Source organism: Phalacrocorax carbo, chromosome Z (genome assembly GCF_963921805.1).
Source record: "Phalacrocorax carbo chromosome Z, bPhaCar2.1, whole genome shotgun sequence".
In the NCBI taxonomy this organism is placed as follows: Eukaryota; Metazoa; Chordata; class Aves; order Suliformes; family Phalacrocoracidae; genus Phalacrocorax; species Phalacrocorax carbo.
The window spans coordinates 74,452,103-74,596,281 of NC_087548.1; the positions used below are offsets into that span (position 1 = coordinate 74,452,103).

At 40.3% G+C, this 144,179-nt stretch overlaps 2 protein-coding genes across 7 annotated transcripts; both read right to left on the minus strand.

The window, feature by feature from the left end:
• Positions 1-15,343: 15,343 nt before the first annotated feature.
• Positions 15,344-78,369, minus strand: SUSD1 (sushi domain containing 1). Of its 3 annotated transcripts, none has more exons than XM_064438838.1 (15): positions 78,075-78,368; positions 76,207-76,338; positions 74,805-74,960; positions 73,985-74,137; positions 72,504-72,680; positions 67,670-67,849; positions 57,660-57,754; positions 56,267-56,456; positions 55,170-55,264; positions 53,887-54,073; positions 37,900-37,993; positions 36,533-36,788; positions 32,222-32,261; positions 29,242-29,335; positions 15,344-26,370 (listed from the first exon to the last, which is right to left on the minus strand). In XM_064438838.1, exons 1-15 carry the CDS (start codon positions 78,151-78,153, stop codon positions 26,247-26,249), a joined length of 2,052 nt encoding a protein of 683 aa, XP_064294908.1. In that variant the 5' UTR covers positions 78,154-78,368; the 3' UTR covers positions 15,344-26,246. The 3 variants fall into 3 exon arrangements, with proteins under 3 accessions (XP_064294908.1, XP_064294907.1, XP_064294909.1); XM_064438837.1 differs by having other exon boundaries at positions 15,344-26,385; positions 78,075-78,366; XM_064438839.1 differs by lacking the exon at positions 72,504-72,680 and having other exon boundaries at positions 15,344-26,385; positions 78,075-78,369.
• A 13,398-nt stretch (positions 78,370-91,767) lies between these two features.
• PTBP3 (polypyrimidine tract binding protein 3) lies at positions 91,768-134,005 on the minus strand. 4 transcript variants are annotated; one of them, XM_064438064.1, is made up of 15 exons: positions 133,492-133,643; positions 124,629-124,662; positions 119,001-119,072; positions 115,970-116,154; positions 114,939-115,085; positions 110,099-110,248; positions 107,203-107,313; positions 104,151-104,325; positions 102,377-102,454; positions 101,599-101,735; positions 98,975-99,008; positions 98,268-98,360; positions 97,512-97,728; positions 96,405-96,482; positions 91,768-95,716 (listed from the first exon to the last, which is right to left on the minus strand). In XM_064438064.1, the coding sequence occupies exons 3-15, from the start codon at positions 119,023-119,025 to the stop codon at positions 95,584-95,586; spliced, it is 1,563 nt and encodes a 520-aa protein (XP_064294134.1). In that variant the 5' UTR covers positions 119,026-119,072; positions 124,629-124,662; positions 133,492-133,643; the 3' UTR covers positions 91,768-95,583. The 4 variants fall into 4 exon arrangements, with proteins under 4 accessions (XP_064294134.1, XP_064294135.1, XP_064294133.1 ...); XM_064438065.1 differs by lacking the exons at positions 124,629-124,662; positions 133,492-133,643 and adding an exon at positions 133,899-134,005; XM_064438063.1 differs by lacking the exon at positions 124,629-124,662.
• Positions 134,006-144,179: the final 10,174 nt, after the last annotated feature.

A 144,179-nucleotide genomic window follows, 5' to 3' on the forward strand; every position in this document is an offset into this window, starting at 1 on the left:
TCCATCTTTAACATTGCTTTAAAGTACGTATTTGATTGGACAACACTAAGCGTAAGTGTTAAATCAAGTACTTAAAGTCATGAAAGACCCATGAAAAAAACAGCTTTAACACCACTGTGTGTTAGCTATGCATTAAACCAGAGTGAGAGGATCAGCAAAACTCTGAAGGATGTTTCCTATTCCATAGCAGAGCAGAGAGGAGAATAAACCCCGGAGGCCAGGGACACCGAGTGAGTTGATAACTAAAGTGGTACTTCTGAAAGCATTTTCTGGAGCTAAGGCACTGCAGGTCTCAGCTTTGGGGTCTAATTTATAGAAATCTGGAATGGCAGCTGCAGTCAGATCAAGGGCAACATCACAGGTGCACCAACCCTTAGTCTCCCATTATCTCCAAAGAAGTCCTTTTGGTTCAGAAAAGAGTACTCATACGGGACAACCTATACTTTTCCATACTTCCTTGCTGAAACAGTAATCCAGTTGTTTAGTTCTAAGTCTTTTGAGAACTGGTCTGTGGTTTTGAATATATTGTCTATCTCACCATAGGCTGTATGTGTATTTTATCATATCTATGTATGAGTAGCAAAATTGTATTTATTTCCCAGTTGTGTAGTGATTCAGTGATGTATTAAACATATCCCGAGGAAGTTGATATCTCTGCTGCTCTACTCTGCCCCTCTCTGGAATGGTGAAAAGCATCACAAAATACTTCAGAGACATTTTTCAATTTCTTTTCTGGCAAACTCTAGGATCACTCTGAACTTGCAGAGAAATACCACTATCTCATGCACTTTGACATCCTGGTGAAAGAGTCAGGTGTGTTTATAAACCATGTCTTCTCAAATACATACAATTTCATACAGCTGAATCACCACAAGGTAAAGGTTTTTATCTTAGATCTGCAGTCATGAAGCAACTTTTCATCTCACGATACAGATCACACAGGTAGGTGTGGCCCCACTAGGTCTAAAAATCTAAAATCAGGCTGCTAAATCTGTGCATTATTAGTTTACCATCTTTGCCCAGTTTAACATGAGCTAGAGGATTATGTAATGAGAGGCAGATGGTGACACCACAGCATTTGCCTAATTGCTGGTGCAGGAAGGAAGCACATTGCTGCCCAGCCAGGCACTGTGCTCACAGGACGGGACACAGGAGCCATATACTGGTCTTTCTTCCAGTGATTTCATCTCCATGTGCTTGTGCAGTTAATTTCAGAGAATCACAGACTGGTAGGGGTTGGAAGGGACCTCTGGAGATCATCCTGTCCAACCCCCCTGCTTGAGCAGGCACACCCAGAGCAGGGGGCACAGGAACGCAGCCAGGCGGGGTTTGAATGTCTCCAGGGAAGGAGACCCCACACCCTCCCTGGGCAGCCTGTGCCACTGCTCTGGCACCCGCACAGGGAAGAAGATTTTTCTCATATTCAGGCGGAACTTCTCATGTTCTATCATCTGCCTTTCAGCCTCTTCAGCAACAGAGCAAACTGGGGCAGATGGAACACTGTAAACTGGAAGAAGTGAGGGGGGGGAAATGCAGAAGCAATAGGAGTGTGAGAATTAAACAAAAAGTGCTCCTGCTCCTGAGTTAGGGCTTGAACTTCATAGCCTGGCCAGGCCATGTGAGATGCCACTAGAGCTAGCTTAATAATAGAAATAAAAAACAGGATCTGGCAGTCAAAAGATGTGTGACTTGTTTGTGATACGCAATGTTAGCTGTCCTCACTTGGGGCCACATTGCTTCATCTATTTCACCTAAAGAAATATTTTAGGTCTTCTGGTTGCACAGTTTCTTTAGGATCAACATTCCACCTTTTATAGGAAGGCTTGATGCCCTTGTTTTATTTATTTATTTCATTTATATCTTTTTGCTATCCTTGAAGGAAGCCTAGATTATTCTAGAGGGATTAAAAAAAGCACTCTTCACTCTGCTAGTAACATCCATGGTACTGGTTTCCTAATATTAAGGCAAATCTTATTAGCAGAAAAACACTGAGTATTTTGAAGAAAATTGCTAAAAGAGTCTTAAGTCTTTGAACTTTAGTTGGATTGTCTTGCTTTCAAAAATATTATAGTATCTCCAAATATTCAAAATCTGACTCTCATGCCTGCTAGGTCTTTTCATTTCAGAAGAGTTAAGGCTCTTTTAGAACTGTTTCGATGGGAAGTTAGTTTGTCTATAATTGCTTCTAAACTTGCCCTGTAGTTCCTGTACACAGCTTAACTGGCAGGTAAAATGGCAGCTCTTGGGTATTGTTTATTTGCAAGGACATGATGTTGCAGATACCAAATTTAAGGTGTTTTCTTTTTCTAATGCATAAAGATGCTGGCATAAAATTGTAGTGTTTACAAAATCTACTTTTTAGTATTATCCATAAGCACCTCATAAGAAGTTTCTCTTCTGGCTGTGCTGAGCTATATGCTGGCAATTGCTGTTTGGATGAAATCTGTGAAACTTTGCAAGGGATGGTGGGGTTGGTACACATACCAGAGTGGCTCTCTTTGCCCTTTTGGGGTTTTTTAATTTGAAATCATGAGCATCTGGGGACTGGAAAAGTTTCCTCTCTGCAGTTGGAAGGCACAATGTCTACTGTAGCAATTGACTGTAAAGTATTACTAACCTCATCTCTACACTAGACTGCTTGCTTTCAGAAATTGGGATGGGGAGGGGAAACAGCCAGGAATTTAATTTGCCTGATTTAATTGGGATGGTTAAGAGATCAAGGAGGCAGAAATGGTCCTTTTTTTTTTCTATGGTATTTTTTCTCCTGAGCTTGAAATGTGACCCACACTTCTAACGAACCTCTGTCTTGTTAGATCTCCTGTGGTCCGGCCACCTACCCCTCCTGAAGCAGCAGCAGGAATGAGACAAATACTTGCAGAAAAGGGCAGGCTGATACCTCCCGCATAGTTGTGTGACCCGCTGATCCTTCCCACCCTCCACGGCACCCAGCATATGGGGCAACTTGGTGCATCAGAACTACTTGTATTAACTCCTTTCTGCACTGTTTGAGACCTGATAAAGAAAAGCAATTAATTGGGAACAGCCACTTACAGGGAACTATCTAACTCTTCGTGTGCCAGAGGCAAAAAGGAGAAAGTTTTTTTCTGTTGATTTGAAATAGGATTTAAGAAATCTAGACTTTGTTTTTGCCCTTGGAAAACACATAGTTGTTTTGCTGTTCTCTTTTATTTTTGTGTTTTAATTACTTCCAGTGTCAAGAGCCTTGATGCGGCTGGAGCCTGTTCTGCTCACCCTATTTACCTGAATGGCTTCAGGACATTTTCAGGAAGACCTGAAAGTCTTTCACTGACTGCAGCAACTCCTGATCTTGTGTCACTATGCTCTGGCATAAATGAGGACTGATCGTGGTCATAAACTAAGCATAACACAGTGTTATGGGCTAGAATTTGCTCAATCTCTCCATAGCATTTCAAGGTTATAATATTAACCTTTCTAAAGCACTCATTGAATTTCTACTCAGAAGTGTTGTTTTAAAATGGGCCTATTTGTTTACACAATGTTTCAGAAGTTTACAGTTTTTTCTTTTCAGCACCTTTTCCCAAACCAATGCAAGACAAAACTGACAAGTCCATAAGACTCTCCAAGTTGACCATACTTTTACTCCATCAAATTTAGAAATACTGATATTGACAAAACCTTTGGACTGTGATAATTTTTTCTGCAGCCATTACCTTGCCTTCCTGCTCAATGTCATAATTTCTTAAAAAACACTTTAAAACTCTAGGGTGTTTTGTCTCTTTTCTATCATCTCCTGAACTTTTTGTACATTGGAGAAGTTCTAGAAGGGAGCACCCTCATGTGTCCTGCTCCAGCCTCTTCCTGAACTATGCTTTGTATACACTTTACAAACAGGTATCAACTATTAATAAATACATTGTAAACTAATTTCATTTATCTAACTCAGGAAATAACATCCTCCAAAACACCACACAGGCCACAGAGCAACAAGGACACACTTCTTGATTTGAATTTGATTTTAAGTTCAGTTGTGTGCCTTGGCAGCAGAGTTTCTCACACAGAGCACCGATCCTCATCCTACCTGCTGTAAGAGATACCATGATCAGTTGTGGGTCATCAGGGCTTTTCTGAGCCCTGCCTACAGAAAGGTCTATCTTATCTCTTAATTCCAATTTCTGATGTTTTCTCAGTTGTCATGGAATATAGAATCATGAATGGTTTGGGTTGGAAGGGACCTTTAAAAGTCATATAGTTCAACACCCTTGCAGTGAGCAGGGACATCTTCAGCTAAATCAGGTTGCTCAGAGCCCTGTCCAACCCGACCTTAAACACTTCCAGGGATGGGGCATCCACAGCTTCTCTGGGCAAACCACTCCAGTGCTTCACCACCCTCATTTTAAACAAAGTTTTCCTTATATCTAGTCAGGATCTACCCTCTTTTAGTTTAAAACCATCGCCCCTTGTCCTATCACAACAGGCCCTGCTAAAAAGTTTGTCCCTGTCTTTCTTAGAAGCCCCCTTTAAGTACTGGAAGGCCGCAATAAGGTCTCCCCACAGCCTTCTCTGCTCCAGGCTGAACAACCCCAACTCTCTCAGCCTGTCCTTGTAGGGGATGTGCTCCAGCCCTCGGAGCATTATTGTGGCCTCCTCTGGACCCACTCCAACAGCTCCATGTCCTTCTTGTGCTGGGGACCCCAGAGCTGGATGCAGCACTGCAGGTGGGGTCTCACCAGAGCAGAGTGGCAGAACCATCTGCCTTGACCTGATAGCCACGCTTCTTTTGATGCAGCCCAGGATATTGTTAGCTTTGTGGGCTGCAAGCACACATTGCTGGTTCATGTCCAGCTTTTTCCCTCCACCAGTACCCCCAAGTCCTTCTTTGCAAGGCTGCTCTCAATCCCTTCATCCCCCAGCCTATGTTGATACTGGTCATTGTCCCAGCCCAGGTGCAGGACCCTGCACTTTGCCTTGTTGAACCTCATGAGGTTCACATGAGCCCACTTTTTGAGTTTGTCCAGGTCCATCTGAATGGATTTCTGTCCCTCAGGCGTGTCAACCACACCACTCAGCTTGGTGCCATCAAGATGATGACTTATACCCCAATAGTTTACTAAAGCTAAGTTGCTTACAGTTACGCTTCCTGTTTTGCTAAGCTGCTGATAGTGCTGTCTTGCATTGTTTTTAATGTTACCTGTGTAACAAGGCTTATTAAAGTAGTTAATAATACTACACCTAAAAAAACTGGCCTTCCTCTTTTGTGAGGAAGCAGGGAAACACTTTCTGTTTACACTCTGCCTTGCTCTAAAAATTGATATTCACTCAGGAAGCTTTGAATTGTGTTGTTTCTCAGCACAGAGGAGCAGAGACAGGATTTGAATCTTCAGCAGAGAAGGAACAAACCGGCTGGGCAGTTGTTGCAATTCCCATGTCACTAGATCTCACCAGCCTGCTTGCCTTCATGTCCTGCCCACCCCATTGTGGAGCAGTGCACCATGGTTTTTCCTTCCTGCAACTTACTCTCAAGTGTGCCCCTTGCTCCTTGCCCCAGAGCTGCTGTGGTAGGAGCTCCAGGTCTTGTGGCTCTTGCTGTATGAAAATGCCAGTGCCGGTGAATGCCTCTACATCAGTGTGAAAGCTGCGACCAGTAAATTCTTCCGCAACCCGCCACTACAAGGAATTAAACTGGTTTCCATACTGGTTACTTTGGGTGGATGTTTCATGGAAGAGAAGAAAGAAACAGGAAGAAAAAAGTGGTGTATTTCCTCATGCCTTTTAGCTGAAAAAGCACCTTGCTGAGTTTTCCATAACGAAATTTTCTTCCTCTCCCATAGCCAGGTACTGTGTCAGTGCCTTTATCTTTATAGAATCATAGAATTATTAAAGCTGGAAAAGACCTCTAGGGTCATCAAGTCCAACTGTCAACCCAACACCCCCAGGCCTCCTAAACCATGCACTGAAGTGCCACATCTACATGTTTATTGAACACCCCCAGGGATGGTGACTCCACCACCTCCCTGGGCAGCCTGTTCCAATGCCTGACCACTCTTTCAGTGAATAAATTTTTCCTAATATCCGATCTAAACCTGCCCTGATGCAGCTTGAGGCCATTTCCTCTTGTCCTCTCGCTAGTAACTTGGGAGAAGATAACTTGGTGCATGTGAACAGCTGCTAGTCCCCTGTGCCACACGTCCTGTCTAGCCAGCTCAAGTCATGCAAAGGGTGCCTGCGCTCCACCAAGGTCAGGGTGAAATATCAGGGTGGAAGGCAGCACTACAGAGCAGTGAGCACAGGCAGGGATTTTAGGAAGTGGCTGCCATTGCAAGGCTGGGTGCTCACCCTGCAACTCCAGCACCGTGGTGCACCCTTCTGCCTACCCAGGCGAGGTCCTAACGTCAGCTTAGGAAGTGGCTGGGAACAGTGGTGGCTGTTTTCAGGATCCCAGTACAGACTTTAGCTGAGGTTAGGATACTGTCACACCCGGTCCACACTTGTGGAAACACCAAGCATGCCCTTAACCCAAACACCCTGAGCAAACAGTACCCAGCTCCCATTCTGCTGCCAGACCCTGCACACCTCTCACTGGGCCTGCAGAACAGCAGGAATGAAAACTCAAGTGTTTTGTAGGTTGTATTTTACATGTTAGACGTTTGTTCCTAGAGATCATAAGGAAAACACGAGCCAGCAGTGTGCCCAGGTGGCCAAGAAGGCCAACAGCATCCTGGCTTGGATCAGGAGTAGTGTGGCCAGCAGGAGCAGGGAGGTGACAGTGCCCCTGTACTGGGCACTGGTGAGGCTGCACCTCGACTCCTGTGTGCAGTGTTGAGCCCCTCAGTACAAGAAGGACATTGAGGTGCTGGAGCGTGTCCAGAGAAGGGCAACGAAGCTGGTGAAGGGTCTGGAGAGCAGGTCTTAAGAGGAGTGCCTGAGGGAGCTGGGGTTGTTTAGCCTGGAGAAGGGGAGGCTGAGGGGAGACCTTATCGCTCTCTACAACTGCCTGAGAGGAGGTTGTAGCAAGGTGGGAGTCGGTCTCTTCTCCCAAGTTACTAGTGGTAGAACCAGAGGAAACAGCCTCAAGCTGCATCATGGCAGGTTTAGATTGGACATTAGGAAAAATTTCTTCACTGAAAGGGTTGTCAAGCCCTGGAACAGGCTGCCCAGGGAAGCGGTTCAGTCTCCATCCCTGGAAGTATTTAAAAGCTGCATAGATAATGGTGCTTTGGGACATGGTTTAGTGGTGGGCTTGGCTGTGCTGGATTAATGGTTAGACTCAATGATCTTAAAGGTCTTTTCCAATGTATACAACTCCATCATTCTATGCAAGTTGCCACAGGAAGAACCAGAGATGACAGCAGTTGACAAGCCATAGAAATGTTCAGGTAGAGATGAGCCAGGAGCTATGGATCAAACTGGCTTACATAAACCCACAGCAGCCAAATTAGATTAAAAAATTCAGGTGCAGAATGATCAGAAATTGGATTACAGACTAGCCATGTGCCTGCTTTCCAGTCCTGTCCTGGGACTGCTCTGCCCCATGCCTCCCTGCTGCGGACCTGGAGTTTTCTACCTGCTGGGCAGCGCACTCTGCATTTTCCTTTTTATCCTGTTTTGCAGCTGAATATCAAAAATATGAGCAAGACTCATCCCTGCCTGGCCATCTGTTAGTGTTTCTCATCATCCTGAGCAGTCAGCAGTCAGCGCGGTCTGGCTCAGATCTCGCTCTGCTTTTCCTGGGCTTGCTGCAAGCCCCCTCCTCCCTGGGTCAGTCCATGAGCTCTGCCCTTGGAAATCTCAGAGCATTGCTCTACCTGGTCCTCTGCCTAAAGGGCAATATATGGCCATAATGCAATCTAGAAATGGTCTGTACAAGAAAAAGCAAGATGTAGGTAGATTTACTTTTAAGGAAGGAGTCTCTGGCAGCTTAAGCAATGCTAGCAGGCTCCAGAGAGAGCTGTTGAAATTTGTGACACATTGGCGGTGGTATTGTGGCAGCTAAACACTCTCTGACTCATCCTCCTTCATGTGCTATGCACAAGCTTTCAAGGCTTGCTGCAAGACAGGCCCTCAGCCTTGGTGCAGGACTTGGGTCAGAAGAGGCACCCATGTGCTCAGCTCTGATCCTGTCCCCGACCCCACATCCTGCCTAGCTGCCCCCTAAACATACCCACCATCTGAAACTTTCTCGCAGCTCCCTGATGAGAGGGTTGCTGATAAAAAATCCACGTGTGGCTGGCAGACTCTTCCACTCATGAGAGGCTCTTGTTTTCAGTTTTCCTCTTCGGCAGGCCACAGTGACCTCCCAAGGACTGGCTGCAGTCTGGGACCTTGCTGCTGCAAGGGCACAGCAGTGACTGCATGGTGTCAGCTCCCCTGGGGAAAGCCTGGAGAGGCTCAGCAAGTCACACCAGTTTTAGAGAAACTGTTAAGAAAGTTTGAATACCTTTATATAATTATTGTGACATAAACAATTCAGCATTTATCTTCTAACTTTTTTTCATAGGCTCATATATTCTCCCTGTTCAATGCTGTCAACTCTTCTCAAAGGGGCTTGGATGGAAAGCAGCTGTGTGAAACTGAGGCTTCTGCAAGCTGCTTTTGCTGTTGCTTCTTTCCCTGCTTCAAAAGGTGTATCAGCCCTCACCATCCAAGCAAGGGAGACATTGCAGCCCTAAAATGAACCTCCTGATATTCTTACACATGACATCACACAGGAATCTCCACCCATTGTCAGCCTCACGGCAGCCCCTCAGGCTTTGCAGAGGAAGGAGCCCACAAAGCTGTTCTCAGAGCTCTTCCCTATCCAGCATCCTTTCTTATTTCTTCTTGATGCCCAGATGTGGTCTGCCGCTTGAATCAATACCATTTCAGGCCCTTGCTCTGACACAGAAAACATGTGATGGTGCATAAGCAGGCTTCATGTCTGTTGCATGGCTGATTTACACTAACTTGTGGGCATGGTGGCAGGTCACTTGCCAGCATGTTAAAGACTGAGAGATCCCACGTCTCCCTGCTTTCATCTTTTCTTGCTTCCCTAGGACCATTTTACTTCAAAGACATCCTGGCCTGGGGAGTATTTCCCCTGAGAGAAAGGAGTTTTTGTAAAGCAGAGTTCAGTCTCGCACGCACAGCATCCAAACTCGCAGGAGGCAAAGCACGCCACTGCAAGCAGAGCTATGCCTAGCTGGTAGCACAGCCCTGGGCACTAGTTCTCTTTCCATTTTTACTGTCTGCCTCATTGAATTCATACCTTCCCTGTGATGAACAGGATGGTGCAACATTCAGCTGCAGATCAGGAGAACAAAGGCCACAGTCAGCAGAGAGAATCACATGAGTGGGATTTCCAGAGATGACCAGTTCTGTTGCCAGATACAACTGAATGTGGGCTGAGCTCTAAAAAAGTTAAACAAAAAGGCCCAAAAAAGCCAAACCTATACTGGGTTTTGTTTTCAGGTTACTGAAAAGGAGTTAGCAACTTCTGTGTGATGCTGGATGAACTGATGAAGATACAACAGGTGTTCTCTTAGCCTTGATGCTGTAGAAAGACTAGCCGCAGTTTGAAGAGGACCAAGCTTCCTCCTCTCCTAATGATTTTAGCTAAAACCCTTTCTTACCTGTACTCAGGATTAAGCAGTATAGCTATCTGCAGATCTGTTGGATATGCTCACCCAGTGGTCATAAAAATAAAATAAAATAAAAAGGCAGAATAGAAATCTCAAAGACAGTGATTTTTAAGTTTATGGAAAATTTGGTGGTGCTGGGATAAAACTAAGGGCACTGTAAGGGAGAATGGGAATTCAGCTACTGTTACTATTCAGATACTATTATTTCAAAACAGCTTGGAACATGTGTGCACTTTTGTTGGAAAACTGTTTCTGCCAGACCAAACCATTACGATGTACCTTGTCCCTGACAGCTCAGAGGGAGCAACTGCAGGGGGCAGGGAGACCTGGTAGGAGGCATGGGGTCGTGTGGAAGAACTGACCCTTTTCCAGTGGAGCTACTTCACAGCAAGGCTGACAGGTGATCAGGCTCTTCTGGCCTTCACAAGTATTTTCAGGCACTCTTACCATGTGAAGAAAATGTAAGATCCTCCTGTGAGTATTCTGGATGCATTTTTTGGACCTGAGCTTTCACTGGGGCAGCACCTCTCAAGGGAAATAAACAGTATCTGGCTACGAGTCCTGGGCAAAGGCCTCTTATAATAAATGCTTTAGGAGCCTTAATATCTGCATAACACAGCTGGTGGCTACTAATAGCCTTTTCTTAAAAAATGCTCTCTGTGCTGGGTGCAGAACATTCAGTAATGTCTTTGTGTCTCCAAATGGCAAAACACACGCCTATCTGATGAGCCTGCGTATCCTAGTCCAGAGAGTCTGCAGTGCTGCTTTTGACAGAGTTTTGTACCACGCACACTACCTCAAGCCTCCTTCTTATTTTAGAGTTTGTCCATTGCAGCCAGTGGGCTCATCAGCCTGCTTCTATTGTTGCTACGCCTGCAGCACTGAAACAATAAAGATTATGCTAATGTTTCCCTGTATTTACTCTGTGAAAAAACTATGTATACAGGAATGAATGCCTTAACCCTGCCAGGATCTCAGTGGAAGAACTGTCATAACCACCCACAGCACAGAGGGGGAATGCAGACAGTGTGGGTTTAACAGTTACCCTAAGGAGGTAAAAGCTGAAGGCTTACAGAACAGTTCTATAGTGGCTGCTCTGCTGGCACAGGACTCACAAGTACCTCTTTCTGTGATGTGTTTTAACAATACCTGCCCTCTTTAGTTCACCTTTTTTAGAGGTTACTTGTAAGACAATGGCTAAAAGTAGCTCAGCAACTAAGCCCTCTGTTTTCACTCCACCATCCTCCCTCCAGCAAGACAGCATTAAGTGCAGTTCCACATCATATAAAGGTGTTGCAATGAAAAATAGTCAGGTGCTATGCAAACACATGGCAAAGGAAGTCATACAAATACATTATATGGAAAGCTAGTGCAGGACAGAGGTCTGCGATTGTATCCACCATTCATCCCTTCTCCATGTAGATGTATGTATTTTAAAGGGTCACTGGAATGCTAATAAGAAGTTAATTTTTTGAAAAATTGCCCCATAGCCAACATTTCTGTGGTTTGGGCATCGTCCCATTGGAGCTAAAGGGAATTGCTATTTTTGTGGACGTGCTTTGGCTCACACACTTTGGGCTGTTCCTTGTTTGCTTGACCCTTTCCTGATGGTGAGTAAGTAGTAAGTCCTTCGTCACTTGTAAGACCAGAACTTTCTAGGCCTTTAATTTTCTCGCTTGGGTGCAGTAGCTATACCAGCAACTGTGGTTTTCAGTTCCTATAAAACTTTCTCTTGCTTGTAGATACCATTGCAACTTTCAGCACTTCATCAAGAAAATCAAAGACAGCAAAGTGGTCCGCAGGTGATGAGAGAAAAGCTGTGGCATGGCAAACAGGAGTGGAAAGATCCCATGGTTCTCAGCAAGCGTTATACCAAACCAGATGCAGGCTTTGAATTTGCAGGGGACATCCTCAGGGATTCTCTGGCAAGACACAAAGTTTCCCCTTGACAACCCTGAGGAGCAGAACAAAACATGCAGTACCTCCCACCTCCCTGCGAAATCTGCATCAGAAGACATCAGATCAGTTCATCTGGCAATCACCAGGGGGCATACTGGAACATGGAGCTCTCCCAGCTACAACTGCACCTCAGCAGTGGCGCAGGTATGCATCCAGCCGTCTCAGTGAGCTTTCAGCAGTGCAGCTATGTTCTCTGGGGAGTGGTAATGCAATGTGCTCCACCAATGGAGGAGTTAGAAAGCCAAACTGCCCCTTCTTTTTGCTACAGTTTAGATGACATTAGGTGTTGGAAGTAATTTCATGCATTCAAATGCCTGTGTATGTAATGGGAAAACCTTTTATCAGAGGCAAGAAAATGAAGCGTCAATATATACACAAATATATATTTACACATGCAACTCACAGAGCCTGGCAAACACCCATTCTCTCAATGCCCGTGGCTATAAAGGATTACTCATCTCTGAGCACAAACACCCATTAAACAAATACTCCTCAACCACTTCCCTGCATCTCACAGTCCAATGCTGGTGAAACATCCACTTTTGTTTGGTCTGGTCCAGCTTTCGACCAGCTTCACTTCCTAGGGAGAGCGTTACTCCAGTCCAGAAGTGCCTCTCCAATTACTGTCACGTTCACCTTTACTAGTGATGGGCCAGGGGACTTCTCCACAGCCCTGTAGGGCTCCAGCAGAGGTCCACTGATGCCACTGCACTGTTTCTCATCAGAACCACCTTTACCTCATGCGTAGCTCGCAGTAAGCAAGAGCAGTTACTGCCCTTGCCTTTCCTGTTCATCCAGAACAGCTCCAGACATCTCCACCCTCAGGAACCTAATTTGTAAGTATGTAGGTATCCAGTTAAGATGTTTATGGGCATTTTTCTGTCCCCCAGAAGAACTGCTAACACCTAAATGCCTTAGAGATAGCTTGCAGATAAAAAGCCCAACAGAGCAGCTCAGGCTGAGGGCTTGCCTTTGGATGCAAAGACTAAAGCTCAGGCAAGCACGTAGGTAGAAGGGGTACTACTGATATCCTAAAGAAAACAGAATTTTTAAAATTTTCTGCTAAGCCGTAACAATGAGCTACGCGAGCCTGGCAAAACACATTGTGCTGGCCAAAGGCAGGAACTGAGAGATAGGGAAGCACTTGTTTTTCGAATATAACCTTGAGGGGAGAGCTGAGAGACTGATCAAAGCAAACTTCCCACCTCAGAAGCCGCTGAGAATGGGGTGATAAAGCGTAGAGTCAAGGAGAACAACTAATTGGGACGTTGATAAGAACTAAAACAAAGTGCCCAGTAGGGGAACTCTCCTTATTATAATACTAAAACTCAGGCCCATAGGCCAGGAACTGGCCCCCCTCTATTAAGTGCCTTACCCTCTGAGCATGCGTGGTAAATTGAAAGTGAGCTGTACTGTTACATTGAAGAGAGAATGAAATTAAACAATTATTAGCTGAGGCAGGTAAATATTAGCTGTGACTGACACATTTAACTGTATGAATGCCTCATAGTTTCTCAGTGCAGGGTGCTGGCTTTGTGGGTTACCACCTAGCACCAATCTTTGCACAAAAATGAATTAACTAAAATACCTCCGCTCTGCGTGTAGTTTGGCGCTTTGCACACCGGATGAATGAACCCGCTGTTCGGGACAACACTATGACGGTCTGAAGGGACACCTTCCTCTCTCCAGCTGTTCCCTTACATAGGGAATACTGTGAAAAAAAGTGGTTTTAAACCACTGGACTTTCATAAAGTTTGTACCTGACAAAATGTCTGTTTATTTCATTATTTCACAACCTTTCTTTAACCCTGTGTTCCTCCATAAGAAAAGGAGTATTTCTGTCACAAAAGTATCATTGTGCTTGACAAAAAATTCTGAAGCTAGTAGAAGCCCTTGGGTATGTAACCACCAACAACCATTTAAAAGCTGGGAAAGATAACAGGAGGCTGTGAAACCCATCTGTATCAGGTTTTAATCATCTACATTTCTCACTTATGTCAGCACTTGGCTAAATCAAAGTCACAGTCTCAGGGAGATCCTATGTGGTAGGAGCAAGGCCGCTACAGGTCAGTAGTGCCAAAGCAGGAGCTGTTTGTTGTTTTGGTTCACTGGCATCTCTCAAACAGAACAAAACAAAAGGAGACATTTTATTTCACTTTACAATCGTTTAAAATTCTTTTTTACTAAAAAAAAAAACATGAAGGGGGCAGGGGGGCCACAGTGCCAGACACAAAATGGATGAAGGATGGTGGAGCTCCACACAGGAACACAAGACATTGGTCCCATGAGCTTCAGAGGGTGCTGCCAGTCTTGCCATGCTATGTAGCACAGCCGCTGGTGTGCAGTTCCTGCCCAAGTTCAGATCATGGCTGTGCTTACACCTGCAGATTGCTAGAGCATAAGCACTGTACCATTTTCATACCCAAGCACACAGCCAAACACACTGCTTGTTAAAGAGAAAAAAATTTAAACCAGCAGAAAGCCTTGTTTCCTTAAAGGGGTTGGAGGGAGCTTAGATGGACTGCATTGGAACATGATTTGCTGGGTGGACAGGGAGGCAATTTCTAGAGTTCCTATGAAAGTGTCTAGGATTACGGTATTCAGGGCCTTCTGCACGGGGAGAGATTCAAGTTGAAGCTCCTGCTCTCAATGGGGCAAAGAGAAGATCTGACTTCTGATGGATGCCTGAACAACCAGTCTAGAAAAGTGTCTACTGGTGCCTACTTCCCTGAGCTTTGCAAAATTTAAGTCAGGGGTAAGCTTTCCACATTTCTGGAAGGGAAAAAAAAAATCCCATGTTTTCAGAGGAAACTATGATCTGACCGCTAACCCAAAGGCTGCTTCAGCTGTCCCCACTGCTCCCACTACACCATTTCTTCTCTGTATGTAAACATTTTGCTGGGGAAATACAGTTTCTCCTGCTCCCCCTGCCCCCACCCCCAGCACAGCCAGAGTGACCATGATGTTGCATCACTACACACATGCTGCTGACTTCCAAATGATCTGTCTGGCTACCCCCTCAAATGGACAACTAAATGCAGCTGGCTATGATGGACTGCAGCAAAGATGGATATTGCAAAAAAAAAAAACCAGCACAAAAAGCAGAAGTAGTACATTCATCTCCTCCACGCTTCTGTCTGCTCTTTTTTCCTTTATCTCTTGTGCAAGTCATTCCCCTCCTTACTCATGTTCTTGTGATAGTTCCTTTTCCCTGGCCTCACTCCGAAGTTTCCTTCAGTGTCAATTGTCCTTTCCCCTAGAAAATGCCTGTATTTTCCACCAATGATTTTGCTGTGGGTCAAAAAGATGATTGTCAGCCACAGCTTAGTGCTGTTTTGCAGCTGCCAATGAAGTGTTTCTCATATAGCAGGAGAAGGGAAGAATTAAAGTTTCACTAGATTCAGATCATGACCATATGCTTGAAGCCTACTAGTAGATGCTTCTGATACTTCTAGTCTCTGCATCTGTGAGCTTGTACCACACGCTAGCAGACAGACTATCAGAGAGAGCAGATAACTCCAATGAAGTCCCACAGCAAGTACTGTCCTGTTCTGCCTCCCACCACCCTTTTGAAGTTGTGGAAACCAGGGTACTGTGGATTTAGCTGGTATCCAATTTAAAGCAACAGAAACTGCAAAGACCATATCATGGCTCAGGGGAACTGCACATGTAACACTGACTGCTGTTGACACCATGTTTACAGAATGCAGACAGGTTGCTTTACTTGTAGTTTCTTTATGTAAGCAAGCTCCTCCTCTTGCCTGGAATCAGTATGAGGCACACAGCTACAGAGTACATAATATTTTAATATTTTTTAATAGATATAATACCCTTCAGTATAACATTCCCACAAATAATTTTCATCTGTTAACAAATAATGCATGAATTAGTAGAGCACAGAATATTGTTGTTTTCCACCTACTTTCAAAATGTATTGCTCTAATCACAAGCACAAAGGTGGCTAACAATCCATGTGAAATACCCTAATATTAGCAAGCACCGTATGTAACCTCATTCACAGAAATAATGTAAAACCAATCTGTATCACGCTATTGAAAACCAGGTCTTGATCACAGACAGATATGTGCAGCAGAACCACCTTCTAAGCCATAAAAGACAGTTACCAGAAGAGAAAAGGATAGCATTGTCTAAATCAGCACTCATGATACAAAACTGACAATCAAACTACAACAGTTCCAGTTTTATGTTTTTACCAATTCACTCTGCGGCAGCCAGTGCAACCCCTAACTTCTCTGTTCCTTATGCTTTCTCATGGAACAGTGTTTCGAATTCTCCAGGATAAAGATGATGTATAAAGAACAGGTAATGAAGACAGGAATACATTGACAGGTGTGGGAGCAAAATGATTACCTATATTCAGAACCAGAGACAAGGTTCTTCATCCCAGTGAGATGCACTCTAAGATAATCAACCCCAGATAACCAGCAGAGGAACATTATAAAAGTTTTGTACAAAAAAAGCGCAGCAGTTTAAAAACAAGTAAGTGAATACAGCAATGCCTAAAAGTGCAGTTTGTCCAAACCATCTACATTTCTTTTCTTTAAAAGCAAAATTGATTTAGTCATGTTTTTTAAACAAACCTCCATATTCACTTTTAAAAACCTCTGACATATTTTTAATCAGTATTTTTCAAATGGATTAATCCAGTGCCTCAATTGCACATAGTGGCATAGCCAAATGTGCAAACCCTGACCACAGGCACATATGCAAGTCCCACACCAAAAACACTAGGGCTCTCCTTTGGCTAAGGGTAAATGGCCCAGGCAAAACTTACCTGCACTGCCTTGGTGCAAACCCTAATTTGCTTCAGCAACATATTAAGATCTTGTCTACCTTATTCTTTTCTTTCTTAATCAAGTTTTCTGATTTTTTTCAAGGGCAGTGAGGAGGAAAAAGTACAGACTTTTGAAAAGAAATCTAAAGAAGTTTGAAGAGAAAGACTCCGTGAGCCAGTCACAGCACTTTTAAAACCTGCATTTTCAAACAGCAGACCTTCAATCTTCTCTTAGAATGCGACCTATTTGGACATAAATGCTCAGTCTTGACATAAACGCTACTTTTCTTAGAAAGCTCAAAAACTGCACAAAAGAACTGTTCTAATGGGTGTCAGGCCATTGCTCTTTCTTTAGCGGATCTCTAATTCTAACTGTGGTAGTGCTTCCCTATTGACACATATCAAAGATGCTGTCTGCAAGGCAGCCTTTGGCAGCCTGAAGTTGGATTGAACAGAGTGGTTCTGTCATTTGCTCCACACATCATTTGCAGATCCCTTGATTAAAAATCTGTTGCTGAAGATTATCTTAGAAGCAAGTATCTGGTAACTCTTTCTGCCAAACATGTTAGAAACAGCCATGAGTACTGGTTTTGAGTCATTAACAGTCTGTTAAGACTGCCATAGAGAAATGCAAAGGCTAGATAAGCAGCGGATCCCGTGATTCCAAAAAATACATTCTTAAATGTGATGGCAAGCATCCTAAGAATCTGCAGGGGGCCAAGATAAAGGCAGATCAAATGACTGGCAGCAGCAGAGGAAGCAATTCCTTTGCAAAACTCCAACAGCAAAAGAGGCAATTCCTTTTGGGATGCTGTTGCCAAGCAGTTTGGGGCAGTTTGCCTCTTCACTGTACCTTTAAATATGAACTCTCCCTAGGGTTTTTTCTTAGATCAATCATTTATTGTGAAGAATCAAATTTTGCTGGTGTCAGATTGCAAGATAAGGATTTTCTCTCTCTCTGGTTTTCCTGCTGCTTGACAGAAATTTCCAAATTTAAAGTGTATCCATGCACCTTTTCTGCGTTGATTTGAAATCTGAGAGGAACAGTGCAAAAGAGCAGATGTCACGGCAAGCACATTTGAGATCCTCATCTACACCTCAGGCTGGAAGACCTTTTAAATATAATGTATTTCCTAGGGGTCTAACTGATGATTATTTCTTTTGCCCCAGCAGAAAAGAGCCATCACTCCCCCCTCCCTACAAAAAGGAAAAAAACACAGTCGTATGTTCCCACAGGACATTGACTCCATTGAGAAGAAGACAAAGGGAAATGAATTTCATTTATAATGTAGGAGAAAATTAATACAAGATAAAAAGGTAACAAAGTGTAAGTCAGAGAACAGTATGCTGCTTGAGGATGTCAAAGACAGGAAGAGAAAGATTTATACTGGTTTTGAAAGCTGCTTCTTACTTGGAAAAACAAGGACTAATTATAGTTATTTGCGCTCGGGGATGGCTGAAAAGAAACCTGCTGCTTCTGCAGTTTCAAGACTTGTGTATCTGTAGCCTGTGATTTCCCAGCAGCCAGTAGGCAGATTTCTGCATCTACGAGAAAGGCTAAGACTGAAGTGGAGACTTCTCTTGGATTACTCATTAAAAAGCAGCAAAATTTTGCTAGAGCCAGGCAACAGTGGAATTAGCAAATACTATAAGCTGCAAAAACAATAATAAATCGCAGCTCACACACATGAGGACCTGTAATGAGCAGCCTTTAATACAGAGCCTTATAGATGCAGGCACCTGCAGACTCAGCACAGTTCCTGGAAAGAACATAAATGTCTAAGGGCATGAATGTGGCATGAAAAGAATGGTTTAGAGGCCACATTTAAAAGCCCACCGTAGAAGTCTGAGATGCAAAGGCTTTTGTTGACTCAATGAATCTAAGTGTTACCTGTCTTCACATTTAAAATCTTTTACACTACTCAGTTCACTACAGCATACCTGCACAAATCTATCTGCTTCCTCCTATTCATATGAACACCAAGATTTGGCTGGTAAACCTTCTATGCACTGCATGTTCCTTGGATATTGTTTGTGCCATGCCCATCTTTCCCAGAACACCAGAGCACTGGGAAAACATGTTCCTTGAGGAGGACTGAGTCTGCCTGTAATCTTCTTCTGCCTACACGTCATCATTCTGGACCAGTAGCTACCAGGTAAGACCTACCTAAGGAAAGCTTGCACTTGCATTTTTTTTTTCCTCTTCTATTCAGAGATGAGTTCAGAGAACATCACTGCTCTTTTCTAGTGAAAAACACTTCAGTGATTCACTCTGACAGCTGCCTTCAGCTCCACTGATTTTCCAATGCTCATAACATGTTTTAAGAATTAACACTGTAAATGAGTATTTAAAAAACCATTGTTCTATAATTGTTTAAATCTGCCTACAGGGAACAACCTGCAGGCATGCTGAAAGGGTTTAGATAACATGCAGATCTGTGAACACTGAGCTCAACCAAGCCTGGCTTTCCTTGGATTTGTATCTTGTGGTTGATCTGAGTTTCTAAGAGAACCTGAGCATTGCTGTTACATGAGCTCAGCTTTTAGCAGGCACTTGAGACTGACTGCATACTAAGCAGTAAAAAATTTTCATTGCTGTTTGCATGTAAGAGAGAGAATGTGCAGTGAATTCTTCTGTATTACATGTTTCCTAAAGCATGGACAGAGCATTTATAACATCATTTACTTGTGCAGTGGGTTCTCTGGTGTCTGACAAGAACAGCGGCTGGATTCTAGTCCTCAACTGCCTGCTGTCACCAAACTCACAACATGACTTTGTGATTCCTGTTGCTCTTGAATGTGCCTGGGGGCAAAGACATTATGGGGAAGTGGAGAGAGTTTTTAGCAGGCTTGTTTCTTTAGAAAACAGTAAAACTGTGAAACAGTTACTTACAGTAAGTAATGCACAAGGAACATTGAATTAACACAAATTAGCTCAGACAAAGTGATGCCAAGCAAGCAAGGGCAGCGGGAGAGGGGTGCTGATCTCCTCTCTCAGGTGACCAGTAACAGGACACAAGGAAATGGAATGAAGGTGTGTCAGGGGAAGTTCAGACTGGACAGGAGGAAAAGGTTCCTCACTGAGAGGGTGGTCGGTCATTGGAAGAGGCTCTCCAGGGAAGTGGTCACGACACCAAGCCTGTGAGAGTTCAAGGAGTGTCTGGACAATGCTCTTAGTCATATGGCTTAGTTTTAGGTAGTCCTGCGAGGAGCAGGGAGTTGGACTCAGTGATCATTATGGGTCTCTTCCAACATGAGATAATCTAGGATTCTACGATTCTACATCTTGACTCATATTCCACCCACAGCAAAGCATACCTTAACAACGACAAGGGATAAAAAAGTGAAATTTGGGGTAAGCGCTCCAGGCTATTAGAGGCTGCAGAGCTAAGATTTTCCAAAGGGACAGGAAATCTTAAAAAAAAAAAAAAAAAGGCAAAGAATAAGCTCCTGATATCCAGAGAGCGGAGGGCCAGCATTGTGAAATAACACTCTTAGGTATGGCAGTTTCCACAAACTGTACCAAAGCACTTCAAACTGTTTTCATCAGGCCATTATTCCTATGGAGAAGCATATCCCAACTACAGAGACTTTACCCATACAGAAGAATATTTTAGGGTATGACTAAACACAGGAAGCAATTACTCAATACCCAAGACAGACTTCTGAGGAAAATATCTGGGAAGGGAAATGCCAGGTACCAGATTAAATGCATGGAGGCAAAAGTATTTCACTATCATACTGATTTACTATAATCTGCTGGGACATGTTTATGGATAAATGCAGAACAGAGTGACATCTAAATGGGATTAAACTGGATCACTTCTCATGTTAAGGTAGTATTCTTGCTTGCTGATACTCTACAAAGTATTCTGGGTTCATCGCTCCTGTGATTACAAAATGACTGTCACTTAAGCTTTACTTTGTCACTCTACATGAAATCCCTTTTCAGTGCACGAACTCTGCCTTTTGTTTTGGAGGATGAACCTAGGCAAAGCCAGAACTGGTACTTGCATTAAGTCATATTCTCAGATAAGAAATACTTGTTATACCTTATCAAAGATGGTGTGGCTTTTCATTGCAAAATGCCCCAAGCCAATACATGAAAATGTGTTCAAACAGTCTGGGGTGTTGAAAAATATGAATCAGTTCTGCTGCAGTAATTATCAGGATGTTGGACAAATAAAACAAACTCCCAGGAGTCCCACCAAAATGCAGAACAGATCAACAGGATCCTAAACTAACTCAAACAATCCTACTTAATCTCAAACACTGTTCGACTGACAAACAGAAAAATCATTTAAGAAGGAAAAACAAAAATAGGATGAAATTGCACCTTCGAACAAGAAAGGGAATCGCCACAAAGGCAACGTACAGCTGGAAATTCCCATCTACCTTGCTTCACACTGAGCTCCTGTGCAGACAAAGAGCGGATAAATAATAGTACTGCTGAAGAGTTGTTGGATACTGGCACAGCCATACTAGGAAACATTCTTACAGCTACTGCTTTCAATCTCCTCATGAAAACGCACAATGTACTCATCTCTCGTCTCCTCTTTCTATTTTGAGTCAAAACACAAGAGCAGATTCTAAACTAATGTAAATATATATAATTGCACTAAGTTTAAAAAGAATAATGCTAAGTTGCTCAGGGTGAGAACCTGGATAATTCCATAATTTCAAGGGAATTTCACAAAAATATGGGGCAGAATGCTGAATTCCTCAGAATATCTGGATGCATGCCCAATTTTGAGCCTGTTTTATTCTAATAAAAATGAACATCTGGCAGGTTAAAGCCATGAAGAATAAAGGAACTAAGGTAGTATTTGACAGAACTGGAAGGAGCCAGGTTTCATTTAGCCACAAAACACTCAAATCACCATTCCGAAACATACTGCATAATCACATAAAAATAATTTTATTCATTTGCCGGTAAGGGACTGGTATACTGCAAAAATGCAGAACTACTATTAAAGAAGTATTTCCTTCCCTCTGGGCAGATAATTGCAATTGTTACTTATTTGGCATTCCACATTCACCTGGCTCTGCTTTTTTTGTGCCTGAATGAATATTCCAGGTTATAGGAAAGGACAATTGTACACATGGAAATAAAATAGCAAGAATTCAGAGGAATACAAAACAAAATGGAATTTCTTATCATCTTCATTAGCCAAGAGCCAAACCGAGTAGGTCATTTTACACAGCTAAAAGGGAAAGCTGAGAACCATCTTATACCACCCCTACATTCTTGTTATGTTAGGCTTTATGTAATGTATTGGCACAGCTGATTTGTGCCTGTTAGCCTGAAACATCTTCACCGGACTACTCCAATCCATTTTGCTCTCTTTTCACTTCTCCAGGATGGCTGCAGGAGAGACTTTTATATGAACTGTGATCAAAGTCACGCTAAAACATTCCAGGATAAAAGTTGCTTAGGAAAATCTGGGCCTTTGGAAATTACCTTCTATTAAGAACTGACTTTATTTCTATAATCCTTTCTTTGTTGCTCTATTAATATTTTTTGTACTCCTGGTGGCAGATACTGAACTTCCCCACCCTTGCTGTGAAATTCTGACTATAACTTCAATTACTTCGTAAGTGAGATGGAAGAAACAGAACAAACTACATATATACATAAACATGTATTATACATACGTAAAGTATACAGTTTTTCACATCATCGTGATCCAACGAGGACACCAGGGAACATAAAACATGAACTGCAACTGAAATAAATCAATTGTACTTCCTCAAGGTGGGAAAACACCAATAAAGGGTCACCCTTCCTTATTCATCTGTGAAACTGCAGGAAAAAAAGCTGTATTTCTGGACAAAATACACACAAACGTTTGGGGAAGGGGAGGAGGAGCAAAAACAAAACTTCAAGAGCAAGTTCCCCTTTTTTTGTGACCATGAAGGTGCTGTTTTTGTTAACCCTATAATGGAAGTAGCTCCATAATAGCCAAACCACAAATACTGTCATCACTCTCTGCCTCCTCAGACCTCACCTCTGTCAGAGCCAAAAGGAACACATGTCTGTGCTGCCCACAGAGGCATTTCTCCTGCTGCTAGGAACTGCTGTTGTGGAGGTACTTTTGCAGTGCTGACACTTGTTCCTTTCCACTAGACCTCAGCACTGAGATCACCAAATGATTTCTCAGGGTCTCCTCTGAACGTCATCTGAAGGCAGCAGCTCTGTCCTTGAAAACAACGCAACCATTAGATTTTTATTTTCTTTTCCCCAGAGACTTTTGTAACTCCCTAGCAATGCTGTCACTAGGAAAAGAAATACTTCCATCTGGGCTAGAGATCATGGATCTGACAGCTCATGCTGGATTATGGCTGAATTCTGCTGAGTATTAAATGGCCCTGCAAAATAGTGCAAGACCTGGGAAAACAGGAATGGTGACTGAGAACAGTTAAATCTGAGACTACACATAGAAACAAGGAGCATACTGGCCCACATATCTGGCCCTGTACGTACAATTGATTGAGACTATACATACTGGAACAAACAAACGAGCTTGGATGGCTTCTGGCTGTGCCTTATCATGCCCAAAACAAAGAAATCTCACCAAAAGATTTAAAGGACCCATCAGTGATATGTAGCAGAAGATGTATTTTATAATAAATGGTTTTTCATTTGACACACCATCACAATTACCTGCATAAATGCTGGATTTTTACAGTAACCTTTATGCTACCTCACTATTACAGAATAAAAGAAAAAACAGTTTAACTTAAGGTTACACAGAATTGTTTATCCAGGGCTAACAATTTCCTGTTTCTTCTACAGATGAAAACACTTAGAGATAACGCAGACGTTGGTATGTGTCTAAACCAAACAGTTTCTCAGTATAGCACCATGCATGGGTACAGATCTGCAGTAAAAGCAGAGCAACTTCAGCTGGCTTTACCTTACTTGGCCTGGGTGTGGAACACATCTGAGGAAGCAGAGCAAAAAAAATCGGAAGAAAAAGGAGAATTTCAGTGTTAACTGAAGGAACACCAGTGAAGGATCATTAGAAATGTCTCTAGAATTTCTCAGTCCATAAGGGTGTGTGGTATCAATGTTGCAATTAGTTCGACACGATGCTACGTATAAAATAGAGCTGCTAGATCACTCCATAAACTTGAGTGTAAGGATTATAAAGCTGAGTAACAAAAGTACTCCTACAAACAGACACTTCTCACTCCAAAGCCCTGTTCAAAGTGGAATCTGCTAGGACCATCTTCTCCTAAGAAGTGTTTTTGTAAACCAGCTATCTGATCAGACATCTAAAGGTTAGTATTTGCAGTGAAAATCTTTCTAGCATCATGGTGTATTTCCTACTAAAGAAATGTCAGAGAACTGGCCTTCATTAGCAATACTCTTAAACCAGATAAATTTCACTGTACAACCTTGCTTCTGTAATGGACAAAAGTAAGTACAGCCACTATAATTTGATGTTGTTCTTTCTGTCCAGGCCTGTAATAGTTGTTCTGAGTAGAACTTTCAAGAACCTTCTTCTAGTCTAGCTACATCTTAATTTCCTACTGTTTAAACTTTTTTACTTTCCTAAGAAATAACTAAAAAATATAATTGAAAAGCTTGGGAGCAACAGAACAATGTTTCTGAAATAGAGAGCCTCTAACAAACAAATTGTTAATATTTGCACAATTATCTGAGGAGGACAAGGCTAATTTACTTCTCCATGCTTCCCACATTAAACTGAAACAGATGTAGATGGAAGAAAGATAAGTACACGACAGATGAAGACAGGCTCACAGCCAGAGGTATGTCTGCCAAGAGTGACAAATGAGGCAGAGCGAAAGAAGGAAACTTGCAGGATTGTAGCTGTTTAGAACTTAAGATGGCAGGGAGTCCCGCCTCATTGCTTCTCCCTTATCAGTCCGTTCCTGGGTATTAATACACTGCACCGCCCTGCTGTGCAGAGATGTCCAAATGAGTCGCTAAATACATTATATAAGTCCCAGCACAAGTGTGGATGTTTGGTAAGAAGAAACCTTGCTCTGGAAACTTTACCTTATGAAAAGACAAGCTAGGTAAAGAAGATGCACACAGAGAATAAAATAGAAAATACTTGTTGAAGGTTAAATGAAGACATCCAGCTTTCCAACTACACCCACTGACAAGATGGACTTTATTTTCCCAGTCCTGCATAACGTACTGGAACACTGCTGGTCTCAGTAAAAGGTGAAGAGACTTTTCTTTCACAGAGGATGGCATGTCTGCCCCTTTAAATCATTTCCTGCCCCTCCTGCTCTCCCTTATTCAGGAACCGCTGTCCGTGAACTCTCTCACAGGACCAGAGCAGCAGGAGAATGAACCAGAATGAAGTGGTACAGTTTGTACTGCTATGCCACACCTTGGCAACCTATTCCACTGAGAAAGGGAATTACAAGCAGAATGTGTGAGAATGAATTCTGCAGGAGAAACTGAAAAATTAGGTAATAGTAGCCCAGTATGAACAGTTAAATTGTTCTTCTCAATCAGTGAAAGAAAACATTACGAACTCTTAATGACTGGTGTAGACAAGGGTGTTCTTACTCAGCTACTAACTACTGAAAACTTACTAACTTGCAGGGCAGATGTAGTAAGCAGTGGAAATGTTGGATAACAGAAATGGTGTCTGCCCAGATCTTAAAAAAGCACCTCTGTTAGATGCAGCAGTTAAAAGCTCTCTCATATAACTTTCATTGTAATTCCTCTCTGTTACCCACTGTCTGCTGCTACACTTCAAAATACCCTTTCAAACACCTAAAATAAAGTAACACAACCTAGAAACACAGAATGTCTAAAATTCTAAAACCATCAGGAATCAGAAACATTTAGAATTCCAAAAATGGGTATCATATATTGAAAGTGGTAAAACACAAAACATAACTGGAAAAAATTACAAAACTGAGTAAAACCCAAAACTCTTGCTTCTTCGTTTCACTAGTAAACAGAATGATTTTGCTAATACATTTCAAAACAACTTCTGAACAGGAGTGGAAGTAATCAAAGGCATTTGGTTCTTTCTTACAGAAGGAAAAAATATTAACTGGGAGTATGCCATAGGAAATTAGTTAATTGTACTTTATTAAGGGTCTCTAACCAGATGTTACACACCAGCTCATTAACCAGACAATGATTTAATGGCTTTACTTGGCTACAATTATAGAATGGAGATTAACAAAACTGCACTTAACACAGGTACCTCCTTATTTAAATTAGTTTCACATGCCATTAAAGCTACTCAGCTTTTTGGCAAACTACAGTTTTATAGATTGGTATATTATTTGCAATTATTGCTAATTGCTATGAGCAATGATTGCAGTATCTCTGGAACACATCTGTTGCTGACACTACTTAAATGTGACAATTTCATGGCTAACAAACCTGTACATGTTATTGAAGTACCATTACCTGTAAGTGTTTGATCAAAGTCTTCTACATTTATACTTGGAAATACAATAGGCACTTTATCTGATGTAAGGGTTGATCTTTATTTTCTCCCATAATGGGCCAGTTTGTGTGTCCCAAGGTATCTAAAGTAGAAGTCGACCCCCAGAGAGTCTCAGCTGGATCAGGGGATTATTCATTTAATAAAGCAGAATACAGACACTCATCAGGCATTCACGTGGCTGGAATAGCTGAAAGCCTGTGGCCAACATATGGGACACATGCTAATGCCTCTGACACAAACCTGTTTGTGAGGGAAGGTTCTCCTTTATACACCACACCATGTGAAAACAACGGGGGACAATAAATACCTCACTTCCAGTAACAAACAGATTCAGCTTCTCGTGCTATAGTACATATGTGCCGTGGAGATACATCCATACCCGACAGATGCTGGCTTTGGTAAGAAGAATGCATTTTTTCTATGCTCACTTCAGGGGATAACACATCAGAGAAGAGACACATTTTCATTCTCTGGGAATGATAACGCAGTCCCTGTTTGTGCCATGTCCATTGTAGCCGATAAATGTACAGCCTCACAGTCTAAAGCAGCAGATGGGGAGTGCACTGTGCTGTGGAGATAAGAGCTGGAGAATGAGAAGAAATTCCAATTAAAAGAAAAAATACTTAAAAACCATTCAAAACTCAAGCATGGACCTAACAGAGAACTCACATCACTCATATTGATGGGATAAATGACAGAGTTTCTAAAGTTTTTTGAAGGCCTAAGGTGCTGGTATAAATTCTGAACATTACAGCTGGTGTGAGATGGGTAGGAAGCATTCCCATAGGGACTGATGACTACCTGACCTACATTAATCTTGGCATCGACAACACTCGTGTCCAATGCACATCTTCAAAGTTTTGGCGCTGTCCGTATGCATCTCAATGGGCATCACATATAAAAGGAAGCAAAGGATTAAGAGGAATGAAGCAAGGTGAATGTGTGACAAGGCACATTAATAATAACAACCATAGGCTAATGCACTTTTTAACTGGAAAAAACATAGTAGTATCTAAGAGCATCAGCAGTCAGGCTGTGCCCTTTGTTAATCCAGTGTCAGACTTTTATTCACTGTGGAACAGTTAAAACTGCTGTCAGCAACCATGCTAGTGGGAATTCACAATCTGTCCCACAGCAGTAATATAATCCCATAGGCAGCAGACATGTGGCAAACTGGTGAGCATGTGACTACAGTGGTTCTTTGTGACAGAAGCTGCAGAACAGGAAAGTTTATAGGGACCCCAAGAAATAATCCAAGACCATTCACCTGACACCATGGCAAGATCAGCTGTAGTTGTGTTGTTCCAGACAAATGTTTGTTTAATCTGCTCTTGCAGACCACCCAGAAGCCATGGTTTCACAGCAATCTGTCCCCATGCCTTCCTCTCCTACTGTTCAGAAGCACACCAGTATACTGCCATAGATAGCACCGTACCATGGGCACTACGGTCAGGAGGAAGTTGGTCTTTCTATAATGGCTTTTTGTATGTTTGTATATCGTGCTTCTTGGCAGTCTCTTCCCTGCCAGCCTAAGCAACTGGCAGATTACTCTACTCGCATTTGGATTAGATGGATCTCATGTCTCTCTTGTCAAGTTCCTCTGCCTCTTTCTCCTGATGGGTCCCATCCTTCTTAGAGTACAGTGCCTAAAACAGGACCATGGCTTTACAACTGGACAGGGCAGGACGCTGATTTCACAAGTTTTTTCAAATTATATTCTTACTTAGAAAGGCATTAAACTGGTGCTCATTTAAAACTATTTGTTATTTATGAACATTATACAGCTACTTCTTGTGAGCACTGTGAAGGGTCTCATGACAAATGACACCTGGTTTTCCCTTCTCTGCCTCCTACTGGGATGGGGCAGCTTCAATTTCTGTGAAGGATTCTGTCTGATGTTCTCTAAAACAGGAGAATGGATTCAAGAATTTCTCTGTACTTGGAATCAAGGGCCTAAAAGATACTTGTTGAATTATCAAGTCCTGGCCCCCAACATTACACCACATTAGAGCATGACCCCTGTCATCTCAGTACTCCATGTACTCAGCTCCCTAAGCATGTCACCTGGGTTTTTTTTGCTCTCACTCTTTTTAAAAGAAGACTGAAGTGGAAGTTCAGGACCTAATCCTCTCTACACTCATTCACAACTGCTTCATTCTCATACTTGATTCTTCCACTACTGCCTATTATCTTAAATAGCTCTCCTGTCTCTGTGATGCTAATTGATTTGAGATAGGTTTAAAAAGTATTTAACATCTCTCTATCACATTTGTACCAGAGAAACTGAAATAACTCAGGAGCCTTTCACACCATGACAGCCTGGGGATGCCCCATCTCCTGCTATAAGCCCTCTGCCAGGAGTGTTAGTTTAGACAAGAAGACAGTTACAGACCCGTCTGCCTCAAATGTCAAAGCTGACTCTGATAATATTTTTCAAAAACCAAAACCAATCAACACTGCAAGCTCAAGTTTACCACTCCATCCTATTACCAAAGGAATCCCGAGATCCCTTTCTTTAATTACTTAAAGGAAAGAAAGACACCATGGAACCTTTATTTTGGAATTTAGATTTTAAAAACTGATTTGAAATTTAGACCACTATGAATAATCCAAATAATCCTACTTTCTCCAGTCCTGTGTAAGACTAGCTGCTTCTATTTCTGAATACCAAATAAGCAGCTTAACCAATCACTGCTCTGCACTTCACAGCCTCCAAGGTGGAGGCTCCTGACCTTTCAAGGAACTTAAGTCAGACGACTGTTCTAAGAGATAAACGTATTAAAACAAAAACAAAGATGCATTTTTTTAGTCAGGAGATTTTACATATATATAGACATTCACAACTACTTAAAGGCACATGTTTGTTTTCCCTCTGAAAGGAAGACAGTTATAAAATTACTACCCCTGCATGAAGGATCATGAAACAGAAAGAAATCAATTTCTTAAAAATTTCTAACATGTTTTTATTGTGGCCTTTAGCTAAAGGTCAACCACTGCTGAAAAACAATCCTTTTAGGCCTTTTGAATAAAGTTGGGAAGACTAGAAATTGGGTCCTTGTATAACAAAAGTGGATCAACGTTTCTGCTGGTATGACTTCACTTTCAGAGTAGCACTGCATGTAAACCTCATTTATTAGTTACCATTAAATCTAAAAGACCTCTAAACCAAATTACTGGTGCTACTCACTGTCTGAGTCCTTCCTTTATTAAGATGAACCCCGTACTTATCAGATGATTCGCCAGTGACTGTAAAGATACAGAGGGCATCAATTCAAGCAATGGACAGCGTTAGAGGCCATTGAAGGAACTCTTGATAATAGTTTCTAACCACCCAAGAGGCCTAAACCAAGCAGGCTGGCAAGAAAAACTTACCTGAAAAGAACAACACATATGCTTTGTGCAGGAAGACTACAAAACCAGAGTTAGTAACAATACATACCGTGCTGCTGAGAATGACAGGAACAGTATAAGGCAGACAGCAGCAACTGACCCTAATCCAACAGCAGTCATGTATTGCAGAGTGGGTGATAAAGCTGAAAGAAAATAGCAAACAATTAAAACAAACAAATACCAAATAGGTAGCTCCACCTGGTGACGGACCAGCTGAATCTGCTCAAAGCTAAAGTACTGTAACAAGACTCAGATGCTGGACTTACTGCTCTGTCAAGTAGTAATGGAGCTGACTATCTAATAGTTACTGTCTAGCTGAGGAAGTAAGATTAAATGGTGTATTTCTCCAAAGTGATTATACTTCTCCATCCCTCAGTTTCCTACTTTTTAAAAAAATTTTCTTTTAAATTCAGATACTCAATGTCAACATTTTCCCCTCTCATCACTGGCAATTTAGTCTAAATCACATGCCAAGGTGGTCTCTGGTGCCAGAAAAACCTAGTGCTTTATTAAATGGCTCAATGCATCTCATTCAAAATTTTTTACAATCTGGCCATGATTTCTCTTTCCCATTCTATTTTTTTTCCCCCAGTGACAGAATAGAAATAAGCCTGGCAATGACAGCCTTACCCAAGCCCATAATACCAGAACCTAGCCAGGAACAAAACAGAAAGCTTACAGTGATTTGCTATCAAAACCAGAATTACTGAGGACTACTGGTAAAGGTAACCTGAGAAAAAAAGAAACTCAGTCCCTTCCCGCCACCTCTATCCTGTTTTCAGCATCAGTCAAAGGTTACCCATTTCTTACTGGATTTCCCAGATATCTAGGATACCGGATCTTATTCCTGCAAGATTCCACAATTCTACTGGCTGTTAAATCTTGCAAGCATGAGTAATGTTTTAGCAAAAATTTAAATTCTTGCAAAAATGGCACATATTCAGTGAAATTACTGTGTATGTCCATGATGAGACTCCAAGTGCCTGAACATCAGAAAAACAACTTCTGTTACTTCAATTTAACTCTTTTTTTGGCTCATCAGAATGTGCAGGCACAAAACTGGCTGGGCATTCACCTGAAACATCCTCAACAATTGATCTGAAGCACAAAACACCACACAGAGCCATGACACACACCTGACCACTTGACCACCTTTGCCTAACACTGCTCAGAGAAGCGAGGATTTTATCTGTGCAAGCACCTCTCACCTGTGAACTTACTGCGAGTCTGGCAAAATAAAGAATTTTCAGACAGCAACCCTATGAGGAAAATCTGTTCAATCTACAAGTATGTTCAGTTTTGGCAGAAGTTACACCTGTCCTTACATCACTGTAACAGCAGTTTCTATAAAGAAGTTATGCATCTCTAGAGCAGAGATCAGCCTTCCATAAAAATGGCAGAACTGTCTTCCCTTAACATTGTAGGGTATATTTGGTGAAAAACCTGCAAAATTCATTTTACTTACTTGTGACAGAAGGAAGTGTGCTTTTAACAGCTTTATACCACTTTTATGACAATGATTTATCATACAATGGGTAGCTTTGTCTAGACAGCATCTGAAACAGGGCCACTTGGTTTATATTTAATTTACTGATTTGCCTTCCATACAAGCTGAATTAAATAATATTCCTCAAAGGATTCAGTGAGCCAAAAATACTCTCTGCTCTCCAGCAGCAGAAGCACAATAGGCCAAGGACTAGGCTAGAAGTCCATTCAATATAAAGACAAATGGATTTACAACAGAAAGCCAAAGGCCTGACCTTTCCTGTAAATGTCTTCCAACCCCCATTCTTTCCATCCCAAAAATCAAAATCCACTTACACTTAAGACAGTCTCTGACAATGCTCTGTAAGCTGATAAATGACAAATTCAGAAGAGGACAGTTTTCTATCTTTTCAGAGTTGTTCTACAGCTCTTGCCTACACAGCTTTAGCAATAGAGCCCTCAAACCTAGGCAATCCTTGATCTTAGCCGAGTCTCAACCACAAATTGCCTAAATTACATTCTAAGTGTAGCAGTAAGTGAATTAGGTCATAAGAGTAAACAACAAAAGGCACCCCAGAAATAAACATAGAGTTGTCACTAGAAGATCAGCAATAGCAATAGTCAGACATGGGTTTTGTGAACAGTGGAGGAGATGCACCTCAAGCACTCCATGCCCCACAATTTATTATCATTCCAAAGTACTGTCTCGTTCTCCAGTGTCACTGCATTTCCTAACTCCAATTTGTGAGTCGTTCAACTCAGAAACAGAATTTAGAGTTTGCAGGGGACTCCAGTAGTGCCACTTTCTTCGTCAGGAGAGGTGAATGTTTGCTTTTTGCTGAAACATGATGAAATGGGTGAAGACAGTACTCTCTACCATGATGGAAAGGAAGGAATTTCATCTGTAGTGGCTTCCAAAATCCTCTGAGGAAAACTCATTCACTTGAAACATTTTATAGTCAAAAAGAGAAACAAAGATAAAACCATGCTGAGAAAATCACAGGCTTTTAAAGTTATGCCACTATACTTTTAAGAAACTGTATTTGCAAGTACAAAAATTAGCCATATTTTCCATTTTTGCATGGTGTCTTTTATTTTCCTAAGTTCATAGGTGGGCCTAATTCTCCAAGGACCACCTGAACATACCAAAATAAAATAATGTGGCTTCTAAAACTAAAGAATGTTTTTTTTTTACAAAAATCTTTAAGCCAATACTGAACTACCTTAAAACAGGCTTGTAACCACATCTGTGTTTCAAATTCTTTGTGCACAAAAAGTGCTGTAAAGATTGGATGTGATTCATAAAAAGGGTAACACTGAAAACCATGGAGAAACAAGAATATCCATTTTAGAATGAATTGCTGAATCCATTAGAATGGAACACCAAGGTGCAAGGCAAATTTTATGCCTCCAACCTTTCCAATCCTCGAAGTTAACTAACCATTAATGGCAAATGAAAAAACAGCCACAGCAATTATTGGTTTACGCTGCCAAGCAAAGCCATGATAACTTCCCTTTTCTCATTGAAGGAAAAGTTTACTCACTTTTAATTTGTGCCCAAACAGCACAGGACTGTGTTCTCACCTGAAAATGAAAACATAAAAATCACTGTTTCTCATAAGAGAAATTTATTATTGCTAACACCCCCTGCAAGAGCAGCCACCCACAACACATTGTATTTTATTACTACTGGGGATGGAGTTTATTATTGCCCTGGTAGCAGTTCTAGCTTGTCTGAAAAGATTTATAAACTACAGAGATAAGATTAGAGAGAGAGCTTTGATGAAAGGCTGGATCTGGTCTTTTAGGTCATCACTCCTAATTTCTTTCTACAACCTAGGCATGCAAGTAACCTGGAATGATCTTTGAAGCTGCTTGGATGAGAATTCAGAATTTATAAATGCTAAGATAAGGCTGAATATCCTGCATCAACTCTATCCCTATGTAGAATATATATGTTAAAATATGGTACTTAATGGCATATTTTTCAAATACTAGATGTAGGGGTTTTTCAGTTGTGACAACTTGCTTCGTAATTTTTTAACAATTTTTGTAGAATTCTTACAGCAGTTAATGTTCACAGTAGTTGAATAAATGTTTATCATGGGTCTGCTTTTGCAGACTTGTTTAACACGCTTGTTTTTTCTACAGTACACTTTGGTCCCTGCAGAGCTTTCTTCCCCCCACCACTTCACACTCATACATACACAAGAATTTCTGTTCTAAGTTCTATTATCTGTTGTACAATTACTGTGAAGTCTATTTTTGTAGTGCTTCTATACGTACTTTCCTGCTAAATGACTTTCACAGACTTTCATGGAATACATACAAATGTATTATTCATGTTTTGGTAAAATCTGTATTATGCTACTTTGGATAACAATATGTTTCTATGAAATGGAAAGCTACATTTTGAAGCATTTGCGCAAAAGGACAAAGGCACATTTGTATGCTTAATCTTACTTTTGTGTGTCCACATTCTGAATAGTTGAATCTCACAGTTTCTTAAACTCTCATTTTATAAGGAATTTTCTGGTTATGCACTTTATACTACATAGAACTATAAATCCCCTCCTCTGATTAATTAGCACCTCTCCAGAAAGTTATCAGTGAAATTACTGCTCCAAATACTTGAGTATCCATGGATCTCACAGTCCGTATTTCAACCTGGATATTCTCAGGTAGCTATCCTGGAGACAGAAACCCCTTCCACAGCTGCACACTTAAAAGAGTTATTAAGAAAAGTGAAAACATTTTGCCATGCCGATATACTTTTCTCAGATAATTTTTATTAGGCTTATTTTAACAGACTTTTGTCACAGTAGGGGTTATTTTTATTTCAATTTTCCAAAAAGCTCATAGCTTTTTTTCCTGAAAAGACTGCATGTCATCTTCAGCTTTCATGGTCCTGCTCTTACTTTCGTTACATGCACAAACTGTTTGATCCAAAAAAGCTGATGCTGACACTGAACAAAAGCTATGCTAAAGAAATGAATCTCAAGTAAGTTTAAACGTCAAACATCTTTTTCTAGTTCTTGCCCTTCATTATGAGCCTTAGCTCTCTGTAGAGCATGGGATCCATAAAGTAATCACCGGAGATTAATAGGTACCAGATGGGTTTGGGTTATTTAATTAGCAGTATCAACCATGGAGAGGACTCTTCCAAGGGTGGGCAATTTATTCCACTTAAGTAAGGTTTTAATGATAATGACAGTAAGTTATCATTTGTTCCCAAATCCTCCCTTGGTCTCCATCATCCCTATATTCCAATTGCCAAAGTCATCAATATGAAAAATGGTAATTTCCATTATCTCTGACTTCATAACTGCTTTCCTTGTACACCCCCAACAATCTCCTCATAGATGATTTGACCAGCCTTTTAACACATCTGAACGTCCTGCACAAATGAAATATGTGTTTTAAATCCTCCACCTTGAAAAATAATGAGAAAGTAAAAATCACACAGTAGACACTTTTCTCAGGACCTCCAGATCTAAGCAAGGGATAAATGAACATGGACTCAATAAAACAGAAGAGCTTACTTGTCTTAACCATGTCCACACAATTTTACCTAAACTGATTTTCCCACCCTTAACACAAAGACAGCATCGGGTATATTGAGGAATAACAGTAATAAAAAGTCACAACCAAGCCATGATTCTTCAGCCTGTATGATGCAAATTGTACCATTCTCAGCATGAAGGGGGTGGAGGACGCCAGGACATAAAAGTGCAATAATGAGAACATTAGTTAGGAGTCCATGACATATATTCCTAATATGTCGCTATTCAAATGGAAATGTGTTCACAAGTAAAATACACCACAGAAATGTTTATTTCACATGTATTAATAACTGAGGGCCAATTAAAAAGCAGATTTTTTAAAAAGCGGACTTTTAAATACTAACTCTTGAATCCAAATTCAGTTACTTAAGTAATCAGATTTTCAGAAAGTCTCAAAACTCAACAACCCTCAATTTATAATTCTGAATTTCTTTAACTTCTTAATACGAACAACTGCACAAAACACAAGGGCATGAGAATTGAAGATAAACCAGTACTTTTAAGCCACAGGTCTAAGTTCCATTTCAGAGTTGCAGAGCTGGGAACCAAAGCTGTTTGGTATTTACAGTCCTCATAATGATTCGTAAGTGTTGTAACTTTGTGTACTTCAAGTAACAAAAGCCATACAGGAAAGTGTGTGGTAAGGAGCTGATGCTTTTTAAATGGAAGGAAGTGAGGAGTCACGTCAGTAACAGAAATAATACTCCATTAAAACAGTGGCCTAGAAGATGCATCTGGCAATGCCAGATATGAAATATCAAGAAATAATCTATATGAAAAAGAATAATGGAACTTAGAAGCAGTTTAACAAGCAGCTGGCAGAGCTCAACTCAAGTAACAATAGGAAATGTTCCCCAGCATTGGAAAATACTGAAAGGAAAGAGCTAGGGAAACTAATGCATAAAACCCAAGGATACATAAACTGAGTTCAAGGATGTATTTAGGAGTGTTTGAAGAGGCTAGACTTGTACACATCGGACTCATTAACAAACCTGCTCCACAGCATAAATTTTCCTTAAAAATACAGTTTGTTGCCCAAATTTCCATATATTTTGGGCTAACTTAACATTATTTATGAACCAAATGTCTTCAGATGTAATTTCCCTACTTATTCCCTCACACAATTAACTGAAAATTTATGACAACCAACAGACTTGTATCAAGATCAGAAATCACTTTCTGTGCTATAAAAACTTTGTTAACTGTTGTTAAAACAGATGCCAAAAAAACATATGCTGCACAGATTAGTCGATACCAGTAACAGCTATTATATGTATTTGTTTTGTTTCACTTGCTTTGGACTGAGGCAGTTACATTTCTTAATAGAAGCTGTTTTAACTTACTGAGATTTGGGCATAGGCTTCCAAAATTGTGAGTTCTTTACGACTCACAGATCAGTAGTGGCATGCCTTCTTGTTTTGTGCTGTATACACAAAGCCCTAAAACTCTATTTTAATTTTTCTGGGTGGCAAGGTGAGGCACAGTTTAGGCGTTTTTTCTTTAGTAGGGGTTGCTTTGTTCTTTTTTTACTTTTGACATTCAGGAGCTGCATGCACATGAAGAGTCTATCACCTAGTCCATATGAGAAAAACTTCCTTCTGCTGAGACTTATATTATGAAAAAATTACAAGCTGTTGACCCGAGACAGATAGCAACTAGTGGCAGAATGACATCATGGGAGGCAAGACACTGGAGCACAAAACAGTTGAGATGTTCATTTTAGAAACTTTTTGTTTCCAGTTGAAATACATATTTAATTTAAAATGACAAAAATTAATGCTAGTAACATACTTTTTTTCACAAGGATTTCCCAAGGGAGCTAGAGTTGACATTCATTTCTACATGGAGGGTAACAAAGACAACAAAATGTATTTTTCCTTGTCATTTGGAGAACTGGAATATTTTGCTATAAACCATTCAATTAAAAATTAAAATGGGTGAATTTTTTATTGCTAAGGAGTAATTTTCAGATTCTCATACTAATCTCTTTTGCTACATGCTGGCCCAATAAAGACACCCTCAATTACTGAGGGCAGTGATGGCCCTTCATTTTTAGTCTTCTCCATTGTTTGCCATTTGGCATCCAGAGTTGCTCCAACATTACAATGACATAAACATCTGTAAGGAATTACAAGAGTTATTTAAAGAGCTTCAGATTTAATATAATTCTGTCAACTGAAAGATCCTTGCAGCATCATAGAAATTTAACACAAAGGTAACATTTTCCTCTTTTTTTCCCCAGCAACATTTCATTCAACAGGTTTCAAGAAAAGGTTTTAAAACATTCATTACCTTATTCCACTCACTTATTATTCTCAAAAAAACGCAATAATCTTCTCCCAGCTTTAAAGGAGCATTATAAAACTTCCCATAGTAATGTCTGTCTCCAAGAGCAATTGACATGTTATCAGCAACATCCTTCGCCCGAAATTCAGCTGCCACATATCCTTTAACGTCAGTGGTGTTATTAAAGAAAGTTGCAGCAGCAAAGGAGTCACAAATAAAAGTGCTTTGCAAACCCAGAGGAAGCACAATCACTTGATAAAGACTAGAGTGAAACAAAGAAAAGTAAATATTAGCCCTCACTTCAATGTACTAAGCTTGAGACATGCATTAATTCACATTGTCTATTTGCGGCCTCTTGACTGTTTTTTTATTCTCATTGTCCAATACAAACGTTTCTTGTACTAAAATATTTCTCTGTATGTGTGTTCCATTGTGTTTTGAACCAAAAGCACTGCATGCACAGCTTGCAGAGCTGGTTCTCCTCATCACATGTGCATTAACTCTACATGTTTATTCATGTTCAGAAGAGCATCAAACTGAGTTATTACAGGCTATCTCTTGCTGCTCTCATCTAACACAAGTTCACCTATGAAACAATACATCATTGGCCTCTAAAAATTATTCATATTTTTTCCCAGAAGCAAGACTTTTTCTGTTTAAAGAAGGAGAGGACAGATACCATTTGGAAAAAATGAATCAAATCTGTCTTCAGTTCTCCCAAAACTATGTTTAGTCTATGGTACCCAACCATAGGAAGACTAATTATCAGGGCTGTTACACTAGTTATTTCCTGAAACATTATTAGCTTTTAAATATTTTCTGGTTTGGTGTAATGTTGAGTTAAAATTACTTTTTCCTTTTATCACAAGCAGCGCTTAGTAAGGTATAAATCCTTTTTCCCTAGAAATATTTTTTGGTAGTAATACACTAATATGGACACGCTACTTCAGAATATGCATAAACACAGACATTGTTACTGACAGATCCAAGCACAGTTCTACCTTTGTAATTTTTTTTTCTTTTCCAACAATCTCATGCAGCCAGTACATTTTTTTTTTGTCTAGGAGCCAGAGGAAATGGTGAACAATCTACTGTGACTTCACTGTGGATAAAGGGGAAAAAAACCAAACCAAAAAAACTAAAACCAACAGTGAAAAATCAGAATTACCAAAACCAGAATTTTGTTCCAGAAAGCAGGGAAGAGTCTGAAGCCAAATATTACTCTGCTAAGGGATGAGAAACTGGGAGTTACAGCTTAAGTTTTCTCCCATTGCTAAGAAAAATAATCTAACCCCCACAAAAAGTTCCAATATGTAAGTAACATAAATCTGCAGAACGTTTTTTGAAAGGGTGAAGAGTGCTCAGAGACAAACCTGATCGGTCCATTTCGTTCTTCTGCTTTCCGGAGTCTGAGCAAGGGTGCAGAACCTTTTACAGCAACAAATTCTACATCTGGGAAAAGGGGATCTAAAAAGTAAACAAATACCAGTGCTTCAGAGAGATTTTAGAAATATTTCAGGCATGAGGGTTCCTAGCTATTTTTCCCCCAAAACATCCTCTGTTAACTGAGCCTCAAACTCCTGATGGCTAAAGTCTGCTGGCAACGTAAACAGTCTGGTCAAGAAAAACACAGAGCAAATACAAGCATGACGGCATGGCAGCCCCAACTCAAACCCCTGTGTTGAAATCTATCTGCTAGCTGGGAAAAACAGAGATGCCCAAAAATGATGGTAGATACAGAGAAATGAGGCAGTAAAGATTTGTTGGAAGAAGGAGTATTATTTATTAGACTAACTGAAATGGTCAAGAAAAAACCAATCAAACTCCAGGCACACTGCCCACTACAAGAAATATAATGGTATGAATAAGGGAGAATCTGTTAAGTGCCAAAAGCACTTTCAAGAAGGCAGCTTCCTTAGCTACTGCTTACAGTCAGCTAGCAATATCCAGTCCCCTAAATTGGATTTCAATATGGGTACAGAGCTCTAATTTGTTTTAGTGGGAATTTGCATCAAGGCCAAAACTGAACAAACACTTCTGCCTCTAATTTCAAAGGCAATTATGACAGCTGCACACTGACAGAGTCTGGTGCTGTGATAAAGGAAACTACCACTACCAGCCTGGAAGCAAAAATGAAAAGGGCTTCAGCATGCATAACCAAGGGGACAGAGTGTGAAGCAGAGATACTACCTACCTCAGAAGTACAAAAGAACTAGCACAGATATTTACAGGTATGGCTAGGCTGTTTAAAAACTGGTCTATCAAGCTGCTGATGTGATATCTGACTGAAAAGTAACAAATGCAGTGCTTATGTAGAGAAAACCAAGGCTTCAGAGCACCATTAGAAAGTATAATCAATGTCATGGAGACAAACAAAAGGAAACCAATGCAGATTTGCTGAAGTCACATCAGGCAAAATCTTGCTGACATCAGCCAAGATACTGCTGAGATACACGGATTTCTCAAACAGTGGAATACAGATAGCTGCACATACATGTTGAAACACAGAAAATCATTAGTTCAGCAAGAGAAAATAAGGCTTTATAGAAAAACTCTAAAGTGGGTAAATAACTGGTAAATAGGGAGCTAGCAAAATACAGCATGTTGGAAGCAGAAGAGCTAAGTCTGGCATTTTGTTAACAATCAGGATGCAAAATCAAGGTGCGTAGAGATTAATTTTGCTGCTTGCACAATGTTAGACACTGTAAAACAATAGCAGTATGGAGACATTACACAGAACTGAACCACCTTTACAGCTCTTGTTTTGCAGAAATGGGATGAAATTCACCAGTATAAAATACAAGGTGATACACAGGGCTACTAACAAGAATTTTTTGCTATATATTCTAATTCCTTTGAGTAGTAGGAAGAGCATATTAGTACATCTCAGAATGAGTGTTAGTCACTAAAATGATAACAAGAAAAAAAAGAAGACTGCTCAGAAAAGCCTACAAACAAACTTCTGTAACACCAGAATAGTACCACCAGAGGTACAGAAGGCCCAGGTGCAATCATTTCACAGTGTCTGAACCATGAGTCCAACTGAGCTAAGTGAAACCAGTGCAGAGCATGACTACCAGAAAGACCCTAATAAAGGAGAAATTGTCTTATATGGGAGAATGAAAAACTTGTCCTTGTAGCCTATGAAAAAGAAATCTTAAAGCCTACATGATCTCTGCTTTGAACAGATGAAACATGGGAAAGGAATAACTTAAGCACAGTATACCCCAAATAAAGACAACAGGCCATACAAGCATCCCTACCATGGAAAACCCTACCTTGCCCTTGGCAAAAATCATCTTCAGGTAAAACTACTAGCCAAATGAATTGCTCTGGTAGTTCCCTTTACCACATCCTCTTCAAAACCAGGCTATGGGTGAACTACCAGTGAAGAAACCAGCTACAAATGTTTAGGATTGAAATTAAAATCAGATTTCTATCTAACAAAGCCTTAATGCTCTACAGTGGCTTCTCTCTAGCAGAGACAGGGCAGAAAACCCTTTGAGAGTGTTTTCTGAGTTAAGTAAGTATATTGCATGGCTGCCTGCAAGAACAGGAAATTGTCTTTACTTCAGGTCTTTTCAATACTTCTGCAACTGCAGATATTGTAAAAGGTATAGGCAGTATTTCTATCTGAACAAAATAAATTAACAAATAATATTTGACAGTCAACTGTTATGCCCTGTGCACCTTGCAAAACTAAGCAAACAGAACTTCAGAACTGCAAACTCTCCCTTAACTTCAATGGTTCCTCAGCGCAGACATTGCCAGTGGACAGAGTGACAGAAAAATCTACCTGTTAGGGTAGATTCATCTAGTACATTTCTCCCATCTTCCTTTCCTTTGGCATCCAATACCACCAGGAGACACTATTATTAATTTCTCTTGACAATTTTCCATTTTCCAAGAAAAAATTGGGAATTTCTTCTTTAATGCCAGCCAGAATGAGCATTGCATGCAGCAGTTCTGCATCTTTCTTCCAGATAAGGAGTGCAAGAGGGAACAGGGCACAAAAAGACTACTAAGCTCATAAAAATTAAATATTTTATTTTCTTTAACTTGACAGGAAAAATGCAAACTATGAAAATAAATAGCTATCCAGTGCTGACAGCCCTAGCAAGTGGGTAAAAGAGAGCAAAATCTGAAAAAATGCACAGTGCTTTTAAAGCCATTTTTAGTTGCCGTTAAGAAACATTAATTACTACTAACATCAAGCACACCAAAGATAATCTGCCTGTTTTAGTAAGAAAAATGAACAACTTGGAACAGTGCAAAGTCATAGTAATAGTAACAATAATGATAACTACAATAATGAAATTATTATGTCAGTGTTGTGGTTTAGCTGGCAACTCAGCCCCACAGAGCCACTCGCTCACTCCCCCACCGGAGGGACGGGGGAGAGAATCAGAAGGGTAACGCTCATGGTTTGGGATAAGAACAGTTTAATAATTAAAATAAAACAACAACAAAAGTGCAATGGAAAGGAAAACAATGAGAGGCACAAAACCAGGAGCGGGGGCGGGGGAATGAACCACCAAAACTCACCACACGTGACGCAGCTGCTCATCGCCTGCTGACCCAATGCCAACAGCCCCCGAGGCGCAGCTGGCCCCTCCCCGCCCCCGCACACCAACTGCCGCCATTAATATACTGGTCATGGCTTCACATGGTACAGAATGAACCTGCCATTGACCAGTCGGGGTCAGTAGCCCCACCATGGCCCTGCCCCTCCCAGCCCCGCACCCATGCGGCAGAGCGCGGGAAGCTGGAAAGGTCCCTGACCCCCACAGTGAAAAGAATTAACCCCTTCTCAGCCAAACCCAGCACATTCTCCACCCTTTATTCCATACCATTTACACCATGCCCAGGTCCCATATGATGCAATACAGCCTTACCAACCACCACCCCTCCCCTTCCCATCCTTTAACATAATACACAGACATCATTCCCTCAGTCTATGGACCTTCCCTGTAAAATGTCCATTAAAATGTCCATTGAATTCACCCAGTCCATGACTCTGGGCTCCATCTGTTATATCAGTCTTCCAGGGTGGGAGAGATGGTGTGTGTGGCACTGGGTTGCTGCATACCGAGTCAGTCATCCTTCCATCACTGCTGCACTTTGCTTGTTTCACAGTTTATCTTCCATGGGTTGGGAGGCTCGTACTCTGATATCATTGATACAACACAGAGGCGACACACAATATTATATAGCAGTTCGCATTGTGCCATTCAGTTCATTGGCTGGTTTTGCCCAAAATCAAATCCCCTTGAGGCACACACCAAGTGCACGCAGGTCCTTGACCAAAAGAAGATCCACGGATGGGTTTTCCTTTGCCTGAGGCAGGAAGAACCCAGACTGTTTTGCCCAGCATAGTTTTCACATGCACTACAGGGACTCTGTCCCCTTCCACAGTACGTAAGGATTCTGATTGGGCAGGGCCAGCTCGATTGGCAGATCCCCTTGTGTTCACTAACCAGGTGGCTTTTCTCAATGTGTACCCCAGTGTTTGAATGTCCCACCCCCACCATTGCTCTCAGTGTAGTTTTTAACAGTCCATTTTACCATTCAATTTTCCCAGAGGCTGGTGCATGACAGGGGCTGTGATACACCCACTCAATGCCGTGCTCTTTGGCCCACGTGTCTATGAGGTTGTTTTGGAAATGAGTCCCATTGTCTGACTCAATTCTCTCTGGGGTGCCATGTCGCCATAGGACTTGATTTTCAAGACCCAGGATAGTGTTCCGGGCAGTGGCGTGGGGCACGGGTTATGTTTCCAGCCAGACGGTCATTGTTTCCACCATTATAAGGACATGGCATTTGCCTTGGTGGGTCTGTGGGAGTGTGATATAGTCAATTTGCCAGGCCTCCCCATATTTATATTTCAGCCATCGTCCCCCGTACCACAGAGGCTTTACCCGCTTCGCTTGCTTGACTGCGGTGCACGTTTCACATTTGTGGATAGCCTGTGCAATAGCGTCCATGGTCAAGTCCACCCCTTGATCATGAGCCCACCTCTATGTTGCATCTCTCCCTTGATGGCCTGAGGTGTCATGGGCCCACCGAGCTAGAAATAGTTCACCCTGATGTTGCCAGTCCAGATCCACCTCAGCCACTTCTGTCTTGGCAGCCTGATCTACCTGCTGGTTGTTCCGATGTTCTTCAGTGGCCCGACTCCTGGGGACGTGAGCATCCACATGACGTACCTTTACAGCCAGGTTCTCTACCCGGGCAGCAATATCTTGCCACAATGTGGCAGCCCAGATGGGTTTGCCTCTGCGCTGCCAGTTGCTTTGCTTCCACTGCTGTAGCCAGCCCCACAGGGCATTTGCCACCACCCAGGAGTCAGTATAGAGATCGAGCACTGGCCACTTCTCCCATTCAGCAATGTCTAAGGCCAGCTGGATGGCCTTTACCTCTGCAAACTGGCTCAATTCACCTTCAGCAGTTTCTGCGAGCTTGTTGTATAGGACTCCATACAGCAGCCTTCCATCTCCGGTGCTTTCCCACCAGGAGACAGGACCCATCCGTGAACAGGCCATACTGCTTTTCATCTTCTGGCAGTTTGTTACAGAGTGGGGCTTCTTCAGCACGTGCCACCTCCTCCTCTGGTGATAATCCAAAACCTTTGCCTTCTGGCCAGTCCATCATCACTTCCAAGGTTCCTGGGTGACTGGGGTTTCCTACTTAAGCCCGCTGGGTGATCAGTGCAACCCATTTACTCCATGTAGCACCAGCTGCATCGAGTGTAAAGGGAATGCTTCCTTTGAACATCCAGCCCAGCACCGGCAGTCGGGGTGCCAGGAGCAGCTGTGCCTCAGTACCAACCACTTCTGAAGCAGCTCGAACCCCTTCATATGCTGCCAATCTCTCTTTTACAGTTGGGGTATAGCAGGCTTCGAACCCTCTGTATCCATGATTTCAGAAGCCTAGGGGTTGACCTTGGGTCTTCCCCTGGCACTTTCTGCCAGAGGCTCCAGGTAGGGCCATTCTCCCCAGCTGCGGTGTAGAGCACATTCTTTACATCTTGTCCTGCCCGGACTGGCCCAAGGGCTACTGCACGAACTATCTCCTGTTTAATCTGTTCAAAGGCTTGTCATTGCTCAGGGCTCCATTTGAAATCATTCTTTTTCCGGGTCACTTGATAGAGAGGGCTTACGATCAGACTGTAATTTGGAATATGCATTCTCCAAAAACCCACAACCCCTAAAAATGCTTGTGTTTCCTTTTTGCTAGTTGGTGGAGACATGGCTGCTATTTTGTTGATCACATCCATTGGGATCTGACAATGTCCATCTTGCCATTTGATTCATAATAACTGGATCTCTTGTGCAGCTCCCTTCACCTTACTTTGGTTTATGGCAAAACCAGCCTTCAGAAGATTTGGACTATTTCCTTTATTTTCTCAAAAACTTCTGCTGTGTTGCCCCACACGCTGATGTCATCAATGTATTGAAGGTGTTCTGGAGCTTCTCCCTGTTCCAGTGCAGTCCGAATCAGTCCATGGCAAATGGTAGGACTGTGTTTCCACCCCTGGGCCGGTCGATTCCAGGTGTACTGGACGCCCCTCCATGTGAAAGCAAACTGTGGCCTGTGCTCTGCTGCCAGAGGGATTGAGAAGAATGCATGAGCGATATCAGTTGTGGCATACCACTCGGCTGCCTTGGACTCCAGTTCATATTGAAGTTCTAGCATGTCTGGCACAGCAGCACTCAACAGTGGAGTGACTTCATTCAGGCCACAATAGTCTACTGTTAGCCTCCACTCTCCGTTAGATTTCTGCACTGGCCATATGGGACTGTTAAAGGGTGAGTGGGTCTTACTGATGACTCCTTGGCTCTTCAGTAGACAAATGAGCTCATGGATGGGAATCAGAGTCTCGGTTGGTGCGATATTGCCACCGGTGCACTGTTGTGGTGGTGATTGGCACCTGTTGCTCTTTGACCTTCAGCAACCCCATAACAGAAGGGTCCTTCGAGAGACCCGGCAAAGTAGACAGTTGTTTAAATTTCCTCAGTCTCCAAGGCAGCTACACCAAAAGCCCACCTGTACCCTTTTGGGTCCTTGAAATACCCTCTCCTGAGGCAGTCTGTGACAAGGATGCACGGAGCCTCTGGGCCAGTCACAATGGGGTGCTTCTGCCACTCATTGCCAGTTAGGCTCACTTCAGCCTCCAATACAGTTAGCTCTTGGGATCCCCCTGTCACTCCAGCAATGCTGATGGGTTCTGCCCATGTATAGTTTGATGGCATCAGGGTGCACTGTGCACCAGTGTCCACTAAAGCTTTATACTCCTGTGGGTCGGATGTGCCAGACCATCAGATCCACACAGTCCAGTAAACCCAGCTACCCCTTTCCTCCACCTGGCTGGAGGCAGGGCCCCTCTAGTCCTGATCATGGCAGTCACAACTCACTTCCTGTAAATGTGAATCAAGAGTCTCTCTATTAAGCTCAGAAATAAAATCAGCACTTCCACTCCTCTGTCTGGGGACCTGCTCACTGGAAACTGGAGCAGCAGCTTTCCTGGAAGAACCTCCCAGAGTGATTGTTCTTCCTTGCAGCTCATGTACCCGTGCCTCTAGGGTCGAGACAGGCTTGCCATCCCACCTCCTCATGTCCTCTCCATGGTCACACAGGTAGAACCATAGGGTGGCCCGTGGTGTGTATCCTCTCCTTTGAACAAAAGGACGCTTATTCCTAACAGCTGAGACACTACTCTGTAGAGGTGGGGAGTAGGACAGATCTTCTTTGAGTTGCTGGACCTCTCAGGATAGTTTCTCCACAGCAGAGACGAGCGAGGAAGAGATATTTGCTTTGTAATACCAGAGCCTATCAATCACCTCCGCCACTGTTGCTGCCTCATCCTCTCTCCAGGACATCACTGCCAATGAGGTTGCATACAAGGATGGTGCGCTCCGTACAAGCTTTCACCACATGGGTTGTGCGCACTCAGCTTCATCTGGATCTTTGGATGACTGCTGATCATCCAGGTCACCATAAATCACCTCAAGCACAGCTAATTCCCTTAGATACTGCATGCTTTTCTCCATGGTTGTCCATTTTCCTAGGCAATATGTAGCATCTTCTTTGAAGGGATACCTTTCCTTCACTCTGGACAGGAGTTGCCTCCAGAGGCTGAGGGCTTGTGTTCTTTTTCCAATTGCTTTGTCAACGCCCCCTTCCCCAGAAAGGGATCCCCATTGTTTGGCTTCTCTTCCCTCTAATTCCAGGATACTGGCACCATTATCCCAGCATCGGAGCATCCAGGTGACAGTGTGCTCACCTGAACGATGGCTGAAATCTTTTTGCCTATCTCACAACTCACTCACTCATGGGCAGAGATCGGGTGGTCTCAGTTTCATTTATGACTTCTTCCTCGTGATGGCCCTGCTTCTTCGTCATCCCGTTCTAAACAAGTTGACATCCGCTTCCAATATTTCGTCTTGTGTATGGGGGTGACTGATACTGGCACGGGTTGATTCTCTGAGCCAGCTCCAGTACTTGTCCTGGGGGTTTGAGTGGCTGCAGTGCTTGTCCTGGGGTATTGGGTGGCCGCAGTGCCTGTTGTGAGGGCTGGAGTGACTACAGTGCCAGTCACTTTGCATTTCAATCCAGAGACATTCTCTTCCCCCTGGGGGCACTGAATACTGCTGAGCAGGGCTCGGTAGGCATGGGCCAGGCCCCAGCACGTTGCAGTTATCCATGTCTCTCTGGAGTTCCCAGCGTAACAACATACTTTCTCCAAATAGTCTACTAGTTTTTCAGGATTCTGCATTTGTTCAGGGGTGAAACCCCAAAACACTGGGGGTGCCCACTGCCCTAGGTATTTGCCCGTGCTATCCCACATGCCCTGCCACTCGTAACTATCAAGCCTTGGGGCAGATTTCTGGGTGATATTCTTAAGTTGCTCAGTCAAAACCAAAACAACGTGCCCAAAAACTAACCACAAGTATATCTTAACTACCCAAGGATCTTAAAAATACAAAAAGGTTGTTGTAATAAAGGCAGAGACATCATAGAAAAAAAGTTGCAAAGATAACATTCTTTATTTCCTCCATATAAAATCTCTCAGAGGAGGAGGTATAATTGCTAATTGCCTCAACAAGGTGATATCCAAAGTACAGTAATGATTTCAGCAAAAACCGCAAATACCAGATAAAGCTGAAAACGAGTGTTTGTATAACAAATCTCTTAAGGAAAACATTACTAACCGCAGCAGAACACAGGAGACTAAGCAAACCAACACCAATCTTTAACACAAACTGCAAAAACGAGAACATGGTGCTGTGACCAGCAGCTGTTATTATTGCCAACCCTTGAGCCCCACGTTGGACACCAAAAAAGACTGTTGTGGTTTAGCCGGCAACTCAACCTCACAGAGCCACTCGCTCACTCCCCCACCAGTGGGATGGGGGAGAGAATCAGAAGGGTAACGCTCGTGGGTTGGGATAAGAACTGTTTAATAATTAAAATAAAACAACAACAAAAGTGCAATGGAAAGGAAAACAATGAGAGGCACAAAACCCAGAGCGGGGGCGGGGGAATGAACCACCAAAACTAACCGCACGTGACGCAGCTGCTCATCGCCTGCTGACCCAATGTCAACAGCCCCCGAGGCACAACTGCCTCCCCTGCGCACCAACTGCCGCCATTATTATACTGGTCATGGTGTCACAGGGCATGGAGTGAACCTGCCATTGGCCAGTCAGGGTCAGCCGCCCCCGCCACGGCCCCGCCCCTCCCAGCCCCCCGCCCACACGGCAGAGCGCGGGAAGCTGGAAAGGTCCCCGGCCACCACAGGCACTACAGTGAAGAGAATTAACCCCTTCTCAGCCAAACCCAGCACAATTAGTTATTATTAAATTGCTATTAAGTAATTTTTAAATTATTATTAATTTATATATTAAATATATTAAATATTTTAATTATTGTTATTATTGAAAGGTATGGATTTCATTTTTGCTTCAGTGACCAGAAAGGAAACTCTGAAGCAGTTATTCCATATGCAGTATTTGGCCACTATGAGCTTTTAGTAAAAGAATTGCCTTTCCAGACATCTAACATGTCAAAAAATTTTTAAGTCTGCTATGAGGTCATCATAATTCCCAGATTTTAAAACCCACATGAAAAAATACTGACTTAACACTATCTAGAACAGGTGGAGAGAAAGGGGAAATGCTACGGAGAGAGAAGGACTTGCACTAGGTGGGCTGTGAGAAGAAAGCAAGACCCTCCACTCTGTTCAGGTGCTGTTAGCACCTTGTCTTTGTTAAGGGTGTTTTGGTTTTTTTGACTACTCACTGTTTTTTTGACTACTCTGGCCCCAATCTCCTGACACCTGCCCTTCAGATATTTTTAAGTATTGACAAGATCCCCCCCTCAGTCTTCTCTTCTCCAGGCTGAAGAAACCCAAGTCTTTCAGCCTTTCCTCATAAGGGAGATGCTCCAGTCCCCTCATCATCTTCACAGCTCTCCGCTAGACTTGCTCAAGCAGTTCCCTGTCCTTCTTGAATTGAGGGACCCAGAATTGGATGCAGTACTCTAGATGTGGCCTCACCAGGGCAGAGTAGAGGCAGAGGATAACCTCCCATGCTGGCCACATGCTTTTCAGAGAAAGCTAGCATGTTGGAAGCAGTTCACTATTAGTTATCATGAAAGCATTTCACAACATAACAGCTCATTTCTTTCTTTAATCCTGGAAATGAGTGGTCTACTTCTTGTGTTAAAGCCCTGGTTTTGCCAATACTGTTTACTGCTGCAGTTCAAGGACTTAACAAGCGAACTGCCATATTACAAGGAACATGGCCCTTTTATTACATTCTCCAGTAGTGATAACAGGAATATTTAATGTCTTTCCTGTCATCTGACCTTTTGTAGAGTTCTGAAGCTGTAACTCTGGGACAACACTGTGATACTTACCTTTGGATATATAAAACTGGTGAGAAAGGTTCCAAGTCCCCTACACAGAGACGTGTTAAAAATGAATGCACAAATTCATTTCTATCCCACCCTAGATATGGATATGCACAAAACCTGTTAAACTGAATGACTTGTACCTTCTCAAAAAGCCTTTGCTTGGTGCCAGCATAGCCCTCTTACAGGTTCCCTTCATCATTCTGTGGTAATGATAAAGCTTTAAAAATAGTCATGGAACTGAATCACGAAGTCCAAAACCAGATGGCCACTATTCCCAAGTTCAGGGGAAGTCAAATCAAAGGTTCCTCTTAAGGCAAAGTTCTAACTGAAACAACCCACTGCTGAAATAACACCATTTGCATGATCTTCATTTCCTGGAAACAAGAGAGTTTTTAAATGGATATTTGAGGGTTTTATGTCCAAAAAGTTTTTTCTGAATTTTAAAACAAGGAAGTAAAAAACATTGCTGTAAAATTAAAAAAAAAAGTAGAGATATTGATACAATAGAAAAGGGTTTTTACCACTTGTATTACTGTCTGAAGAGTAATTACGTTCACAGAAATTAAGTTACTGTATAATTGCTTTAATGAAGAGTGAGAATTGATTTTTTAACTTGGAGGAAGACATTACTTAAAGAAAGGAGGGTAGGAAGGAGATTGAATAAGTCAAGACCACATCTAGGGAAAATGATCACTTAAATTTTCTTTAAAGAGTGTATCTTAAAAACAGAAATACTAGCAGGGTTTATGTGTGACCTTTTCATGTATAAATTCATAGCTGAAAAGAGCTTGCAATCCATATTCTTCCCCACTGTAGCCTATTCTTGTATTGTTTTTTTCCGTTTTGCATTTAATTCATTTTACTTAGTGCTAATTATGCTAACTAGTTGAGGAAAACAAAGGCTGATGCAGATACATCACTATAAATTTGTAAAGGACTACCTGAAGCAATTCTAAAGAACTCCCAGTTCACACAGAGGGAAGACTAAAAAAAGCAAATAATTTTGTCCAGCATGTAAAGCACTGGCTCTAAAGCATAGCCTGTGCCATCTCTATCAAGTGCTCTGTAAATAGAATGATAGAGGTAATCAGAATAATCATGACTTCACAAATATTTATGAAAAAATTCTTACTATGAAGGACGTCAGGAAAACAATTGAGAAGTAGAGTTCAGATGAACTTAAATAGCACACATTTGAATAGTGGCTGCATAAAAATATGAAGCGCATGCATGAACATATGTATGAAATGGTTTACAGGATTGGCAGCTAATTTCCTCCATACATTAAAAAAAAATTACACTCAGGTTTTAACCACTCCCCTTTCGCCATCACATAAATTAGAAACTCCCTTCTTTGCAATACTCGTGCTCCGAAGCAGCACACTGTAACAGATTACCTCTCTAGACATACATGATGTGTTCTCAAAGCGAAAGAGCTGTCAGTCACCACATCTCCAACAGCCTTTCACTTCCTCACTGGAAAGGAGATCTGGTTTTTCCCTCCATTTCCAGACCTTAAAGCAGTCCTTTTATGAATGAATGAGTGTAAGCCTTTTCCATCATACAAGAGAACAGATCAATAACATATCTTTTATATGTGTGTATACATCCACAGCTGGGCAAACAAATTAGACATCACAACCTGACATGTAAGATAGCACGTTTTTCACATAACGAGACGAAGGTGCAGGGCTGTAGAAGATCACCCTTAGTGTGTGATGGAATTCATTCTTCTAATTCAAGTAACTTTCTGGACTCCTTGCTTCTGCGTCTACCTTGTGACATACATGTTCATATAAAGAGAGAGAGAATACATGTGCAAGTACATGGCCTGCAGGTATATCCTGGACTAAATCAAAAGAATAGCAGCTGAGAAACATAGGAACTACTACGGATGTCTGAGGTAGACAGGCTCGAGGTCAAACCTGCCCAAACCCACTGGAAAGCGCACGTACAAATATGTAAGAAATTAACAGCATGTATGAACAGTTAAGCACAGAACAAATTCAAAATACACCTTGATTCTAAAAAAAAAAAGTCAAGAGGAGAAAGAGTAATAAGAAAGCACCATTGAATCGAGTATGAATTATTTTACAAGAAGGAAATGTGATCCAGTAATTCAGGCACAGATGATCTATTTCTAATGTCCAGAAAATTTTCTGTCTTGTAAGTATGATGTCTTAGGTCACAGTGGTCTTCTCTAAACTAAAAAAAAGCTAGCTAGAGAGCATAAATAGGTAGGTATTCATAAACTTCCCAAAGACCACAATTTTGTCACATCCATCCATCATAAAGAAACTATCCCAAAGCAAAGCTTGTAAACAGACTCGAATATCAATAGTATTTTAATGCAGCTCAGCTGAAGAAGTTACTCGTATTTAGAGTATTAGAAGCAAAAGCATTAGCTCTTTCTCCATTATTCTGTTTTTCAAACATCTTGAGAGTCGTTACAGAATTCAGTTTTCTTAAATTCATATGTGAAAACAGATAATGAAATTAAGAACAATGCTTTGTCTGAGGGCATGAAGATAATTAATAAATTATCTTCAAAAACTAAAAGGAACAGAGCCACATGTAAGTAGCATAATCCCAAAACAGCTAATGAATGAGAAAGTACACCCACAAGACATTCCTTTCCTTCCTTGGAAGCAGACACAAACTCCCTTCTTGCTTAAAAGATAATCTTGCTACCATCTTTTTACAACTACAATATAATCACTGCCTATTCATTTTTCATAATTGACTCGATTTCCTATCTCAAGTAGACAGGTGCTGAGAGCTTGTCTAAAATAAGCTAAGACATAAAAAATTGTGCAAGATGCCTGTTACTGGAAGTATGAAAGGAGCAGAATTTCAATGATTCATGAAGCATTTGCTAGACTATATTTACCATCCACAAGATGATGGGCAAAACCAACTTTGTGCTCAGCCAGAACTATTTTTAAAGGATGCTACTTGCCAGAGAGAAAAGCAGGCTGCTAAGTCCCAAGTTCTTGCTTTCCTTCTTTAGAAACAGTATGGATATCATATATCCTCATTCAGGAGATACATAAATATTCAGGATATAGAAGTAGCTACCTTAACATGCATTTACAAATCTTCATTTCTGAGAAAAAAAAAAACAAAAAACCCAAACTTATCTCTAGCATTTACATGCTTACTGTATTCTACAACAGTCTTTAAGAATTCACACAGATGACTATCCTTGTCAGGAAATCAAGTCTGTTAGGCAGTGTTCATCCAGCCGTCTGGAACACATCTCTTCACAGTAGTTGCAACTCCACAGGTAAGATTTCCCAAACTCTGAAACACACTCCCAAACATACCTCTGCAGGAGGTGTGTGGAAGTCAAGAAGATACAATGTCTGGCTTTGCCCCCAGCTGGGAAAATAGACCAACTGACTGTGCATTTGATAAAGGATGTCATATGAAACCTTAACACAACAAATGAGGCCACCTCCAGTACACCTCCAGTAAAACAATTTTCTAAGTCTCAGCTTCCTTAGAACATCTGTGCTTATGGCATATCTCGCATTTATACAGTACCATTTAGCCAGAAAACCACCACAGCCAAAAAACTCTCTTCAGACTTAAGCTGGAAGATAAATTGAAATCATTCCACCCACTACGGAAACACAGCCATCTGGTTTAACAACATACATGATTACAAAACAACTTGACAAATGAAGAAGCAAATTATACACCTACTCTAAAATTATAAATAGTTTTTATATAAATTAAGTTCCCTGTACAGATAATGCAGTTCCTGAAATATGAGGCACAGAGGTCAGAGGGACACTGCCAAATTTCAGCTGTATCCTTTTCATCTTAGATAAGCTGAAATAGCAACAAATTTCATGTCTCTTTAAAAATCTCATTATCTGGTAAGCTTTGCAGCATGATTGCTGTTGGTTTTTTGATTTTCACTCAACTTCAACTGCAAAAAGACCTACTTTTTTTTTTTGGCTTCCATTAAAAAAGCACAATATCGAGTGTTTACACAGCAATTTTTGGAAGAAGATTCCTAATGACAGAGCACACCTACCTTTTATTGCTCACTGAAAAAAAAAAACAACCTACCAGATATAAAACGGCTTGTGTAGCAGGATCTTCTTTCAAAATAGAAATGACCTAACTTTGACGCAAAGACCTTTTCTGGGGCTATGCATGTGCATTTGTTAATCACTAACTCAGCAGAGAGGGAAACATGGCAGCTGCCAAGGCACAAATACTACTTCACACAGCACCTGCTGCAAAGTGTTCTCTAGAGGTCTGCTGAGTAAGTGACCTGATGCAATCCTGCAGAGTTTACTTGTGTCATCCTGTGATATTTCCTAAAGAGCTACGCCTTTACTCTGAGTATGTATTCAAAAATTACCTCAGCCAACCAAATTCTGAGACAGCTTATTAGATTTTACAAAGCTGCATGTACACATGGACGCTACTTTTGAGTGACAGCTAGGAAACTTCTGAAAATGAGTTATTAAATCATTACAGTGATTTCATTTTTTAAAAAAAAATCCAAATCATTGTATAGCCTAAACATTACCTTTAGGAAACAAGATAAGTTTTGCCTTTCATAAATCTAAGGTTTTCAAGCTTCACGCTTAAAAATGTTGCAATACTACCAATTTCAAAACCACCACAAAAGCCCGGGTCTTCATAACCAGTTAGAAGGGAACTGGTTCCATCTAGCGGCTGAACGGAGTTAGAGACACTCAGAGAGCTTTCATGTTTCTCGCCTATTCCAATTTGTGGCGCCAAGAGGAAGAACGATACCAGCACCAAACACTGCACTTCACGGCGTAACAGTGATAACCTAATACAGAAAGTCTGACAGCATAGGGATGGAGCAAAACTGTTCTAAAAATGAGCTAAAAATGACGGATGTTTTTTATCACTTCATTTCAGGGCCATAAAATTTCTTGCTAAATAGTGAAGTTGAGACTGTCCCTACAGAACCTTATTTGTCTTTTATGTTTTGTACTCTGCCAATTAGAGGTGAAGGCATCTGCCTGAGGTACTTGCAGGACTCTCTGTATTTTGGATCCTTGCAGACTTCAGTGGTATCTGCTGTCACAAATACCCATAGAAAGGGCAGTTATGCTATTATCTCCACTTCACAGTGGAGAGAACTCACACTGAAAAAGTGACTTAACCTCTAATAGGGCAGGGAACTTAAACCAGCTCCCCTAGTGTGTCTTACCCACCAAACTTTTCCCTGCTGTGCCAAAACACTGCACCCCTATTTCTCTCCCTCTTCTGCTGCTAGACTGTCAACCTATGAAATCTGTGACAACAAACAACGGTGAACAATTTTGAGCATGGAAAGTGCACTTTGACTATCCACGATACAACACTGAGACCAACAATGCTGTTTCACTTGAGCCTCTTGCACCCAAAACGGGCTTTTGTAAATACATAAAATAAATGGCAGGACGTACCTGTTATTTGTGTTGCCATGGAAACAAGCAGTGAAAAATTCAGAGCTACCATGGAAATATTAACAGAGTAATTGGTGCCTGGCTGCAAATCAAAACAAACTTCTGGATCCTGCTTGCGTGTAGTAAGGTTGAAAGTAATTTCATGAAAGAACTCCTTCTGGTACCAACGCTGGCCTTGCACATGAAACTGTAATCAAACAATCATGGCATGGAAATTGCAATGTTTTAACATACCACTTGCATTCAGACATGTCATGCTCTAAATTAGAAGAAACATCAGAAAAACACAACACTGCATACAGAGTGCGAAAAACATTGGCACTGACAGTTACTCAAATTCAAATGGTTCCAGAACTTCCAAAACAAGAACTGGAGTGCTTGATCAGCTCTCCCATTGTCCTAGTTCTTTCACTTCTCTTCCTCCCAGTATATCCTCTTTTTTATTAGTACTGTAATTTCCCCCAAGCCTTGATTTCCTGCTAATATACAGGCTTCCAGTTATAGTGCACTTTTCATGGTGCCAAGTGATGAGTTACAAAAGGTCACATGAACACCTCTCTGTTTTGACCCTGAGGATAAGTCAAAATCAAGTCATCCTGACCTATGTCAAAATGCCAAGTACCCTCCAGGATCCACAAATAGCTATGTTTTCAGGCAAATTTACTGACCCATGGCTTTTTTTTTTTCAGTTGGATTTTATGTGTTTGTTTTGTTGTTGTCCCACATGACCATAAAGTTATTAAGTTAAGGACTCTCCTGATCATTCTTCTGTTAATGAAAGCTAAACTGCTTGGTGTATTTTTATCATGTGCTAGTTTTCCTTTAAATAGATCCTACCCCTTTAGATAATCTCTGAGCACCTCTTAGCACACAGAGATTTGAGACAACAGCAGGTGGTCAAGAGTCCTGGCAGAGATAGTTCATGTAGAAATGCCCTGGTGGGATGAGGGAAGATTGAAGGCATATAACAAGACAGAGTGGACTGACCCCATGGGATTGGAACAGAGGTGTCTGAGGCCAGAACATGACAAAGGTGAAAGCAGGCATAAGGAAGGTAAAATAGAGTAGAATGGGGAAAACTAAGAAAGAAGCAGGAGACTAGAGAGGAGTATGGTGGCTTCTTTTGTTTTTGAAGTTGCTACACAAGCTTACTCTCTGGATTATGAGAGACAGTAGAATGAAGAACATTGCTAGCAGTGAGTGTTTGAAAAAATACAGGTTTTTTTCTCATAGGTGATTGATATAAATTGTTTTCTAGACTCAAAATACAGATTGTCACTTACTGAGTATCTGTCTTCCACTTCAGTTCCCCTGACATTTCTCCGCCATTTCAAGCAGGTATCATTAAAAATTAATACATTATTGAATGCTTCTTTTACTGTAGAGACAATTAAAAAAGGGAACAACTTATTACAAAAACTTCACCTTCAACTTAATTGAATATGAATAACTGAAAATAATAATAAAAAAAAGGTTTTTATTTTAATTCTCTTCTGAGAAGGAGGTAGTATCTCATTTCTTTTGGAATGAACACACACAGTTAAAAAAGCATGACCATTTTCCAGAGAAAATGGCTTTCAGAAAAACCCAAGCATGCTATGCAGGAAATCAAGATAGGATTTATTTGTCCAGACCCAGAGAGGTTATAATGACAGGGGTTATAATTACCAGGGTTCAGACCTTCTGATGGAAATAAAGTTATCCTAGAACTACTTGTCACTGTTGACATCCTCTAGGAAAAAGCATGTGACAAAAAGCATTTTTGTGATTTCCAAAGGCAATTATTTCTCAAGGTCTGCCTCATCAGAATTAGTATGTCAGAAGGCAAGCTTGAAGTTTGCACGACCAAAATGCTACAGAAACCTGCTGTTCAAACATGCCTTCTCTACAATTACTGAAAAACTGCCAGAACACTGCTCATCACTGCTAAACATAGGAACATTATCTGTAATGCTCACATCACTTAAATTAGTATCACACAGCTCAGCAACAGGGAATTCTCCCACAGGCAAAGAATCAGTTTTCAAGGCAAGGAATGGAAACCAGTAAGCACTGTACCATGGACTGAAATTCCAGCATGTAGCCAGGCACTGCACCAATCCTGCCTCAGTCAGAAGACAAATCCTGAAGAAGCAGTTTGCCAAATCTTTCTAAAGGGCACTTACTGCCACTGCTCTGGTTGCTCATAGATTGAACGGCCACAGCGAACAGAAAGAAAACCATCTTGCAGAAAGAGGATGTTGATGGTGCCTACATGTGTGTGGTCAGCATAAAGAATGATTTAATCTAGGAGACAGGCTGTTATCCTATCTGCTAGACTCAAAACAGTGAGCTCTGCAGCAAAATTCTATAAGCACAGAGAATACAAAACACAACCTACCCTTTGTTTGAACTGCTACTGTAACCGAGACAGTGATGTTTGTGGAAGAAAGGGTAGTAATATTCACCACGTAGTTACTGCCAGACTTGAGATCTAAGCACACCTTTGGATTATCTTCACTCGTAGTAATGTTAAATATTGCATCTTCTGAGAATGTCTTCTCATCCCATCTTTGGCCCAGTATGTGAAACTATGGAAGGATTAATAAAAACAGTGGTGCAATTGGTTGTGGCTCTCCAAAATTCAGACTATGACTTCAATTAAGTCTTGAGAACTTAGGTTTACATCTGTTATAGACTATCAGCTTAACAACAGAAAAAAAGGCTTCTAACTAACTGTTTTGGTGCAATAAGATGGCTTAGTAAATTAGATCTTTAGTTTCTTCTGGCTGTTAAAATTATGAATATTTTTTTCCTATATTTCTACAATAGAAGGAATCTATAATGTAGACCCTACAAACATCTCCAACACAAATAGTAAGGTGTAAGTTTTTGAACTGCTTGGGTAATTGGGAACTTTTTTTTTCTCCATCTCAGCAGTGCTCAATAAAAGCACTCAAACTAAAAATACATTGATTTATAACACAGGAGGACAAAGACAGGTTCTTCTCCAAAATTATCATACGACCTTCAAATGTATTCTTCACACTAACCTACCCATCCTGGAGGTCCTAAATAATCAAATAATCCCCTTTTATTTTTTCCCTGTTTGTACATACTCAAAAACCCCCCAACCTTTACTGGGATGTTGTCATTCTTAAAACACGTGAATTCTTCTGAAGTTGTTTTGGCTTTCACCAACACTGACTGAACTATTTGTTTCTGAGAATTTATATGTTAACTTTTATAGGGAAAAAAAAAGGCAGTTACTCAAGTTGCTTTCAATTTCCATAAAAAACAGGTCAAAAGTGTTTAGATATAAGGTGGTTGAATCTATCTCTTGAGCAAAGCGCAGTATTTCAATATACCTTGCATTTCTAAAACAAGTTACATCCAGTATCTGCAAGTGATACACTGTTTACTAGAAACGTTTGCATCACAGACAGGGACATAACCCAAGTTTTGCAATGCTTCCTATGTCAACGTGACCTTCAGCTCTACAACGGAATTGCACCAAAACATGAAGTTGGGCTGAAATGTTTCTCAGAGTTTCAAGTAGACGTTTAGGTGATTTACGGGAATGGGACCCAGATAGCTTTTGAATTTTTCACCTGACTTTAGGACAGTGATTTGTTTCTTTCCTAACCCGGCCACCTTTAGGTTTCTAGGCAGTTCTGTAGGAAGAGTGAGACAAATTACCACACAGACAAAACCCACAAAACAAATCTCTACTGCTGATGCACCAGAATTAACAAGGACAACACTGCTCCCATCTCAAATACTGCCCCACTTACTGTGTACATTTCCTGTGCTCCCAGTCTTCCAGTTTTCCTTTGCCACTTCACACACGTTTCATTGAATATGGACAAATTACTGAATAATTCCTCTTCTGTGAGCAAAAACATGAGCATAAAATGAAAACAGTTATTATTTCTCATGCAAATCTTAACATATTTGAGGCAAATGTTTATTTTGTCCTTTGAGGTTTTTTTTCAAACAGGAAAAATACAATAAGGTAGGCAGAAATTAGGTAGTAAGTTTTCCCTTAACTGTGATGGCTCCTAAAATTAAAATACAAGGCTAACCAAAGAAGCGTGTTCTGAGCTAATGACTGTGAAGCCCTTAAACACACAGCCAGCATTACATAAACTACCATGACTAATGAAAACAAAATTCTTTGCTAGGCTTGCATTTTAATGTGGAACAATTTTAATTCCAACGACTTTACAGATCTTGAAGAGGACATTAAAACTACGTTACAGTTTCACGACAGCAAAGGAAGAAGCTCGTTAACTCCATCAGATCACTAATACGTTCCTATGTGTAAGACCATACATACACAACAGCATTGGTTATTACACAGGATTTTCAGTATATCCTGAAGACTAGAATCATTCACACCAGGTGACCAATCCAGGCAAAAGAGCCAATAAGAAAAGACATTTTGCTCTGCTTTGGACATTGCTCCTAGTCATATGCTATGCCTGTGTTCCTGGTCAAAGTCTTTCACTAAAGTGTGCTTATGACAGTATTACACCAGCAAAAACGAGAGCAATAAACAATGCCGTAATTCCACTACTTCTGTCACCCCCATTCTACGCTCTCCTAGATCTTGGGTGCCAGCATCTGGATCTTTTGACATGCAATGACCTGCCTTCTAAAGAACAAGCCACTCACAAATCAACTTGAAGACTTTGTAGACCATCAATTCTCATGGATTAGAAATCTTGCTAAACTCCAAACAAAAAAGTCATGCAGAATTAAAAGAGCTGTCTGTAAGGAAAAGAGGCTACCAATAAGCCAACAAACTTAGAAGAAAAAGGCTCTTCTGAATACAACAACCTGCATTAAAGTGTTTTAAGAAAGTTTCTGTGTTAGACTGAAAAGAGCTTTTTTGTAGCCAAATTAATGTTTTGATTTATTATCGGTTTGGGTTGCTTTTTAAAAGTTTTCAGTATTTTTCCTTCTTTTATAATAAATAACATAGCCACAGAAAACCACTTTTCAGAACAAACACTAGATTAAAAGACTGAAGCCCAAAGGACTACACATGTAGGGAGCACGTCTGTAGTAACCAGAGGTACATCCCTCAACACACCTGCATTAATTTACATGCTTTTAAAAAATGGCTTATGCCTCAGAGAAAAAGCACGGCCAGGGAGGTCAACTCATCAGATCTTTTTTTAGGCAGTTCCTTCACTGCTGTCATCAGACACAGAGCGGTTGCCTTCACATGACAAGATAATCAAGTACCCTCCCAGAGCTAACAACAAAGCTTTCTGGTCACAACTCAGACTGACAGTGAATGTATTTGCTCCTCTTCTTTCCTTCACCAGCCTTGATACAGTCATTCTTCTGTCCTACCACCATATTTTCTTACTACATTCACTACATGACCACTGTCGTACAAATACAAGCTCATATACATTCTAAGCTGAAATCCCCTTGCTAGCTGCTGAAAAAATTAAGGGGATTTATAGGACAGACTTCATAGATACTTCAGAAATATTCACAAAACAGGTAGTGTAATACTCTGCCGTAAAAGCAAGCATAGCTCAGGTCACTCTTCTGCCATATGTAAACTTCATTAGTGTTTCACAGCACTTGTAGCACATGGACACGAAGCTGCCACTGAAATAAATTAATATGTCAATACTCTCTAAAATCCCTATATGTAGGCAATTATTTAGAACTGAAGTGTAACTGTTTATGTATTTTGCAGCACTTAGTTTTCTTTTCCTTTACTTTTTCATTAGTAAAACTGTCATAAAACTTTTTAAATGGTATCTCCGTTTCCACATACTCATCAGATAGATGCTTCACCCACTAGACCAGTTTATCTCCCACCTAATTTTAAATTCCCCCATTCCAAACTGTTGTTAAATACGGAAACACTGTTGAAAGCCACCCCTCTACAGAACGGAAGAAAAAGAGATTTATCTGCATGTCCTCTGAAACAAATTTCCTTACAAATGGCTGTGTGATTGTGTTTAACTGCTGCCTATTAGTACTATCTGTTTCACAGTAATGTCTAGAAACACCACAGTATGAAGACTTCTGTACCAACACAGAGCAAAAGAGCACGTTCAGTTGCTGTATTCTTTAAATCAGGTACATTTTTATTAAAAGACCAGATGGCAAAAATGACTCATTAGAGCACGGCCAGATGGAAAATGTTTGCATATCCATGAGATCTGAATTAAAATGCATAACAAGAAAAAGTCATGTCTGAGACTGCTCAGCAAGAAAATCAGGCATTTGATTTGTGAGTTTATAAACTATTCAGTAAAACAATAAAGCAAAATAAAGCAGCAAATAACAAAAAACTGATTATGGGAGGTACTCAGGCAAGGAAAAAAATCTTATACAGTGGCCTCCTTGGAAGGAAAAAGGCAGAATTAGTAGCATTTTCTTCCGTAACTACAACAATTTTTCTGTTATGCTTTCTGAACTTTCAGATGGACAAGGCCACACATCCACAGAACAGCTGGCAGACTTTTTCTGAAAAGTTTCCACCTTAAATGGGTAGGAGCGAAAGAGGACAAAAAGCTGCAACATGCATAGAGCAAACACCAAAACAAAGTCCTGGGCTTTCCGAGAAGACTGCTTTTCTTCCCTTATTCTTACTGATCACACCCTCTTTGTCTGGATAACCAAACATACATTAAGTGCTTGGTTTAACATTAATTCCAGTATCCAATAACAGCACAAAGTCATCACTGAAAAAACTATTCTCGCACCTAGAGGGAAAGAGGTTCCCTAACAGATTAGCCCTCTGTGAAATCTAATGGAGCCAGTGACTTCCAGAGCTTGGGAACTCCCAACGTGAAACGCACTATACATGCCTGGTCTCAGCATGACGTCTTAGCAGACAGTGGCATCCAGGTCCTCAACATACCTCATTTTGATCAACAGCTTTTACTCAGACTCACAAATGGGATGGGACTTCTCCCTCAATTTTCCCATACTTCAGCACCAGAATTTTCAACTTGTGATTAACCGAGAAGACCACTGGATGCCACTGCTGCTCCACTGACCTCCATATTACTCTCACAATCTCCTTCCCATCCCAAGGAACACTGTCCTAGAAACGACATGAAATGCTTGGAGACCAGAGCAGAAGAGTGGAAAAAGATCCTGGAGGAGTCAAATACTGAAAGGCCAATCTGGGAGAGGGTAGAGAGATACAAATAGCATCTGGCTGCTATCAGCCAAGAAAAACAGGTGCTGCTAAGTGGAACACAAATGGAAGAATGTGAAAATTGAGCCACAAAGTGATTCAATAGAGCCAGTGAGCATCGGTTGGGGAGAAATCACATTAAGAAAGCCAAAGAAATTAATTCTAAGACATAAAACAAACAGTGATGGTCTCAGTCTTCTTTACTCCACTTCTAAAAGCTCTGCTAGGAAGGACAGCCTCTCTCTGTGCCTAAGCGTGTGGGAAAATCTTCATAGTAATTACAGCCAGTGCATAAATGCCCATACCGTCATGCTCTTCTGCCTTAACCCTGTGCTGTGAGGACCAACATTAATTCTTCGCTATTCAGCCTCTGCAAGTTCAGGTCCCAGTACGCAGTGTTATTATTTGCTGATTCAGAAAAAGAAGGTATCACACAGACAGGTCTATGTCTGAACAGTCATTAAAACCACATGACTTCTTTCACATTCACAATCCACCGGTCCTCGGTTGAAAAAGCACTTGACTACCATTGACCTCAGCTCAAGATGCATCTTACGAGCGAAGTACTTTTGAACTTGCATGAAAAAACTGTATTTACCAGAAAGCAGATAGAACCAGCTCTAGTTTGACATTACATCTTCTGCAAGTAGCTAAAAGAGCATCCACATGTGCAGATTCACTTACAGAGCTCTTCCCACCAATCCCCACACATACATGCAATTTAAGGGAAATCTTAGCTTTTTTGGTATGTTTTGCCTGTTCAGTTCTGTGAAAACTGTGAACGATGCTATAAATGCCATCTGCTACATTCAGACACAGAAATGAAATTGGAACAAACATTTCAAAGAAATTTTGCTCAGACCGTTCAAGGTATTTGTTCCACAGCATACAGGCAAAAATCCTTTTGCACAGTAGCTTTCCCAAGTGTACATGGAATTAACTTTACAAAGACATATCTTTTATACCTTTTAGGGTGCCGTGATAAGTTTTTATAAGTTTTTCTTGTTCTGAGTAACATACTTGCTTCCAGTTTAACTAGGATTGCAAAATTTCAGGTGTGTACCTTCAGCCCTAAACTTTACACAGGGGAAATCCACAAAGAAACAGCAAAGCTGTAGCAGAGACAGTCATGCAGAAAGGAGCAGACAGATAGCTAATGATTTACTACTTCATTTGGTCTAAAAATGTTACCAGGAGACAATCAGGAGCAGAGTAATTCATGTACTGAATCAGAGGTACAAAAACAGGAGATGCAATTGTGAGCATACTTACAAAGGGAAGGTGCATCCATCAAGGGTGTCAGACTAGACAGGATTAGGTGGGCTGGGACTAGAAATGCACATGATCTACTCCCAAGAGGGACTGATATTTGCTATCACAAGCTGGGTAATAATTAATTTGGTTTCAAACAAACAAACAAAAGCCTGAATAGCCCTGCAAAAAGCTACCCTTTGTTTTGCTTGTTTGAATTGTCACTGGGTTGCATCATCTTGATCTAAGAAGGACTTCCCTTAACACAGACTCCACTTGGGTTTTTCCAGGAAATTAAAGAAATTACCAGATTTCCAGTGTATCTGGATTTAACATATCAATTTAGGCCTTTACAAGAACCCAGGCCAATCAGATCCTTTTCACTGATGGCTATAATTATACTAATTGTTTGATGGCATTCTTATTCCTACAGAACCATGGGGTTTGAATCAATGCCCACAGATGTGAGTGACACCTTTTCTATTGAACTCATAACTGTTGTCATGAATTATTTACACATGACTGGGAATAAAAATTAGGAGACTGACAGTTAACCCATTCATTGTTGTATGGAAATGACTGATGCTGCCACCACAGAAACACTCCAGCTGCCTTTCTGTACCCATCTCTTATTGTACAAGTGAGGATGTAAAAACTGACATCCCAGAGAGAATTCCCGCAGCTAGAGGGGAAATCAGTCATCGGAAATATGAATAAAGCATAGGAGAAGGGAAAATGAAAGCAATGGGAAAACAACTGTGGATTGAAAAGACAGTAACTAGACCCTCTCAGGTGCATGGAAATTATCTTTGCTACAGGTCTACAGTTAAATAACACCTGAAGGATGATCCTGGTCTGTTTATTCCAGACTGGATTCAGATTTCACTTTTGATTTTTTCCAAGGTTTGTTTTTTGGGTTTGGTTTTGTGGCTTGGGTTTTTTTGTTGGTTGGTTGGTTGGTTTGGTTGGTTTTGGGTTTTAGTTCCCCCCCCCATTCATTATGAAAAAGTATTCTTTTCCTCTTCCGCAATGTTTTAAAGTGCACAATATGGACAATCTGCTATGCCTTCTCTGGACTGATTCATCAAACTGCTCTTCCTTCTAAACCTTCAGATCTCTGAAGCATGTACTTAACAAGCATGCTCCATTCCCTTCAGCTGTTAAGATTTTTGGTGCTGGCATACAACACCTATTTTCTGGGAAATGGCTCAAAACCAACTAACACCTTATTTTCTGGATGCTTTGAAGATACTCCTCACTACCATAATACCCAAATTCCACAAAATCATCTCAGCAAAAACTCTAGATAGGGAATCACAACATAGAAAAATGAAGCATTCTGAAACAGAAAATTAACTTTTAGCAAAAGACGGACAGTTCACATCGCATGTAATAAGAGGTACCATAAAAAAGAACATGCACACGGAAAGTTATGACACAGAAACTCCAAGCTCAGGATCAGACAGAATGTGCACTGATGTGAAGAATGATTTTTTTTCCCCGTGTGAGTTCCAGGTTCACAATACATTGGGACAGGATCATCTTTTCCTCTATTCACCATGCACACGAAGCCTACAATCTGCTGCCAGCCCTTACCACCTTACACTACTTTGGAAAGTTCTCACAACTGACCAGGAAGATTAATACTGTGTCTGTCAGCACAGCAAAGGGACAGAGAGCTATTTCCCACCGCCTGACTTTTGGAATGCGTCACCAATAACACACATCACCCTTCCATGTAGGTCAGATTCACTCCCTCTTCCTGCCGTTTTACAGATCCTTAGACTTTTCCTACACATGTGCAGCAGTTGCTTCTTTCGCAAGGACAGTATTTCACTTAATAAATAAAAAAACACTTTAATAAATGCATTTCTACTATTAGAGTGAATAGTGGTACTGAAGACTTATTTCAATACTAAGATGTTATTCATTAATGCAGACTTGTATTTTCTTCTCCTTGGATAAAAATAAGACAGACAGTTTGTCTAGTTTCCTTAAAAGACCCTATTGTTGCTACCCACATCAATAGATGCTAAACACACTGAATACTAACAGTCTCCAAAGAAAACACACATAGAGGAGTTTTCTAGAGAAGTTTTCTAGGATCAGAATAATGAGCAGCAGCCAACCCAGCCTATGTGCTTACAGCTGAGACTAGAGCCAATTGTTGCAGAAAGGATTAATCAAATACTCTGAAAAAGCTCTCCATGACAAGGATGTCTCTAGGACCTGGGACTGGGAAATTGGGAAAAGCTTGATGAATAGTAGAAACGAGGACTCTGCAAACAGGATGAAAACAGTTACAGTAGATAAAGGGACTATTTCCGTCCAAAGCATCCCTAATAATTGTCCAGTAAACATAGAAAACTGCGTCAGACACTGCCCTTTTTGTACACAAACTGATCCCTTCGTAACTGTGAAGATGACTGGAAAAAGTACCAAAACTTGTTTTAGAGCTGCACATGGAATCAAGAGCAAGGGAACCCCATAAGCACCCTACTGACCATAATTCATCTTAACTTTCCCTGGATGCCCAGAAATAAGTTCTCAAAAGTTAAGTTCGGTGTGTAGGTGTACACATGCATGCACATATACAATCTACATATATTATAAAGGATTTTACTTCAGCATCTGTTAGCCCTTCCTGACCTTTCAAACATTTGTGTCTAAGCTCAATGGAAGACAAAACTGACTCATTTACCCATTTTTATTTCAGACACCCTCCAGTTTCTCCTTCCTGCCCTTCTCAAAATTATACTCTTCAGACTTGGTAATGGCTTAGGATACACATTGCACATGGCACCATCTGTGAGTGCAGACGTAGGAACAAGCATTCCAGATAGGCAGCTATGGCACAAATCATCTTTTTTCTGGCCTTCTTACAGCCATAGTAAATAAAAAAAAAAACCAAACCCCAAAACCTTTTTCTGTGGAATCCACTCAAAAAGAAAAACATTATTGGGAAAGCTTCATTTTATATTTTTCACTTTAATAAAAAAAATACAACTGTAAGACTTATGTTACCTTATGTCCCATTTTGAGCCCTCACCCAGAACCACCTCTCTTGACAAGATAAATATTACTACCAAAAAAGCTCAGATTTACAATTTATCCTCTGAAATTCACAATGGGAAAACCAAGCTTCTGTTTCAGACTATCTTGTATTCTACCACTGTATGCTATAGTGCTTTATAGCCAAAGCCATTCCCTGAAACAAACTGAAACATTATTCCCACAAGGGGATCTAGTTTTCACTCTGAAAAAAACATGCCAGATTTATCACAAAATCCCATCAGAGCTCAACACAATGTGTGCCTGGAGTAACAGCATACCACTTCTGCAGTGAAAATAAATGAAATTCACACATTCCTACTCCACAGGGGAAAAAGAAGATCTTCGAGGACAAGCTGTACCAGATGTCCAGACTCACACATGGAGCAGGTATTTAATTGCTGGTATGTTCCCTGCACTTTAGTCTCTTGAGTTTATGTATACAAATCAGGGGTTGGGCAAAGACGACTAATCCAGCTGACTACTGCCAGACTTCACAGCTGATGACTTAATCCAACCAGCATCTCTCAGTAATATTCATTTTGTTAAGCTATTTTTTAATATTTAAACCAGCTACTATTAAATGTACTTACATATACACACATATTTACTATACGTCTCAACAGACAATGCAAATAAAGGGCATTCCAGAGCAATCAACACCTAACAAATGAATAAGTGATTATTTGCCAAAGGAAACATGCCCAGGGGAAATTCTTAACTTCCTTACTTCTAATTAAGTTTTTTCAGGCAGTAGGAAAAGACAAATGGTTTTCTGGCTTCTATCATAAGTTATTTCAGAATGATACATGATTTTCTCTCATTTTAATGGGAATTACGGATTAATTTCACACACCTTTAAGATCATATACAGCTGAAAGGCATCACTACTGAAACAGAAATTTAATTTCATTTGAAAGTTGTTTGTTACCTCTAGTAGGTGTGAAACGTAGAAATTAAGAAGCTGAAGATCTTTGTATTAACTTCCTATTCATGACTTTTTTCCCCCCCCCAAGGAGCCTGGACTAGTTAGGCTGGGTTTTTGCAAGTTTTTTTCCATTCTACTTGACCATAACTCTGACTCTTTTGGCCCTCTGATCCAACAACTAGAGTTGATGTCTATGTTTTTGCCTGTGGCAAAGCTCTTGCTGAAATCCATGGTAACCCTCTGAGTACAGTCTGCAGGTTCAGGCCCTTCAAACCTTCAGAGTACTCAAGACAGAACTGACACACCTGATGAACTTATCCAGCCTACACAATGCTGGCTTAAAAACCAATTCAGAAAATACAGCTACGCAAATCACCTAAATGAAATACGAATTATGACTTCTAACAACATTTTTATTTGGGCACTATAAAAACTGAGAGAACTGCTTTTCTGTGTGCTTATTGGTTTGATGTCACATTTTTATATTTGCAGTGAATGCTCAAGACATCAAGTGAGGCAAGAGAGGCATCAATCAGCAACTCTTTGTGTAAAGGCTTGGTCTGTGAGATGGTAGCTGTCAAAGACATGCTTCCAGTCCTTTTGAAAAACATGCAGATATTACAAAGCTACAGGAACATTACCATCTGCAAAAGACAGCACTGCTACTTAAGAGCAAGAGATGGACAGTCTGTAGAGATATCTTGTGACACCCCTTTCTAAGGACACAGAAGAACACTAAGGAGCACAACAGCCATAGTCCAAAAAGTCTGATTTCTTTTTGCTATTATTAAAACGTCAGTACATCCTGTCTCCAAGCCCACAGTATGACAGCACCTTCATTACAGATCTCCCTTCTTAGAACTCATTCTTTTATAAGAAAATCCCTCTGGACTGAAACTCAGACAACTAGATGTAAGCTGGAAAGGCAGCCGCGAACAAATTTTACTTTGGACACTATGAGAGAATAGAAAAAAAGAAAAAAAAAAAAAGGAGTTTTAAATTCAATTGCTCCTACTTTCATGGGAGTGCACTTTACAGTATTAAGCCCACAACAAGATGTCATTAAATGCCTTCTGCTCATCTTGTGATGTTCCCCTCTCCTTTAAAGCTGAAGGTTCTCAGTGTAGCAATGAAACTCCAGTTGCATTAGTCCCTTTCTGCTTGAAATAAAAAGCAAGACAGCAGGAAAGATCTGTGGTATCCACTAGAAATTTTTGCATGGTTAACATTCTCTTCTGTGACCTTTCCATCCAAAAGTACCACCGTGTTCCCTACATCATAAATAAGAAAAGGAATTTTTGCTGTCATCCTTATTCCAGTTGCTACCTTCAGAACAGGAATGAGAAACTATTTAAACAGCACACCCCATAGCACCTTCTGACAGTAATATTTACTTTTGCATATGTATGTAATATTCTCCCATGTCTGATCCATTGTGCATTCTGAAAAATTCCTGTCTCCATCAAAATAATATCCTTCTTTACACCGATAGTACACTCTGCTCCATAGAGTGGTAGAGTTGTGCCAGATCATTTCTGCGTGTGGAATCAGCACAGGTTTGCCACAATCTATTTCTGAAACAGAAAAAAGAGGATAACAAACCTGAAAATCAAAACAGGCAAGGCATATCAAAGTGTTTAAGGGAGAGATTAGTGTCCTAGCAAGTAACAATTAACTTTTTTTCATTTCCTAGTGATTCCTCTAAGTCAGACGGGCCATTTAGAACCCAGAATTTTGTGACTAGAGACTATGTAGCAGGGTGGGGCATTTATGCTTCAGATGAACCATAAAACAGAACACTGTCCTGTTTAGAAATGGAGAACAAGAATCTCTTAAGCAAATTTTACAAATGGACCTACCTTCCCACAATACACTCTTATTCCGCACATGCTATTTATTCCTTTATTTTACCTACCATTAGTAACATCAGATGTGAAAAACAACACATGTTCCAGGGAGTGACATGGAAGAACAAGATCAAAAACATTATGTTTCTTTGCCAGTGGATTTAATGCAAGCTTTGGAAAAAGGAGAAGCTGCTACAAACAAGCAGAAAGAGCACCTCTGGGTGAATATTTGATGGATTATTCAGACCACTTTAGAGATAATTACAAGACTATATTACACTTATAAATTAATTCATTTGCTGAGTTGTTTTCAGAGGCTTCATAATAGAAGTAGGGAACAAAAAAAGGAGTGAACATCAAATCAGTGGAAGAGTATTATTTACGGTTAGAATTCCCTTTCAAATCCACAATGAACATTACACCCCAACAAAAGATTCTGCATCACTTCATTTATAAGTAGTAAACAATGTAGGAATTAAAATCTTACCTTCACCAAAGCTTATATGCAGAAAACAAGTGCTTTTAAAAGTTCAATACATAATCTTAATTGATTCTGAAATTCTACTCAAAAAAAGGAAAACAAAGAAAAATGAAAGTGTATAGAATCATGATCTGCACAACCTTTAAAGGAAAATTTAAAAACACATGTATTGCAACGGGCAACATATCCAACATCATGACTACCTTCCTTTTCGTACCCCAACCTGTATTAATATATGTATCTACTACAAATCATCAGAACAAGCTTTAGAGTAACTAATGCACATGCAAAGAATATGCTTAACTTATAGAAGGACAATATGTGATGAGGTACAAAAATCAGTGCTGCTTAACTCCAGCTATCTGCCCACAGCCGTCCTGTAATCAAATTGTAATGCAGAAATGCAGAAGCACGTTTCTGTGTAACATAGCAAACTTTCTATATTTAAACTGGTGACCCAGAATAAGAATATTGAGGAAGATTCTGAAAGTAGAGAGTGGTTGAAACATAGGCACGGCATGCTAAAAAAAAATCACTATATTTGACTGCAATGAACAGAAGACTCAACCCTGTTGAATCAAGCTGAAAAGATATTAATCATCCAGAGAGTGAAGAAGTGAAGTTGTGCCAATGTAAAAACTGACTAAAGACTGTAATTATCCCAAGGTCACATTAATTAATAATGTGAGCTCAGAGTAACAATGCATTACAAAGTTTGTTGGGCAAAATACTTTTTTTTAAATGTACCTTTGTCTTTCTTCTTATCAAGGAATTTGTTAGGCTATGTTCTTCCAAATCATTGTAACAAAAGGGACTTATGACTCCTGTCAAATAACAACAGCATGCTTGAGGAATCATAGTTTGCAACTGGTAATGTCCAAATATTTTAAGCAGATGCTAACTGCTAATAGTGGTTCAATATCCGAGTAGTGGCTTGAACCACAGAGTAGATACTGAGCTAGAAAAATGGCAGCAATTTAGACTGAATTTTCATATCATGGAAATTCCAATGCCTGACATGCACTGGGATTTTGTCCTTAGAACGTTAACTTTTAACAGTTAATCACAACTTCATTAGCAACATAAATAAAAAACCCTGTTTAATATATGGCTTCTGTTTTGTGACTGAACTTCGTGTGTCAGAAGACTGTATAAACTGAATGCCTGAAGAGAATGCCTGTATTTGATGACTGCTACTTATCATGGTGGATGAAACAGTATCTATGCTAAATAAACCTGAAGGCAAATTTGATTTACCTGTGCGCACCAAATCACTACCATCCCACTGTCCTTTGGCATTGCAGACTGCAGCCTGATTGCCACTTGCACTAAAGTAACAGCGAACACAACTGTAAGTAACCTCACTTCCGTAAGGTGGTCCCACTTACAGATGCTGTATGTGCATTTAAAACAGAAGGTGGAAGCCCACAATCCACATATAGGGAGAGGAAGAAAGAGGAAGATAAACTTGTTAGTCAAGCACCAGAAGTAATGAGAGCTGCACTCCCATGACTATTTCTTTCATCATTATCAACTAACCCTCCTTTCCTGTGGTAATCCAACACTCCCTCAAGACCTCCATGGTATCCCCACTGTGACCAAAAGTGCTGTAGCTACTCCAGAGTTACTTCCCAATAAATTTACTTCTTTCTGCTTTTCTCTCAATATGGCATGCTACATCTATGACTCCATCCTCAGCCTAGCTGCTAGTGTACAGATAATGTCATGGGGTTTTTTTAATCTTTAAGATTCTCCTGCTTTTACAAACCTGATTACAGGTAGCAAGCTGGTTCTATACTGTCTGCAGTGAGCAACAGTCAGAGGGAGGCCGATGAGCAGAAGTTGCCTTTAGGAAGGAAAATTTTAAAAAGTGCACAAGGACCAGAGAAATGCAAAATGATAGAAAAGGTTACAACACACAATACAAAAGCTTCCTGTTGAAGCAAGAGCCTACATAGTGTTCGAAATGCATTGTAATAGTTGCTTTATTCACAAACAAGCCGAGCTGCCATTTACAAATGCACAAAACAAAGTAGCCAAGTAGCACAAAACCCAATTTTTTTTATATGATGCCCATTTTCCAAGGTAAGCAACCATCTAAAAGGCTTTCATGTTAGCATGGCACAACACTCACATTCAATAGTTTAGCTACACCTCTTCATGCATGTCACATCTTCCCATTAAACTATCTGACTTTTCAAGCTCAAGACAATTCTTTTATTAATATTCAAGGAAGCTATACACTTCAAAGAAACAATACATCCATATACTTATATTCAAATAAAAAAGTGGTCTGCTCCACTTACAGTTCCATGATGTAACATCACCCATCTTACCAAGTTTGACCTACTTCCAACGGCCAGTTTCATCATAACCATATAAAATAAACTCCTAAATTACAAAGGAAGGAAGACAAAAGACAAACTTATTGATTTTCCTGAAAAAGAAGACATTATACCTGGCCAGGAGACATTCTTAAATTACCTGTAAAGACTTATCAGGGAAACTCTCAAGAGTTCGAGGAATTATTTAAAGATCCCCTTACTAATAAAAGAAAACAAAAATCAGACTTGCTGGTTTTACAAAAAGAGAAGTCCTAACTGAAATCCAGGAAAAGAGCTTGCAATACAAAGGGGAAATAAGTTTGTTATTTCAAACTCATGGCTGTTTCTTGGTGTTTGGTGTATTTTACTTCAATTAACCATGAGAGATGTCCTCAGACACTCCAACCTGACTCACTGTTTCACTGAAGAAATTAAAGAGATCATGTGAAAAAGCGATCACTGAAAAATATTAATACGAAACGAATGGACCAACAACTTGCAAGGACTGCATTCCACAAGCTTTTGTTAGGGACCTCTTGAAACCTTGAGCACCTCCTTCTTCATTGTCCTTTATTTATTTTTGGGGAAAAATGTTATTTCAATTGAGGTTATTTTTAATGCCAATTATTTAGTATTAAATTATTTTAGCTGTACTTTCTTATGAAATTTCTAGTGATATTTAACATTTCATTTTTCCCAACCACATTGATTTAGCAACCTTATTCTCATTTATTCACTTCCCATAGACACACATACAAACATTACAAAACATTACATTTCTATCCACTCTCAAAAAAAACCAAAACAGGAAACAACTAGAAAACAATAGGGCTTTTGTATTTTGAGAGAAGGAACTCTCCTCACTATGGAGATCAGGAACGATCAGGGTGACAATTTTCCCCTGTAGAATTGTTACACAGAGTATAGATTCTGTTAACTAGCACTTAAACTGTCATTTAACTACTATGCAGACTTTCTAACTACTCATGGGAACACAAAATCCTGCACTTGCAAGCAGTAATATTTCAACAGAATGGGTGATTAGAATACCCAAGCAAGTGGAAGTTTTAAAAATGCTCACAGGAAATTTCACACTTCAGAGATGTGAAAGCGTTTGCTCATGCAGAATTGCCCTTAAAATCATGATGACTATCCAGAGATGAAGGGTGATATGATGCCTTTCTTTTGCATCTACAGTCAACCTTAGGAAAAAACTTCACAAGCTGTCAGAAGAATTTCTCTTTTCATGAGCGGTCACCGATGCCTTCCAACTCAGTGGCCCTTCCCATGAAATGCTACAGAAATCCAGTTGTTTTCTAGGCCTTGGTTCACAGGCACAACAACACGATACAGCATCTGTAAAAATGTAATGACTAGCATCGAAAAATATCATAACACTAACAAGAAGGCAGAATTTTATAACCTGTTGTTCTTTTTTTTTAAAAAAAAAAAAAGCCAGATCTTGAAAAATTATACTTTGGGTTGAGGAAACAGTTTAATGCCTTTCATCAACACAATTCCCCATGCATAAATCCCCTTAATGAAGAATTTAAGAAAGATTTAAGACTCTCTTCACCTTTACAGCTTAGAGTGGCAGGTTCCCAAGTTTCATTTGCGGTGCAATATGAGAACTTTCCCTCGTTGCTGTAAAACCCTTCTTTACATTCATAATGAACCGCACTTCCTGGTAGCAAGCTGTAGTTCCCCACAATGTAGCCATGCTTCATTTCAGGAGGGGAACCACATCCAATTTCTGCAAAGAGATGGGGTTAAGAGATCTCACAGTAGAAAAATCACACCACCACACAACCACTTTAAGATGAGCTGAACTGGACAGTCACATCACAAAATACTTCCAATCTGATGAATGTGAGGCGTTGCCAAAGGGGTAGAATATTAGGGTTGAAAAGTTGTACTGGCCACAGTTGGAGGAACAGTGATTCAGATACTGAGTTACAGCTTTACTTACAGCTGGAGCCATTCACACCACCAAAGAGGAGATACTGCAGTGTGATGGCACTTCGTATGTGCCTGTCTCCTCACAGCAATGGCTCATTGATCCCTCAACACCAGAGGAAAATTTCAGGCCCCAATGCACAACTTTATTTCCCTGCACAAGGGAAAGGTGAAGCACTGCGGATAGGATGAAATGAAACGGTCTGCCCCTCAATTCCTCCATCTCACTGAACCAGCCTGCACACAAAAGCTACATTCCTTTAGCACAGCTGCTTGATAGGGCTCCCTGTCCAACTCCACAAGCCTCACAGTCAGGGCAGACACACTACTTTACGACAGCATGTGGAGGGGGAAGTCACTGAGATAAGCAGCAACTCTGGCAAAATGAAGTGGAGCACTCCAGTTGGAAACACTGGACGATCTACAGGCAGTTAGCTTTACTGACGGCTCTTGCAAAAATTCAGAAATGAGAGCTGGATATAGTCAAGGCAGTTGCTTCCACCTGGAATGACTGTGTTCATTACATACTCTGACAGCTACAGCTTACATTGCTAGGACTTTGTATCTGTAAAACCTACACTAGAGAGGAAAGGAGGAACAGTTTCAAATTGATCTTTTTTAATTGCAAGATAAACAGAACATCTTATTTGTTCAGGTGGCACAGTAGGTAATAAATAGCTGAACTGTTATTTTATTATTCCTCACCCCTGGGCTTGTTTCATTCATCTGACATCTCTTACCCGCTATTTAGTCTCTCTTCCCTTCCCCTTCAACCAGTGTAACTATATAATCAAGTGGACTAGACCATACTTCCTTCCTATTCAGAAACCAACTACATCATACTCATGGAATTGTTAAGCTTCTCTGACCCTGCACTCCTGAACCATTGCTGAGAGCCTGTAGAAATCATAGCTAGTGTCTACTCTACCACCCATCATTGGGAGAAACTGAACCCAAGAAGAACAAAATCATACAGCAGGCAAAACCCACAGAGAGGGTTTCTGCCCTGCAGACTTAAAAGCACAGGTCAGAGCAGGTGCTACTATATCACGTAAGATCTGATTTTATCTGCTAGCAAAAACAGCATCCAAAGACTCTCACCTTTGCATGAAACTATGTTCCCATCTGGATGAAAAGAAAGCTCTCCATTTTCTAATTTATAACCATCATTGCAGTAACACTTGTAGCTTCCTTCAGTATTCACACATCTTGCATTGCGACCACACAGCCCAGACTCCTCACATTCATCTATATCTAAAAATTCACAGGAAAATATATGCACTTTGCATTAGGAGTTTTTTTTAATTAATTAGTGTAGGACTCAAGCTTAAAACAAATACAGCATTCCATGATAGGCTCTACGTAGCTTCTGATGGCTTATCTGGGAAACAAAGAAGCTTATTGTTGCCTGTTGTTCAAGCATCCCAAGCAAGGAAGACGCTGTCAATTTTGTAGCTACCTGTCTTTTGAGGTGTTTCTGTTTTACCTCACAAATGGTCTCCATTGTTATCTCCTGCTACAACAATCCCAGAAAATCCCTTATCTGCAAATACTTTAATCAGTTATTACCGTTCATTACTGTAGGAAGGAACTGGTTAATACTCTACACTAAACACAAATAGGGCATTCTGGGAGAAAGGCAAGCATCATCTTACCTTCTTTAATCTAGCTGCTTCTTCTGGAAAGATTATTGCTTGAATGTGACTGTGAAGCAATGATTTTTAACACAGCAAAGAATGCAAAATGGAACTAATTCATAGCTGTTAGAACATAGATGTCAAATAAGTGTTTGCATCCACAGCAGAAAGTTCTCTGATATAGTTTTAGCAAGTAAGTTCTAAAGTGACAGGAAAAAAAAGATTTGTGCAGTAGAAAACTAAGTTCTGGATTCCTAGCTGTCGAAGTTCTTTGTGACATGTACCTGTACAGTTCGTGCCATCATTAGGAATAAATGTCTTGTTGTTGTTGGAGGCTCGGTACCCATCAAGGCAAACACAGTAAAAACTTCCATGTGTATTATGACACAGTGTATGATTTCCACAGATCTTGCTGGCTCCAATCTGGCATTCATCTTTATCTGACAGCACATTTAAAACACATCAGAGAGAGATTAAGTAGAATATCCTTCTCTCCTCACTCATTCCTGTGTAACCAGACTTCCCCTTACTGTTTTTCTTTCTAAGTTACTTGGGATATAAACGCTGCCAGTAAGCTGGGAGTATTTAGACCAACTTGTCTATTCTTATTCTGTCCCTGGATGAAACTGAATAGTTTCAAGACACAGCTTGAACTGGTATAAGAGCTGTTGAAACCAGAGGGCCCTGCTCTCCACTTCTTTATGGGCACTGGAGATAACAGTGCACCAACTGCAGCACTTGATAGAGCTCGTGCTCATTTTACCCAATCCAGTCAACTGGCGGAGGACTAACATGGCAGAACGCACAGCTTGTCTTCTCCCACAAAACTACTGAACGCTGCAGGGCCCAGCAGGTGTCAGTGCTTGTAAAGGAAGGGGAAGAGATGGGAGTGAAAGGGATCAGAGCTGGAGGATCCTCCCCTCTAAGCAGCGGCAAGCTATCGTACACACTCAGACACAGCATTTGACATCATCCTTTGATTCACATGCATAAGGTAGTATGGCATGCATAAGGTAGTATTAAAAGGACACTATCAGCTACAGTAATAAAACAACACTGAACAACACTTTTCCTTTAACAGACATATGCACTTCAGAAATGTGTATGTATGCACACTGTTACTAAGAACAGACCTTCAACTTATGAAATTAATTTTTAGTTCCCCAGTAATCTGAAACAACTGGAAAAAGTCAGCAAAAAAGTGTTAATTTTAACTGGCAGTTTTATTGTCTAGTTTTCAGTTCAACGATACATGGTTTGAAAATCATCATAAAGCAAAGCCCACCATATTTAATATTTTTTTTTGCTGAAGCTAGGGTAATAAAATATTAGATAAAGCATTCCAATCCATTACATTTTAAAATTAAATGTTTTATAAAACCCTATATTTTCTACAACAAAATTAATTTAAATCCTTCATTATATAACAGAAACTGAATAAAACAGTTAAGCAACGAAGTACAAAACAATACTTACATCAACTACAAGTAAAGTACAGCTCATGGCTAGCCATTTAAAGGGAAAAAAAGAAGGGAAAAACAATCCACACGTATTCTAGGTTTTGGAGATTCTGCTGGAAAATGACAAAGCTCTTACCGTGTTTTGAAGAATTCAGTAATATTAAATGATAAAGAACATTTTAGGAACATACACAGTTTCTTGCCGTTTTACAAGCAGGCAGCCTACCTTGACAATGGGTTCTTCCATTGCCTACAAATCCATAGTTACAGATGCAGACACTTTTTCCTTCAGTTTGATGACATGTAGCATGAATGTGGCAAGTTGAACAGACGTCTGGAACTGATCTGCTCACAATTGCTTTAAGAACAAAAAGATTTTTTTGTTGTTTTTTAAAAAGGACCATAAAGGTGGTCTGGTATGGGTAACTGGCACAGAATTCAAAGCAGAGATAAAATCCAGATTAAAACACAGAATAACATCTCATCTCCTCCCATCTCATTTTCAAATTTGCAGAAAGACCACAGCCATAGTATTCAGAGACCAAAGATTAAAAAAATCAGAGGATTAAACAAAGTAACTACACTGAACAGTTTTCTCCATCCATCTATTCTTTGGCAACAAAACAGCTTTTCAGCAGTTAGCAAGGCTTACAAGACATGTAATAAATAACTCTATCCAATATTATTAATCTTCTCTCCATATTAATTTTCTTCCCCTTTTGTCTTGATTTCTGTTTCCTCATTTATTCTATTATTTTGCTTCTATTATTTACACATAGGCATTTCAGCTATTTATCAATCTATTTGTATCTTACATCATCAATACATACACAGTATAAATGTTATTCATAAAAATTCATGGTGAGAATGCTGTCAGCAATGAATTTTTATTATAAGCAGTTTAGCAGCATATGCCACACAACCTAATTTACTGTAATTTGATAGGGCTATAAATATACATGAAACTAGAAAAAATTACAAACTTATTCCGTTAGTTGTATTTGTACTTTTAGGACATTGTGCACATTTCTCTCCATTTTCTGTAAGCCATTTTCGTTATCTTCACACATGCACTGGCTTTCCAAATGATAAACTTCAGAATGGACAGCTTGAATGTAGACAAAGCATGTATATGCTCACACACTTTTTACACTTTTAAATAAATAACTAATACTGCGCAAGCTGATGTCTCATGATGCCAGACACAGCAATATAGAATTTTTTACTCTTCTAAGACAGCTAAGGCTGATAAGGATGATGTGGCTTTTACAGAATACAAGTCTTACTGCGCATATAGCAGCTCTGACAAATTTTGTGACCTTTACATACTGTCTAAATACATAACTGTACCTGGAAATAGAAGGCAGATGAACACTCTAGCCAGTACCAAATTTACTCGTGTGATAAAACTACCCTTCCACACACACAGTGCTTCTGTTTTACTCACAGCACGTTTTCCGAGTGCCTTAATGATCACAGGAGGCACCACAGATTCCTACTCCTAATCCTCAAGGCTTTTAGATGCTTTTTTGTGTGTGTTCCTAATACGAACAGAAAACAAAAACTGCCAGCAAGCAAGAGCAGCCAGTGTAGATCAGAAAATTAAATTTAAAAAACAGCCACGGTAAGAACTTCCTCACGATACCTTGATCTTCTGGTGAGATATCGGAGTGTCCTCCTCAGATTGCTGCTGAGGGAGATAAAAAACCACTTTTCTTCCCCACCCCTTGCTACTACAGATGAAACTTTACGACTTCTCCTTAGTAACACTCAGTTTTGCACACCGTCGCTGAAGTCACCTCAGGGTTTCGGTCCCAGCCAGGGGCCCCCTCAGGCGGGGCTCTCCCGCCCCGGCGGGGCCCCCTCAGGCGGGGCTCCCTCAGGCGGGGCTCTCCCGCCCCGGCGGGTCACGACGCCGCTGCCACAGCCCTCACCGGAGGCGAGGGGAGGCTCCAGCCGGTGTGAAACACGGTTCCCCGAGGGCTGCCCGCGCCGGCCCCCCGCGTCCTGTCCCGCCGCCGTGCCACCGCCCTCCCGCCGCCGCTCCCCTCGTCCTCCCGCCCCTCACGGCTCGAGGCCGCTGCCTGCACTCACCCCGCCGCCGCCCCGCGCACTGCAGCAGCAGCCCCAGCAACAGGAGCGGCCCCAGCGCCCGGCCGCCCCCGGGGTTCATGTCCCCGCCAGCTCCGCCGTGCCCCTGGGTGCTGAGCAGCCCCGCCGCCTCCTCCGCATCCTCCCCGCGGGGAGGGAGGGGAACTCGAGGGGAGGGCGAAAGGCCGTGGCCCCGGGGCGGAGGGCGTCGCCCTGCCTCTAGCGCCTGCCCCCGGCGGGGCGGGGCGCGGGCACCAAGGGGTACCCTTATCGCCGCGCCCCAGGGCCCACCAGTGTCCCCTCAGCGAGGCCCCTTTCCTGCCCCCACAGAGGAGCCCTCACCCGCAAAACCCTCTCTTTTCTTCCTTCCCCACCCCCCCGCCCCGCCCTGGCACAGCCCCTTTCCTTCCCCAGGGCACCACCTCTGCCCCGACCAGGCGAGTGGCAGAGCTGATAAGGGCTGTTGCCGGCTGTACCGCCGGCCCTCACCCCCGGTGGGGGGAGAGGAGCCGAGGGAAGGGTTGTTTATGGTTGCTGGGGCAAGGGGGAAAGGCGACTTGCAGAGTTACCCCTGTTCGTAAGGGGCAGCTGCGCTGCTCCTTGCCTGCCCGCACCAGCCTCCTGCTGCCCCGGCAGCACCCAGGCCCGGGCAGCGCCTGCTATGTGTTGTGGGGTCTGAGTGGCACCTCCTGCACCATGTTGTTGGGCCTGAGCAGCGCCTCCTGGGCCGTATTGTTGAGGAACAGTGGCTACCGGCCGGTCTTCGGGCCCACTGGGGCGATGCCACAGCCCCATGTCTGGAAAGGGCCTATGTCCCCCGCTATGTGTAAGAGAGCTGCCTAACAGCTCTGCTGGACCTGCTGACAAACCTGCCTGAAGTTGGCACATCAGTTCATACATAAACATATGAAAATTGTGTAAGTGTGCCTTAGCAGCCCTTGGTAATTGAGATTAAGTAACACTTTCTCCTTGCAAGCCTTTTGCCACGAAGCAGATGAACCCCCAAACTTTGTTTTCATCAGTACCAGCAGCGCTGCCCGAAGAGTTGTCTGCTGTAGAAGAATGGTAATCCTTCTAAAGCTTATGGTCCTCATTGAGGTCTGTGAGCCTGAATTTTAGAAAGCTGCATGAACTTGTATTTATCTACAAGTACATTTGCCCAGTTATCACAAATACAAGAAAGGGGTGCCAAGGAGATGAATGGGGGAAGCCTAACACAAAGGTAGATTTTGGCATCTTTGATGTGCTCTAAATGAGCTGAAGAAGTTTTGCTCATGTACGTTAGCTGTACAGTAATGCCCTTTGATGCTAACACAGTCAAGTCATAGAATCATGGAATGGTTTAGTCTGGAAGGGACCTTTGAAGGACATGTAGTCCAACCCCATGCAGTGAGCAGGGACATCTTCAACTAGACGAGGCTGCTCAGAGCTCAGTCCAACCTCACCTTGAAAGTTTCCAGGGATGGGGCCTCCACTACCTCACTGGGCAACAAGTTCCAGCACTTCACCACCGCCATTGTCAAAAATGTCTTCCTTATATCCAGTCTAAATCTACCCTCCTTTAGTTTAAAACCATCATCCCTTGTCCTGTCACAACAGGTCTTGCTAAAAAGATTGCCCCTGTCTTTGCTATAGTCCCCCTTTAAGTACTGAAAGGCAGCAATAAGGTCTCCCTGCAGCCTTCTCTTCCATTACTTCCAGTACATCCTCCATTACAACTGCATTTAAGTGACATAACCTGATATTTTACTGCTGCGCCTGCTGTGTTATAATAGCAAAGACCAAACAATCTGTGTCTGATTTCAATGGAAACAAAACCCAGTTTCTTAATGCTATCAATCGGCTTTATTTATTTACTTACATAAGTTGGTCTGTTCTAGCGTTTTTTTTAATTACCGTTCTGCCTACTTAAGCATGTATACATTTTTAACCAGCTTCTGCTACCCTTATTAATCTTGACCAGGACACAAAGTGACCTGATTCTCCAGCTGTGGCCAGTTACATCACAAGTGATCCTACTTTTGGAATAACACACTAAGGATGTCAGTACTGCATATTTCTGTCTTAAATTGCTGAAACTGGAGGCATGCTTTATCAATGGTGGTGTGTAGTTTATCACTATAAAAATAAGCCAGAGAGAAATTGTTCTGCACAACATATTCAAAATTATTTTGAAATTAAATTTTTTCTCTCCTTTAGCAGCCCACCAAGTTGCAGACCCCATTAATCACTGCAATTCCTAATGCTCCTTTCATAAAAAGTAGTGGGAGCAACTGTTCATAAACACCTCACACAGCAAACAGGATGATATTTTTGGCAGCAAGCCTAAAGAAACATTATAATTATAATGAGAACAAGTTAAAAAATGTATTATAAACATTCTTCAAAGAAAGTAAGAAGGAAGTGTATCAGTTGAAGAAAATACAGGACCTAGACTGGAACAAATCTTGTTTTGTTCCAGTCTAGAATGTCTTAAACAGTAACTCATCAGTTGTTTTAGATATATTTCAGTACTGTATAATTACGCTACACAAAAAGGCTGCTTTAAATTACATATATGTTGTTTGCATACCTTCTGAACTTTTGAAATAAGTGTCAAAAGGGTGTTGAGATGACATCTATTCTGTTTTTCTGCTCTAGGACAGAATCAACTCTACATAAATGATTCCTGACATACTTATCTAACCTGCTTTTTATAGTGACAGTGATGTAGAATTCACAGCATTCCTAAGCAATGTGTTCCAGTACTTTGCTATCTTTGTAATCTGAAAATAGTAATTTAAGGTTCAATTTAACTTTTAGTTAAATTGTTAAGTCTTTGTTTGGTTCACAACAGATTCCCAACAGCCTTTGTGATCTGTATCCAGGTTTGAATCAGCCTCTAAAACCAGTCACAGATCACTTCTACTCTGAGGTTACCTGCCAAGTCCTGAGCTAATTTATTTAGAGAGTCAGTTAAGATTTTCAGGATTCAGGAGGGTGAGACAGATTAAGGTCCCAACATGCTGATCCTTACAGTTTAGGCAAACTTAGCTTATTTCATATAAAAATCTGTCTAATGAAAATACAGAATAATATCCCAATAGATTTTCTGTTTTGGATAGGATAAGGGTTTTAATCTTTTCACTGTCAAACTTAAAGGATCCAGTCTGTAATTACATTGTTTCCTTCCTCCCTAATAGCATTAAATCTCACTACCCAGAAGGCATCTGTACCAGTGTTTGCTTCCATTTCTCTTGTTTGTGATAAGAAAACAGTTGCGATGGTCAAAGTAATTGAATTCATCCAGAGAGACTAGGAAGTTTCCTGTGCCTTTTTCCTTGCAGCTGTCTAAATGGAGATAATTGAAAATCAGAAAGGCAAGCAGGATTAAACATCTCCTCAGCTGTCTGTATTTATTCTGTCTCCTATGCAGACAGTGAATGTCACTATGTCATCTAAATCACATTCTTTTTGTAAGGATGTTTGTCATAGATTACACTACTTATTCTGACATATAAATACAAAATATTTGATACTAATGGCTCTTTCAGCAAACAAGATTTTTAAAAACACAGTAGACATCTTCAGCCAAACTAAATAAATGTAATTCATCCTTGTTAACAGATCACTCAGCTGTTCATAATGCAGTTGCATTCTTGAACAGCTTGCTATCAAGCACTTATTTCCAGCTGGCAATGAAAAGAGTAACTGTAACTTGATGGAAGGTTCCTCCCATCTGAATTCTGCCTCTCTCACCTATTTAAAATGAATCAGATTAATAACTGGTTTCTGGTTATCCACTTAATTTCCAGAATAAGCAACAGCAACTGTTGAAGCAGAAATAACTAAAAAGTTGGCTGACCCTCTTCATCTTCAGGTTCTAATGAAAATGCTTCAGTAGGTATCGCGCAGAAGAAAAGCATTCTCTTGTAATGAATTTTACTACAGAAGAAATACTACCTCTAGAGTCGTTTGAAGCATTTATCTCTATACTCTCAGGTGCCCCTATGCCACTGTGTCAACTCCTGACAGATGAAGTCAAGACAAAAAAAAGAAATGGGATTTCTGCAAAAGAATTAGAGCGAGAGATACCTGAATTTGAACCTTAAATATTGAATGGTTCTATACAGTTTCCCTGGAGGATAGGCTTGTATGAAACAGGCATCAGAGCATGCCATATACATCTCATAGCAAGAGCATGGTAGGTGATAAAGCCTGCTGACAGTTGCTGCTAATCAGAAAAGCAGCTATACAGAGCAAAAGGACTGCTATCTGTGGGTTTTAGCATAGGAGTAGGAGCCCAAACCGAGCTTTGCCACAAACTCACTGTGACCTTTGATAAGATTCTTTCTGCCTCTCTTGGCCTCTCCCTCCCACTTAGTTGGAAAACTGGGATAATATTCCTATATAGGTGTGTTGAGGCTTAATACCATAAAAGTGGGTCTGAGCTGATGCAGTATAAACTTCTCTGATAGAAGTTTTGATGTCACTGCAATCTGCCCCAATTTTTTTTTAACCACAAGGAGTTAGCATCAATCATTTTTATGGGGCGGTGTCCTAGTGTTGTAGATCTTGGAATACAGTGTGAGAAGGCTGCTGACTAGTCATTGCTTCTGATTGTTCCATGATGTTATATACCAGCTGTGTCATTATTTTGAGGGCTATGCTGACCGAAGGCTATCGTTAAAGAGGACAGAGGCAGAGAGTCACAAAGGAAAAGTAAAGGAATAAAACAGTAACAAGACTCCTTTCATATATTAGTTAAAAAAAAAATAAACAACCCAAAAAACACAACAAAAAAACCCCAAAAAACAACAAACAAACAAAAAACCCCACCAAGAGGTTGTGACTTTCTTAACTCCAGAGAGATGAACTGACATATTTTCCTTTCTGATCCTAGAATACCTGCTAAAATCGGAAAAGAACTGGGAGCAAGCTTAATTCTTCCTTCTCTCCCAAACTCTTCCACAGGGGTGCTGGCCTCACTCCTGCAGCCGCACAAAACTTAATAACAACTAATAGCTAAGACAACAGTTAATGATAATTTCTTTGATAGGTACAGGAAGAAAACCAAATCCCATTGAGTGTATTACCTTTCCCTCACCATTAGCTTTGTTATGTTTTGGGGAAGATCAGTCTAGAAGTGCTATAATTGTTAGGTGGAAAATATGGCAACTTGTCAGACTATTTTATCTATGAAAATGAAAAATTCCATACACACAGCTTATGAGAATGGAGGATCAAATATTGACTAGAGACTATAAACCAAACTGTTACCCTCAGCTGTTCAGGCAGCTGGGGACTTTTTTCCCATGGCCAATCTCTGCCAACAAACTGTATTTTGTCACCTGGCAATCTCTTATTTACAGAGAAATCTAAGGACCAAACCTTTCACAGTAAATGTCTTGACCTTCACTCCCTGAGTTGTTTTGTAAGCAATTCAGCTTTCACATCTGTTTATCCAGTTTAACGAAACTGTTATCTCTATTAGAAAGCACCTCAAAGTACTGTATTTTTAGACTCTGGGAACACAAAGCCAGCAGGATGAGTTGGATTTCGGACTCATAACATTATGCATTCATTTTTGGTAAACAGAGTGCTTTTATTTGGTTACAAAAACAGCATGAGCTCTGCTCTTTGGTATTTCAAAATTCAGTTAGGTATAACTCTATTATTTCTACATTTACTGGCAATCAGAAGAGAAAGAGATCCTGGGTGATGACATTTGTGTGTTGTCATAAATTGTAGTAAAGGCGTAAGATTGACATTTCTAGGGAAATAAAAGGTCACCTAGTCTTTTTCCTATATTAATTGCAAGGCTGACAGCCCTCTTTATCTTAAAATAATTTACAATATTCCCACAAGACTCTTAAGACTATCAGTATTGCCGCTATCCAGAAATTTATTAGCAAGAAGAGATCACTTGTCACAGTAATTGAAGGTTGAATACTGTCTAGTACTGAATATTCATTATTGCACCACAAAAAATGCAGTAGCTAAAAGGCAAAATCATTGAGCTTTACCAGGATTTTTTCTACTACTTGCTTTTTCTCACCAGGACAGAGTATGTGTTAGTCAATAGGACCTAAATAAAAGTTAGTGATCAGTGATATGCTTCAGGATGATGGAAACTTTCTATAAAAGCAAAGGGGAGTATTTTGGGGATAGGTGTTCACATTCTGAAGGGTCCTAAAAATTTGGATGAAAAGACTCACACAGCTAGACTTAAACTGTTCCATTTTATATAGACCCAAAATTAGGGACATTACTGTACCTTTCTGATGCAGGGTCTATGTGTGAAAATGCATTTTTGTATGTACTGGCTTTAGGACACTGCTCGTCAAGCCCTAAAAACGCAAGTATTTGATAGAAGTATTTGTTGGCTTTTAGAGATATATTTTTTAAAGCACTTTCTAGGATTAAGGTATTTCCATATTAGGATATTTCCAAAATGAAACTGTTCTTTAAATTTAATCAACTGTTCTTTAATTTGAAAATTTAGGCAGAGGAGTGTCACTGTAGATGGCATAAAGCTAGGAAACAGGGAAATGTATTTGAACCTAAGCTGTTGCCTGAGTGTGATCAGTGTATGATTAAATGTTTGAAAAAACGAAGCATTGCCGGCAGAAAAACAGTCAGAGGCATCTGTGTATTACAAGTGTAGAAACAACTATGGACATTATTAATTTATCTTGTGCCTAAGGAAATATAGCTACATCTTCAAAATAATGAAATTTAGAAATATCTTGCTCTGCCTTTATAGTTCTTCTTTTTCTTCTTTGTATAGAAGAAGCACCCCTTAATAACAACCTAAGCATTTCATTGTCAGTCATCATGAAATTAAAATATAGTGCTATTCTAACCATCTGCAAATTACAGATTTGTCCAGCACAGCCTTTCTCAAACAGCAACTTTTCCAAACCTTGGCAATCCAGATTTCTGAGCTTATTTTTCACTCAGAACAACAACAACAAATTTTTTACTCAAAACCAGTTCAACTTTCACTTCTACTTGGTGATCCTTCTACACTTACAATTCTAAAGGCAATTATGTATGAAGTGAACACGTGGACCTATAGTAAATATTCAAGACCCTGAATAAAAGTTCTGGGCATGTTAAACTTCTTGTAACTTCCTGAGGAATGCACAGCCAACTTGCATTCTAGAATATCCCCCCCAAATTAACCTGGACAAGGCAGTCAATAAGCATATGATGCATCAGTAACTACTTTTTGTAGGCTACTTTTCTGACCATGTAATTAATGTAATTAACATAAGATTTAGAGTTGCAGAAGAGGCATTGCAATTCGTTTTGGTAATGTGTGATATTCCCCTCAAAAATCCCGTGATAGTATTACAAAAAGGGAAATTGAAACAAATTAAACGTGTCTAAACCCACAAAATATGCATAGATTAATCTGACCAAGTTTGTCTTAAAATGCACTGTCAGTTGGAACCTTTAAATCTGTAGGCAAAAAGAGTCCATACAAAAGTATAATCCTTACCTAGAAAAATATATAGAAAAACCAACGAACAGAGAAAGACTCCCTCTCTCCCCAGCAACAAACCTTGATGTGAGTAACATATGGCTAATATGCATCTCTAATGAGTAGTTAATGAGCTACTCTTTCACTTAATCGTCTTTTTGCCTTCTTGGAGAACTTTCCATACATCAGAGGAACCTGAGATTCAAATACTGCAAGTCTGTGGGAACCAGATTACAACTGCCTATGTAGTCCTGCACTGGGCTGAGTATTTTTTTCTTGCTATGTACTACATTGACTCACTGCCTAATTACAATTACAGAATTTTTTATTTCATACCCATCTGAAATACAACTATTTCGTCTGCATCATTATACAGCTACATAAATCAAATATCCCAATTTATAGTTGTCTTAATAATATAAACCAGGGCATTAGCATAGCATTAAGAGCCAGGTAAGTGATTTTACACTTCCCTCCAGTCTTTGAAACACCAGGGGGTGTTTTAAAGTTAGACTGAAGGTACAGTCCCATCACTGGGAGAGTAAGTGAGAAGACACGTATATTTAAGTTTAGCTGTGTAGCTGTTTAGATTGGATCCTAGACTTTGAAAGGGGAAAAAATAATCAAGACTAGTCAGCAGGATTTCTCAGCTTCTATTCTGCATCTTAATCAAGCCCATTGTTTCTATGCAATTTATCTGTGAAGTTGTCAGCAGTTTTCATGTTAGATTACATGAGACAGTAAGTGACTGAGATATCCCAGGCAAGACAGGATGCTGTTGCTAACATCTTATGGTTGCATCAGACCCTTCAGAAGTAATTTTTTCCTTATCTATTTCCCTGCTGATAAGTAGCAATAATGACTGTGAAAATATTTTTCAGGGGTCTTCATTAAAATCTAGTGCATCAAAATAAAAACCAAGTAGTTTGTATAAAAGCCAAAGATAAATATACACAGTAATTGAACACCTTCCTCAAAGAAAAACAATTTACACAAGCAGCAGTCATTGTCCTGCACTGAATGCTGAATAAAGAGCTCCATAAAGACTTCCGGGAATCTTTTGGGAATCTTACAAGCTTATATAGCATGCCCTGAAGGTGAAATTAGCTCAGGCCATGTTGTGTCAGGCAGGCTGTAACCAACAGTGCCAGCCCAGAGCAGATAGAAAAAGACATTTATGCCATAAGATGTTTTAGCATCAAGAACATGCGTGGTGTTGTGTATTAACTTTTATATCCCTGTGGTTGAATTAACATTAAAAGATCTTGTCTTGGGAGATGCTTAAACCCAAGAACACGAATGGCACAATGCATTATTGTTCACTGTTGAAATGGAAGACACTCAACAATTGGAATATGTCTCCCATCAAACTCTTCTGCCAGTTTGGTATCTGATAGACCAGTGAAGGCTCTGAGAAAGAGGGTGAGCTTGTTGAAACACATACAGGAACAGGGTGAACCCTTTATGCTTTTGACAAGATAATTAAAGCCTCAGCAAGAAAGAATTTGAAGCTACCCAGTCACACTGAGAACACACACACAAAAAGGAGAAGAGTATGTAACACAACCAAACTTCCTGTATGAGGGAAGGTGTAGAAATGACTTTCAGTTAATAGATGTGATAGAAGAGAGTACTTAGGTAGCAAACCCTTTCCAGAAACTTACTGTGCTCTTAGATAAACTACTTTCACAGCTTTGTAAAATGAGGAACCTTAGTTACACAACTGACAAAGTATTTTCAAATCTGTTGAGCAGATGAGTCAAATTCTGCATATACAGGAATGACATTTGCTGAATGCACAGTGTTGCTGCTATTAAATCTCATACTGCTTTTGGGCAATTTGGCCATGGGAGAGAACAGGAAATAAGAGGGGAGGGAAGGTTAGAAATGGTAAAAAAATCGGCCAGTGGCATTCCCATGTTCTTTGGTAAGAACTAAATCTGACAATTTAGATTTTTTGTCAATTCTTAACTATAACTTTTTAATTAGAAAAGAGCCGAAAGCCCTCCCTTCAAGCACCCACCCACATTGCAGTAACTGAAATAGTTTATAGAGATACAGACAGTTCTTCCTAGATCATCAACAGAATTCATAGTACTGAACAGAACAGTTATCCCAATTTCTTTAGCTTTTAAGATAGCCTTAATTGTAATTTTTTATGTTAAGGTCATATTTTTTAAAAAAGCTTCATTTTTATTTTTAAGGGCAGTGACACTTACTCACTGAACAGTGTTTGCAAATACATTCTCTAGGTACACTACAGTACCTAGGTGCTCCATAGGTACACCATAGCAGGGTAGGAATAGAAACTGTATCCAACCAGAGAGCTGCAAGCCTGCAGCATTATGCAACATTCCTTCAGGTGGTCCTCTTTTAAAAAGCTCCCAAGCATGGAATAATATGTTTTTTCAGACCAAGATGGGCTCTGGAGGGAAAAAAAAAGAGAACCCACACAAAATCCTCAATAAAAGCTATTGCAGACCATCATACAAGTAGTATGTACACACTACAGAAACAGTTAAGCCATAGCTGGCAAAACACTTTACACGGTACATTTAATGCAGGTACTACAGAAGGTATGCTTTTGCTTTTCAACCAAATCATTTTTAAAGCTTGCATTAAAAGCTGAGATTCTCTCAGATGGACAATGACTAGCTGTACTTGAAGCAGATTGGAAATAAAAACCAGGACCTGAAATCATTACCCTGATAAACTGACTTAGAGCAAGCAGCAAATATTGGGGAGTGGGAATGATTGCTGATTTGAGACTAAAGCATTACTCTCCTCTGGAGTCAGGCACTACCCTAAAGACGCTTGTCCTTGCTGTTGATGGACAACTTTCCTTCCCCCCACCCAGCATGAGCTGAGTTCATGGCTGACAGCAAAGGCATTAGTCTGGAAATGGTCTCTGGGAAGATTCACTTCCCCAAGGTCTCTTTTCCTCTCTGCTTCTACCTCCCATGCTTCCTCTCACCCACCTACTCTACCACGTGGCTTCCACTTCCATATCTTTTGTTTAGACATCCTTCTACTCACCTGCTACACTTTGAAGAACTCAAGGCCAAATATCTGAGCGCACTTAAAAGTCGCCTCTTGCATTTTCATATTTTATTTTTAAAACATACATTATCTCGTTTCCAGCTCTGTAAATCGGTGAGCCCTGGGGCCGTAGAGTAATCTACAATTTGTCAGTTACTGCACTTTGTTTCAGCTTGCAAGGAACAGAACAAATTCTGATATCAAAAGTTTTATAACCATGCTGTTTAAAAGGGATTTTTCATTTTCCAAGATGGACACTTATATTAACTACTTAGGGAAAAATAATTACTTGTGTTTGTATCACCAGAGTACAACAACAGCAGACAAGAATTCAAGCTGGGATTATTTTTTTTTTTTAGGTTGAGGAGGAAGGGGAGAAGACAACAGGTAGGAATTCCACTCTCCCACCACACTTGCTCAGGCAGACTTGGCCAAAAAAAAAAAAAAGCCAGGTTTTGCCCACCAAAAGCTAGCATTGGCTCCAGAACACTCATCAAATATTTAAGTATCAAGGAAAAAATAGAGAGTTACACTTGGGGACAACCTGTCTATCCCTCAGAGAACAAGCACTTTGCTGAAAGCTGCTATCCAGTCTAAACTGAGTTAGATTTTTCTCCCTACAAAAGCACCTATGTTCAGAGATTGGTAACAGTATAGTTTGCACTAGATTTGCTCAGTGGCCTAGTCCTAGCCTTGAGACATGGGCAGTCATGAAGCACGTGTATGAGACTTCAGGTTCTTCAAGATCTGCTCTTCTTGGACTCAGTGGCAGGCAGTTAAATCCTTGCCAAATTGGCTGAGAATTTTAGCTCAGAAAGAGGCGCTGCAGTCCCCACATCACCACATACTTGTATCTCTTGCTTTAGAATACTGCCTGTTAACCATCAATCCTGGATTTTGAATGCAAGGATAAAAGGGCCTAAATTAGTGTTGTGTAAGACACAGAAGGGCAAGCAGAAGAATATGAAAGAAAAGCAACCAACAGGAAAGGTGAGAAAGGGAAGCTGAAAGCAGACTAAAGCTACTATTTACATTTTCTTAAATCTTTGTGCAAATGATACAAACTTGAATCCTAAGGCTAGGAAAGAGTACAGCATGGTAAAAGAGAACAAAAAGAAATCTCACTGATAAGGCCCCAAGGTTTGAAGTCTCCCACCCCTGCCTCAAAGAATGAGGCAGTCTTCAACCACTGTATTGGCTCAGGGTTGTAGAACAGATTTCCATCCTACTGAAAATGAGAATTTCTACCCTGCTCAGGGGAAAGCTTAGGTGCTGCTAAACTTCAGCTGTTGCTGAAGGTGTGCATTAGTCCTCTCAAAATACTTTTGATGTAAAAAGCTTTTGCTTAGATGGCCATGTATGATAAAGAAAAAAACCAAACATAAAATAAGACATTATTAACGGCACAATTCTAAGACAAGAAAAAACCCAAAGTAATAGAAAAGAACACAGGAAAATTTAAGAGCATACAGCTGTAATGGTGTTTATTATGGTGTGCTACAACAACTGGAGTTAAGAGTTAGCTATAGATACCAAATACAATGACCTAAAAAGAACAGGATATATTGCAGCACAAACAAGATCAAATTAACCGTGCACTACACAGTGAGAAAACAGGTTTCTTAGAAGATATAGTATTAAAGTTTTAAGTAATCTTAACAGACATGGAGTCCTTTCTATACTATGACAGAAGATGCTTTTACAAATGAAATCTATTGCTTATTAATATATAAAAGACAAGTTTTTTCTTATATAAAAAGATTTTACATGTTTAGTTTTTCCCCAAAACACTTTTTGCCAAGTTTAAAAAAAACCCTGAAACATGATCTTACAAATATTTACAGCATTTTCTTGTGTTAGATGGACATTTTTGTAAACCAAAAGGGAACACTTACAAACAGATCATGTAAAATGAGGGAATGTCAGCAACTCTTAACCATGCTTTGTGTGTCTTGAACACCTTTTGCCTTATCCCACACTATTTGGTTCACATTGTGATCTCATTTCCCGCTATGTTTCATCCACCAATAGTAGTCTCAAGGAAAGGCCACTTTGCACTGGGTCTTACCATCAGAAAATGGCTTGAGAGGAAACACAGGTTTTCCACAAAACGTCTCAGTAAAACCAGTCAGCCTTTGGTCAAAAAGCAAGGAGACATTCTGATGCAAGAATCTGCTCAGTTAGCAACGTTTGTCTTAAAGTAGATAACTTATTCAAAATTAATTGGAAAGTGCTTAAAATGAACTAAGTACATAGATGGTAGCTTCCCACTTATAAATAATGCAGAGTTTCCAAGAACTGAAAAAATGCTTACAGTGATGACATCAGTCTGTTAAGGTAAAAGCTTTACTCATCTATCAAGGACCTTCAACTATGTAATCATTTCATTTCTTTGGGACTGCTCCAGGCACAACATGTTATTACTACTGAAAGATGGAAATACGTGGGTCACGCTTGGATTCCTGCATATTGCAGTACAAAAGAAAAACTGCAATGGCAAAGGTAGAGGGATAATTAAATCTGTATTGAAACAGTTGTAATTAACTTCTTGTATAATCAGTGGACAATGTTCATTTTTAACAATATAAATATACACTTTCCAGGAGAAAAAAAAAGTATTTATTATACTTAAGACAGCAATAGATAGGAAAAAACTCTACATGTAAAGCTACTGAAGGCACATAAACTTTGGTCCAATTTTATTCTCATCCCCCATCATCCCTGCAATAAAACCACAAAGTTAAATACCTCAGAAATTTTCCAGTATTATTTTCTTAAATAATTCAGAACTCCTAACTGTTAGGATTTGCTTTCAAAAGAGCAGGCAGACAGTCTTGTATAGGGCAAACACATCTTCAGAAGAGAGAAGAAAGTTAATTTAAAGAAAAAATTCTGTACAATCTGACTGGCGTCCTTGCAGCACAAGGGTAACAACACTAAGTCTGGTAGTTCTGCTCTAGTAAACAACATTCCAGGGCAGAAAATAAAGGCAAAACAACACTTTCTGTAAGCCATTGACCTCTAATTCAAAAAACAGCAGTACGTGCTAACAGTACACAACAACAAGTAGCAGGTCCACATCCCTTACAAGAAAAGAACTCATCACCTTCCTACTGACATGAATCGAAGGAGGGCAAGATACCTGATCACCGTCAGTTTTATCAAAGGTGAATAGTTTTTTCAGCACACCAACACGGGTTTGCCACGTGTAATCAGAAAATGACATACATAGGCAAATCTCCTCAGATATGTGGAATATCTTAGGCATAAAAAGGACCTCAATCTATCAGTGCAGAAAAAAAGCACGACTGACAGGACCAACAGGCAAGGCAACCGAGTCAGATTATGAATAAAAGTTTCAGAAATTTGCTCTGATGTTCAAAGACATTTGAAGAAATTCAAAGGAGCAAAAGTTTTACTATTATGCAACAAATCACAGGCCATCTGAAGAGGCACTAAGCTGCTCCTGGGTTGTTAAAAAGGCGTTACTACACTTTGAAACAAGTGTGCAGCCACCAAAAAAAAAAAAAGGAGCTGGAGGTAACTAACTTGTGGAGTTGACATATTGACAGAGGCAGAAAACTCTACCCTCGACCATTTCCAGTACGTGTAGTCAGGATATAACCCTAGTGTTTCAGAGTACGAGTACCAGGTTACACTATGCACATGAGCAGATGCTTTGCAAATTATTTAAACAGAAATTAAGAACCCATATTAAAGAAATTATGAACCTATCTTTAACAGCTTAAGGCCACAGTATGGAGAAGATTAGAGACAGAATCTTCTTGGGAGTTGCAGAGTTAACAGGATGAAAGGCAACAGATATAGGATGCAATATTTTAAAGCCTAATTACATGTTAGGGAAAAAAATTCACAATGAGGGTGGTCAAACATTGCAACAGTGAGAGAAACAATTTGTGAAATCTCCATTCCTGGAAATACTGAAAACTTAACTGGACAGTTCTCTGAGCAACTGCTCAACATTGGCCCTGATCTGAATGAGAGGTAGGATTAAGGCCTCTGGAGATTCCTTTCCAGCCTATATCATTGTAACAATCTGTAGAATAATCCCATTCTTTCCTAAATTCTCTTCTTTTCACAGATATCAAGGTCAATCGAGCTCAATCAAGCTCAAGCGAATCAAGAACTGAGGTGCAACTGTGCCTTTGCAGCCAGGCACTAAGGAGTCAAGCACAAAGTATAAGAATTATTGTCCCGATCCTTCACAAACATCCATTATGATAAACAAGGTGTTATGGTTTTGCTTTTAATTATTCAAGGCAGAATACTGAATGAGATTAACTAGCTTTACCAGTGCCTTCATTCTTCTAAGCAAACATTAAGAAGTACTGCTAGTTTTGAAGCTTGTCTGCACTTCTTGTAAAAGCAGATCTCCCTAAGAGGCAGCATCTTTAAGATATACACTAAAAGTATGTTGGCAAGCATATTCAACTGCAGAAATAGAACTAAGACAAACTAAAAAAGAAAAAACAAAAAACCCCAAAAGCTTGATAAATGTATCACAACCAAAAAGCAAACACCATAAATACCTACCAAACAGATTTTGCTCAAATTAAAGAATTGTAAATCTCTGGTAAATTAAACTTTAGGCTTCTACATTTCAAACTGAAAACAGTCCAAAGCTGACAAGAGCTATACACTACCATTAGGTTAACAATGAGAAATTATTCATTTCTCTTTTTGAGAGAATGTCAGAGGCTCTCATCCCTTTATGCTTGATGACGCAGACAGTATTCGTTTACTGCTCCTGATATGTGCTAATATTAACTCTCAGATTTAAGGTTCCTTTTCTCCTGCTTTGGACTTATATTCAGGTCTAATATGATTCCTCTCCTGTGGAGCTGTAATTCTTAAGAAAAGTGACAAAGCATATTTTATGGATAATGACCTAGTATTATCAAACCAATTTACGCACAGCAAAGGAAGACTGTCACTCCAGAAAGATTCTCTTTAACGGATATCAGTGTGACTGCTAACAAGGCAGAACATAGGCACGATTTATAATTATCTTGGTGATAAAGGGCCTATGCAAATGAATAAACTTACTTACAACTGCCGTTTGGGAAAATCATAAACGTGTAACTTTTTGATATGGTGCTCTGGTACTGCAGTTACTTATTTTCATTATTTTTAAAAGAAATTGTTTAACTTAACTGAACTGGCTATTTCAGAAGGGGGAAGATGGAAAGACTATCTCAAATCCCAAAGATAACACTGTCTATTATTCCTAAGCCAATATGCGAATTTACATACATTGAAAGAAGGTAAGTTAGTATCTTGCTGATTTTGCGAAAATAATTCAGAGAGAAAATTTGAAAAAGCTTACTCTAGAATACTCAGATCATTGTAGAAACATGCCCTTTCTTCTAGAAAGACAGGAAAAAGTCATGCAATTCATACTGATTAATGAAAAACCAAAATGAACGTGTGGCAAGACATTATGGCATACGCAAATTCTGCAGTGGTTAGAAGTAAATAAATGCTATGTTTAGGAGGAATACTTCTTTAAAAGGTGGTTAAGTAAGTACTAGAAAGAAAAACCTCTTATAATTAAACTTTTTCAAATACAGTCAGAAGCCACTGAAGTTCATATGTACTTTCAACTCAAAAATTAACTGTATCTCACCTCATTCTGCAAAGAGAAAAGGACATTCAGTAATGAACATTTTTTGTACTTAAAGAATGCTAGCTCTTCATTATTTGAAGTTTAATACTGAAAGAAAATGCAGGAACCCAAAAGAGAATATTCTGATACAGCCAATGTCTCTCAAAAAGTTAGATGAAGTCCAGAAACTGGTATGAATATGCTGTTTGGTCTTTTTGTAAAGATTTTTTTAGTGCATTTTTCTGTGTGAGAAATTTTTTTCAGCCAAGTACTGCTATCACACAACTGCAACCAGGTGAATTCAAAGAATCCCACCACAGTTACACAATGAGTCAAATCACATTCCCACCTCTATCCAATCTCTCTATACCAAAGCACAGGAGACTAGAATTCAGAGTATTACATAATAAAAATTTGAAGTATCAATGAAAACATTTCCAAAAAGACCAAGAAGAGAATTTTCACAAAGCCTACAATATATTTTTCAAAATACTTAGACAAAACTCTAATCTATTGTATCATAAACACATAGTAAGGCACATAATAAGAAATTAATACATAGTAATTTAAGCGTTAAACATTATAGTGGTACAAAAAACTCTTGAGGTTTAATTTTTTTTCCCCTCTCAAAGATGTCCTTAAAAATAACTTCTTAAAAATTTGTCAAACTATCATAGACCTGAATATTTTCTGTAAGACTGTAAGCACTTTATTCTTCAAAGAAAGGTAAAAAATTCTTTTAAGTCAGTGAAAATAGGACATCAAACTTCTATTCCATGGTAAGTCAACCTAAGTCTCCTGTACCACTTAATGAAGAAACTTGTCAAATATCTTCTACTCCATAGAAATATCTTTTCTCTAATACTTTAACCCATATGAACAAAACAGACTTTGTTTTTAGAAAAAGCTACTTGTAAAGATTTACCAAAGTATGAATACACACACTGCTAACATAAATACTATTTAGAGGACACTCACAGTCAATGCTTGCTTTTCGTCAAGAAACCCAAGCCTTATTTCACATTCAAATTATTGTTTAATCTGTGTAGAATAGATATACTATTTTGTTAGAAATACTTTTTGTTTGGTATATTCTAAAAGCACTTTAAAATGTTTTGTAAGGCTGATGTTCTAAAAATATAATTTTAAGTAGGAAATTTGCTGATAAATATTGTTGCTAAAGCAATATCACAGAAATCTTTCTATGGCTGAATATTAAACTTTGATCGCATAGTGGCACCTAATATCAGAAAATACCATCACTTCATTTTTTGTGTATGAATAGCTTTTTAAGAGACAGAGCTGGTCCCAGCTGTTTCAGTATCTGAAGATGTTACTAGAACTGTGATGAAGTCTTAAAAGGGAAGTTCACAGAAGAGTCAGATTGTAGTTTTTGAGAAGGAAACTCTGAGGTGATGGTCTTCTCCAAGGTTGTAATCATGAAGCTCAATGAGAGCACGAATTGCTTCTTCCACAGAGTCAAGCTGGATAAGAGCCATTTTGCTATCTTTCCTGAAATGCAATAAAAACCATTATTAATCCTAACCAAATTTTCATTGCAGTAGCCAACACAGAAAAGTGACACAAGTGTTTTTTCAGCCACATCACACACACTGAACACCTGTACAGAGAAAGAATCAGAACTAGTTATGCCCCTGCTAAAACGAGAAGAAAACAAAAGTATAAAAATTTGGAAGATCATTGGCCTGCAGCCATGCTGTTCTTCCACTAAACTGCACTTCAAAAAACAGGTTGAAATAAGGCTTGAAGACCTCTAAGAAACATCTGTGTTGTGTATTTATATGTGATTATTCTAGCAGGTATGATCATGCTTAAATAATGCTACCAAGCAACCTTAATGAATGTTAGAGCAGATTAATTGTTGTCTTTTACATGACATTTTACATATACGCAGCTTGTATTTCTTTCTAAAGAAGTGAGCATTTACTTTTCTTTAACTTATTTTACTTTGAACACATGTGGAATTTATCAAAAGGCTGAATAATTTTCATTTAATTATGCTAACACAATGTCCCATTTAAAATTTTAAGATTAGAATAATCATAAAATTGTCATAGCTGTGCAGCTTTTGCCTATAGACATTCACACATGGAATATTGCCTGATTTTACACACACATAAAAACAATTAGCCATCTTCCAGGATGAAAGCTTGCTCAGCATTTTTACAAAAGAACTTACTGGAAGAATCTGAAGGCTTTCACAGTAGATCCAGTACTTGCAAAAAGCTTCTTCATATCATCAACAGTAACAGAAGACCTGTTTAAAACAAGCAAAACCAAAACAAAATCCCTTCACCTTGTAAAAGAGCACAACGTTCTGTAATAGTATCAAAACCTCAGTTCTGGCATCTAAATTAAATTTGAATGGCAAAAACTATCTCCACCAACTCAAGCCATGTCAACACTTTAGACCAAACATCTTGGCTTTGACACTAAGATTTGGCACCTCAGTATGCTACAAAAACATTCCAGATACACTCTACTGCCTTTCATCTACCCCTATTTCTCCTTCAGTTAAATTCACATTGCATAAAAATCACTTACGAACATAACGAGTAGCTTCAGAAATCTTGTAATCACTGCTAGAGTGCTTCACATATTTTCAGTTCGGAAAGTTTTCTATTTTACTCAAAGTGCCATTTTTTAGTGTCTTTTTATATTTTTCTTATTTGGACAAAATTCCATCATTTTCCACCCTCCCTGCACAACTGCTGAACAAAAGAATCCTGTAAAAACTTATGTTTGGTTTTCATTCCACACATTGTTGACAACATTCTAAATAGGAAAATAAAGGTTGTTTAAGTTTTAAAGAGCACACTTCTTAATAAATTTTTTTAAAACAACTTCCCCTCTATATAAAAGGTCTAAATTCTGTAGAAATTGTTCTTTAAAGTGTTAGAATGATTAAAAACTGTATCTACATTAAATACTGATGACAGTGATGAATTTGATATAATGTAACTCCAGCACATTATCTCAAAAACCATGTATTTAATCTTTGCAAAAATTTATAACACAGGACTTAATATGTGAAAAACAAAAGCATATTCTCAAGAAAATGTAAACTGTATTAGGACTCATAAAGAAGAGCATTCAATCTGTTATCCTCTTTGCTAACAATAAAAAAAGTGACAGTTAAAGGTTTTTAATTACAGAGCAGAATGACCCACATTCTCAGGAAACTGTAAAAGGCCAAGGAAATTTAAAAGCTTATGTCAGATTTTGTAACTTAAGAACATAACCTAAAAACCACCATCTTTCCAAGAAGATCACACATGATACTCACGGGATGTTGGAGAGATGCAGGGTGGCAGATGGAGGAGAGACGTTTTGGAAATTCTTAGAGCCAGGCTTCTTAAAGCGATGTAAAGGGCTATTGCTATAGTCCTTCGTCAGACCTTGGTCATCATCTCCATCACGAGGAAGTTGAACTGCCAGGTACTTTGAAAATGTAGTATGGAGGACCTTTCCATAAAGCCTCTGTCCATTCAAGTAGTTCATAGCTAACCAGTGGAAATATAAGTTGAACAGGAATGAAGGGAGGAGAATAACAAAGTATTCTTTCCATACTAATATTGTATTCTATTTAGTGTCAGATTTCACATTCTAATTTTAAACTGCAACTTCCATGTCTACCAGGTGGACTATGTCATAACATTATATTTAAAACAAGTATAAGGACGTAATATATCCTCCAGTCTAAATGCAACAAAAGTGTGAAACAGCATTTCAATAAAGAACAGTTTATTATTCCTAAATAGCTAGATATAGGATAAACTACAGGAAAATTTTATGATGTTTTAATTCTAACATTTACTAGATTGAGATTTATAGTTTTTTTTTTTAAACCACTACAGGAAAATAATTTGTTTACATGAAAGCAAACAGATCACTACCAACATATACAAGGAAAAGTTTGTACGTAGTAAAGCACCACAATGGTGGATTTAATTTGTTTATACTTTTCACTAGCTGGCGGCAAATTCCTCACCTCTATCACACTCATGCTAATCTGAAGCATAACTGCCTTAAAAATCAGTACCTAATTGCGCCTGGGTTGTGTCTGCCATCTGAACCAAAGCATTTTCTTTCTTCTTAAACATGATCTTCACACGATACACATCACCGTACACCCCTGTGGAAATCCAGAAAGGAAATTTGCCCAGAGCATTACTACAAACAGCACAAGGGCAAGTCTGTGTCTTTTGACTAACACTAGTGTTACAAAGAACAATCACCTCATTAAACAGGTTGGTTAGAATATTAGTATGAAGGAGAGCTTTAAAGTTTGTGTATTATTTTCTGAAGCTCAGAAATGGGGGAAAAAACCCAGGATCTTAGTCATAAAACTGCATGGTTTTGTTCAGCTTTTAAATAGTGCAACAATGTTAAAGTCCTCTTAACAGGGGCATATTAAAATATTACTATGCCAACAAACATTGTCCTCTGCTACTAACATATGCCAAGCGTGTACTCCGTTTCCTCTGATGCAATCTTTGTTTTTTCATCTTACTTTGCTTTTGTGGGCCACACACTGAAATACTTCTGACACTGTAACTATTTTGTCTTTTTGGTACCTGTGGCCTACAACTACTGACTCAGATGATTGTCACTTTAAAACCAGTGTGTTCTTGTGTGCGTTTTCTGGACAAGGACAGAACAATGGAGCCTGCATTAACCAGCAGGTGTCAGATAAATAAAAAGAATGCTAGCCCTGTAGTTTCTCAAGGTATATTTGACATGTCTTACCAAATAGGATGAAAAGTCCACGTGGTGTGATGGCCTGTTTAAATGACAAAATGAGTATATTAGGTTTAAAGCCATGCAAATAAAGAAATCTATTCTGTAAGTGTATGGTAAACAAAAAATGAAAGAGATGCTGCACACTAACACATAAACCTCTCCCTCCAAAAGCCATTCCCTGCAAGAACTACAGTATAGCACTCTTGTTAATATATATTTGCTATGCACATATAAAATATTTAAACAAGCTAACACTTCAGCTCATGCATTTTCATCACTCAAGACTCAGTCTGTCATGCCAAAGAATTTATTAATTTATTAACTGACTTAATTATTTGAACTTATTCTTTCCAAGTTAGCAGTTCATTCCATGAAAAATGAAAGCCATTTGCTAAACTAGAAATAGAAAAGAACATTAAAGAACTCCTTTGTATTTCCTGAACAGCAAACAGCTACGAAACTAAAACCAGTTGCTGCAAAATGTGTTTGCTTTGTCTTCAGTTTTGTTCCCATCGCTGTACATAACCGTGACATGCTAAAGTGATGTACATACCATTTAACTGTTTATATACGAAGCATATAGAAAGTGGTATTTAAATTGTGTTCAGTTAGAAGCTGTGAACATAAGGCTAAATATTGAAAGAAATACCTTTTCAGTGATTTTTAATTAAATTGTGTACCAACCTCCCCAAGCACAAAAGAAGATAATTGACATGCTAATGCAGCCATTTTATTCAACTGAGGCAAACGTCTTGCCAGTAATGAATACTGAAAATGCCTGGTTATCAGAAGCACTACTCACACTCTCCACCCCGTTCCTTCTCAACTCACAACATGTACCAAATATACCTAAATTATTTAAAACAGAAGATACTGCAGCCTAAGTGTAAGCCCATACCCTTTTATCATCAGCATTTAATGGTAAGGAACAATTACTATCAATGTAAAATTTAAATTCTTCTAGACTTCGTCCTTGTGGCCCAAATATTTTAATTCAGCACAGAGTTTATTTAAAGAAATTTCTTAACCAAACGAGACTGCAATATTTCTACTAGAAATGGTTCTTGGAAGACAAAACCAGCTAATTTAAAAATCATGAGGGAATGTTCAAATGCACACTGAAACCCTGCAACAGGGAGAAATATAAATTGAAATAAGGTCAACTAGATTTTCTATACACAGAAAAAGAAGTGATAGGGCTCAGACAACCGCTACTGAAGGACAAGTGTTACACAGTTGCCAAGGAATGTATTTACAACAGTTTATATTTCCAACAATTAATGCTGTTGCACATTCTTTTTTTTACCTTTTAGGAAGTTGAGCATTATCTAATGCATTTACCATTATAATAATGTATTGCAGCATGGAGTTCTACATGCCAACTTCTTGCATATGATTAGTATTAAGTAAAGCAGCGATGTCCTTAAAAATAGCTTTGACCTATGCTTCACATATGGTTATTCTTAAAAAAAACCCAAACAACAAACAAAAAAAAAACCACGACATACTCAGAGAATCATCTTGAATAGTCAGCTGCAGAAAGAACATCTACAACAATCATCCGAAATTAACTGATATGATACATTGACAAATCAAAGAAAAATTGACATGTCTTGAAGTCTGCAGTTGTTTCTTTTGATGCTTACTGTGGAATAAAGGAACCACTCAACAGATTTTTAAACCTCAGTAATATGAAGATAACTTCCATTTTGCCAATAACTCCTAATTTTATCAGCTTTATGGTTAGGTGAATCAAATAAGTGTGTAAAACAAACAATAATTTTACATTGCTGTAGTAGAACTGCTTATCAACAGTGAAGTAGAATTGTGTTTTAAGTCATGGCCTTGGTAAAGCTTGATTTTAACTTTTTTTTTTTAGAGAGATGTACATTGCTTTTATATAAGCACAGATCAATGTGTAATATTTGAGTCAGGTGTAAGCTTATAGAACAGTCTGTGTCACTTCCACTATAAAAATAATTATCCAAGTTGTCCTTGGCAATTTTACTGTCAATATATGAAAAAAATGTGTGGTACTATGAAAGTGAACATGTATATTTAGTAACTCTTAAAAATTGATTTACAGTGATGTCAGTAGCAAAGTACACCCATGTTCTTCCTTTTCAACCTGGGAAAAGCTGCAAAACTAGAAAGATCCTTTCAATGTTTTGAAAGGTACATGATTTGATAAACACTTTTTTCTCCTTTTCCCCTTCTGTCCTGTTTCTCTAACTCCTCATGTTTTGTAACAGATGAAAAATTCTTTAGCTCCTCTAAGGATAAAGTAGCACATAGAGGAGTCAAATTAACAGAGTACCAGTAGGTTTAGCCATATTTGTTGTTTACCTCTTCAAACATTTCTTATAACTGACCATAGACTTTTCTCTAATTACTAGCTACACTGCTAACATAGGTTTTCTATAGTAAGTTGTGTTAGGAAGCTTTTCACTGCTGACTGGAGTTTTTAAAACTCAGTATTGCAAACTATCTCAAACAAGAATAGAGCTGTCCTGTTTTTTATATTACCAGCATAGATATTTCCTCTCTTATTCAGCTGATGTCAATTTGCAAGAAGGATTCTGGCAGTTGGTATAAGTCTATACTTGCATCAGTTCCACAGTCAAACTTACTTCAGGGTTGAGGTTGCTGACTAGTAAAACAGGACTTCCTGGAACACCAGTAAAACCAGGAAGAGTCACCTGTCCAGGCAATGCAGATGTGAACGCGACAGAACTGAGTGGTGCAGGAAAAGCTGGAGCTGCAAAACCTGGAAGGGTATTAATAGCATCACTTAACACCTCTAAGTAGAAAAGACGTTTTAGAATACAAAAGCAGGTTATGTTTGGCAAAACCATCAATTTTCAGTTAAAAAAAGCTTTTAAGAAATTTAGTCATTCCTAGTATTTCACCAATAAAGAAGGAAGCACCTCCCCTCCAGTGACCAACAGACTTAAACAAAAGGGGTCATAAATTGCAGCCCAAAAAAGAAGAAAAATAGTTTAGCACAGAAGTTCATCCTGTGCTATAAAGGAAAAGATCACTGAGTCTAGAAGACTATCTGTTTCTCATTTTATAGCCAGAAAAAGGGGAGACTCCCTGCTTTAGCTTTGAATGTCACTGAAGTCTTAAAATTCTTAGAAGAGATGCTTAGAGTTTTTCTGTTGCAGATAATCTTTATCATGGCATTTAATTTCTTCGCTTATTAAATGATAAACTACAACAGTGTATGCTTTTTATTACAGAAAGTAATTTTACTGAATAATATGAGAAAAAGCATCAGAATGGCTCAAATGAACATTGTGTTCTGATGGCTGTATTTGAAAACAATTTGGTCTATCTGAATACACCTGTGCTCAGAGCAATAGCACCAAATGCAAACACCACATTTTTAGAAGAGAGAAGCTTTACCAGCAGCTTGAGCAAAGCCCATGTGTGGGACAAACCCAGGAGGCCCTGCACATGATGGGAAGAAGGTACCTGGGGTGCCTAGAGAGAGCAGAGACATCTAATTAGATTTTTAAATTTTTAGAAAACAGAAGAGACTTCAGCAATGAGAATCAGCTTCCAGTGCTGCTATTCTGACTTGAGTCCGTGATTACATGTTTTATAGAATGCTTGTGTTAAAAACTTTCATAGAAATCCAAGATTCTATGTCTTACAATATTCAGCCACTTCTGAAGACAAATATTCCAATCATCAGCCTTAATATCCCTCTCTAAAATGAAGTCAGGACAAAATGTAATTTAGACAAGTTTGGAAAGGAAAGCACATCATAGATAAGTATCTGTTCAAGTTAAGACGCCTGTCATGCAATGTTAACAGTTTTTATTCACACAAATGGAAATGCATTCTAGAAATTTTCTGGAAGTAAACTCAGACATTTTGCAATTATGAGATACAACTATTTCCTACATATTTCTAAATCAAGTATGGGCTAAGTAATACAAATAACTACAATGAATCTGAGGTTCTGAATTTTATTAGCTATTGAGATGCATTAACTCTACATATTTTGCTTTATAAGGAAATGTACTTTCCCAGCTTGTATTACTTCATAAATAACCAGTGGGGTTTTTTTAATGGTTCTCCTGGAAGTCACAAGCATTAAACAGATTTGGAATATCAACATACAGAGAATCCCAGCCTCGAAGACAGCTCAGTGATTTTCACTTTAGTATGTGAGGTTAAGCACTACTCAGAGCAGCACACAAACTTGTGATCTAAGGAGTAGTTAGATACAAGCTCGAGTTGCAGATTCTTTCATATATTAGCACATTACATTTTTTTTAAACAGGATATGTATAATCAGCAAATACATTCTGCAAGCCTGGCATTATGTCTGTTTTACTGCTCAAACTTCCACCATAGAATAAAATAGCTACATTCACTAAGGGATGGTTATTGACAGGGATGATACAATACCATAAGAAGTATCCCTTATGAATTACAGAAACAGTAGATGAAACAGACACCACAGATCAAGTATTCATGAATACTGCATCACATTACACCTCCTCTTATCTGCAGCAACAAAGTGTCTTTCATACAAACAAGTGAATACATTTATTGCACCAAAGCAAGTCATCATGTTCTTAAAATACGCACTGTGCATTATACTGACAAGTTCTGGCAATCTAGGTATTAATCACTTAGTCACAATCCAAGAATGGTAAAGGAAACATTAATGAAGAAGTAGATAAAGCACTTTTATTCTGCCAAATGAGACCTGCATGTTGCATGCTGATACGAAAATCAGGCATGTAAAAATTGTCACACAGAGCTAATGCAGAAAGATCTGGAATTCCTTGTTGCATTTTTTTAATGTGTAAAATCATTTACTTCATGGCTAGCAGCTAGCTTTCAAAGCAAGCTAATTCATGTATCTCTACTTATGCTCACTGGGTGAGTGAACTCTTTAAATGCAACATTCACAAAATCTTCTAGTTTATACTGCAATATCTTTTCCACCAAAACAAAAAGAAAGAAAAAAAACCACCCAGGTTTCAAGAGCAGTTTTGCTATTAAGATAACTTCAAGTCTACAGAAAAAACAGGTGTAACAAACAGAAATGTACGCAAAATGTACCCTTCTACGAATGTTTTCGGAAGCCAGAGCATTAATGCAACATAAAAAGCATAATAGCCTTATTATACATTTTTCACTAAAAGCGAAGGTTTCTTACCAAATGCACTAGCTGTGAATGGCTCTATGGATGGATGGCTAGCACCAAAAGGAAGGTCAAGACGAGTGAAATCTCTGCTTTTGTCATTGTTGTACTTTACCCTAAGGCAACTTAGCTTGGAGAAATCAATGCGGAAAGTGCAGTATGTAGAGAAGATACTTTGGCCATCCAGAGCCTGAAGAAAAATAATTACGCTTTCAGAGACAAAACACATAGTGGCAGCCACCACTAAGTTTATTTTATTTTCACCCGCAACTGTATCCAAACAGAAATTAATCTTCTGGTTTTAAGATGCTTCTTTTAAACACCAAGTAAACAATTATATGGCCACTATTCTTACCTAAATACCCTGTGTAGAGTACTTGTGTAGTCCACTAATTAGTAACTCTTATGTCACCGTATGCCAATAGGCAAAACATAGCTTTAAGCATGACTTCTCTTCCTAGTTGTGCTGCTAATCTTACTAGTCTCCCACTCAACACACAATATCAGATGCTAGTAGCAATACTAATTTGGAGATTTTTATTGCACAGAACTGTCCCTTACATAAACTGGTGAAGGGTCTAGAGAACAAGCCTGATGAGGAGCGGCTGAGGGAGCTGGGGTTGTTTAGCCTGGAGAAAAGGAGGCTGAGGGGAGACCTTATCACTCTCCGCAACTACCTGAAAGGAGGTTGTAGTGAGGTGCGGGTTGGTCTCTTCTCCCAAGTTACTAGTCATAGAATGAGAGGAAATGGCCTCAAGCTGCACCAGGGCAGGTTTAGGTTGGATATTAGGAAAATTTTCTTCACTGAAAGGGTTGTCAAGCCCTGGAACAGGCTGCCCAGGGAGGTGGGGGAGTCACCATCCCTGGAGGTACTTAAAAGCCATGTGGTGCTTTGGGACATGGTTTAGTGGTGGACTTCGCAGTGCTGGGTTAGCAACTGGACTCAATGATCTTACGGGTCTTTTTCAACCTGAATGATTCTATAAAATCCATCTTAAGAGTATCTATGCTCAGAAAGGTCACTGAAGTAGTATTTTCTGCCTATACCAGTCAAAAAAGAATAATGATGGATGAAGCAGGGGGGAGGGAGGAATCAAAAGATACTGATTTGTTATAATTATTTAATATAATCTAGACTAAAATTATAATTTCTCTGAAATCTTTAATCAGGTAAAATTTCTATTAATAGTTTCTTAAGAAAAGATGCTATTGCTAACAAACAGGCTAAGATCCCAACTACCTTTACTAATTTCCAGTATATGCTTAATCTCTAAAACACACAGTGAATTTACTTATTAGACTAAAGTGCAAGTAGCAATATATAAATACCCTGTGCCTTTAATTTTGAAGCTGAAAATAATGTCAACTGCAATAACAAAAGTAGGGTGAAAGTTACATTCACTCTAGTCTTTCTGAAGTTTTTTTAAAAACTGAATGCTAAATACCACTTAATAGTTAGCAGAATCTATTCTTCTATGGGAGCTTTCAAATTTATTTTATTTATTTACAAATACTGAGATGATCATATAGGTTAAAGAGAAATACAAAGTGTCTCAGGCATAGTTTCAAGTAAGTGAAGTATTTTATTTTCTGTCTTTATTTTTTATTTCACAGTTCAAGTATTGTAATGTGATGATTTGGAACATTGCTGTCCCTACTACAGAAATCTTTGAGCTCTTAGCTCTTAATATTTAGTTATCAAACTACGTCCCTCTGAGGAAATCGATAATGTTTTCTAGAGATTAAAATATTTAGATATTATAAGGAAACTAGTTCTAAAGGTTGTTTTGAAAAGAAAAGGGAAGGTTTTGCTAGAGGGGGAGCTGCTGCTCCTCTGTGGGAAGAGACCAGGGGCTGCCCAGTGCTGGACAGAATTTCAGCCAGCTCCAAAACAGATCTGCTGCTGCCCAAAGCAGTGCCAGTCACAGCACTGGGAGTGCCTCTGTGATAACATGTTTAGGAAAGGGTAAAAAACACTGTGCAACAACTGGGATAGGAATGAGAAAGATGTGGGAGAAACAACCATGCAGACACGAAGGTCAGAGAAGGAGGGGGAGATGCTCCAGGCACCAGAGCAGAGATTCAGCCTCTGGAGAAGACCACAGTGAGGCAGGCTGTCCCACTGCCACCCATGAAGGTCCACAGTGGAACAGATGTCTGCCTGCAGCCTGTGAGAAGGACCCACACTGGAGTAGTAAGGACTAGATCCCATGGGAAGGACCCATGTCGGAGCAGGAGAACAGCATGAGGAAGAAGGAGCGGCAGAAAAAAAGTGTTATGGACTGACCACAAGCCTCATTCACCACCCCACTGCGCTGCTCAGGGAGAGGAGGTAGAAGGGTTGGGAGTGAAGTTGAGTCTGGGAAGAAGGAGTAAGGGTGTGGGGAAGGTGCTTTTACTTTTGTTTTTGTTCCTCAAAGTTGAGGATTTTATGCCTGTGGTGGTAACTGGGGAGCAATCTCCCTGTCCTTATCTCAACCTATGAGCTTTCTCATCTTATTTTCTTCCCCTGTCCTGCTGAGGAAGGGGAGTGAGAGCAGCTTGGTGGGTGTCGGGCAGCCAGCCAAGGTTAACCCACCACAGCAAATGTACCTGAAGTACATGAGCCTTTCTTCATTACTGAGAACGAGCATTTTGAAACCAGGATACAGCTGGTTTGAAATTAAGAAGTTTAAGGTGAAAACATTGATTACTGTGAATTTTTCACTGAAATTCAAACAAGTAAAACATGCAACATTCATCTAATACTCCTAGTATTGAACTTTACTGAAAATACTCATTTTAGTTTGAAAGGCAAAAGAATTTTTGATCAACTACGGTTACCATCACTCATCACTACTGACAGCTCTGATTCCTGTTATGGTAGACTCATACAGGTCTTGGGGTGTGTGCTATACATTTACGTTTGCAGCTGATGATAGAGTGTTATCCTCTTAATGAGGGATGCCAAAGTTATTCATGTGCATCCACAGTGTTAGAATGATGAGAAGTCATGAAGTTAATGATCAAAATATCCCTAGTGTTCCCCAAACAAACAAAAAAATAGAGCTGAATACACTACACTTACCATTTTGGCATAATATGCATTTGCTGGCTCAGCATACTGGAGCAAAACTTGGAACTGATTGTTCTTAGTGAAGGTGATCATCTTCAAGACAGATCCAAATCTGGAGAAAATCTGAGAAGGAAAAAAATGGACTTTTGGAAACAATGCACACAAAAAACTAGTATTTTAATACTTCATATAAATTTCTGAAAGTGGTTGTTTGTTGGGGTTTTTTTTGTAAGAGCTGAGCAGAAATTGAGTGAACTCAGAATTTTATTTCAGGTAAAAAAAAAATTCAAAGAAGAGGCTACAAAAATTGGGGAAGAAGGATAAAATTGCCTTAAAGATTTAGCAATGACCAACTAAGAACAGGGAAGGCCAGCCCAGAGGGGCATTTGTCCAATGTCTGCAGGGAAATTGTAGATAATGAAAGTTGAGGTTTAAGAAACAGCCTTTCACAAGTCAGTTGAGATGGGAACTGCAAATTGCCTTTCAAGGTATCCACCTTTACGTTCTGTACTTCAAACAAACTCTGCAAATTTGGCGACCAAAAATACATCTTCAATTTGTAGGCACACCAACTATTTATTATGCAGACCCACTGTCCAAACTAGAAGACAAAGGAAAGAAGCAAGACAGAGACCTGTTTTTTACAATTTACAGCTGAATGGCATTTGATTTATTGCAAATGCAAGCATTGCAGAAAAATTTTAAAAGGTTGAAATTAAATATATATACACGCAAAATGAGGCAGTGCACTACATAAAGGTGTCTATACAAAAGTAAAGCCACAAAGAATGAGGGCAAAAGCATAGCTATCATGCCAATGCAGAAAACTATGTCAAAATTAACAGGAAAGGTGCGTTTGGGAAGTACTAACAGTTTTAGAGTGAACTGCTAGAATCGATGCAGGAAAGCAGAACCCCCCCAGATAAGTATTAAGCTTGGAAAGAAAGGCCAGAGGTAAGGACAAGCATCTCTTGCCAGCCTATTAGGCCTACAATTACAGATACAAGACACTGTCCTAACCCTTTGTGCCCAGTTTTTCAGTCTCTCAGAAACAAGGCGTTTACGCTGCAGTCATAGTTACGTGGTAGACAACTGAACAGAAACCTTTTTCACAGCAATTCAAAAGTAGCCACTGAGTTCCTGTTCACAAACCATTTCCCTTAAGAAAGGCCTAAATACAGCTTCAGAACATATGCTTTTCCATGTTCATCCATGAGACCAAACAGACCTTTTTTAAGATAATGAAATTCAATGTTTTCCTGTTTGTTTTGAAGCTAAAACCCACTGTATATGTCAATTTTGTTTCTGCAAAGATAACAATGAATATTCTGGTTCTTCTAATAAATATTTTAAGGTGAACTATGGTAAAAAAAAAGGGTTAGTTTCTTGACAAACAGTTATAACTTACAAAATATAATCAAAGATTTGGATGACAGCTTACCTACTAGCATTCCTTATGATGCTACACTTACCAATGAAAGTTGTCATTTCCATTAACCTTACCACACTTCCAAAGTAATGTTACATTGTGGCTATCAGGCACAGAGTGCTGCTTTAATTAGAGGAGATTGCCCCTGTTAAGAACTGCAAATAAGCTCTCTTTTCAAATATTGTTTAGTTTTCTAGACCTATTGCAAAAGTAGTTGAGTGAGGGTCATTGGGCTTTCAAAGTCTGAAAATATCATGCTGCTGCACTGAAGTAAACATTAATAAAATTCAAGTAAATTAACATGAATCTCCTCTTCCGCTGCCTGCTTAGTAAAAAACAAAACCACCAAACAAAAAACCCACACAAGATTAGATCCATGAATTATTGTTGCACTATTAAACTAGTACAGCTCCCATAACCACAGAAGTTTTTTCTCAGGTTATTCCAAGTGCAATAATAATCCTAAACGGTTGACACACTATTTGCACGAGCTCAACAATAAGTGAACAATGCTCATAGATATAAACAAAAGTTTAGATCAGGCAAATTGCTACATCAAAGTGACAACTAGTATAGTAGTTAATCAATATCATTGCGGGGAGATATAAAGAAAGAGGAAATACTAAGAGGTAAGAGGAAAAATAAAGTGTTGGTAACAATCAACTATTGTTTGAGATGCTAGCAGAGCAGCAAAAATCTTCCAGGACTGCAGGTTCTTGTAAAAACATCCCAATTAAATCGCATTAATTCAGGAAAATAATATTTGGGGTATGATGTTTTATTGTGTAAACTTACTAGTAATTACAAAAGCTTCAAGTATGAAGCCCTTTTCAATATTTGAAAACACTATCAACAAACCCTTTAGGCACAAAGAAATAGCCTTGCAAATTTACTGGTTTTAAACTTACAGCTCTCAACAGCCTCCCACAACCCCTCGCAGGAGTTATGGTAATGTCTTTCATAGCTATAAGCCCACCACTCTTCCAAGCTTTCAGAGGTAGTTAAAGTATGTGGCATTCTTAACAGTTGATGAACAATCGAAAGTATTTGTCCAAGTAACTATACTTTCATCGAATTATAAAAGTGAATGTAAAACCCTGAAGTATAATCCAAACTACAGTAGTTACTCAATACAAAAAGTGCTACAATATTGGACAAGTTCATAACAATCAATATTCTACTTGCTTATCATGTGGGCATAAATTAAAAGTAACACCAAGTTTGTTGCTGCTTCCACAAAAACCAAGGAACTAAAAGAAATAAAAGACAACATTAAAAGCTCAGTACAGAAGCTCTGTTTACTTTGATAGTTTTGTGCAAAACTGATTCAAGCCTAGATCCCTAAATTGCAACTAATTTTAAAGTGACAGTCCTCATTCAAATGATTAAGGATCCACAAGTACTTTAGAAAAAAAAGTTAATGCATTTACAATAGCAACAGATATTAAAAGATATTAACTTTTTAGCAGTCCTCATTACCTGATACAGCACTTCTAAAGCAATAGGGTAGGCAATATTGTCAACAATGACACGAAGAACAGAACCTTGACCTTCAGGAACAAGAGCATTTGTTGTAGCTGGGCTTCCAGGCTGCACAGTGTTCACAGCTTGCAATGCAGCTTGGGCTCTCTGAAATCAGGACACAGCAGAGACCACAATTAACTTACACACATAAAAATTATTAATATCTAAATAAAGTTCTCTTACAGAGAAAAGCATGTAAAATGCATTTAAACTGCAACTTCTAAAAAAAGATTTCCCTTTATCAGATTATGGATTCAAATCCCACATTAATAGGTAAGTCATACCACTTCCTTCCCTTTCCCCTCACCTAAAAGAAGTCAGATCATATTTCCACAGAATTATGACTTACTTTTTCAGTTAAACTGCTGCTACTTTGTAATGCCATATAGACAAAATTTTGCTTTGATTCACAGTAAGCTTTTGTCATTCTAGAGATCTTCCAGCAAATCAATATGACGACATTATAGTAATAGACTAACAACCAGTCAGTGTACCTATTGTGGTTTAACCACAGCCAGCAACTAAACATCACACTGCCTGAGAGTTTTCTTATTTGTGCCCTTTTGATTCTCTCCCCCATCCCACCAGGGACCAGGGGGAGTGAGCGAGCTCAGCTGCCAGCTGGGGTTAACCACAACAGTACCAAAACCTATTTTCTGTGCTTTACTAGGATTTCACTCTCTTCAGGAACTAGGGCTTGCTGAGGTAAGCTCAAAGGTGAATACCCTTTTTTTTCTGAGCAAAGCGATCAGCCACAAAAAACACCTTTAAACCTCGCTCCTCAAACTGCCTCACTGGGACTTTGGAAGTCTCTATGCTTGTTTTTGATGGGCTTTCCTCAAAAAGGTCTTCAGACTACCTCTGAGAGAACTATGGAGAGATGTTGCTTTCCAAATATAGTGTTGTGAGTTGAAGTCTTGTCTCAGTAACGCTATTTCCTTGGAAGATAGACAAAACATGGCACACAAAGATGTTACTCAGGTTCAGAAACATGTTACCCTGCAAAATAATCTGTACTTCAGGCCTGAGTCTAGACACTAGGTCAGTAACGTAGTGTTCGGCTGCTCTGCTAGGGTTCCTAAATTTAAATAAAACTCAAATGTAAGAGATATAAGTGCCAAAAAACCCATTATTTAAAACCAAAAATTTTTGAAGTAGACAATGTTGGTTTTACAGAAGGAGAAAGCAAGTGTCATGCACTGAGTTGAAAATACCCTGAGAAATGGACACATGGAGTCTCATTTGCAAGTATGAGTATAGTTTTCCTGAGGCTGTTACATACACCACATCCTTAAAAAAAAATCTTATTATTTATCTGTTTTTGCAGATAACAAACCAATCCAGCAATCTTGGAAAAAGACAAATAACATTTTTCAGATAGACAAGCTTACAAGATTTTAGTGACTTTTGTGTTAGCAGAAATTAAAAACGAGCACTGACTTTTTTGCCCTAATCAGTACTTGCAACATTCCTACAGAAAACAAAATCATGATTGCAATTCATTCAGGAATCAAAAAATCCAAATGGATTTCAATTACAATATGATGGTTTGTATACTTTGATGTTGTTGTGCAAAGAGTATTTCCTTGTTTAGAGACCAGGATTTAAATCAGTCATCTGCAGTGTTCAATCGTATTCTTAAGAAATCAAATTTTAGTACTTCAAAAATACAAGGAAGAAATTAATTCTGCTGCTTGACTTGAATTTACACATAAAACTGATGTTTTATCAGTGAAAAAATCAATTTTATTGAATCTAGGGTTCTTCCTAGAATAGAGAGTCAACATTTAAAAAGATAACACTATTAAGAATAAGCTTGAACAAATCACAGATTACTATTTGCTATTCCTGAGTTTAGCAAGGCCTTGGAACAGTGCCAGTAACACAAATCTTACAAAAGCAGGTTACATGACCCCTCACAATAACATATATTTCTGATAAAGTAAAAAGCTTCAAAAGAGCTGCTTTTTGGGCAGAAAGTGGTTCATCATGTATCAACTGAGTTTGCTCTTCCATTCTTCAGATGGCATCTACAGACCCATGATTAGCAATTAACTTTAAGAAAACACAAACAAAATTGAGTGGTATGTTTTTGTGGTATTCCTGCTACTATCTTATGGACACTGTAACAGGGAAAAAAAATCAGGACTAATTATTCAGAGAAAAGATTTACCAGAGAAGACATAATATTCTTTTCATATTCTGAAGATATTGCGAGCTATTACCAAATGTTAAAACTTCAGAATGGCAAAAGTTATTTCAAAACATATTGTAAGCAAATATTTCTAGTGTAGAATATAACAGCAGGGTCCACCTACAACAAAGTGCTTAGGACTGTTTCTAGTCACGTTTTTAACACATCTGAGGATGAAGACTCCACAGCCTCTCAGAGCAACCTATTCCAATGTTTGACCAAAGAGAGTCTGTCTCCACCTTCTGTACTCCCACCTCACCACATATTTGCAGGCATTGGTAGAATACTCCCTAGCTTTCTCTTCCTCAGGCTTAACAGTTCCAGCTCTCTCTGGCTCTCCTTGTATACAAGATGCTCCAGTTCCTTAACCATCTTCATGGCCTTTTGCTGGGTTTGCTCCACTCTGTCCATGTCTCTCACTTACTGAGGAGACTAGGACAGGACACAGCATTCCAGGTGTGTCTCATCAGTGTTGAGTAGAGGGGAAGGTCACGTCCCTCAGTCTGCCAGCAGTGGTCTGCCTTCTGCAGCCCAGGAAGCTGCTGGCCTCTTTGCTGCAAAGGCATGTGTGTTGTCCACCAGGACCCTCAAGTCCTTCTCTGCGAAGCTGCTTTCGAGCTGGTTGGCCCCAGTGCACAATGGTACCTAGGGCTACCCCTCCTCAGGTGCCAGACTTGGCATGTCACTTTCTTGCACTTAATAATGTTCCTCCTGTCAGTCCATTTCTCCAGGATTTCAAGATCCTCCTGAACAGCAGCACAACCATCTGGGATGTCAACTAATCCTCCAAGTTCTGGGTTGTCAGCAAACTTGCTGAGGATGTTCCCCATCCCATCATCCAGGACATTAATGAAGATGTTAAACAGTATTGGCCACAGTATCAACCCCTAGGGTACTCCACAAGTGACTGGCCACCAGCAGGACTTCATTTCACTGGCCACAACCATTTTAGCCTTTCAGATCACTTCATAGTCTGCTTACCTAGACTGTATTTAATCAGTTTGTCTGTTGGGTTGTTATGGGAAAAAATGTTGAAAGTCTTACCAAGTCAAGATAAACAATATCCACTGCTCTCCTCTCATCCACCAAACCAGTCATCTCACCATAGAAGGCTATCACATTGGTTCAGGCATTACTTCCTTTTCAAAAACCCATGCTGACTTTTCCTAATCACCTCCTTGTCCTTAGAATGTTGAAATGGCTTCCAGGATTACCTACACTACTAACTCCCCAGGGACCAAGCTAAGTGTGATCAGCCTGTGGCTCCCTGAATCCTCCCTCTTTATGACAGGAGAGAGATTCATTTTCTTCTAGCCCTCAGGAATCTCCTCCAATCGTCGTAACCTTTCTAAGACTGTAGAAGTGGCCTTACAATGACATCAGCCGGCTCCCTCAGCATTCACAGATGCATCATTAGGGCCACAGACTTTGATTTATCCAGTTTGTTTAAAAGTTCCCTAACGAGATTCTTCTCTACTTCCTTCATCACAACTTTCCCACTGTTCTCAGTTGCTTGGAATTCCCAAGTGCAAGTCTTAACCACTAAAGACTGAGGAGAAGGCATCCAGTACTTAAGCCTTTTCCATGTCCTTTGTCACCAGGGCCCCTGCCCCATTTAGCAGCAGGCCCACATATTCCCTAAATCTTCCTTCTGCTGCTGATACACTTCCAGGAGCCATTCTTGTTGCTGTTCACATCCCTCACTAGAGCCAACACCATGTGGCCTTTGACTTTCTTAATCACATCCCTTCATGACGAGATAATGCTCTATACTCTTCCTGGGTCACCTTTTCTATGCCTCTTTTTTTATGTTTGAGTTCAGTTAAGAGCTCCTTGTTCATCCAAGCATTCCTCCTGGCACCTTCACTTGATTTCCTGCTCATCAGGATGAACCATTCTTGACCTTGAGCTCCTCCACAGTAATTTTACAGATATTGAAAAGCCCCTGTCTGAAAAACATTACCACTTAGATAACAACAGAGAGAAATAATATCTATCAGTATTTTACTATTGGTGTAGTTGAAAGTAGTCTGTTTATTTACTGATGTTGTGGTTTAACCCTTGTAGGCAGCCAAGTGCCACACAGCAGCTCAGTCACTTCCCCCCAGCAGGATGGGGGGGAGAGAACTGGAAGGGTAAAAGAAAACTCGTGGGTCAAGATAAAGACGGTTGAATAGACAAAGCAAAAGCAGTGTACGCAAGCAAAGCAAAACAAGGAATTAATTCATTGCTTCCCATTGGCAGGCAGCTGTTCAGCCATCTCCAGGAAAGCAGGGGTCCATTACAGGTACTGGTTACTTGGGAAGACAAACACCATCACTCCAAATATCCCCCCTTCCTCTTTCTTCCCTCAGTTTTCTATGCTGACCACAATGGTCATATGGTGTGGAATATCCCTTTGATCAGTTGGGGTCAGCTGTCCCAGCTTTGTCCCCTCCCAGCTTCTTGTGCACTCACACTGGCAGGGCAAAGAAGCAGCAGAGGCCTTGATGTTATGTAAGCATCACAAGCTACTATGAAGAAAATTAACTCTATCCTAGCCAAAACCAGTAAAGAACTCAAATGAAATACTGACCTGTTAAATGGAAATATTATACTTACAGACTGATTGGGTAGATTGTCAGTCTTAAGTTCTCTGTGATTGGAATACTGAATATAAATAGGCTGACTGCGGAGGTAAGGTGTAGAAGGAGTATAGTAGTTCATCATAGTTGTAGCAGCTTCTTCAGAAGCCATTTCCAAAAATGCCTGCAACCAATAAGTAGCAGTTTTCAGGGTTGTTTTGTTTACAGGACAGAAGAAAGCATCAAAGCACCATTTATTCCCAATTCCACTCTCACTAGAAAAAGATCATGTGAAAGTACAGTGCTAATTTGCTCATTAAACGTCATTTATGTGTGTTGTGTTTATGGGTTTGTTTGATTTCATTTGTGGGTTTTCTTGAAAGGTTTTACATTCTAAATACAATAAGTCATTAAAGAAGAGCTATAACAAATATGACATATGAGCAGCGATGGTGCTAAATATAGCATGCTGCTAATGAATTTATTAGATTCATGAATCCAAGCACTATTACTTAGGTAGCAGATACACATTGTAAAGGCAAGAATAGGACATTAAATGTGTATCAGTTTGTGCATTATATTAACCCAGCTCACTGCTCTAGAAAATTTTTGAATGAATGCCTATCATGTTTAGGATTTCAGTGTTTATTCATGATGTGAACTACCCCATCACATCTAAAATGTTTTTAAAAACTTGAGAAATTTATTTCACATGAAAAAATTAACATACATGTTATTTAATCAGGCAGGTTATTTCAAGAAATATGTTGACATCCGTAGTGACAATATAGTTCTTTATCACCTACACATTCTTTCAGAAGGTGGATATAATGTTTAGCAATGTTCTTAACAAGTTACTAGATCATTACTTAATCTAAAAGTATATTAAAAACTTAAAATAAATATCAAAACATCCTTTCACATTTGAAAATATTAAAATCTTGACCTATCTATGAAATACTTAGATATTGTTGCAATCATTTCAGCCAAACGCAATACCAAAAGGGTCGTAACATGAACCACATCTTCAGCCTTGCTCTTATAATTGAAACATTGAAAATTACATACCTGACTTTTCCCTTTTAGCATCAAGATGTTAGTTACTTTGCCAAAAGGGAGGCCTAATGAAATTATTTCTGCTTCAGTAGCATCACTTGGAATTTGACGAAGGTGAAGGACACGAGATGGGGAGCATGGCAATTTGTCTTCTTTCGTATCGTCTCCTTCCATTTTCTTTGTGTCATTCTCATTATCTACAATATTTTCGGGACGGGGATGATCAAGAAAACAAGACAAACTTATTGCACAGTATACACAGCAAAACCTCAAAGAGATAAACTGCTGTCTCAGCATTTACATTGACTTATCTATAGCTCTTTGAATCCTAGGAAAGGGCAGTTAATCTATAATCAAAGGACAGCTTAAGAAGACTCCTTCGGCTGTTCCAAATCTCCGCTGCAAGGGGAGATTGTGGGGTGTTTGTTGTGCTTTGGTTTGGGTTTGCTTGTTTATGTTCTTATGTATTGTTTAAGACTTAAAGACAGGCCAATAATTTCTTCCCAAATGCCCATGCAACATATTTACCAAATGGGCAAATAGTAGTTGGGAGGTAATACTTTTTTTTTTTAAATTACTAACTTATCTTCCTGCATGGTATGTTTCTTAATTAGATTAAGTTTTTAAATTTTTAAAATTTTATTAAAGAAATCCTGGTGTTCCACATGATTGTAAGTTTTAAAAAGTCTTTGAAAAGGAGAGACAACAGTGAGGCATGAAATCCATACAGATTCTAAAGTCTTCCACTTTGGCAAACCGCCTTTACCAAACTGACAGGTAAGTCACCAATGGTTACATTTCAAGGAGATGACTCAGATTTCTTGAGAGCACTTTTAAGTGGAACATCACATCTGGTACAGGCATATTGTTCTAGAAGCTACCACAATGGAGTAATAACTCAAAGTAGTAAAAATGAAATTTATTAGCCAAACTACAGATCCCAGTTAGAGATTCTCCTAAAGCAAGCTACAGAGGCTTATAAGACTTGGTGAAAAAACATCCTAAACTACGAGGAAAGGGAGTATGTTTGATGGAAATTGTATTGAAGTGTAACTGCGTACCACTTCAAGTAAGAAACAGCATTCTTTTTTCACTTATGTGCCACAAACAGCTTCACTCCAGCAAGAGAGATAACCTTAACATCTCATGTGTTGCATTTAGCCTTCCAAAGAGAATCACAAAAGATTAGGAAAAAATATCTATATGTGCTTAGTAAGTAATTTCAGAATTTGCTCTAGGTTTTGGGTACAGCCAAAGGCTGAGAAGCGGTTCACACAAGTCATTCTGTATAAGGATCTTCACAGAGGGTTTTTTTACTAGTGGAAGTCTGTAAAAGTTAGATAAGCTAAGCCCCAACTATGGCACACTCATAAGCCAGGTTAAGTAATTCCCCCACCTGCAAAACAGAAAAAAGTCTGTTATGCATCGATTTTTCCACCAAGGAATTTTAAATGGTATTTTGCATTCTGAAAAATATGATCACGTGGCATGCTTTTTGGGGATGAGACTTTAAGACAAACAGAAACTAAATGCATATCAGTACCAAGCCACAACGGGACATTTAAAGCCTAACAACCCACCCTATTATGTTAAATCTACTTTTCGGGTTCAAGATGGACAAGATGTCCTTTACTAAGTCAAGGACTGCTTGACTAAAGAAAGCAGGAAATGAAACCTAACGGGACTTATGCTTTTAGTTTAAGACACAAGACTCTTGCAGAAGGAATACCTTCTGGGTTCTGACTCATTATCAGAGGTGATGAGATGGAGCTAAGTGGCAAGTACAGAATTTTTTTCTGCACATCCTCACTGAGTGTTACAGGAGTTTTCAGGTCAGGCATTCAGCCAAAAAGGGCAATGCTTACCAGAACAGTTTCAGCCTGCGTACATACAGTGTACATCTTCTATTTCACTATCTACCCATTCAGAAGCATATTTTAGCTCTAGCTGATCTGGCTTCTCAACAGTCATTAACACCTGACCTAAAAATGCTATTAAAGTGCTTCTTTTCCTGTTGTAATTATATTAAGTTTTGTGGACCTTTACATAAGTGACTAAGTTAGCAATAAAAGCTAGCACTCATTCCATCCCAAGTATAAAGACCTCAGCATTTACTAATCCATGCTTCTTTCTCCAGGTATTAATACTAATTTTGATGCAGAGTGATAATCATGTGTCTCTTCTGGCATCTGAATTTGAAAACTGATTTCAACAATTCTTTAAAGCATGCCAAAGGTGATCACCTCTTCTGAATTTTACACTCAATTGGGTGAAAGCAAAACATAGTTTCAGACAATGATAAGAGAAGCCTTATGAACAAAGTGGAAGTTGGGGCCTGGTGCTACAAGGGGAAATTCATTACAATAACAATTCATGACTGGTACAAATTTATTTCCCAAGTGAGTAGCCTCAGATCAAGAAACCCCAAAGATATTTTAGATATGTGACACACCAGACAAAAAAAAAAAAACAACACTGCAGGTGAAGCAGTTGTAGTAGGTAGAGAGATGCATCTTGGAGATTATATAAACCTAAAATGAAATACAGAGTTATTAATGAGAATTAGATTGTGTTTTGATGTTAGGAGACAAGCACATCTATCTTATTTTAAAGTTTAATATCATTTAAACGCCCTGGACATCACTGTGAAGGATCAGTGGTTGCACTGATCTCAGTAAAAATATATATTCCTTGATAGCTGGTTTCTTGTCACAAAAATACCATCTACACAGGTCTCAAATATATTTCAGCTGTTAAATTACTGATTTATAAGCTAATGTTGTTTCAAGCAAGTAGAAGATTCTGGATGGCACACTGAGTCAACTAGCAGAAGTATGAACAATCTGACTGGTGCAAATCGAAATCAAAAAGAAAAACCTTCAAGTTAGCTCATCAGACTCTTCCTTCCCCTTATTCCCTATAGAAAATATAGCAAGTAAGCCTTAGATGCTTATCGATTGAAAAAAAACCAAACAAAAACATTTACAGAGAAAACACACACCATTGAAGAAGAACTGTGATAAAATTTTTTTTCTATGTATACCTGGAGCTGGAGTAGAGTCACTCATGGTTAAAGGCCTGTTACTGGCACCAGAAGAAACTTGTCAGGTCCACACTAAAAAATAAAAGACAAGATTATTAGTAAAACCTGTTACAGAGAAAGAACCTGATAAAAAGGTGCAACAACTCCTGTAATTTATTCTTCCCAAGAACACCCCCTTTCTATACACATTATCCACTAGTGCTGTGGACTTATTTTCTAAGAAAAAATGCCAAACACATAACTTTTCCTCTGTCTCAGGATGTCAGCTGTATTACACCTTCTTACTTCTCTTATTATTTATGCTACTACAGCTTACATTTTAAAAGATCAAGAACAACAAATGTTTATGAAAAGAAATGACCTGGCTGCAGGTGCTGGGTCTGCAATACAACACTGCTTCCAGATGTGAGTAAAGACACAGCCACCCAACATTTGTGACTGGACCCAGAATCACAGAATGGTAGGAATTGGAAGGGACCTCTGGAGATCATCTTGTCCAACCCCCTGCTTGAGCAGGCACACCCAGAGCAGGGGGCACAGGAACGCAGCCAGGTGGGGTTTGAATGTCTCCAGGGAAGGAGACTCCACACCCTCCCTGGGCAGCCTGTGCCACTGCTCTGGCACCCGCACAGGGAAGGGGTTTCTTCTTGTGTTCAGATGGAAGTTCCTGTGTTTCAGTGGACCTTGAGCAAAACTATCTCAAGACATATTTAAATATACCTATGGCATTTTTTTAAAAACCTGATCTTTGTCCTAACAATGTGATGGTGGATCATAGGTATTTAGAAAAAATACTGAAAATCAGGGTGTATGCTTTAAGAATACTGATGATTTGAGGCTCTAACTACTAACAGAGAAAAGTTTGAGCACTAGAGATTCTATTCTATTCTACGGAATGTCTATAAATCAACAATAATCTGAAGGATTATCAGCTTTCTCAGAACAAGTTCTAGCATATTCCCCCCCCCAGAAATGTATGTAACCTTCTGCCACCCCATCACTACAGTTTCATACAGTAATAATATAGCCTGTGGGATTGTGCTGTAAACTGATGAAGCAATTCCAGGTTAAAAAGACATACACAGAGAAACACAATTCATATGGCTGCAGTGATCTGCAGAGTTGTAATGTCTCTGTAGGACCGCCGTGTATCCATACTACTGAAGCTGTTGCTCACTGCAGCACAAAATGAACGGCTCCAGGGTGGGGCACTAAACCAGCTTCAACAGGGATAAAAAAGATAACACAAAATTACAACCTTCAGTCATGACATGTGCCTGTACCTACACTGATACATATTTGATCATCATCCACTAAGACAACTCCCTAGATTTTCCCTTTCTGCTGACAACCATTAACCTGGTGATATAGCAGCAAAACACAATGAAAGCTTTTTTAAATCCAAAGTTCATCACCTAGTCAACTGTTTTACTTGGACTAATAAAGTACCAGCAAGGCTTTGAGCCTCTTACAATACAGAGAATCATTATTACAGAAGTGTAACTGTCTTCATATCTTCAATGAGATACAAGGAGGATTTAAAAATGAACATATTTTTACCTGTGTTTATGTTTAAAATAACAAACAAACACTAAATCAAGACACCATAGAATAACTGGCCTGCCACTTTCATGCTAAGTCTAGAGCCCTTATTACAAAATTTAGTTTCTTATAATTACAAGATTTTTATTATAGTTTTTTTAAATTATTTGAATGCTCCACTGAAACACTATTTTAATTTGTAACTTTTGATACTAAGTTACATACCTACTCATACAATTACAGCATATTTATTTATTATAACATGCCCCCTGGAAGGATGTAGAGCTATGTGGACTGGAAAGAGTCTCTCTCTAGTTACACATTCACTATTCAAAAGTTCTGAAGTACAATTCTGGTGCAAAACCAACTGCCTGTCTTTGGGATGCAACACGTTAGGCATAAAACTTCGTCTGACCTGGATTAAAAATCAGTTAAGCGGCATCAAACTCGAAACAGCAAGTACTCTAATTTTATACATGGGGACAGGGGAAAAAAGTGTACCTCTGATAATTAAAGCCTTGAAGTCGTATTTTAAGCACTTTCAATATCTCGCATGTAGTCTGCTTCATTATAACCACTTAATACTCATGTTTACCCTTCACTATAGTAGCAGAAACCAGAAACACAGGTACTTGTTTTTTAAAGAATTCAGGTTATATTTAACTCAACATTTTTTTCCTATTATTAATGGTACTCACCAACTACAATAACAGAAAAAGTGAAAATATAAATTTTGAAAGAACCTCAGCCCCATGCCCTAAATAGGACCTAATCAGGACCTAAATCAGGCCTGCAAGAATTGTAAGTGACCATTTTAACAAATGCTAAGTTGTTTTTCACAGTATGATATGTGGGAAAACCATAGTTCTCCCCTCCCCAGGATACCAACACAAACTTAAAAATATTTACAAAGATTGAAACCTTAAAAAGGCAGATGGTATCACATGGGGTCAGAGCAAGCTGGTAACAATTTCAGCTTCATAAAACACAGATTTCAAAGTTCTGTGGTGTCACGGTTTAGGTCAGGACAGATTAAACGCATTAATTACTATGAATAACTGGGTTTTTTATTCCTTCTGTGAAAGAGTGATTATTAACGCAAAGAACACTACAAAGTTTGGTGTTCGACAGAACTCTACAGAAAAGTGCTTTCGCTACTTCCTGCTTCCTTGCTGAAAGGAGCAGTGTGTACCAGAAGGCCAGACCCTAGTTACTTGGATGATGTTGGCTCAGTAGGCCAAGGCACATTCCACCACTGCTCAACACCTCAGTAGTACTCATCAGTCTGATAATAAAAAGTAGGAAGTTACTCACATCTTAAATTAAGACCTTCTGCAACAGTTTCCAGATCTGTATATACAAGACTAACAGCCATGGCTAAGATTACAAGTGCTCCCAACAGTGTGACAATGGGGAGAGCAAGGAGGGAGAACAAGGCATTAGTATTTGTACTCCAACCAGATAACATATCTTAACAATGTGCTTCAGCTGCAGTAGCTACACTGTGAGCAGTCTCACATATATTCGCATGCCAGTGCAGCATTTTGATTTCTACCTCCCGGTTAATATCTAGGAGGCCTAATGGCTTTGTGATTTGTGCCTTTCAGCCTGCTTAGTTTTGGAGGACGCTGTTCTGGGAGGCCTTCAAGATGCAAATAGTTCCAATTTACACTCCCAGCCCAGGTCTTTGTTGATTGTGGCGATATATACTGCTTGGCCCTTTTGAGGGTTGCCAATTTGTTTTCTGGTGGGCTTTCCCCTTTGAAATATAGGCATTGTCATGTTGCACCTGTGCACTGAGTTTTTCCAAATCCCATGCTTTTTCCCCACAAGTTAGCTATCCTCATCTCTGTCAATTCTCACTTCCAGTGTGTGAGCCAGACCCAAAGGGGCAATGGCAACCATCCAAGCATCAGTATACAGGCATAACCTGGGCCACTTCCTCTGTAACATTAGATCAGTGGCCAGTCTTGTGGCTTGGACTTCCAAGAACTGTTCTGATTGTCCTTCACCTTCATGCATTTCTACCACCTGCTGAATAGGACTCCAAAGAGCACCTTTCCATATTCTCTCACTGCCAATAATGTGACAAGAACATCTGTGTAGAGGGAATACAGCTTGTATCCCAGAGTTTCCTGAGCATGGGGTAACACCTTGAATTAGGCCCCAAAATAATGATTTTTGGGCCATTTTATTGGCATTTCTACAAGGCCTGGATGTCCCTGTTTCCTCATCTGATCCCACTGGGTAAGCAGGGCTGTCCATCAGAGGAAGTAGAACTTTCCACATGATGAGTTGAGGGCACTTCTCCTTTCATCATCCAGTACCAGAAGCCAAGGGACCAGCAGCAGTTGTGACCCCATCCCCCACCACTGCAGATGCTGCCCAGATTCCCTCACAGATGGCTCACATTTCTTTTTCTGTCAGGACATACTTCTCTCAGCAACAAGGCAGGACCCAGGTCAAGCCACAAGTCAGTCTGTGGGTCAGGGTCTGGATCAACAAGGTTCTCAGCCAGCCACAAGCATGGCTGTGAATGAGCTGCAGACAGGCACGCATAGGACATAGCCTGGGCAGTGTCTAAAGGCCTGGGTCTGGGCTGGAATAGAGCTCATGGGCAGGGGGTGTGGGTGGAAGCCCCAGGCAAGGCTCATCAGGGTCATTAAGACCTTCTAGCACACTCAGGGGCCTAATAATGTCTTTCTTGCTGCTTGGATTCACATTCTCAGGTGGCTAACTCCATGGTCATCCACAGCTGTCATTGGAAACAGACCTCAGCCACTACACCTTCCCGTTATACGGCTCTAAGCTATGGGCACACACATCCCAGCACTATAATTGTGAAGTTAGTTGATTTTCCACTACTCCTCATTTATTATCAGTCTTCAGGTCACTATTTAAGGGTCACACGGTTTCAGTTTCTCACAACATTAGCTGTTTTTGCAACTTTTCAATCCTTCTCCAAGTCTAGCAGAATCCACAGTGAGAAACAACCTCTTCCCATAGATGTGAGGGTATAAAAAGTTAAGATACACTGCTTAGAGAACAGCCACACAGCCTTGACTCTTATTTCTTCAAACTGCTCCTTAAGTAACACACACTGGTCATCCCTTCCTCTCCCCAGGAACCAAAGTCTTATACCACAGACACCCCAGACAGCGTACGGAGGATTTGCTACACTTGCTTATATACTGGGAGTTGCTGAATGATGATAGAAAACAAGGAATGGAAAAAAAATTGAACTCCTCCTGTTACTGTTTTACATGTTTCAAGATGTTAGTGCTGTCTGATCTACATTATTAAAACACTGTATCAAGTAGGAGTTAGTGTTATCCTATATGCAATATTGACAGACCATACTGAAGAGCAGCTAGTGTTATCATACTCTATGCACACTATTAGTTAGCATCTGCTACATACACTGTTGGCACACCTCACATCGAAGTACTACATACACTTCCTGACATACCCTGGCTCCTCTCCTCCCAGATAGCTAACCTGCCAGCTGTAAGTGGTCTCAGCATCATGGACATTCAGACATTTCATTTGCATCACTTGCCTTTCTTGGGTTTTATTTCTCTCTTTTTGTTATTTTCCTTTTCATTAAAATATTATCATAATAAATTGTATTTCAAATATTAAACTGTTCTTATCTCAACCTACAAGTGGTCTCACTTTTACTCTTCAATTACCTCCCCCATCCCACTTGGGGGGGGTGGTGGTGTAGAATGAGAGAGCAGCTGCGTGGTGCTTAGCTGCTGGATGGGGTTAAACAAGGACAAGTCAAAAGATGTTTACGTGATATAAACACCCAGTGACCTAAATAAACCACCAGTAAGGTGTCTCTTTTGAATTCTGTCAGAAGAGAATTTACATAGCCTTAGAAAGTATAAAAGTGCCATTACTGGTCAATCTGGTTTATAATTTGTTATTATTAAAGGTTAAAATTGAGAAAGAAATACAACTATGTGGAACAGACCAAAAACATGAGGCTTCTGACTGTCCATATGCTATCAGCAAAAAACAGGCAGGGTTATGGTAAAAGTAGTAACAAGTGTATATGAAAGGCTATAAAAAGATTCCTACCTTTCAACTGACTGCTAGAATTTCTGTAACAACACTGTACAAAGAAAAAAAATGAAGAGAGAAAATGGAAGATGTTACCAATTTATTACAAAGGTAATGGTAAATAAAGGAAGAAAGAACAACGTTATTATAAAAGTAGAAATGTGTTGAGCTGTGGATTTTTTTTTCTCTTGCAAAAGGAAGCAGTTTAACAATGCACAGCACGGGGATGAAAAGAATATGACAGGCAGGATCACAGTAGCAATCAATAAAATTTCTGCAAAATTTCTATATGAAACACACCCTTTTTACCCTTCATTTCCAACCCTAGTTCCTTCTGAAAACAGAAAAATGCATAAACAGGATTCCAAGGTACAATGTTTGTCAGCAGCTCTACCTTGTAGCATGAAAGACACCTACTTTTGTTACTTCAGTTTCTATTGTACTGCAGAACTAAATATAGATAACTTAGTTTAACAAAAGTAGTACTTGGGGAAAAAAATTCTCAATTCCCATGAATCCAAAGAACCACCATGGATTCACAGGAAGCTACCAAAAAGATTTGTCTCTTAACTGATCGTTCAATTAAAAAGCATGAAATTGCTTTTCCTAACTTACAAATTTTCAGAGCCTTAAAGCTGTCGTAAAAAAATCCCATTCTCAACCATGACACTCTAAAGACACATGTTTTGGTTTGTTTGCCTTTTGAGTATTTAATTATCAGCTTCCCGTTTAAAGCTTTTCTCCAGAAAAACGAAAGCCAGAAATTTTTTATATTCTTTAAAAGGAAGGTTCAAGTTCTCAATCAATCACATAACTCTAGGACTAAAAGCTCTTAGAATTGCACACTTGAAGTCAAGTGGTTGGGAAGTAATAAAAGCCTACATGATGATGTGCATCACGTAAATAACTATTACTGGAATAAGCTCTTGTCCTAATAGATGAAAGATTTGCATCAAGATCAACTATAGAGTATAATACGTCTATTCAAAAGCTGAATTTTTCAATTACTACTTAGTATTTTCTAGGAGACTAATGTTGTATGCAAGAAAAACATGGTCACACCTATGATAACCACAGTTCTTGTATTTTTTGTCTCATCTGTGTTTTGTTTCCTCCCCACTTCCTTAGCAATGTTTCTTATCAGTTTCTCACTGCTTGGCACTTTCTCATGCAATGGTGTCTCTTCCTCAGCTCAACTCTGCTTCATTTGTTGGAACAATTAGTAACAAACTAGCCACTGTAAGAATCATCCTTTAGATTAAAGCTTCAGTATTAACACACTGATTACATAAATCAGGGCAAAGACAATCTCAGACTTTCTGGAGACTCAGAAGACAGCACAGCATTAATATACCCCTATTTTTGTTTACATTATCCCCTGTATCCAGAAAGCCTACATCTTTTGTTTAAATGAACGCTCCATCTTTTCAGTATAGATGGACAAGCTGCTCTTCCCTCTTTTCCCCCTCTCTTAAATATCACATCACACAAAATGAACTTTTCCCTTCAGTTTTACTTCACAAATCATACATCCTCTAACAGTCTTCATTTCTTCCAACTCTCAACAGAACACACAAGTTAGTTGATGAAATAGTAATTTTCGCTGATCAAGGTATATACTGTGAAGTGATATAACAGTAACACTAAAGTAATTTTACTGTTAAGTATGACTTTTTCTGTTTTAACCCTACCCTTTTGATTACAAACATACAACAAACTATGGGAGAAACATGATTCTAAGAACAGCTATGAAGCAAATATAGTTCCTGAATTGTATTAATATTTAAATCCATGCATCCTGTTAATATTATCTGTGTTTTATAAAATGCAGGTAACTAAATGAGTTACCACCTTTGGTGATGTACAGTTTTAAATTAGATTCCTTTGGTCGAACATCAAGTTATTGACACTTATTATTCTAGAACATGTTTAGAGAACTCCGGATCCTGCTGAGATGTGGCTTCATACTTGTTATGTGTTAAGAGTCCTTGTCCCTATCTTTTAAAGTACACACTGAAACAGCAACCAGTACCACGATAGAGATCTCCTCCAAGAGAATGTTATCGATAACACACTTCGCTACACTTCCCACAAGTGTGCATTAAAAATAGAGATTTTTTTAAATTTATTTTTACACAAAACAGATGAAGCCCAAGGCACTAAAATAAAGTTTAAAAAAATTAAAAATTCCCAATCAATCATAATCTACAGTAAAGACAGTATTTATGCTATTCCTGCCAGTCCTTGGCCCTACAGAGAGCAACAATTATATGGCAAAAACAAGAAACGGAGAGCAAAGGCAGTAGGGGAACACAGCATAGACTGACTAATCTTTGCATTTACATAGAAGTCCTATGAGTGTATATACATACAAATATACACACATAGACTTTAGACTTATTTTACATGATGGTAAGACAAAAAATGCCATTAGCAAACTGATTTCCTTATAGAAAGTATGATACGCGATCCTACAGGTAAGATAGCAATGAAGGGTTATTTTCAAGTTACTTCTGCATTTTTAAAGCACTTAATTTTACTTCCATGGATTTTTCTCTATTTTAGAAAACAAAGCAAGTGTACAAGCTCCATTTTGATAAATTTCAAATAATGTATTAGGGGATAAAGCAGGGTTGTAGAGAATAAACAGAAACTATATATAAACATAGTCTTCTTCACCGGCAGACTTAAGTAACACTTCCAGACTCATGACAATTAAGACAACGCAGTTTCTGAAGCAACAGGCAGCTGCTTTTAATCGGGTGGGGGGCAGGGGGGAACAAAATCTGGAACTGCATAGAATTATAGACACTTATTTTGTTCATCAGGAAGTGATGCCTATACTCATTGACCTTTCCTTAAGCAATACTCAAGCTCGTGCATTAAGCTGACCTATAAGACTGGACAATATATGTAGCTTTTCTGTCCATATCTTCATTCACACTTTGATACCCCATCCATATAAATACTTGGTTGTCTGGAGGGGAGGGAGGGGGGAGAGGGGGGAAAAGGGGGGAGACAGGGTGAAAAAACAAATGCACTATAGTTGGTAGTAAAAAGAGAAAATGAACAACCAAAAAACCTGCTGAAATGGAACTGGAAAGAATATCCTGATGAAGCCAAGCAAAACTAGGTAGGAAAAGAAGGCCTAACAAATGCAAGAGGGATCACATGTAATTTCTAAACTATATCACCTGGCAATGTTAAAAGTTAGTAAAATACTGAGATGCTATATTCATTCCATTTTGAGTGGTCTTTGGGGTCACTGTGGCAACATGCATTTCATGCTGACTGCCAAACACTATTTTAAGTGTGTCTAGCCCAGAAAATGTTATGGTTAAAAGGCTGAAGTCGTATAGAATCACAGAATCATTTAGGTAGGAAGAGACCTTTAAGATATGGGAGTCTGTATCTCATAAAGGGTTGAAGCATAGTTTACACACTCAAATGCAACGCCTGAAGTAATTTGTCTCTCTGGACATGTGCATAAATGTTCTTTGAATCCTCCCTTTAAGAACATCTTTTTTCAAAAGTATTGCAGTCTAGGAATTACCTAGTAAGCAAGAATCAAAAGTTGGAGTGATACTCTTAACCAAATCACTGCAAGGTGCAGTAGAACAGATCTGCAGTGGTCTGCTCTTCATGAAAAACTGAAGTTATTTCATGCCTTTCTCATGTGCCATTGCACATGTAGCTACCATGCCACCTAAAGGCAAGTAAAAGAGTTACCAGTCCCTGACTTCTCCGCGAGGTCTGATCCCAAACTGCAAGACACGGTAAGTTTTGATTTCTGCCTATACCTGAACTGTTTTTGAATCGTCCTTATTCCCATGATTAATGCAAGTGACCTCCCAAGAGATAGTAAGGTTTTGTTTAAACGGTAAGATCCTAGCAGGGAGTACTGACCCCATCAAACAGTTGTGCACTTGTGCAAAGTATGCACACTTGCACAGAGTGCAAGTATGTAAATATTGTCTTGAATCCTTTGCTTCTGGTACTATTGAGAAAGAGTGATCTGTCTTTTCCTTTACTTTAAATGCCAATACAATATACCATGTCTTTTAATGAATAAGAATGGCAGCAAGTTAAATTACTTGTAGTACAGTGTGATTAAGAAAATTAATCACGAAGATAATGGTTAGGTTATTGAATCATATGGGCATTCATTCCATTGGCTTTCATAGGGAACTTAGGGTGCAGTTTCCTGGTCAGTTTAAGCGGATCTAAGGCTGCAGGGAGAAGACGCAGTCATGACATTCCCCACCTTTGTGTTTTCATGGCTCCCCCTGCAGTGACTAACAACTGTGAGGCAGCATGGTACCAGAATAATTCACTGCGTTGTTACATGCAACAATTGCTACTCCATGAGGGAGGTGCAGGAACGTGCTGCCAAGGATGGTGCTGCACTTTTGGCAACAACCCTGAGTTTTAACAACTTCAGCTAACGAGAAAATAGCAGGAGCAGGGAAGGGTGGTATCAACACAAACAATCAGAAAACTTTTTCCTTTTTACCTACCCACTCTGCAACGCACACTCAAAAATGTTGCTTCTTACTCCAGCATAAAAGTCACATCCACAGAAGTCAAGAGATAGGCTCTATTTTCACACGCTGAAATAAGATTAAAAAAACCCTCTTCCATAAAGATTATGCAGCATACAATGAAATTAAAAATACACAATGGTCAAAAGCAGAAAAACCAAAATCAAGAGTGCAATTCTGTGCAACAGACAGTGAGCGCAAAAGAAAATAATTAAGAACTGTACCTTGAAAAGTGCAGGCTCTAGGCATAGTTTTAGCACACCACACTCATGTTTTGGCATCATATTATGTTTAATTGGGATATCCTTTAAAAGAAAGATGACCTAAACACACTTTCACTTATCACTTTATACCTCCAGAGGTGCTTCAGCTAGCGCAGGATTAATTCAGCAGAAAACTTGATAAATACTCCCTGGTAGGACCCAGTGTACTTAACCGCCAATCTCCTCTCCACAGCGTACCTAAGCGGACTAATTTTCTTGACTATAGACCAAATCAAATACATAGCCATCTGACAACTGCTAATGAACCTATGAGATTGATTTACATTTTGCTATTTTTGTGTTTCTGATTATGTCAGATGATTCCCATTTCTGATTATACCAGATATTAATAGTAAACAAGTATGTTCAGTGAACAGCCAGCTCATAGGGAGAGATAATTTCCTTCATACTAGGCCTACATTAGATATTTTTCACAAGCACATGACTCAAGGTGGGTTAGAAACAGGTATTGATGAAGGATGTCAGATTTGTACAGTTCAAGAACTATACAGATTTTGCTTATACCGTTTCTATGCAAAACAGAATGAACGTTAACCTTAAAGTTATCTTTAATATTAGTATTTCAGGGCAGTACACCAACTGATGCATGCCCCTTTTCCCCCTCCTCTCTCAACTGAAATAATGAAGCCTTTATGAAAATTAAAAAGCAGTTTGCAATAGAAACTCATCATACTAGTTGAAAGAGAATAAGGACCCCACAGGAAGCGTTCACTCAGCTTAGGTAGCAAGTCCAGCAACTCTACATCCTAAGAGGAAAAAAAAATTGTATTTTCCCATGGATTAAAAGAATAAAGGTACTTGTTTCTCATAAGCACATTTGACAGATTAAAAAAAGAGGAGATTCGCAGGTGAGCAAGAACTTCCTTAATTTTCTTTTGAAATTTTCCAAAAAGTAGTTTCAAAGTAAACGTGAAAAAATTCTGACTATGGCAAAATGACTCATTACATTTTTTGAATGAAGTTCTCCAAAAACATACTTCCTAACACTATATGCTTTTTGATTAACCAGCATGTATTCGAGAGTGTTCTTGTCAGCCGGCGTCCCTATCAAGGCTTCCACTGCAACAGTGTAAAAAACTGTCAGAAAAGTTTGGGCTGCACTGCTTCGAGTCATCAGAAAGAAAAGAAAAAAAGAAAAAAAGGTCTTCCTAACTTCTGTTCTAGAGTTCCTAGATTTTAAGAACAGCTAAGATTTTACAGGTCACTGAAGTACAGGACGCACTTTAAGTTAATCGTATCTACATCTTTGCATGAAGTTAGAAGCACGGGCTTTAGCGATCGCGTCCGTTTTCACATATGCATAGTTGTGATGAAAAAAATAAAAGCAACAGCAAAGTACTTTACTGACATTACGCACAGTTACTTTCCTGGGGCAGCTGAATTTCCCACCATGGTCAAACTCCTCAGACTTTGGATTTTGAACTACCAATAGGCAGAGGAAATAATACCAGCAATCACTTTTGCACTTAAAAAGTAGTGATGGAAGCTGGCAGTACATGTAGTAAACTTGGGTTTACTACTTCGTTTCAAGTTAAGGAACTTTATCAAGACATAGACAGCAGTCAATGTACATTGCGCTACCCCGGCAGTGGGAGCGCAACACTTCAAACTTGCTAGAAATAATTTTATCTTCTGAGGACCACATATCGTATAAGCTTTATCACTGTAACAATTCCCTGTGTACTTAAGGCCTGCGGTGCGGTCTATAAAAATGCATTTAGGACTACATGAATAACCATTCTGATTATTGATTAACCTTGCAGAACAGATGTCAATCAGTTCGCTTCCACATACGCACTTCTATCGGCAGACAGCAGCACCCACAGGTCTTCTCCGCCACAAAGAGCCACCCGCCACGTATGAGGTGCTCAGCTTAACACACGAAACTGCTACCTCCAAAACCCCGTTGCAACCCTCACTCACCTTTAAGACAGCAGCACACCAAAGGGCTTTCTAACGGGTTAAAAAGGGCAACTCTATGACAAGATTAAATCAGCCCCACAAGGAGCAGCACGCGAGAGGCGAAGGCTACCTCCTCATCCTGCCTGGAGCACCATGGAGTTAGGTGAGGGCAGCCCCATCCCCAGCCCATCCCAGTCCCAGTCCCCATCCCATCCCCAGTCCCCAGTCCCCCGTCCCCCGTCCCCATCACAACCCCAACCCACCGCTGCGCGCCCGCCCTCACTGCCAGTGCGTAGCTAGCCCCAGGCACCGGCACAGGGACCCCACCGGGAGGAAGCGAGGAAGAAGAACAGGCGGCAAGGAAGAAGAAGCGGCGGCGAGGAAGCGGCAGCGAACAAGAAGAGGCGGCGGCGAGGAAGCGGCAGCGAACAAGAAGAGGCGGCGGCGAGGAAGCGGCAGCGAACAAGAAGAGGCGGCGGCGAGGAAGCGGCAGCGAACAAGAAGAGGCGGCGGCGAGGAAGCGGCAAACAAGAAGAGGCGGCGGCGAGGAAGCGAACAACAAGCAGCGGCGGCGGCGAGGAAGCGAACAACAAGCAGCGGCGGCGGCGAGGAAGCGAACAACAAGCAGCGGCGGCGGCGAGGAAGCGAACAACAAGCAGCGGCGGCGGCGAGGAAGCGAACAACAAGCAGCGGCGGCGGCAAAGAAGCGAACAACAAGCAGCGGCGGCGGCAAAGAAGCGAGGAAGAAGAAGCGGCGGCGGCAAAGAAGCGAGGAAGAAGAAGCGGCGGCGGCAAAGAAGCGAGGAAGAAGAAGCGGCGGCGGCAAAGAAGCGAGGAAGAAGAAGCGGCGGCGGCAAAGAAGCGAGGAAGAAGAAGCGGCGGCAAAGAAGCGAGGAAGAAGAAGCGGCGGCAAAGAAGCGAGGAAGAAGAAGCGGCGGCAAAGAAGCGAGGAAGAAGAAGCGGCGGCAAAGAAGCGAGGAAGAAGAAGCGGCGGCAAAGAAGCGAGGAAGAAGAAGCGGCGGCGAGGAAGAAGAAGCGGCGGCGAGGAAGAAGAAGCGGCGGCGAGGAAGAAGAAGCGGCGGCGAGGAAGAAGAAGCGGCGGCGAGGAAGCAGCAAAGAAGAAGAAGCGGCGGCGAGGAAGCAGCAAAGAAGAAGAAGTGGCGGCGAGGAAGCAGCAAAGAAGAAGAAGCGGCGGCGAGGAAGCAGCAAAGAAGAAGAAGCGGCGGCGAGGAAGCAGCAAAGAAGAAGAAGCGGCGGCGAGGAAGCAGCAAAGAAGAAGAAGCGGCGGCGGCGAGGAAGCAGCAAAGAAGAAGAAGCGGCGGCGGCGAGGAAGCAGCGAAGAAGAAGCGGCGGCGGCGAGGAAGCAGCGAAGAAGAAGCGGCGGCGGCGAGGAAGCAGCAAAGAAGAAGCGGCGGCGAGGAAGAAGAAGCGGCGGCGAGGAAGAAGAAGCGGCGGCGAGGAAGAAGAAGCGGCGGCGAGGAAGAAGAAGCGGCGGCGAGGAAGAAGAAGCGGCGGCGAGGAAGAAGAAGCGGCGGCGAGGAAGAAGAAGCGGCGGCGAGGAAGCAGCAAAGAAGAAGAAGCGGCGGTGGCGAGGAAGCAGCAAAGAAGAAGAAGCGGCGGCGAGGAAGAAGAAGCGGCGGCGAGGAAGAAGAAGCGGCGGCGAGGAAGAAGAAGCGGCGGCGAGGAAGAAGAAGCGGCGGCAAGGAAGAAGAAGCGGCGGCAAGGAAGCGAGGAAGAAGCGAAGAAGAAGCGAGGAAGAAGCGAAGAAGAAGTGAAGAAGAAGCGAGGAAGAAGCGAAGAAGAAGCGAGGAAGAAGCGAAGAAGAAGCGAGGAAGAAGCGAGGAAGAAGCGAGGAAGAAGCGAGGAAGAAGCGAAGAAGAAGCGAAGAAGAAGCGAAGAAGAAGCGAAGAAGAAGCGAAGAAGAAGCGAAGAAGAAGCGAGGAAGAAGCGAAGAAGAAGCGAGGAAGAAGCGAAGAAGAAGCGAAGAAGAAGCGAAGAAGAAGCGAGGAAGAAGCGAAGAAGAAGCGAGGAAGAAGCGAGGAAGAAGCGAGGAAGAAGCGAGGAAGAAGCGAGGAAGAAGCGAGGAAGAAGCGAGGAAGAAGCGAAGAAGAAGCGAAGAAAGCGAGAGAAGAGGAACGCGCACGCTGCGAGTACCAGAAAGCTCCCCGCCAAAGCGCCCGGTTCCTCAGCTCCAGCCCAGCTGCGGTCACTGGTTTCCTCCTTCCACTAGCACCTTGTGGAGCGGTCGCGGCAATATCTCTCTCCACCCGAGCCCGACCCCTCCGAAACCCGGCCCCCCGCCAACATCCACCTTTCCCTGGGCTCCGCTCCTCCGCCGGGGGCGGGGAGTCCCTCCCTCGGCTCACCTCTCCCCACCCCCGGCGCGGCGGCCCGCAGCGCTCCCAGGAGGAAGGAGCCGGGGCAGCCCCCGCCCGCCGCGGCCGCGCCCCGCCCCGCCCCGCCCCGCCCCGGGAGGCGCCAGGTGAAGCCTTTAGGGACGGAGGGGCGGACGGACCGACGGCCGCCCCACAGTGCGGCACCGGAAGCCGGTGCTGACCCACCCATGGCCGGGCCAGGGGCAGCAGCGGTCCGGCGCCAGGGTCGCGGAGGGTGGGTGACAGGGAGCGGTCACGGGCGGGGCCGCTCCCTCCTCCCCTCCCGTCCCTGCCCCGCCCCTCCGGGAGGCATGGCGCAGGCGCAGTGAGGGCTGGCGCCCGCGTCCCCTCGCCTCCTCCCGCCTCCCCCTCGGCCCGGCACATGCGCGGTGCGAAGCCGCCCAGCTGAGGGGCGCAGCGGTCCGCTCCGTGGAGATGGGGGACCGGGGGGGGGGGGGCGCCGGCCCCTTCGACCCTCCGATGTCCCGGCCCTGCGGGGGTTCTGGCGGAGAGCAGTCCGTTTGCTGGAGGCCATGGGGCCCTGCCGGCCGCGTCCCGGGTGGGTCACCCGACTGCGCAGCCCTCGCCCCGTCGGGCGGCCGCGTTCGCCAGTTCCAGGGCTGGCCCTTGGGTTTTCCTCTAGGCGGACAGCTCTCGTTCGCGTTAGAGCTGGTTACGTGGGTTGTAAATTCCCGGGCCGCAGGTGGGACAGCGGGCAGAGGCCTCGAGAAGTGTATGTGAGGCCAGGGGAGCGGGGCGGTGAACAGCTGCGTAATGCACAGCCCTGTGCGGTAGCTGAAGCGTATCTGAGGTGGCTGCGTGCAGGGTCAGATGAGTTGCTTCTCCGTCCTGTTTCCCAGAGGTAGGAGCCCAACGGTGGGATGGGCTGTGTGACACCAGGCAGCTACCAGATGAGGTGTCTGCATGTCATGAGTCTGGAAGGAAATGTGTTCCTATGGTCTGTGTCCTGTGTAGCACGGACTTCAAGAACTTGCCAGAACAAATTCGTTTTCTGGGCTATGGCATTAAAGAAACTTGTAGCCTCAATCAAATGGGTGAGAGTCACAAGACAATTTTTGGCATTATCAAAGTCCTATGACCCTGGTAGACTTCAGTGGGAAATACAGACCTGCCACAGTGTTTGGGATAAAGCTCTTCTTGTGTTGTGTCTCTGTAGAAATATGAGGTATGGAGGTTTCTTTTATCACTCTTGACACAGGTCATCTAAAAATGTGGGAGAAGAGGCAGCTTCAGTTCAAATGGGTTGGAAATTCTGTGTGAGATGTCAGTGGTTTGCATGTTGTGGAAGTTACAAGTGTGATAGTGATGGGAAGTATTGTACGTGTGACGGTCAGAGGGTTAGTGGATAGAGAGAGGCCCTGTTGGTCTCTCCACTGATCCCCTGCCTTGAACAGGAAGGATTAATGTGTGCAAGAGATGTCTTTGTTTTAAGCGTGGCAGATTGTGACAGTTGCTTATTTGACTGATACACAAAATTGCCTGAAAGTAAAAGCAAAACAACGTAATATTAGAAGAGGGGCAGATCCATACACTTTCACAAGCCATTTGCAGGTTGGTGCCCTTATAATGTGAATATTGACAATGTCCTTTGACACAAAGTGTGCAAAGGTTTGCATTCACGGAGTCACAGAATCACAGGATGGCAGGGGTTGGAAGGGACCTCTGGAGATCACCTTGTCCAACCCCCCTGCTTGAGCAGGCACACCCAGAGCAGGGGGCACAGGAGCGCAGCCAGGTGGGGTTTGAATGTCTCCAGGGAAGGAGACTCCACACCCTCCCTGGGCAGCCTGTGCCGCTGCTCTGGCACCCGCACAGGGAAGGGGTTTTTCCGCATATTGAGATGGAACTTCCTGTGTTCCAGTTAGTGCCCGTTGCCCCTTGGCCTGTTGTTGGGCACCACTGAAAATAGCCCAGTCCCATCGTCCTGACACCCACTCTTTAGCTAGTTGTAAGAATTGATGATATCCCCCCTCAGCCTTCTCTTCTCCAGAGCAAACCCAGGTATCTCAGCCTTTCCTCATAAGGCAGATGCTCCAGTCCCCTGATCATCTTCGTAGCTCTCTGCTGGACTTGTTCAAGCAGTTCCCTGTCCTTAAACTTGGGGTTCCAGAACTGGACACAATACTTCAAATATGGTCTCACTAGGGCAGATTAGAGGGGGAGAAAAACCTCCCTCGGCCTGCTGGCCACACTCCTTTTAAGGCAGTGCCTGACACAGTCGTAATACATGACAGTGGCCTTTACAGGGGACTGTGGGATTTCTCATATATTTTCATCTCCTAGAGTTCACTTGGTGCAAGACTTAGCCTGGCACGCAGGCTTTTGATGATTGCGTTTCCCAATGCTCTCTCCCTTTATGCAATGAGAATATAGTTGGCGAGTGAACTACAAGCACTTCCTGGGAGATGATGTCTGTGTCCTATCACCCACTGGAGGGTATTTGCATTGAATATGACAGGACATCCTCTGAGTCCTGCTATAGGGAGAGCAAGTGGAATGTCTGGAGAAGCAGCTGGTGGGTAGCAAGTTCACCAAATACTTAGCACAGTCCCTGCCTGCATCAAGGAGTGCCTAGGGAAGGGAGTGCTTTGGAGTTCATGGAACATACACACCAAAATGGGGGACAGGTTTTGGTCAAAGGCTGTAGGTTTAGAGTCCTGTTGTCTTAAAATAGAATGAAACTTTTTCAGCTGAAGGATAAAGTGGCAAGATACTACTGTGTCTCATCCTTTTTCTCCTTTTTTTTCGCTGAAACATGGTAGCGTACCAGCCTGTCCTTGCTGTCACAGCTGCCAGTGTGGCCACCCCATACACTGTATTGGGGAATTAACCTGACCTTAATAAAAATTTTCTTTTTTAAAACTAGATAATTTGTCAATCAGGTTGGTGCCTTAATGCAAGTCAAAAGGTGTGTCTGTATGCTGTGTTTCTAGTTTGGGACTGTTAGGGCAGGAAGCAAGAAAAGCATCCTGTAGAGAGAGGGAAATTTCATTTCCCTTGTGTACCTTCAAGTTTTTGAGGTTTGTTAGCACAACCTCATACATCCTTTAAACTCAGTCTGAATTCTCTAATCTGGGAGAAGTTGTTGGGTTTTGCTTTTTTTTTTTTTTAATTGGTCTGCTTATTTTACTCATTCTTTTCTTTTCTGCTTGCTTCCCTGGTTGGTTGCGTCTGTTCCTTTTTCTCCCTTTCCAGTTTCTTTGAACTGCATTCTTCCTGATGCATGTCAAATTCGCGATTCTTGCAACTTCAGGGAAGTCGGCGGAGTCGTGCTGTCTATAAACAAGGTGTGAGCGATTGTGTTGAATGGATGTGTTCTGTTTCAGCTGCCTCTTTTATAAGTAGATATAAACTGAACGATGGTCTTATCTACATTAAAGAGCTATATGGTGTAATTTAATTAGATAGATCTTCAAGCAAGAATAGAGGACTGTATGCATAGATCCAATTATATCATCAGGGCCTGGGTGCACAGTAATTAGCCTACTCAGCATACAAATATGATTAGACAGACATAGTCAGCAAACCTGATCTGTTCTAAACAACTATGTTTATCTGTTTTCGGCAGCATGGTGTTTTATGGAAAATGACTTGTCTTTGAGATTATTTGTATCAGGTTTAAAGAAACTTACACCAGGCATATTTTTCTCATTCATATCTTATTGATATTCCTATTGTCCGTATTACTAATACTTTCTTACACTATGAAAAAAATGGCCTGTTTTTCTGTTTTTTAATTTTGTTCTGTCAAACTTACTGCACACAATCCATTTTGGAATTTAGCTGGTCTGTTTATCACAGAAGGACTTTTTATAGGTTCTCAAGACTGTAAACACCTAATTCAGTCAGTTTTTAATGCTTGCCACAAAATCAGTATGTAATCTTCAGAATGATACATTTTTGTCTTTCATTTAATTCTCCTATTAATACTCCTCAGTTTTTTTCTAAAACGTCACATGTACATAGTCAGGCGTGATATGTTTCTGCAAATACAATACAATACAAATTCTAGCAGGAACTTCTTTGTTTAGTTTCCTGGAAAAAAACCAAGATATTTCTTACCAGGGTAGTAACTGACTAGGACATTCAGCTTTGCTCTTACTTGACAACACAAGGCCTTCTCAAGCAACTGTAGCTCCAGAAATAACTGTCCTTATTAAACCTGACAATTCATTCCAACTTGCCATCTCCTCAGCTGCTCTGACCCAACTACTTGTAAGGTCATTCCACAAACTGGATTAAAAAAAGTAACTTCCTCCTCCTCCACCTTTTTGTTGGGATCAGTCCAGTTGGCCAAAGTGGGGACAGCAATTTCCAGTAGCGGGGCAGAGCAGACATCTGGAGGGAGCAGCCATGGACTTCCATGGGTAAACGCTTACCTGACTTACCATGCACTGATGCGGCTGGCAGCTCCTGACAGGGTACGGCCTCTCCACTAGACTGCCACCTGCACCATGGCTCAGCAGCAGGGTGCAGTCCCAGAGCACCAGAGGCAGGTGAGCAGAGCAGAGTGGTGGCTGCAGCAGGTCCTATCAACAATCTGGTGAGCATCAGGCAAAGAGGAGGTAACATGCCATGTCCAAGGTGAATCCACGAAATCCAAACAATGATTCAGGTACAGAGCTAGGAGCAAGCATACCTAAGATGTAGCTCAGGCAGGGACTGAAGGCCCAGGTGTGAGGTTAAATGGAGACCCAAGTCAGAGGGTATAAGTGGAGGCTCTAGGAGAGGCTTGTCAGGGTAACCAAGGCCTGTTTGTCACCTAGGTTCCTGACAGGGACCTGCAGGATATGGGCCTTTCTGTTGACTTTCTGTAGGTTCAGAGGCAGAAGATGGGATGTCAAGATGAAGAGAAGCCAGCAAAAAGGTGAAAAAGTGATAAATGGCTGTTTGGAGGGAAGCTAATGGTGAGAGCTTCCTTTGAGCAGAATGTCTGTTGGAAAAGCAAACACTGCTTTTGGATGAAAAAGTATTCTGGCTTTTTTTTTTTTTTTTGCTAGTACTCATACAGCGTGGAAGGAGCATCTTTTATGCAAAAACATCCCCCCAAGAGCCAAAACACTCTGACTCATGTAATCCATTTTCCCCCAGAATGAAGTGGTTTGACTTTGTTATTTGCTTCGTATTTGAACAGTACTTACTGTCACGATGTAACTAACAAGGATATCCTGATGGTGTAATAACTCTGGTAATACTAATGAAACTCTCAATGTTGGAGATCATTTGGCCTAATGTTTCTTAGTTGATTTGGTTGTTGACTGAAGAGCAACTTGTTTGTTTTTTTTCTGTCTTGCCTATTTTAACCATCCACTTTTCAGGACACAGTAATTTATTGTACTTATGTCTTGACATTTTGTGACCTGGATTTCTGGTACAGCATCTATTCAGTCCAATAAAGTTACAAACAACTTGTAGGAAGATTTGTCATTCAGTGTTCAGACAGCCACTCTCTCTTTTCTGAGTACTTTTTTTCTCAAAGCCATGACATCTAAGTTTTCTCCATTTTTCTTCAAGTGAGGCCACTACTGTGCCTAATAATGGAGAAGCTATCACATCTTTTCCATAGAGAAGCCTTTGTACTTCAATGTGACAACAGCATCACACAAGTATGGTAGACTTGTTACCTCCTCCAGGTGCCTTCCTGTTACAGCTTGTCTTCAGTGAGAGGTCATAAGTCAAAAGAAACTATTAAAAGCTTTTCTAATAGAAATAGTATTTTGAAGAATATTAAATACTAATTCACATATTCTTTTGAGATAATCCTTACTGCTGTCATTCACTCCACTCATATTTGTGAGTATTCTAAAATTTAAATCCAGTAAGTCCACATATTCAGAAGCAGGAGCATTGTGAATGAAAGAGTAGTCATAGATACAGTCAGGGCAAATCCTACAGGCCTAGGGTGGATTCACTGTTCGTCTGAAGTCAGTTGTTTCTTCCTACCTATCCATTCATTTAAAACCCCAGAAGAGTGATGTGCACACATACTCACAAAAAAAATCTGTTTTAAAAAGTTAATATTTTCAAGCCACACACTCTTAGGGTCAAATCCAGTTTTCCATATATTCAAGCAGTGTTACTGAACTCAGTGGGACCTCCAGGAAGTGTTACATGAACAAGGCTGAACATGTAGCTGGCCTGTTTCTTTACCTGTGAAATTGACTCATTTCAAGAAGGTGAGAGTGTCACAATAGCCTGTGCTTCACCTCACCCCAGAATACTTCTGAGCAAAGTCAGACCTTACGTGTAGTGAGCACCCCTATTAGTTCCTGCTAATATAACCTTGAGTGGGAACAAAACCAGGAGCATGCCGTCACAAATTGTTACTCATACTGTTGTGTCTAACTCTTGCCAAGTTCCCGGGAGGGAACTGGACCAGTCTCAACAGTGCCTTGAGGCAGAGCACCCTAGATAGGTGTGTCTGGCTTTGCGAGAGGTGTGTACAAAGAAATTGTTCAGTGTGTTTCCAACACTGGTACAGTTTTAGAGTTCCTTTGCAAAGGTTGTAAGAATGCTGTGAATAAAACTCTTGGAACTCAGTTATCTGGATGAAAAGTGATAGGACATACAAATGTGCTGCTGGTTTTGGCAGCGGTGCTCTGCATTGATCCTCCAGCATGACATTAAAGGCATGGTCAGACATTCTTATCCCGATAAAAGTCACATTGGTTGAAGGATAGAAGGGAGGTAACTTCTGCTTCTGCTGTTCATCTCTCTCTGTTCCTTTCAATATAAACATCTCTATCTCATGAAAAAAGAGATAATGAGAGTAGAGAGAAACCGAGGTTTTATTTGGATGGCAGACCTCTCTGTAAGTAATCGTAAGATGGGCTTCACGGTACGAGTTTTAAACATTTGGGGGCAGAAATTGTTGAGTTGTTCCCTCACTGCAACTGAGGGAAAAGCCTCATTAAACCTCGACATGTTAAAGTACATCCTAAGCATGGTTAACTCGGCCATGTTGGACACCTTTAAGAGTCAGCTGGACAGGGTGCTGGGCCATCTTGTCTAGACTCTGCTGTTCCTAGAAAGGTTGGACTAGGTGATCCCTGAGGTCCCTTCCAACCCGTGATTCTGTGATTCTCTGATTCTGTGAATATGAGTTTTGTAGGGGTCTGTAGTGTATTTCACTTACTCAAGTAAAAGATGTTCCATCTTTAAAGCCCTGCAAAACAGTAAACTATGGACAGATCTGCTGCATGACACTCCTTCCTTCCTAGATGACAGAAATGCAAGATAAAAGTTACAGAAAGTAAGCTGTGAAACAGGAAAGCCTTATTCTGGTTACAGCAAAACAGTAGAAGGTGTACACTTTTAGGTTCCGGAAGTGGTTGGAGTCATATTCAACCTCTAGCATGGTCCCTAACAGTGCACTGGATGTGGGCACCAGTAACTGCCTAATGCATACCCTGCTGTGGGTTTTTTTCTGTAATCAGTTGTATGGAGCAGCAGGCACAAGACAGCAGTGGCAGCCCAGCTGGCTGTTAATAAATATTAAGCATATTTCCTTGGCTGTATGTGTTATTTGAAGCTGCAAGCCTTCTTTTAATGCTTTGGAAAACTTGGGCTTGTAATATGTGGTACCTTGATTTTTTGTTTAAACTTCCTTTTTCCAAAGAGACAGTTTCTCAACCTCTAACACTGAACATTCACTCTTTTCCAAGATTTAGGTCCTTCTCCTGGACATAGTAAAGCCGGTGTGATAGGTGATCATTACTGCTTCAGAATCTTCCCACCCTTTGCTAGAAATATGGCCTATATTCACAGTTACCTTTCTTAAAACCAGTGGTGAAGAGATCTGTCTTGAAGAGTTCACAATATAGATATATAATATAGAGTAGAGGAATGTGCATAGAAATAATTGCCCAAGGTCACACACCTGAGCTGGAACTGAAACCTGATGGTGTCCTGTCCACCTCATAGGCTGTCTTGCATGGCAGCTTTTCTTAGTCTCAGTGAAATGGAGTTACCTGCATTTGTACCTGCATTGAAATGGCTTTTCTGATACATCCATGGTTATATGGATAACCATATATCCATGGTTATATATATCCATGGTTATATGGGTAAGAAATGCATGGTTATATCATGACCCTACTTCTCCCCACTGCAGACAGCATGGCAAATGCTGAAAACTGGCCGCTTTTTCTGTGCTGTTTTTCATCCTATCTGAATGCTTCTTCTTCTGCATTCCTTGCTCATCCTATTCCCAATATCCATACTTATGACAACAGCAGCTAAATGGAGATTTCTGAAGAAAATGACAAGGAGAGCCACGCTAGGATTTCTCACAAGGTGTTTAAAGAATGTATAATTTGTTCTGCAAAAACAGCCACCTGTAATCTCATGCTTCAGACTGCATTAAAATAAGTTACAGTAATTAAGAGCCTGCATGATCCAAAGATGTAAAGAACAATTTTTAGTGGAAGTAAGAGTGCTTCATTTTTAAAGGGAAACTGAAACAGCAAGTTTTCTGCTTGGCACAGGTGATCTGCCCCTTTCTGGAGTTAGCCTCTGCGTATCAAATGAAGTAAGAATGTAGCAGAAGGAGTCTTCTTAATGAATACTCATGTTTGCATTGGCACTTCAGTTCTTTGTATGCCTGTGTACGTGAATGTAAAAAGGGGAGGTTGCACCTTAGTTAACACGTTATGGAGGGAGATTTTGTTTTTTTGGCAACTTAGCTTTTATGGTAGTTGTGCTTACTGGTAATTTATTACAGACTTATTAAAAAGCTTCACTCTGAAGAAGTTAATGGAATCATTACAGCTTCTTATTTTAGTTTGCTATGAGCTTGTCGGCTTTCTTAAAAACTCTAAGATCTGCATCAGTTAAGTTATCAAACAGAAATAAGAAATTACACTTGGACACTTGGCTTAGTCACACATTTTTCTAGCCATCTGCATTTAGGTGTGCTGTTACAATAAGCGTTCTCCGTTTATCAACTTACTTTGAGATATAATCTGAAGACTATAGGCAAGCTATTGCTTGTAGCTTTTTTCCTTAGTTTTCTCTATGATGCACACATACGCTAAGGCATGCAGAATCCACAAAATGAACACAACACACAGTCCTCACTACTGCTTCAACATGGAAATGTAGTTGAAATAGAAATACCCCCATAATGAGATTGCCTGTTATTTGGGTGTGATCGACACTGAAAAAGTTTTGCTGACCTGAGTGATATATAAGAAGGGGCCTGTAAAAATTGCTTACGCTCACAGATGAATATAGCTCAATTAAACATAGCTCTACTGGCAAAAAAAAATATATCCTTTTGCTAGTATACAAAACTAGCTAACTGAGACTAACAAAAGAATTATCAGTAGCATGTCTTGCTTGCAAGCAGGAGAGGAGGCTTGCTTTTAGCTGCATCAGTAGAGGCCTGCCTTGCTTTTACAAAGAGGACCACAACATGTTCTGTAAAGTACCAGTTACTTTTTAGCTGCAGTTGTAAAAATGATAAAGCAGAGGATGATGTACAGGTTCACACTTTGTGTGTTTGTTTAAGGCCAGCTTCCTGTCCAGCCACAGGACAGTAATTCAGGAGGAGGCCTAAGGGAGTCTGTCTGCAGGCCGTATGGATTCTGACTCTGGTGGGGGATTCCAGAGGTCAGACTGCTGTCAGATCGCTGGTCCCATTTCAGCTGCTTTGCCTTCTCACTGTGGTTTTACAGTAAAATACCACAGAGTTGTTGGTGTGAGACTAGCAATAAAGACCTGCTGACTCCTGTTCCCTATCACAAAATATGAGCTGGAAAAAAAACAAGTTAACTGCTTCTGAAGAAAACTTGTTTGCTTGCAGAAAATCGTGGAAGAGGTCTGTAAGCATGCTGTATCAGTCATCTGAGGAGAAGGGAAATGCAGGGTTATAAAAAGAAAGGAGCCAAACTATTTGCTTTCTTTGATAATTTTGAGCATCTCTGGCTGAGTGGAGAGAAGGGATTTCTGCTGTTTAGTAGAAAGGAATTCACCTTCCAGTGAGCTGGAAAGTAGGATGCTGCACTAGAAAGAAGTTTGGGGTTATTCTAAATGGTTTTGACTTTCTTTCTTGAAGTGAAAGTAACAATATGTCTAGAAACAGTGAGCAAACCGGCCATTAGCTTGTTTGCCACTGCGGGCCTGAGATGTTCTGAAGGGTTTAAGTGTGAACCTCGGTGTCTCAGTTTTCTGGGATTCTTGGGAACAGCTTGTTTCCACCAGCAGTGGAAACTGGAGGAGCTTAGAACCAAACTCAGTGGACAGACAGCTGAACTTCAGAATCCAAATCTCAATAAAAGATTTTGTAAAAAGCTAAATGGTAGCCCCAGGAGGATGTAAAGAAACCTGAAGTCCAAGAGGTCCCAGATTAGAGCCTGGAAGGTGATACAGGCTGAGAGCTCAGGGGTGTAGTGCCTTACCAGCAAAGCAGTGAATGGCTAATTGGGGGTGCTGCCAGGCACTATC

Excerpts from the sequence above, each read along its gene's own strand:
- PTBP3 (XM_064438065.1), bottom strand. The coding sequence starts at position 119,025 with ATGAGTGACTCTACTCCAGCTCCAG. Across the intron at positions 107,314-110,098 it reads CTTTAGAAGTGCTGTATCAG|ATTTTCTCCAGATTTGGATC; the intron begins GTAATGAGGACT and ends TTTCCTTCTCAG. Across the intron at positions 99,009-101,598 it reads TCAGCAACCTCAACCCTGAA|GCCATCACACCACGTGGACT; the intron begins GTAAGTTTGACT and ends TCATTTAAACAG.
- SUSD1 (XM_064438837.1), bottom strand. The coding sequence starts at position 78,153 with ATGAACCCCGGGGGCGGCCGGGCGCTGGGGCCGCTCCTGTTGCTGGGG. Across the intron at positions 67,850-72,503 it reads TGCCACTCTAAGCTGTAAAG|AAATAGATTGTGGCAAACCT; the intron begins GTGAAGAGAGTC and ends TTTCTGTTTCAG. Across the intron at positions 37,994-53,886 it reads CATGGCAACACAAATAACAG|ATCCCCTTTTCCCAGATGTA; the intron begins GTACGTCCTGCC and ends TTTACTTTTTAG.